Source organism: Manduca sexta, chromosome 25, assembly GCF_014839805.1.
Source record: "Manduca sexta isolate Smith_Timp_Sample1 chromosome 25, JHU_Msex_v1.0, whole genome shotgun sequence".
Taxonomy (NCBI): Eukaryota; Metazoa; Arthropoda; class Insecta; order Lepidoptera; family Sphingidae; genus Manduca; species Manduca sexta.
This window is the reverse complement of record NC_051139.1, coordinates 14,350,614-14,478,048: the sequence shown is the minus strand read 5'-3', so window position 1 is coordinate 14,478,048 and position 127,435 is coordinate 14,350,614. Positions and strand designations below refer to the sequence as shown.

Here is a 127,435-nt window from a genome sequence, read left to right as displayed (position 1 = left end):
AAATATTTGTTCTGATTATTATTTGGATCGGTTATTGGAAACGGCCGTAATTGTATTTTATACGAAAATATCTCAATTCGGATTCCAAGAAGATCCATTTGTTCGTTTATGCCCCATGTTATAAAAAATATAAAAAACAGACGAGTAAAAAACCGACTCTCGATTTATAGCATCTTCTGTAAGAATACTAAACAGTTTGATACACGATAATAAAAGTTATCTATTGCATTACAGCACATCATCCAAAAAGTCTAAAAAATCAAGGGAACCGTCGTTGTCACCACCACCAAAGAAATCTCGATACAGGTACTATTTTTTATATCCTTGTTTTTATACTACAGCTTCCACCGTTTATCAGTAATTCTGTCAATGTTCGGTAGTTTCGTTATACAGATTTTTTTATAAATAAATAATCAGTATCATAATTTAGGTAAAAATTCTAGAATTAATCATTATTTACGTGAAAGCAAGTAGCAGTGTTAAATATTTAAAACCTTTTTTATTCCCAGCGATCGCAGAAGTCGATCCCGTTCGAGATCACGTGATAGGGAAAGAGACCGCGATAGATCTCGGGAGCGCGACCGGGAACGAGATAGAGAGAGGGAGAAAGAGCGTGAACGCGAACGCGAGAGAGAAAGAGAGAGGCGAAGACGCTCGCCCGCCACGCCTCCAGCACACCACCACCGGAAGCACAGCAAACACGCCAAATACAAGTACTAATATTTAATGGTAGATGGCGTTAATACGAATTAAGAATATCGCTTTTGTAAGATAAAATATATCGAAAATTATATCAGAAGTTGTTTTATTTTCTTCACAGAAGTGTTCTAGCAAATGTTAATGTAGTAAATCGCAATATGATATGATCAACACATTGAAACTAGTTTGTACTGATACGTGAAAATACTATCGTTTTGTGAGTCTGGCACTGAGTACTGACTATAGCCCTTTACAATGAAGATTACATTATTGTGGCAAGAGGTTATTCATAACTCAATTTAGTATTTAAGTTTTAGTACTCAATTTAGTATTCGAGTTTTCTGAGACCACCACACACACACCAGACCAGCGGTTCTAACTCTGAGCTCAACTTGGTAGCGGTCCGTGCACCCCCTGGAGAATGATCATTTAGACGTATAAAACTGATTAAAATCGCCTTATAGGCAATGTTGAACATCAAATTACTGTCGATATAGAAGTTTCGGTGCATGACCGCCTGCAGATCTATTGTATATCAGTTTAACCATTGAGGAATCGCAAATAATATTTCATTGCTGGGTTCCGATTATTTCAAATGGTTAGAATCGCAATAAAATATTGGGTCATGGATGGTATCGTCAGTTCAGATAGGGTATGGCTAGGAACGTATGAGGATGTACTGGTGATACAAACTGAGTTCACTTTTAACCTCACTCTAGGTACTTAACTTTTTTTATCCGAGCCACAAAGACGTTATAGTTCTTCAGACCGCAACGTGAATTCATTGACCTGGAGGCTCTATAAAAGTTATAAAAAAATCGGTTTATTTATTTTAATAAAAAGTTCACACTTAACTAAATATTATTATTAGTGAAGCATACAGCTCAAGTAATCTTTGGAAAAGTTTCCTTAAATTGTCATTTTGAAAACAGCTAGGTTTACAAAAGCTTGGTGGTCCGTATGTAAATTCTCGTTGGGCCACGTGATGACAATAGGTCCTTTAGTATCTGTGATATCCTGATACATTTGTACTCTAAGAGACTTCCTGTGGCACTAATAAGGCGCTAAAATCCAAGTTTAGGTTAGGATAAGAAACCTAATTTCATTTTAATGTCAGCTTGATGTGGTTCAAGATATTATCCCGCTGTTTGAAGTAGATTATATCACCTATATTTATGCTTTTACCTATATTTTATAATCTTTACTAGTATTAAATATGCGGAAATGTTTTGGTTTTGTCTTTCCTACACAAGATATTGTAGGTTACTTTATGTCCTGGATAAATGCATAAACTGGCGGACGTTTTAACTCTTATTGTTGGCGACGCGCCGACCCTTAGATGGTGCAAAGTGACTACAAAGCGATTAGTGATAGTGAAATAAGGTAAATTGAAAATTTTATGTATTTTTGGTTATTACTTGTAGTGTTTATGTATAGTTGATTTGATTGTGTATTCGGATAGCGCTCATTGTAAGCGATGTATAAGATGTACCTGTGCGTTCTATAACTTAATAAATAATCGCCAATAATGTCAAATGCCAAAACACAATTATCGTAGAAATTGGGTCGATCGGTCGCGGCTCTCTTTACGGTATAGCCGCGACCCACATCAGCTAACGTGCGATTTGTTATTATGCGTTCAATCATCAATGGGATCAAGAATTCAAGAAACAAGAAAACTCAAGACTGGAAACTCTTCAAGTCTGAAGACTCCTCAGAACTGAAGACTCTCCTAAGACGGAAGGCATCCTGAGAAGAGTAAAGGGGCGGGGTGGCATATGGCCTATAGGGTGGCATTTGGCACGGCATTAATAGTTTCTTATATACAATTTCTTATTTGCCGTCTCCCTACACTACACTCCTACTTCATCTGCCGCTGTTCAGGTATTAACTACATAAAAACCACACAGAGCTACAGTTACACCACGCTTTTTAAGGCATCAATCACAGCAACGTGGGAAAATATAACGGGCTGGGTACCGGCAGCAGTTTTTCAACTTAGTTAAACGCCCAGCAGCCGAAAGTACCTAAGGTCTTCAACCCAACACTTATAAAAAACATAGCACTGAGGTTTATAAAAGAAAAAAACACAAATAAAAGGCTGCATGATATATTTGTATCCAAATAAACAATTCATTAAAATCATTGTAAATATATTTGCACTTCTAAGCTACACGAAATAAAAAAATACATTTGATATATAAAATGAGGACACGAAACATTTTGTATAATTTATAAATTAATCTCATATGCTCTTTAGTTTATGCGTAAAATAATATCAATTAATAGCTACTCGTTATGTGGTTTCGATTTGTTAAAACATTCGATAAGAATTATATTTTTTCTGGAAATACCGCTAGAGAGCTACATATTTGAAGTAACTATATTTAATCCAAAAAGTCTAATACGCTTACGGCGGTATAAAATCAACATTATAAAATACTTCGGAATTGTAGTGTAAAAATAAATAAATATCTCTTTATTTAGGTAACTACCAGAGCATGTGCAGTTATCGATTGTTATTTGACAACTACATCTTTAACAATTTAAAAAATACAAGTTTTTTATGAACTTAATGTGCCATTATTCCAACGTTAACGTATTAGACTCTAGAAATTTTATGATTAAAATTAAAAATTATGAGAATTTCATTCAATCCCGTGTAACAATTCACACATGTCTATAGGTTGATATTATTATTGTATTATAATTTAATTTTCAAATTTTTTTACAGAACTATTCACACTTACGCCTTTATTTCGAGATCACATTCCCAAATTGTTCTACCGAAACACCAATGTTTTAAGCCGCCATCAATTTCAAACATCTACGAACAACCATCACTTTTCCCTAAATTTAATATGTAAAATTTCACGCATTTACATGACTAGCCATGCTGGGCGTCTACTACACCCCACAATTCAAGTAACAGTACCACACAGCAGTCGAGAAAGATGAAAATCTTGAGTTCAAAATATTGCGTCATAGAGAATACAGAAGTCTCGACTTTATAGCTTCTGCTTGCATAGTCTGATCTTCCACTGATTTACTTTTACTTTAATGGTTATTTAACCGTAACTTTTGGCAATGTTTATCGTTTTCTTTTTATTATTTGGTGCAGGGGATTTCGCTGTCTTCGATTGCCACGCCGTCTCTCAGCTATATTGCTATAATTTCAAAGCATTTCAGCCTTTAATACACGATAATTCTCGATTCATTACCTAGTAATAACGCGTTTTATATCTTTGTATGTTAATGAAGCATCCAGCGTTATCATAGCCTCGCAAGCATTCCGTTATCGATTACATTTTACCTAATTACACGGTGCCAACATATCGATATCCTGAATTCTCGTTCACTTATCAAACCATTGACATTAATACTTCTGTAAACCTTTTCTGATGTGAACGAGAATTTAAAATGTACACACTAAAACAATGATGATAATTTTAAAATTTACACAAACATACATTTTCGAGTTATTCACTATTTATAATCGCAAATATATTATATACGATAGAAATAATACTGAAATTGATTAACACATAATAACGTAAAACACAAAATAAATTCTTTAATTATTGTAAACATGTGACGATATTTGATTAAATTCCTTACAATAGCCTTACATAGCCTCGTGTGTAAAACTAGCTACTATTTGGACATTAGTATTACAGTTTTTGTATATTCTAAAGAGCGTTTCCGAGGCGCCATATTAGATAACTGAAATGTCGATACACATAGATTATATGTATAGAAACAAAAAAAAACATATTTTAGAAACAATAAATAACTCAATAAGAGGAAGGTAGGCAGTGAAACTCAAAGAGAACACAACAATAAAAAAAATATAGATAGAATACAAAAGCGAGTATAGCGTGCAATATAAGAACTAATATCAGAAAGCCAATATGGCGTCTCGTTTATATCTAACTACAAAATGTTTAAACGTTATGCTGTTGCTAATCTACCCGTAGCGCAGGAATGTCAATAAAAATATAATTCGTTTAATCACAGTTTATCGTAATTCACGGATCAGTTCTATTCGTAGTGGAGGTGTGCGGTTTCGTTACGATTGTCGCTTGATAGACTATAAGATACTTTATTTCCTTCATCTATAGGAATTGCTTGCGTATGCAGTGATAAGTATTGGGGTTCATTACCAAACATGTTGTCATAACTTAAATTTTCATTAAGAAATTAATTTACAAGTTGAACCAAGTTACGTAAACCTTGATGATTTTAACACATACCACTGCATATACATACGAAGGTCTTGCAAATTACATAGAATATTTTCTACATTCAAAAAATTTCTAGATTCTTGCCGTAATTTTGTAGGTTATCAAAACATTTTCGGATGCCTATGGTCCACTATTTATAGGAGAATCAAATTAAAAAAGGCATAGGAATTTGTACTAGTCACTGGGCTTTAATACAGATGTAATAAATTCATTTTTTTCAATTCCTTTTGGTGTAAATTGTTTAGAGATTGTTTATCTTCAAAACGTCATCAATTTTAATAGTAAATTGTAAAAAAATTGATAGAAATCATTTTTACTTTATTGGGTTACAAAGGTCGTCTATTTTTTATTTCTTTTTTGTAAATTTGGCATTAATTATATTGGCTTTTAAATAAGTAAAATTCAAATAACGAAAGGAACTGTTACTATGTTAGAAATACATCTTGCGGTTATTTGACACTTACTGTTACATGCGGCCCACCTGATGTAGTGTTCCTATATTAGTGTATTATCTATGGTAAAGTGGTTACCATAGCCTATAATCGTTTGCGATATTATAGGATTTGTTTGCAAGTTATGGACCTAGTAAAGTCATTTTAAGCCCATTTAGACGAACCCAATATTGTTAATTTTCTTGGATTATGATTAACATGTGTCTCCAATGGATCCTAAATATATAAAGAGTCACTTAGAAATTTATAAAAATTACACCAATACTAACATTTATCGACTCTTAACGCGAAAATTTCCAATTAATTTGTTTTCAAATTGACGTGACTACTATCCTACTATATAATAGGTACCATTCATTAAAATTAATCACAGGAATTGAAACAGCTAAGCTAAGGCTACACAGTATACAGACTATAAAATTTTAAGCCTACATACACTTACACGAATGAGTATCGGTGAGTGGACAGTTACGAAATTAAAAATAAATTATAGCCTTTGCCAATTAATATCGATAAAAATAATCGATGAAGATCTACCCATTTCAAATACATAATTTCTTTTAGCGCTTTATAATATTAAGCTATTTTTATTTAATTGAAGTAATGTCCACTCATCACTACTCAGTTACATATATTTACACATTATTATCGGTGAAGGCCATGGTTTCCAACTAGCTGTAATCTGACATTGCGCTCACACGCTCTAACTACGAGTCTACGTCGCTACGTCGTGAATCTATCCGACAACTCGATACTATAATCGATATAAATATTCGAATCTTAAAGAATATTATTCGAATTCTTATTTATAAGAACTTATGTTCCAGTTCACAATTACGGGTCTTATCAATAGACTGTCGATAAAATCTAGGGAGGTGAAAGAATACGTTACTACTGAGTATTTTTGTCTTTATCGATTCTGTCATATATTAGTATCGAGCATCGACTAATTTTGTAAGTGTAACATTAGTCTTGTTAGTAAAATATATAGTTCCTCTTGATTAGCATAAGGCGTAATATATAAAGAATAACTTTGAGCGCGTCTCAATTTTTACTAAAGATTATAATTGTCTTTTAATTGTTTAATTAATACTATTCGTTATAATAAGCCGTCCACATATAACACTGTTATTAAGATTTAGTTAATTCAAAACAATTTCATATAGCGTCTGATATATTTCACATGTCTTGAAAGCGTGTCAAAGCGCAAAACTTTATTTCGACACCTTGTATCGAAAACATACTTTTGTTACACAAAAGCAAAATAATAATTTATTAGATCTCTTCTTCAATATTGCGTGTTCGTGAGTACAACAAAACACAACTATGACAATTATTACTCATCTTGTTCGCTCAAAACCATTTTACGTCTAATTGCATAATACAATTGTAGTTTAAAGGTACTCACTGTCACGCAATACCATGATATGTACGCAAGGTCAACACAAAACAACCGTCGGTGTAACCCGTGTGTGCTTGGTGTCGGTGCGTGCGCGTGCGTCACCTCCAGGCGCGGCGCGGCGGCGGGCGGCGCGGCGGCGCGTGTCCCGGCGAGCCCGGCGCCGACCACGGTCATCTGTACTGCCGGATCCGCCAGCACCGTACACGCCCGTCACTGGAAACATCATACACTCAGAACAACACTGGAATACACATGCTACCGAAACCATACTCCTTTAATATAGCCGTGCTAATGTTTAACTCATGTAAATTAGTTTAACCACGCTAATAGTATTGAAATCATTTAACAAACCAGCTATAGTGAAGTAGTATGTTGTTTGATAGCATGTGTATTGTTGTATGACACCATCGACATGTGCAGCAAGCTAATGTGGACAACAGAGCCGCGGTCAGGTGCGGTGAGGACACACAGGAGGGTTAGTTACAAACCGCTACACTAATATTATTGCTGCAATCATAATCTATTGAATGGGGATGAATGGAAATATCTTCTACACATTGACTTTATTTTCAATTTTGCCGCATTAGTCTTTACTCTCAACTCTTCAAAGCAAATACAACCCAAAACACTTACAGTAGTTAGAAGAAAGAAACTTCGTTCAGAAGAACAAGCTATATATTTATCGACAGAGAAGCTCAGCACGGTGTTAGCATTATGAATGGCGATATAAAAGCGGCGGCGTCGTGTGCTCGTGGCAACACAGCAAGGTAGTGACGGATAATACTTATCGACAATTATTAGAATAATATCGAATAAGTTTCTTTATTTGTGTAAAATAGACCTCCCTATCAAACAAAAGCTATTATTCGTTGTGAGCACAATACACTTAAAATATATTAAAATATCGACTTGTAAGATATGATAATTATCGATATTTTGAACCTAAATGAATAATAATTTTGTAATAAATACAGAGAAAAAAAGGCCGGAGAAAATTAAATAAAAAATGATATTGATATCTACCGTGACATAGCGAATACGATGATTGTTATATTCGATATCTTAATGCAGTTGTTAGTAGCAACACAAAAAACGTTAGCACACGAACACGCTGTAACTAGCAACGAGTGAAAGCTGGAACCAATCTTAAAGGCGTTTTGGAAGGCAGAAACATCGATATGATTACTAATTACTGTTAATGAGGTTTTATGTCGATATTAGATTTTTCTGATGTAGGTCTTGTTTGCAAATACTGCTGCCAGTTTTATTAGCTGGGAGCATTCGTATGTCTATACGAATCCTTCTAGAAACTAATGGGACATTCTGGGGACTTTTGAATTATGTTATGATTATGATTGTTTTAAACTTGATAGTATGATATCAGAACGTAACCTGTCACAGACAGATACAATGTTTTTGTATTTGTCCACGAGTTTGAGAATGATAAAAAAAAAACAGCCAGGGAATAATTATATTAATTAACTTTTACCTTTAGAATTGTATAGCCTTTAAAACCGATTCCACAGTTCTTTTTTGGTTATTTTGCACGCTTGTGACATCTAGTGAGAATGAGCACTGCGCTGGTTCTAGCAACATCTATTGGCCAATTTATACAAATAGCTAACCGATCAAACTACGTGTTATTTACACGTTAAAATGCTCAAAACAAAACATTTCTCCTCTTAAGTTGCAGTTTAATTTTTGGATATACAAAATCTGTTTTTAATCTTCTTATAAAAACAAATTCTGTTTTTATAAAGGGAATCATTAAATTTTTATATAAAATGCCTCAAAAATCTTATATATTTTTCTTTTTTACATATTATGTAGGCAATGAGGGTAGTATATCTTTCCGTGTAATTTTAGACTTAAATTATCTGATCTCTTTTCAAGAGTTTTGTTTGGAAGTAATAAACGAGCGTTAACACAAGTAAGCATAAAATCAGTGTTCACGAATTGTACTGTGCTTGTGAAACAATGTGCTTGGAAAACAGTGGCATAAATATTTCTCACAGAGATTTTCTCTATCAAAGTGCAATCTTAAGAGGAGTATGCGTGTGACATAAGGTTGACAATGGCACAAACGTGTTGTAACGTGTGCGGCGGCGCGGGGCGGGGGCGGGGCGGGGGCGGGGGCGGCGCCGCTCACTCCGAGCACACGCGCCACGCGCGCACGTCGCCGCCGCTGCAACACACCGACGCTTGTACCCGCGGGCTACTACACCTACACTTATATCGACAAGGGACTCGACACCTTTATCAAGGTATTCTATCTATATATATAAAATTAATCACTATTTCCTTGGTCACGCCATCACGCGTGAACGGCTGGACCGATATCACTAATTTTTTTCTTCTGTTTGTTATTGTCAGGAGAAGGTTCTTATGAAAGAAAAATTCAAAAATTGCGCAGAAAATTAAAAATTAAGAAAACTTGAAACAATATTAATTTTACATAACGGTCAGTGGTTTAAAATAACTGTCAGCGATCGACAGAATGCGCGCGTGCATTCATAGTTAAGACAGGACTGTCAGGTCAGCTAGTTCGGGATATTTTGTAATTATTTTATTGCTTTTCCGTGACACTCCACCAGATACCCTTTGAACCGTAACAGGTAGTCGGCTGGTTTATTTATGTAAACTGCTGCATCTAATATTTTTGACATTGCGAGAAAATTCATGAAAACATGTCGATTGCTTAGATAACAATAAATTGAAGCAGTTTTTCTGGATGACCTGCGATGGCACCGAAAATTGTTGACTATTACGCTGAATTGATAAATTTAGTATATATGGACGAATAAACCCTGCAAACCGTGTATGGTATTATTTAACATAATTGACACGACAAATTGCTGTATAACAATAGTATAATTGGAGTGAGCGTGAAGCGAAGTCGCAGCATACGTACTTGCCGGCGGTGTAGAGCACGCGCAGCGCGTGTCGCGGATGCGGGCGCAGCGCATGCGCAGCGTCGGGCAGCGCGGCGGGCGGCGCGGCGGGGCGCAGCGCGGCGCTCCACAGCCGCAGCGCCGCGTCGCGCCCGCACGACGCCACCACGCGCTCCGCCTCCGGCCCCACCACGCACACGCCCGTCACCCAGCCCTTGTGCGCGTTCATCACGCTCTGCACAATGCACACACATCACAATATGGTCCTTCGAACCAGATACACATTAACAAATATCAATTATATATCAATTCTAAGACTGAAGACCTTGATGTAAAACTATGTAATACACTAAACATTGTTATCAAACTTTATGTATAAATTTTGATTTTATAAATATACGATACTATAACACAAATGACTGACATGTGTAAGCGAGGTTGTCGGTGAGACTCCACCGCTTGAGGCTGGTGTCCCTGGAGGCGCTGTACGAGCACGTCGTCGCAGAGCGCGAGCGCCTGCACGCCGTCGTAGTGCGGCGGCTCGAGCAAACGACGATTACTCGCTTCCCAACCACCTGCAATTATACAAAATGGTATCAATATTCTTTCCATTAATTTAAAGTATAGCGTTTCGTATAGTTGTAATCAGATTAAATAATAAAACAATGTTTTTGATTGCCTCGGAAGGCAAACGATCTAACGACCTAACTGATGGTAAGTCAACATCGCACATAAACGTCGATAATCCCTAGGTCACAGACTCTTTGTATTAATTTTACATAAGCGTACATTTGAGCATGTTATTATGAATCAACTAAAATTTAGTTAAGTGTTACAATTCTGATCTATTAGTCGTCTACGAGCAAATGAATCAACAATATAGTCCTTCGAGGTGATTGCAAGTTGTTCCCAGTTTAGTACCACACACTGATTCTCGGCAAATATTGCAAGCATTTCAAAGAGAACAATTAACCTGCGTTTATTGTTTATACCTCTAGGGATGTAACGGAGTGGTCCTTCGAGTCGATCGCGACGACGTCTCCGATGGTTTCAGTACCCTCCGAACTCTGACTATCACACCTCAAGGATGTCATGCTACTAACCTGCTGCTTACGCCCGCATTTTCAACGTTCCGACATATTGGTCCTTCGAGCTGTTCAAGAAAATATCCCTCGACTAAAATATCCCTCCATTGATACTAGTACCCCCCGAAGTGTGTCGACCACACCTTAAACATGACAATACTAACCTGCATCTTGGGGTTGCATCTCCAGGGTTCTGACGTAGTGGTCCTTCGAGCCGGTCGCGACGAGATCGCCGTTGGTGCCCATGCCCAGTGCGAGACACATGACTGCCGCCGCGTGGCCTGACCACACTTTGCAAATGCTCTCCAACCTGTGATGAACAACTGTGTAGTTGAGGAGGTATTGAAGATTAATAGGTGTTGAATATACGCTAATGTCTTGTATACCTTTATTGCTAATGATTTTAGTTTTTGTGGTCAATAATCGAAGTAATATTGTCAGTATTACTTTTTTTGTTGTGAACTAACACTAATATAACATTGGATATTAATAATCATTGCATTCTGTTGGTTTCGCTACATATGCTAAAACCATAAGAGAGATATAGTTATTAGGCCATGATTCGTATGTCATATATCTTTAGGGTAGGTTCTTGTAGTGGATTTGAGGCTGAAGAACAGGAATGATATGGTATGGTAGTGGTATGCGTACATGCGCAGATCCCACAGCCGCAGCTTGTCCCCGGCGGCGGTGTAGAGGCGGTGCGAGTGCGCCAGCGCCAGCGCCGTCACCGCCACCTCGCCCGCGATGCCGCGGCTCGACGGACACAGCCCGCTCACGCCAGACGACCTGGCAAACACGTGGGAATAAATTATCATATTTTATTCCAACAGAATTTTTTTCTTGCAAGCGACACTCCGTGCGAATAGGTGCCACTTAACTATACAAAGAATAATATTGAGTACAACACACATGCTGCCAAACAATTTGCAATCTCTGATGAATTTATGAAAAATATACATATGCTACAGTTTGCAACCTCTGATGAATGTAAATTTGAAGTAATCTAGTCAGTGTAGGGCATTATGGGACACTTTAAGGACATACAAGTTAGATGCCATGTAGGGCTTTGTTATATGAAATCCTCAGGAGCATTGATAGTACCTGACGAGGTAAGTTAGTCTGATATGACTGGATACTTTATTTCCCATTCACAAACAGGTTAAGTATAGTATAGTTATATAGTTCGGTACCAGAGCGTGGTGAGCGGCGTGCGGCTCCTGGTGTCGAAGAGCCGCACGGCGCCGCCCGCCGCCGCCAGCAGCAGCCGGCCCTCGCCGCGCCCGTCCGCCTCGCCCGCCGCCAGCGCCGACACCGCGCCGCCGCACCAGCCGCGCCACGCCTCCGTGCCCAGCGACAGGTCCCAGCCGCGGACCGTGCGGTCTGGAACATATACAATAGGCATTTACTATTAAATCGATCACGCGCCCCACAACGTTCCCTAATCGCTTACAATGTGTATGAGCAGCATGAATGTACACACTACGATGGTTAACATCGGGAACTGGGCCCTTATTCTGTATGATAGTGTAAACGCGTAACGCGGCCGTGTCCTAAACATGATGCGTTGTGTTACGTGCTTGTTACGCACTGTTAAAATAATGTGCGGGATAGAGAATAAGGCCCCTGCTTGGACCATTCCCCTTAGCCTACGACACTCCTTCTTAAATGGTAGTAGGGCGAGACTTCGTGGATGAAATGACCTATATTACTATTTATTATTTTAAGTAAAGTGAGTTCAAAGATAAATAATGATATATCGTGATATTATTTGTATGGTAAATGTTTATTTAGTTATTATGTAGTTTTTCCATGCCCGTAATGCATATCGCGGTATCAGACGTTTCACATTAAAAAAAAATGCTTTCTTGAGCCCAGCTAAATCATTAAACACGTACTTAAATCTTGTATGATTACTAATGGCATGACACAAAATCAAAGACTTCCTCACCGACGCCCCCGCTGTACAGCAGATGGTGTGTAGCCGCGAGCGCGAGCGCGGCGCCCGCGTGTCCCTCCGCCACGTGCGTGCACTGAATCCACGCGTTCGAGCTGGTCATACCGCCACTAATGCGCTGCCAATGAATTATACAGTTTATTGTGTTGTTGTTATAGTTGCAATTTTATTGATTACTAGCTTTTGCCCGCGGCTCCGCCCGCGTTATAAAGTTTTCGGGCTAAAGTTTTCCGTTATAAAAGTCACGCTATATATTTTACCGGGAGCCTATGTTCTTCCCAGGGTCTCCAAACTGTCTCCATACCAAATTTTATCCTAATACGTTGGGTAGTTTTTGAGTTTAACACGTTCGGGCAGACCGATGCAGCGGGGGACTTTTGTTTTATGATATATTTTTGTAGAACTCTTTAAGAGGAACAATCCCGTCATACATTATTGTTGCATAACTTTAACCGTTTACGCAGCGCACGCAACAGAGGCTCTCAAAACTAATAAATTGTCCCCGTTTTTGCATCATGTTTCATTACTGCTCCGCTCCTATTGGTCATAGCGTGACGATATATAACCTATAGCACTCCAGGAACAAAGGGCTATCCAACACAAAAATATTTTTCAGTTCGAACCGGTAGTACCTGAGATTAGCGATTACTGCTCCGCTCCCATTGGGCATAGCGTGATGATATATATAGCCTATAGCATTCCAGGAACAAAGGGCTATCCAACACAAAAAGAATTATTCAGTTCAAACTCCTAGTTTCTGAGATTAGCCATTACTGCTCTGCTCCTATTGGGTATAGCGTGATGATATATAGCCTATAGCACTCCACGAACAAAAGGCTATCCAACGCAAAAAGAATTTTTCGGTTTGGACCGGTAGTTCCTGAGATTAGCCATTTCTGCTCCGCTCCTATTGGGTATAGCGTGATGATATATAGCCTATAGCATTAACAAACAAACAACACAAACAAACAAACAAACAAACAAACTCTTCAGCTTTATATAATAGTATAGAAGTATAGATTTGTTCAGTAATATAAAGGTTCTTAATTTAAATATAAGTTAATGGAAATATTGAAATAAAAATATTTTTCCGTTTTTATACTTGTATTAAATATAGCCTATATATATAGCCTATAGCATTCCAGGAACAAAGGGCTATCCAACACAAAAAGAATTATTCAGTTCAAACTCCTAGTTTCTGAGATTAGCCATTACTGCTCTGCTCCTATTGGGTATAGCGTGATGATATATAGCCTATAGCACTCCACGAACAAAAGGCTATCCAACGCAAAAAGAATTTTTCGGTTTGGACCGGTAGTTCCTGAGATTAGCCATTACTGCTCCGCTCCTATTGGGTATAGCGTGATGATATATAGCCTATAGCACTCCACGAACAAAGGGCTATCCAATGCAATAATATTTTTTCAGTTAGGACCGGTAGTGCCTGAGATAGGCATTACTGCTCCGCTCCTATCGGGTATAGCGTGATGATATATAGCCTATAGCACTCCACGAACATAGGGCTATCCAACGCAAAAAGAATTTTTCAGTTTGGACCGGTAGTTCCTGAGATTAGCGCGTTCAAACAAACAAACAAACAAACAAACAAACAAACAAACAAACTCTTCAGCTTTATATAATAGTATAGATAATAGTATAGATGTGTAAAAATTTCCTATAAATTATGTGACGAATTGACATTGTGGCAATTTGTAGATGATTCTTAGTATAATATGTAAGTATGGAATTATAGTTGCCAGTTTCTAGTGTTCATAATTTACCATGCTTTCCTACAAGGATTGAAAATGATGGAAAGAAAAGCGTAAACAAACAACTTAACAAATACCGTATCGAGAGTGAACACTTAGATTCAGCCTATTTATACTTTATCATACTTAAAAAATCATAAAAACAATTTTCGCTGTGCGTACCTTCTGCGCCAGCTCCTTGACGACGCCCTGCGGCGAGTTGTCGTGTCCGGCGCCGGCGAGCCGCAGGAACACGTCGTCGTCGCGCGCGCGGCGCGTGGCGCCGGGCGAGGCGGGCGGCGTGCCCGACGCCGCGCCCGCCTCTCTGCGGCAGTCGCACGTTACAACCACGCCACATCCGACAATGTCGTGTCATTGTGGTAGTGATGTTTGGCCCCCAAATACGTTTCGAACTTTTTATAATTTCCAAATTCATAATATTTAAGTCTTGACTAAAAAAGAAAATTATGAAAAAAAAATTGCTAAAATGTATGGTACATTTTATGTTTTATTAAAAAATTAATTCAAACTCTTGTCTAACGTATTTTGAGGCCGACCCTTTATGGCATTACACGAAAATGTATGAATCAGAATTAAAATGGATTTTAACTTTTTCAAGTTTAGTTTGAAGCCGAATTTCAATTTACGGCAATGAATCGAATATGTAGGAGGGATTAAACACTACAGAACGTTCCTATGATTGTTGACAAATTTACTGTAAAAAGGGCATGACCAAATAAAAAAAAACTTTTTATTTAGACATGGCGATTTTACAGGTGACGTGAAAATGTGGAATCGGTATTCGCACTATGAAAACTGAAGTATTTTAGTAGGGATTAGGCAACAAATAAAATGTGCAAGCCCATGCGAACTATGAATTTTGTGAAGATATAATTTTTGTAACGTCAACAACTTATGTAAGTTAAAAAAAAATGTCCTTTAAACTTAGTTAAACTAGAATTTTAATGAATACTATTAAAATTATACCTTCACAATGTATAAGCGATGCCACACCAAAAATATACAAAATTGTACTTACTTATTTCATATTATAATTAAACATTAATCGAAAATTTACAATAAACAGTTTTTAGTGCACTATTTTTCTACGTTCTTTATTTTATAAGATACACTTAAGCTTGGAATTTATACAATTAGTACAAATGCTCCATTCAAACATTAAACAACGATGATTTATGCTGCATCTCTTGTATCGAGCATTCACAAACCTTTTTTTGTAAATCATTGAACAAGAGTATTATTTATTATTTTGATTCTTTGGGTCTTAAATAAATATTTTTTGAAACACAATCATTATCTACACAAAACTGAAATCAGTTATTTCAATGGTTAAAAGGAAAAACAATAGAAGCTGCGCACACGCATTATGGTGCTATTCTATATTCGACTACAAACTGCACAGCCTTGTTCCAAACACAATGACTATTTTATGTAGGTATATTTTTTTCTTATTGCAGTCCGCAGTTTGCAGTCGCAATTTGCAACCATAAGTACTGTACTTAAAACTAAATACCATGCAACGTGGGTGCTACATGCGATATGCAAACAAAAGTACTTTTTGCAAATATTTATTCCATTTACACATATATACAAAGTACATAGCTGACGTTCGGTAAAGCTTATAATTTGTGACTATTTTATAGACTTGCCTTTTCAATAGTTATAATTATAATTATTCTAGTTATTTTAGTTTTAAAATAAAACTATTAAGGCGATATCGAAATTAATCTATGGGACCAATCTGGAGGTATATTCTTATGAATAAAAAATATTTTCCAAATAGGTTCATAAACGACCGAGTTCTGAGGTAACAAATATTAAATAAAAAATACATGTCGAATGGATAACATCTCCTTTTTTAGGTCGAAAAAAAATATACTTACTGCAAAAAGAGACAATTGTTTAGACTAAAATCACAGTCGATCATAATAGTAATTGAATATATTTTCACCAATACATGCATACAGGTCAAAAGGAGCTTGGTTGGCGCGTGTTTGTCACACAATCTATTTAAATGACCTTTGTACCAAGTATTTCAAATAATTAATTAAATATTTTACAAACGCTTGTCTTAAACAACGTAATATAAAACAAAAAGGCAAGCCCACTAAATAATTAAATTATGACCATTTTGAATTCATATAATGGAATAATATGCTAATCTCTACTCTAATTCATTCGATATAAAATACATAATAGTGAAACATTGAACGAACTAACTAAAGGGGACAAAATCACTATATAGATAATAACTGCAAAAGGAAGCCCTGTTCATTTGGAAAATATTAAATCCACAACCGAAAAAAGTCTAAACACAGAAGATTTACAAGAAAATTCATCAAAGATCTTCTAATTTCGTAAAGATGTATACGACAGATCCATATATTCAATATCACAAAAATATATTCGTTGTTATCCCAAATTCTTACAATACTTTATAATTAATTTTTATTTTGAAAAATGCTTTCCATAGAATCGATAATTGGTATTCACCATATTTTTTACTTTTTTTATACACCTCATGGAAGATGTCAAGGATTTAGACAAATATCGATAAAATATATATACATCAAATTTTTGTCACATCACTTAATTGGCCAAACATTTTTTTAGCTCAATGTCTACTTTTAAATTATATTTAATCTTTCTTGGTTTTATATTCCAACTTCTGGAATTTAAGCACTAAGAAATAAGGCTGCAATTTGTCTAAGTAAGCATATTTAATAAATATTGGCAATTGATTACAATATGTATTTCAAATTTTCTTATAAAATGTTTATTAGACTTATATTACTACTATTTGGATTACATTTTATAGTAGATATATTTTTATTCTTACATTAGATAATATATATAATTTCTTTTTTTCTGTAATTCCGTTATACAGCATGATATTTTTTGGCCTCTTACCCGTATATCTGGTATTTCGTTTTGGAAACATACAAAAGCGCCATTTTTATATCATACAGACGATCATAGTGTAAAGTATAAGCAATATTTTCTACAAGCCGCCTGGAGATGGCGGCGCACGTTTATATCCTATTTCCAATAGAACATAGGTTAGATTTTTCTATTAACAAACTTACAGGCTATATAGAAATTCTATGTTTTTTTTACGGGCACAGCAGGTACTTCACTGCACCTGATGGTAAGTGGAGTTGGGTCAGTAGAATGTCGACTGACGAGAGATGATTACCCCTCGGCAGTCGACATAATGCCGGCCTGTTGGAACTGAATATATACAGGATGATCTCGGAACGCGAAACACTTACGTGGGCCACTGTGGCGGGTTTTAACACCTTGTGCACGGTAGCCGCTATTCGGGCGGATATAAAATATATCCTACCACCAGCAAGCAGCATTATAATACTTACTTTCACTTAAAAGTTATTTTTTGTGGTATACTCATACTGGCTTTAAAAAAAGCATTGTGAACGCCCTGTTTTAATTATTCAGTGTTTTGTCTCGCTTTGACGAGTGACATTAAAGTCAGAGGAAGCGAGACAAAACATTGTATAATATGACAGACGTATACAACGTTAATTAGTAAGTAAAATTACCAGTATGTTTTTATAATATAACTTATCCTAAGTGTGCGTGTAGCCACCACATTATGTACAAACGTGCCCCGCCATCGCATGCAACGCGTTATCGCTATCGCTATCGCTAGGTGGTGAGCAGTGGTGGTGCCGGCGCGGCGACCGTCGGCCGTCAGTCCTCTACTATCGACAGGTCGGTCAGCAGGCTGCAAGCAACCGACACGTGAGCCGCGCCCGCCACTACTCCTGCTTCTCGATTATACCGGTATTGTTATGTGTGCAACAAACCTTTTTTTATATTTAATAAATATTATTGTACATTTAATGTTTAAAAAAAATGCTTTTTTTGCACACATGACAAATCATACGATTACATTATATAGTCTACCGTCGGCAAAAAACTACTTTAGAACCATCATCTAAATACATGACGAAATTGTAAATATATATTTTATAAAAGATATATCTTCCATACGATTATTAAATACGACCAAAATATTGAATTAGTAATTGAATACATTTACAACTTCGTAACACCGTATACCCATTGCTTGCTACATAGCACATAAACCCAAGCGTGTCATGCAAACAGAGACGGCGATATGGCCGAGAAACGGGAGTGAGTGAGACATATCTAACTACACAAGCTCTTAATATTAACATATACCTTGAAAGTGGAACAAACAAAATAAAATCACCAAAAAGTAATAAAAATAGTATTCAAAGACTTTGCCATACGTATATTTTGCCGAAATTATGCAGATATTTTATTGCTGACTGTACATCCTCGTGTGATATTTTATCGATATTTAGTGATATAGTCCATCAAATACTATCGATAAGTGCGACTGCGATTTAAGGCAGCCTTCACGTTTATTAACAAAGCGGCATATCAGCTCTTTAATTTACCAATTGCATTTCGTATGGCAACAAAAAAATATTTTAAAGATAATCAGAAGTAGTCAACAAGTAAAAAGAAATTCACATACGTCAATTTTAATTCTATTAATATGCAATAAAACACACTACTGAACGTGTGTTATGAATAGAGGAATGGTACTTACAAGGAGGCTGGTTTGGAGATGTTGGGTTGTCGTCTCGGCGGGCGAGGGCTTTCCGGGGGAGGGGGGCGGCGTGTGCTCACTGGTGACGACGCACCCACGGGTTGTAGACCTCTATACAAATTGTGATATAAATAATACTTTAGAAGAAATCTATGCAAAGGTATAGTTGAAAAAGAGTATCGATTATTATTATGGTATTAATTCATGTTAAATTGTAGTTATATCTTTTGTGGGTTTGTAAGTTTAATGTCTTGGTTTACGGTCAACTTTACTGAGCATTGTTTAGGTGTTGTTAGATCGCATGAATTTTTACACATTGGTAACAGGGTTTTACTAAAATATCGATAAATACACGGCGTGTTATCGACATTTCTTGTTTCCTATAGGATCAAACATATCTGGCGCACTGTGTTACTCTTCTGCCTACCCTAATAAAGAGAAAAGTATAGTGTGTTGGTTACCTTAGACTGCCGGGCGCGCTGGGCACCCTGCTGAGCGGCGCGGGGCGCAGCGCGGGCGGCTCCACCAGCGACTGCGACATCGCGTCCTCCTCGCGCGACACCACGCCCAGGTCGCGCAGCCGCACCGACCCGCGCCGCCCGCTGTACCACACAACACAATTACAGTGGGATGAGTCATTACCCATTACTTGATTCATTTATTATTCGATTTTTTTTTTGTGAATGTTGTATTGTCTATGAATTATAAAATCATTATGATAATATACTGACCTTTAATACGATTTATTTGTATGAACAAAATATTATTTTTGGCAATTTGATATAGATACTGCCAAGATACTGACGATTTTTATTATATTTTTTTTTTAATAAATCGATAATTTTCTACACATATCGATTGTAAAACTTACGTGTTGCGTTGGAAAGGAGAATTTGAATTGTCATCTGGCGGTGACGTGGGTGCCGTGTTCGTCTCCCTTACGCCGTTAGTAGTAGTTTGCCGGTTTTCGAAGAACGTACTAAAAGATTACAGATGATTATTTTTAGTTTATTTTAAAAGATTTAGCCGATATATTTTTATTGGTAATAAAAAAGAATATAGAATATTTTTATTTGATAACAGAGGTAATTAAAATTTTTAACCTACTAAAATAAACAAAGATACTGTAGGAAAAAAAATCTGAGCAAAGAAAATCGACAGCGGAGGTACACGACACACAGGCGTCCATGGTACACGAGTGAGTACTGTAATTATTATGCAGTCGGCTACAATATATTCTGACGTTTCGCTGACGGAGAGTCCCACGGGTTGAGGTTCTGCTGGTCCGCCGCCAGCAGCCCCAACAGCCCCATCAGCCCCGGGCTGAGCCCGCTGCGCGTACCTGTCGACGGGCGAGACGGAGCGCGTGGAGGTGCCGGAGGAGACGTGCGCGAGCAGCGCGGCGAGCGCGGGCGGCGCGCCCCACGGGTTGAGGTTCTGCTGGTCCGCCGCCAGCAGCCCCAACAGCCCCATCAGCCCCGGGCTGAGCCCGCTGCGCGTACCTGTCGACGGGCGAGACGGAGCGCGTGGAGGTGCCGGAGGAGACGTGCGCGAGCAGCGCGGCGAGCGCGGGCGGCGCGCCCCACGGGTTGAGGTTCTGCTGGTCCGCCGCCAGCAGCCCCAACAGCCCCATCAGCCCCGGGCTGAGCCCGCTGCGCGTACCTGTCGACGGGCGAGACGGAGCGCGTGGAGGTGCCGGAGGAGACGTGCGCGAGCAGCGCGGCGAGCGCGGGCGGCGCGCCCCACGGGTTGAGGTTCTGCTGGTCCGCCGCCAGCAGCCCCAACAGCCCCATCAGCCCCGGGCTGAGCCCGCTGCGCGTACCTGTCGACGGGCGAGACGGAGCGCGTGGAGGTGCCGGAGGAGACGTGCGCGAGCAGCGCGGCGAGCGCGGGCGGCGCGCCCCACGGGTTGAGGTTCTGCTCGTCCGCCGCCGCCAGCAGCCGGGCTGTACGCTCTGCGTTCTCTTCCACCTGCAAACAAATATCAACAATCTAAGGTCTGACATAAACAGAGGATAATAACTAACGCCATTTAAAAAAAAATTATACTATGTCTGATATTCCACACCTTAGTTAGCTTTAAGATAGACACACAATTTTAGCACAATTTTTATAAATTTTTTGTGGCCTTAACCTTACACTAGCATAAAACTTAGATATATATATTTGTCGGCAGATTTAATTCCAGCCGTCATTTTAAAAATTCGTTCGATTCGTACTGACCTCTTTGAGCTGCGCTTTGGTATCGTTGAGCATCTTGAGGTTCCTGGCGGCCTCCTGTGCGTGCTGCAGCGCGAGCGCGGACATGCGCTCGAGCGCGTACCGTCCCGCCGCCACGCTGTCCACGTGGTCCAGCAGGCGAGGGAGCTCGTTCTCGTCATTTTCCTCCTGAATAGCACATCGTTTCATATAGTATCATTGTAAATACGAATTTGTTAAAAATAAAATTAAAAAATATTTGGCTGCGAAAGTCAACAGCAATCTATCACTTCATGTAGATTTCTGTGAGACAATGGCACCTAGCCCGATCAAATTGGCTTACTTGTGATGTTAACAAATATTTCTATTCTGCTATATGAAAACTGTGATAAGTAAGTATCGCTCGAATAACATAGGTGTATCGAATACCTCTATCTGCATGATTTGCGCCTGCGTTTCCGCGATGGCGTCGCGAAGGTACGCGAGGAGCGGCGCGGTGTCGGGCTCGTGGTGGCGCGCGGCCTCGCGCCGGCGCAGGTGTCGCTCCAGCGCGGCCTCCAGCTCGCCCAGCGTGGCCCGCGCGGCGCACGCGCGCGACACCCAGCACTGCAGCCGCGACCACGCCTCGCGACTCGCCCGCGCTGACTTGTGCCCGCGGGACCGCCCGCCTGCTCACAGACAGTATAATAATATTAGCCCTGTATTATATACTGTCTTACAGGCCTCATCCAGTACTGTGAGGGATTAGGCCTTAGTTCACCACGCTGGCTAGTGCGGATTGTCCAATTTCAAAAATCTTATAAAGAACCACCATTAGGGCAAGCAATAATTCATAAAGAATATGCCCATAATTATACTATCGCCGCTTTTTCAACACACATTACAATAACAAATTTATTTATTTTTAAATCCTTGAACATAAGAAACACTTTATAAATCGATAACTCACCGTGCAGTATACCAGCCGCCCGACTGCTTAGTTTATCCCTATGCCCTCTCCTTAGGAGCGACACTTCCTCCTGCTTGCGACGTAATACCTGAATACAACATACATTATCGATAAAATGAAATAGTCGACTACGGCGTTGAGGTTCTCGGATCGAATTCCGGCAAAAAATAATTGTGATTGGGTTTTTTCATCTTAAAAACTACTATCACAGCTCGGAGTCAGGATGTTGGCGGTGTGATCTCCTTGCTTCGGAAAGCATGTAAAGCCGTTGGTCCTGAGCCTAATCTCGCTCCGGTCATGTCGGATCGCCGTTTCACCGGACTATGAAAGTGAAGGAACAGAGAGTGCACCTGTGTATTGCGTACACACTTATGCACTATAATATATCCTGCGTAACTGGCTGATCTCCGTTAAGTTGAGATTTATAAAAAAAATTATTAAATACATACACTTTTAAATCGAAGTTACTCTAGGTAAAACTAATGACTAAAATAAAGGCAATCAAAAATAATTATACAGTACATATTACAGTAGATATAGAATTATGGATAGATATTAATTAAAATACACATTCCAAAGAAATTACACAATTCGATAAATCGCTTCAAAGAAACGCCCGAAGTTAGAAATGTGTCCTGTTTTTTATAGATTTTGTAAATGTCGATAGTTTACCTGCTCCTTGAGTTTCGTTTCGGCCTCCAACGACCGTATGAGGTTCGCATTCTTCCGCGATTCCTTACGCAATTGCGCCACCTGCAGAAAATTAAACAGAATTTTAACAACTATTTAGTATTCAATATTCGTATTCGGTGGTAATTTATTAAAAGGTCGCCATTTTTGTGGAATGAAGTAAATCTGTATTGTAATAATGATTTAAAAACTTGAATCACAGCATATTTACTATGAGCTGCAATGTGGTCGTTTTGTCATATTTGGATTAAATAAATCAAATATTTTAATCTTGTCAACGTCTACTGCAAGATTATCGATAATCTTCAATATTACTGACTCGATAATATCGATAAAATATTCTAATTTATTTTTTGTCCTCCGTGACGTAAACAAACAAACGGAAAACCAGCTGTCTTCACTGCCAGCATATTGCTAAATTGGGGTCTTTTTTGTAACAAACATAGTTTTAACTGCTTTTTGTCTGTTTTGTTTGTTTGTCAATATATATGTACCTTATGTCTGTATCAGAATAATTTGCTTACTTTCTAATATTTTTTCGAAATCGATTACCAACAAGCTTGCATGTGGAATTATGAGCGACTAATTTTAATGATTGTCTATTAAAGTATTCGTACGGTACCTCTTTAGCTCTCGCCGCCTCGGCCTGTGCGTGACGTTTCGCCTCAGCGCGCATCTGTTGCACCAGTTTCACCTGAAAAATTTCACGTTAGTCGAGACGAATTTTTAAAATTTTTGGTAATTATAAAATTTCAATGCTATTGTCTATATGTTAAGAGGATAATTTGTAATGACACAGCCAACAAAAAATATTGGATAATTTAAGAATAGTGAATTATAAAACTAGATACTAAGCATGGAGTTGATTTAGTTACATATCGATAAACAATTATATTATATTTTTTAGTTTTAGATATGAGATCACACGGCAAATCATATAGTAGATATTAATGAGTTAAACAAAATAGAGTGTTAAATCTATCGTAATAGTGTACCTTATCGCGCTTCATGTGCTGCAGCTCGTTGCGCAGCGTGGCGAGCTGCGTGGCGGCGTGCTGCTGCGAGCGCTGCAGGCGCGTGTGCTCGCGCTGCGCCGCCTGCAGCCGCTTCAGCTCGCGCGACATCGCCGACACGCGCCGCTCGTAGTCCTCCTTCACGCGCTTCAGCTTCTCGCTGGGCGGGGACGCTTGAGTCGCTGTGTTGTAGGAAATGGAATTAAGTAATTTTATTAGTGGTGTATCGGAGAGATAAACACGAAAAATGTATATTAAATAACGAATCAGATTACTGGGAATGTTACAGAACCATAGACTCATGAACCTATTAAATAAAGATCTATTTGCAGATGCAAAAATCTCCAGCTGCTCACCCAGTGAAGCCAGCACTTTGTCGCGCTCGTCGGTGGTGGCCTTGATCTGGTGGTGCAGCGTGTCGAGACGCTGCTCGTAGTGCGTGCGCAGGGCGGCGAGGCGGCGCTGCGACACCTCCAGCTGCTCGATCAGGCGCGCCTTCGTGTCGATGTCCTCGCTTAAAGCTGCTAGTTGCGCTGATAGTGCACGTTGACCTACAGCAAGGAGGTATAGTTCTAAACAAATTGTTTCAAACCGAAATAAATAACTAATATTACTAGTACTACAGTGTTGCAAACTATCGAAAAGATATTCCAGTAAGGCAGTTGAATCGTGTTTATTTTCTATTTTAATTTGCGTTGTAATATTTCCATACTCTTGTTACCAATTACAAAATATACAAGGCAACAGCACAATTACCTTTAGCCTCTGAGTCCTCATCGGAATCAGTAGCGTCTCCATCAACATCAGACGGGTCAGAGTCGTCAGCACTCTCGCCCTCCGCCCTCTCTCTCTCGCCCATGGGTCGATCGTCGGTGCTCATCACGCTGTCCGTCATGTTCAATTTACGCTGGAACTCCATCTCGCCCATACTCCTTGCCAGCAACTCTTTCTCCTATTACGAGAGAGTATGATTGTCAAAATCAGAGGTGTGATTTTTGTTACGTGAAATTTGATGATGCGTTTTGCTGGTGGTAGGATATATTTTATATCCGGCCCGGATAGCGACCACCGTACACAAGGTGTTAAAACCCACCATAGTGGGCCACGTAAATGTGTCGCGTTCCGGGATCAGCTTGTAATAGACCGGCATAATTGTGTGGACTGCCGGAGTCTCTCGTCAGTCGACATTTTATTAGATTTCATTCCACATACCATCAGGTGCAGTGATATGTTACCGTTCAATAAAAAAAAAGTAATAATTTATTGTTATATTACGTATTAAAAAAAATTGGTAATCGTCTGAATAGTTATTGTAATGATATTATTAAAAGTCCCTATTATGGCAAAAATAAAACAAATGTACCTTATACAGCTCCCGCTTGGCGTCGTCTAACACCGCGGACGGGTCGTGCACGGAGTCGTTCCTGGTGCGAGCGACGGCCTCGCGCCGCCTGCTCGTCTCGTACAGCGCGTTCGCTTCCATCAGCTGCGTGCGCAGGTCTTCTATCTCGCTCACATAACCCTGACAAAAGAGAAAAGACGATAGAAAACTAATTATAATAAAATAAAAAGGTACAGACTATCCATTATCCTTATAAAGTACAAACGACCTTAAACGTTGACTTTCGATGAATAGCGAAAATGGACCAATCAGAATAAAGTTTGACATGCTTGCAAATAACTTATTTTGATTGGTTTATTATTACCATTGATCCAAAATTAACGATTACGAACGTTTATTGAAAACGGCCGCATACTAGTTTTCAAGGAGAAAATTCTATGTAGAGAGGGCAAATGAGTTACCATAAAACTTCAGGATCCATATGCGTAAAGTGTTTGCCAAGTATTAAACTTGTCCAAGAGTATACCTGCACGAGAGCAGTAAGCGAGCAGTCATTGGCATCAGGACTGCCCTCCTTGGGTGTCCAGGTGGCGAGCGCCTTCTCGGCGACGAGCGCGGAGTTCCTCGCGGAGAGCTGCTCGATGGTGCCCTGCATGGCCTTCACGCGACGCCGCAGCGCCTCCACCTCGCTCGTCAGGATCGCGTTCTCCTGCACCACATCACTCCAGCCTTCCTCGCCGTTCTCGGCTATCACGCGTTTTCCCTGGTGGAGAATCGGAAAGATACATTTTGTAATATTTTGCTTAGATAACACACTAAATACTACCAATGTTTAATCATTCTTAGTTCTTGATGGTATTGTCTTTTGAAAATAACATTTGATCAGCTTAAGTCTAATTTGGAAAACTATCTCATCCTTAATCACATAAAACAAACCAAAAAGCACTCAATAACCAGCAGCACAAAGTCCAATACCTGTTTGTACTCGGCGAGCTCGAGCTGCAGCCGCGCCACCTCCTGCCGCAGCTGGTGTATGGTGCGCGAGGTGAGGTCCTGGTTCACGACGCACCGGTTCTTGATGTTGCGCGCTCTGTTCGCGTACTTGAGAGTGTTGAGCGTCTCCATGAAGTCCCTGTCGCTCGGTGACACGCACGCTATCATTACCGTGTTGCTGTTGCCTGGACACAGAAAACAGAGAAGATATAAAAAATCACGCCGAATTAATAATCTCCTCGTTTTTTCGAAGTCGGTTAAAAAAGGAGCACGTAATATAAATTTCTAAAATTTCACTTGATAATAAATACTACACTGGTTGTTTTTTTACAGCATTATGAGGTCTAACATCAATAACTTAGGACAACAGTAGTGTTGCAGTAGCATAAAACTTTACTATTCAAAGGTCCGGAGAGTGTTGCTACCCGATGGTTCAGGCAAGGGACTTTCAAGTCATTATGTAAGTCAATAAAATGTATGTATGTAGACAATGTGATTGTTACCTCCCAGCGAGTCTTGCAGTAACCTCGTCAGCTTGGAGTCTCGATACGGCACGTGCATCACTCGCCTGGACTTGTCCCCGAGAGCTGATATCACGTTACCCAGCGCTAGTAGACCGCAGTTTATTGATATACCCTCTTTGGCTCGCTCGCCCGTCGCTCCTGCATAATCAAATCTACATATTACTTTTCACATATTTATGGTTTTAAACATTTTTTTATTTTTTTAATTTTATTATTTGCAACGTCGTAGAGATTAACCTAACATCACACAAAACGCAACAATTTAAAATATGATACTATGAAATTTAAAAACGACACACAAATAATAACAGCTTTACCTTTCAAATAAAGAATAGATAATTTTGAAATCCACACAGACCTGTCCTCTTCAACCGTTCAGATCCAGCCAAGTCGACAAAATGGAACTTGGCAGTCAGCGTCTCGTACTGCTCTGGCGCGTCTGTTTCTGCTTCCCTCTCTGCTGGATCCTGGTCAGCTGCTAGCCTCCTCTGCCGTAGTAGGAGAGTAAACACCGCGTGCGACCGCGAGGAAGTCGAATTCATGTTAGTCGCTGCTGTGGTTCTTGCGAGGGCCCCTGCTCTGAGGGCTCCGAGTGCCTCTCTCACTCCTCTGACTGCCCGCATCGAAGCCCCTACTATTTTAACTCCGCCGCAACCGTCTTCTGTTATTCGGAGGGCGCCCTGGAAAGACGTTAAGTTTGGATATGATGACCTTTAAAGTCTACTAGATTCGAGTTTACTGGCATACTTGAGCTTAAATGAGGAATATTGATATATGGTTATGAGCTACAATGCACTATTTTCAGTTCATAAAAAATGTAGACTATAAAATTAGGTTTAGAACAGTTGGTTGGTGTATTTGCCTAACTGCTGGATACATACGGTCTAATTAAACCATAGCAGTATTCACATTATGATATGAATAATGAAAAGTCCTGACATTTTGGTAAGTAACAAATTGATAAAACAAGTTTTATGGTAAAGCTTGAACAGATGCTCAAAATGAAAATCATAGCGGGCGTCTTGGGTACATTACAACTTCACCCACTCTCTCTCCTAACAAGGTAACATAGGTACCTCATAAATATACCAGTTGTTATACCTTAAAAGTATTTATTCCGATTTAAAAATGTGCAAAATTTCATCCGCAATCAATTTGAAAGATAAATCAAAAAACGAAGTGTTCACGCTCCAACGGATCGGTGTCGGAATAAATATTACGAGCAATTATTGCGATAAGCGCACTGAGACACCGACGCGGTGAGATCGCGGAAATTGTTCGGATCAAATCTGTATTTAGGGTTGGTAAATTTTGTTTTGTTTTTTTTTTGTACAGTCGAATTAAAAGATGAGTATCAGTCACCTGGTTTCACGCACAATGGCCCGACTACTTTACGGGCTAAGTGTGAAAAAGGGAGCCCATAACCATCGCTCACCTGGGGCATTTTTTCTTCTTTGAATGGGATAGAGGCAATCCTTCGGCTTAGCAATGGCATCGGCCCCGATGGAGAATGGCGACGGAAGAGTGATAGTAACTTCGTAGGATGGGTGGAAGGCAAATGTTGTCTTTTAGGTCTTAATGTGTAATACAACCACTAGGTATACGCACTGCATTGTGTGTCTCGGCCCACGACAAATGTCTCGTCATGCATGGGTATGGCAAAAATAGAATTTTGTTACGTGGGTTTATTTCTTTCCATAAAATATAAATTGTTCTTAAGTTTGGCAACCCTAGGCGCGTCGTAGACATTTTGATTTATCGATCTCGCGTCATTGCCAGGTTAATGATTCCGCATCGTATATTGGTATATAATGTACACATTAATGGGTATTTTAATGTTTTTCCATTAATGTAGAATTATATTCAAGGATACACAGTCGCTTTACTGTATTGCTTCAGTTTAAGTTTTATAATACAAGTTCCCTACATCATAAACTCTTTCTAGAGAAAAAAGCTTAGTTACTTTCTCACTAACAGCCATTTTCAATAAACGATCTCAATCTCAATCTTCAATCCGATTTCCAGAAGGAACCAATCAAAATGAGTCATTTGTAAGTATGACAAAAAATACTTTGTTTTGAAGGGTATATTTTTGAAAAGATCGAAAAAAAGCGATTGGGATTGTTTAATGAAAATGGTGGTTAGGGATAGAGATTGTAACCCGTATACCGCGAGTTGCTTTTCGATAAACCACATACCTACAAAATATGTAAATAACTCCAGTTTTTTATTTGAAGGTGTTTTACCCAACCTTTCACTTTTTGGATTCAAGCTTGTTTTTGGTTATCCGCTATTATCATTTTCTATTTTAGAACGTCTTTGTAACGGAACCAAGTGTTGTTAACTAGGAATAGAAACTAAGACTCGCGACACCAACTTTTCATATCCTGAACTTTACCTTAGCGAACGGATCCTTCGCTGGATCCAGCAGATCTACAATATCTTCATTATACAGCTCGATGAACTGCGCCTGCACGGAGAATTCGGGCGGCAGCTGTCCCTGCGCGCGCGCATCCTCCGCCCTCGCGTCGGCCCCGGCGAAGAGGTCGCGGATGGCGCGCGGGATGATGCCGCGTCTGTCGTCGTCACACTCGCCCTCGCCCTCCCAGCCGCTGCCCATCGTGTATGTCTTGCCTGAGCCAGTCTGTTGACAAGAGAATGGATTTTTAATCTACTTTATTTTTTCCTATTTTTAGTTTCTAGTCTTTACGTATGTAAAAGTTATATTGTAGGTCTGTTTCTACGTTATCTGTGCTTGTGTTACGTGGACATTACATTGAAAATAATATTAAGTCTCCAATTTTAATCATAATATCGCCACCAGAGAATTAATTTGCTAAAAATAACTAACCAACAATTGCATTGGGAAGTTGTTTAATTGCGTAACTTTTTATGCTAACGCTTGACAAAACATGAGGATTTTTTACGCACTAATGGCTTTCAATTTTTTGTTCATTTTTTGCGTTACTTCATTATAATTACTGAAAATGTACGGCGACTTTTTTTCCTTGGTACTGTGTGGCCAAAAAAAATATCAATCTCACCAAAAATTATAGTTTAGATAGCGTCTATAACCTTGAAGTGGTAGGCACGATGCAACTAGCAAACCCACGTGTTTTCGAGGTCATTTCCGTCCATTGATAGGGGACAAGCGTAGATCGATCTGACATGAATCATACCAACTACTGATGCCAGAATGATGGTGAATTGCTTATAAAACAACATGATTGCTATCTCTTAAACCCACTTGTAACACAAATCTAATTTATGACAACTTTTTTTGTTCGTCAACGCGTTTGGCGTGTTAAGCCGCGATCAGCATAATCGCCATCCGCCATGTGTCATACAAATGAGCTCATTACGTGCGTGTGGCGGAAGCTCGGACGACAATCCTAATTACCGTACATCGCGGGGGCGTTCGGAACCACTCTCTTTTCAAACTCGTGACTGCGGATAGAACTAATAGCGTATTCGCCGTCTTTACGGTATTGTGCGTGAAATTGAAAGTGTTTTTGTTTCTGCATGTAACTTTAGTTGTGCTAGTTTTTTTGAATTTGGAATAAAATATTATTTTTGAATTTGAAGTGCATGACGTATGTGTGTTGTTTTTTTTAACTTTAGTTATATGAACTACTTAACTATTTAACGAAGTAAAAAATGTATCAAATAATAAATGCTAATATCCTTTTAATCTGTATCAATTGTTCAGTTTTCGGTTCTTCAAGCCGGATGTTGTGATTCTAATCGTGTATTTTATTTGTCGTAGGTGTTACATCTATCTTCACGAACTTTAAAGGCAGTTTGACGTCAAAACAATAGTTGGATTGTAGTCAATGGTGCCTTTGAGTGTCAATCGATTCTTGTTCTTACACAATAAGCGTGCGAGACTAAACAAAACAAACCGATGCCTATCTAGTAATGTTAGGCTGCTTATTGTCGTTCTTAAAGACGGGTCACGTTATACCTAATAATTATTTTCTAGCTTATAATGCATTCATCCTGTTTCCTATTAATAAATATCGTTTTGTATGTTTTTCAGAAGTAAAAGTAAACCGATGAATAGATTTGGAAGACATTTGATGTACAGTTAAACGACGTCCTGGATTAGATTAGATTATATTGCCTACTTTTATGCGTGTGAAGTGCATAGAGGGATTTTTATACTGAAAAAAATATCACGTAGACTGAGCCGCGACCAAAAACTAGCCCTTGTATAATATAAAGCTTCTCTGCATCGCGATTAACCCATTACCAACATTAAGACTTATATCACATCCCACTTATTTACATCAAACTTTCTGAAGGCTCTTTTCACAATTAATCAGACAGGTAATTTGCTAAATGCACTCTTGTTTACCATTACTTGGGAGGTCGACATTTGTATTTGCCTTATATTATATTCGAAGATTAGCTTTAACATCGTAAATCAGACCCTAAACAACCATTTCAAGACAATTCAATTAACTTGTGCTCTAGTGTCACCATATCTTACTAATATTGTAAATGCGAAAGTATGTGAGGACGGATGTATGTTTGTTCCTCTTTCATGAAAAAATCTATTGAACGGATTTGGATGAAACTTTACAGTAATATTGGTAACATCAGAATAACACATAGGCTACAATTTATAATGATATAGATGATTTTGTATAATTTGGTCATAATATAACGATACATCAAGTGGGGAATAAAAATATCCCGGAAAACTTTACGCGGACGAAGCAGCGAGCAAAAGCTATTTGAACATTATACCAAGACTGGCGCGCCAACTCGGCCGAATACGACCGAGCGGCGTCCGTCAGTCTGCTATAGGCTAGTGCGTGACCGCAATGCTTATCGCGCGGCGTGTGAGGGATCAGCAATTGCATAACTAGCCATAGAAAATCTCCATACTTGGCGATTATTCGATCGGATAACTCCGTAACAAAGAGGAGAAAGTGTGAGTGGGCTGTTAATTAAACGGTCGGTACGGGCGAATGTATTATGTAAATGTTTCTTGTAGATATTAAACGACGTTAAACCTGTGCGGATATTATGTCGAAAATAGAGATGAATTAATCAAGTTTGATGGAGTAAATGATGTTCAAAATAAATATAAATCAACTTCGATGGAGTAAACACCGTTTGTAGAGCCCACTTTCATACATATTTACAAAATAATTTTATTAGGTAAATCAATGTTAATGTTTAGAACTCACTTGTTTTATTCTAGTTCGATATTCGGAATGGCCACACAGGCCGTTCAATATTTATTTTATTTTTTATTTATTCCAAGATCAAATTTAACGAATAAATACTAATTACAATTATTCAAAAAGTCAACTACTACATAATATTATTCATTCAGACTATGTCGTTGGCGGCTGTACTAGTGTTTACGTCACAGCCTTCAGCGTTCTTCACCCTAATAGTTAAATATGATCAAGTAATACATTTGAGTGCAAAAGTATTTGTTGCTATAATAGCTGTTATTTTAAAAAATAAACACAGTCACGGGGGGACCACGAAGGCTGCAAAGTCTTAGAAACGTCGGGAGAAAATTAAAATATTAAAACCGCGATAAAATCCGAAAAATTGTTAAATTTTAATGTCTAACATTCGCGTAAACATAAAAAATCATTTTATTAAAACTGTTATCCAGTTATAAAGCCTTTCGGAATATCAGCGATATGTATTAATGTATTCAGATTAATCATATTCTTTTATACAAAACATACTTGTTTGTTTGCATCGTATTACAGTTCTTACACAATACCAGTTATGCGCATTATTGTTACATACATAAACACGTATATCATATAACGTGTTCAGAAAAACACATTACTTTCGATATACATGAGAGACTCCTATACCAAATAGGGTACCTATTTGGGTAAGGTTTTTGGCTTTTTATTCTCTGTAGGTACTGCTGGTTAAGTCGCTGTAATGTTTAGTTAGCTAAAGCAACCCTTTAAGGACCAGTTAATTTAAAAATCTTTAAAAACCTTTTCATGAAAAAGTATAAACAAACACGTTTCATTAAATTGCAACATATCACTATATATTATAAAATTTAATAATAAATGAACTAACAAAAAATCGTAGTTTGTTTTTGCACAACACAGATATAATACCAAAATCATGGATAAAACTATTGCTAAGGGCCTAGCTTTCTTCCGTCACATCATCTTAATATAACTATTTTTGACTTGGGGTGGAGTTGGGATCTAATAAGGTACATAGGTATATATAGTATATATAGTAACCTACAATTAACTGGAGACTTATAAAACAAATTCAAACATTTTTGGATCAAACGTGAAAATGTACTAATCCGAATTCAATTTGTTTGACAGGCATACAGATAATATCTTGACTGAATTATTATTTGGCACCGCTCTGAAGTCTGAAGTGTCTGAGATGTAGGACGAAGTAATATAGTCTTCTGCTCAGTATTAGCCCGGAGTTTCGAATTTGTTCCCGATATGGTGATAGATTCGCTTCCTCTCACACAATGGTACTGAACACACATGGCGAAAAGTGGATGTTCGGGTTGCACTTCTGCATACCCCTTTGGCGACAGAGGCGTGTTCTCGCCTGTGCGTTTATTTTTTGATTTTTTTTTTGAGCCCGGATCGAATTAAGAGATTGGTATTCACTCATTTCAACCGTAAAATTATTAAGGAAAATGTAAAAGTTTCATTTTCAGTCTAATTAACAAAACAATTAGTAATTTTAAGTACAACTGCATTAGAGTATTCTGAGAATATTAGCAAGTCTGTTATAGAAGTGCGAATAGTGAAACGAATCCGATACCGCTTAGTCATTTGTTTTAGAAAAAATATGTCCGCGTTGCTTATTACCTAGTAATATTTTTATAGCACTCATTGAACGTGTCGTAAGATTAGTGGCCGGGTCTAAGCTCAACAAGGTCCAGGATTTAATTTCCAGTTCAAGCAATCAATATTTTGACGTGTAAAGTTACCCACTTAATAATAGTCTGGAGAAAATAAGGTTGGGAAATGGGGGGAATTTCGGCCATTCCCACTAGTATTATGGAATGTACTAGAGAAATTGCCAATTCAAGTCTCGTTTTTTGTTAATGGTCTCGGGTGAAACAGTTTTATTATTGATAATGACTTGCATAAAATGTATTACAATATCATATAAATCTATTTGTAGAAATCAATGACATCTTTAGTCGACAACAGTAACTCGCGACGTTGACAAACATCGTACGCTTAAACACTAAACAGAACGAACAAACAATAATGTTTGTCCGTCAATTATCGTACACGCACAACACCGGCCATTTTGTATTTGTCAAACAAACACATGTTAGGGAAATTCTAATTTGACTGACATGAAGGCTGCCGTGATAATTGGCAAGGTGACATGAGTACACAGTCTTAAGTTTCCATCTAGGACATAATAGAAATTGATTGTTACTTTTAATATGGAATTTTAAACTGTCGTATTCAATAAGCGATTTCAATCCTAATCTTCGAACCGACAACAAAGTTAAACCAATCAAAATACGTCATTTAAAAGCATGTCAAAAAACTTTGTTCTGATTGGTCGAATAAAACGATGAATCGAAATAGCCGTATCCGTTTATTGAAAACGGTGAGATAGCATAATTTCTGACCATAGTGGTGGAAAGCTGTCTTTTAATATGGTGAAGGAAAATTATGGCGGTAACATGTTTTTTTTTATAAACACTGCAAAGGCCTTAATCGTACCTTGTAGAGCACGGTCTGTATCTACCCCACTAAAATAATTGGTTTCTGAATAAGAGGATGTAAAAAATCCGGCCGACCTGTCCGACACAAACCAATGAGTTGACAAGTCGAAATGTTTTAACCAATTTAAATGTGATATCCGCAAAGGATATCGTTTAGTAATTTCCTGTTGTATAATAGTGTTCTTATAATATCTTCTCCATACAGTGAGTAGTGTGCAGATTTCTTTATTCTGGGCATGGAAAATAACCCAAATAGACAGCAAAATACACAGATAATTTTTTTTTGATAATTTTGCTGGTGGTAGGATATATTTTATATCCGCCTGGATAGCGACCATCATATACAACGTGATAAAACCCGCCATAGTGACCCACGTAAGTGCATCGCGGTCCGGGATCAGCCTGTGAATATTCGGTTCCAAAAGGCCGGCATAATTGTCTCAACTGCCGAGGGGTAATCATCTCTCGTCAGTCGACATTTTATTGGACCCCGCACCACTTACCATCAGGTGCCGTGGGGCTATTTTCCGTGCAGATATCAAAATAAAACAAATATATCATAACCAACCATACAATATGCATGGGGATAAGCCAGATTTCCTACCAGTCATGCCTGTCACATCCTAAGAGGCCTTACGAATGTAACACCGCCGTGTCTGTTTTACAACTATTATAAGTCTATGAAGCTTCATGTTTTCTGGATATGGCTTCTGGTAATTCGACACCATGAGCAATACGATGTTTTCTTGAAGTAATATTAGTGGTGAAGCTTTTGTAGCTTAGTTATTTAATAACAGACACTCGCGGCTTAAACCACGAGAAAGTCGTGAGCTTTATATCCTATTTCACACCCTTTCAGTTGTTATTACCAATTATATTGCTGTCTATTTGATGTGTGGAATCAGTCCCTTAATTCAAATTTGTACGCTTTATAATTGTGACAGCCTGCAAAAATTTGAACACACTACTGCGTGGTGGGGAATTTTTGGTGCATTTACTATATACAGCCTAGTGGCCAAAAAACTCACCACGCGGCAGCGTGCTCAAGTTTAATAAATATATACATTTAGTGATACGTCTATTACAGGGGTAGCCAACTTGGTAAGACCCAAGATCTGCTTTTCACTGATGATACTCTGTGCGATCTATAAAGCTACATCCATCTTGGAATCTTTAAATGAAACAACATAGTTCAGCACACAATTTATTATTATTTTGATTAAAAATGATACAAGACGATGCGTGCAGCGGTTAGTGATTAGGTATATTGCGCGGTCTGTTCTACGTATTTATATTTTTATCTTGCCACGATCGACTGGACTTGTCGCGATCGACCGGTTGGCCACCCCTGGTTTATTATGTCTTAAAATAAATTATTTCAGTTTATTTTATTCATTTTACATAATTATTTATATGGTACTGTTGTTTTAAAATCAGCGTTCAGAACACGTGTTGGTTATTACTTTTCTCATGTTTTTTTTGCGTTTTCGTTTTATGGTATTCATATAACCTTTACAATATTTAATGTAAGTTGTGGTTTCCTGTAACTAGGTAGTTATTTGATTCTTTAGTTCTTAATGTATCCTCCATTGGCGATCTAATAAATTAAAATAAAATGTTTATCGGCTATTACAATCAATCCTATTATATGAAGCTGAAGAGTTTGTTTGAACGTGCTAATCTCAGGAACTAATAAACCGATTTTGATTTATTTTTACTAATAGGGAACATTACTCCTGAGTGCTGTCGGCAACTTTTTTTTTATGGAAAGACGTTTTCACGCCGGCAAAACTACAGGCAAAACCAATACATAATACATAGAAATAGAGATTACCTTCATCATCCTCGTGTGTCCGCTCTTGGCTTGCCGGCGAGCCCGACAGCCACATGACATTACGCGTGACATTACGCGTGTCAGAGAAAAACCAACCTTATTATGTAGTATATAAGGTTATATTCCCGCGACACACGTAAATGTCAATGTCACATTGAGAGGACCCAAGAGTTAATCAATAAGCTACCCGATTGTATCAAACAGTTATCTCATTTACAACATTACGTATTCATACAGCATCAACTTGCTATCATTACCTCGATCGCAATTACAACATGAATGGTTTATAAATGTTGGTTTGTTTATAAACACGATTGATTTAAATGCACGTGCTGCAAATAAAGCAAACAATAAATATTACATTTGCATTGTGAGTGCGGGGATATAGGAAAATAGTAAACCAAGGAAATCTAGGTGATCTATAAATATAAATAATAATATCAGGCCTGTATTATATACTGTCCCACTGTTGGGCACGGGCCGCCTCTACTACTGAGAGGGATTAGGCCTTAGTCCATCACGTTGGCCTAATGCGGCTTGGTTGACTTCACACACCTTCGAAAATTCCTATACAGAACTTCTCAGGTGTGCAGGTTTCCTTACGATGTTTTCCTTCACCGTTAAAGCAAGCGATAATTCACAAAGAATACACACATAATTTTAGAAAAGTCAGAGGTGTTTGCCCCTTGTGTTTTGACCTGCGGACATTCGTCTCGGCAGTCGTTTTACAACCAACTAAGCTATCGCCGCTTTTCGCCGGTGTGAGCTAAAAATACAAAATGGGCAAGGCACCCCCTATTACTATATGTTTTAGGCACCCAGGCGGACTTTCACATATGAAAGACCTATGTGAAAGTCCGCCTGGGTAGGTATAAGTACCACCAGTAAAATTACAAATAAAAACTTAAAAAGAACATTTAGCATAACGTGATGTTGCAAAACAATCGACATTTAAAGGGCTGCATCCGATTCAGTATGCAAATGATTAAGTTTGTCTTTTATACTACTCCAATCCCTTTTGAAGGTCGACTGTCGACTGTCGGTTTCATCACGTGTAAATTAGCTTTATAACTGTTTGTTTTACGCGTTGATACTTGGATGAGTTTGGGATTAAAATGTTTGAGCGTGTAATGACGTCTTCTGAGGATGAGTGGTGAGCGGAGTGGAGAGTGCGGGTTTGATTCCCGTACTCAAATAAATGTTTGTGTGAAGCATAAATGTATTTTACAAAAATTACGTCTTAGTGTGATGTTGGAACTATGTGAGTGTTGGATAAAACTTATTTGTCATACTATATATATTAAAAAAATATATCAAATGGAATCGATAAATTTCAGTGCAATGTGACTCTGATCTATTTAATTAATGTGACCCTTAGCATGAGGTAAATGGTAAGCGGTTTGCTCGTTCTCGTTCGTTCGTTTGTAGATATAAAATCGAAGGTATGGTAAATACAAGAGCTCTTCTTTTAAAGACAGAGAAGTGAGTACGGATCAAATGTCGCCGAGAGATACCCATAATATTATATACATTAATCAAAAAAATTAACAAAAAGAATTAGCCCGCGATCTCTAATCCGAAACAAAACACTATCCAAAGGCAAAATCGAGTTACAGTTTCTAAAGAATTTCATCAAAGATGTTGAGAATGTTGTACTCAAGGTGATAAATTCATATCCGACAACCGGTCCTGTTTGATTTGTTCAGTGACAATTACATAACATCATCATGGCGTAAGCGATGGGCTTCGAGCGGTATTTGGCAAGAGTAACATACTAAAAGTTGAGAGCATTACAAAAGTAGCAAAAGGTTAATTTTGAAGAACAGTATTTAATAGACCTATCAACACACACACGCACGCACGCACAAACACATGCCCACGCCTTTTATCCTCTAAGGAGTAGGCGAAGGCGCAACTGGTGCACACACTTTCAGTCGTGTGTATTCCGTCCCAAGATGTGAGGCTGACTTCCTGACTGATGTTGTCATATCGCGCACAATTTCAGACTCTAAGCTGATAGTAGAAAAACCCAATATCACTTTGCCCGACTCGGGGATTCAGAGACCACTCCACCGCAGTCGTACTGTAATACAACTATGACACCGAATCAGTCTCATATATTCAAAATATTTTGGATAATATTGTTACAAAAAGTAATCATTAATATCAATACATCTCCTCCATGCATTCCATCCATTGCTTTTGCGCTTAAGGAGAATGAGGCACTTGGACCCTTGTGATTTACAGTTAGGGTGACATAACAAATAATTGCCCTTAGGAAAATTAAGTCCCTAGTTCCTAATGTCCTCCGCCTTTATTCAAGATAGCGGTCTAAAACATAGTCTTTTATTAAAACGCTAAAACCTAACCTAGAGACCTAGCTCTAAGTACACTAAGAATAACGTTTGATCACGTTCGTGTGATGTCATACACGCAAAATGAGGCGCCACGCAATAGAAACAGATATAGCAACTGCGCATATGTACAGCAAATACATATTTATTATTATAATTACCGTTACGCAACACTGTAAAATAACCTTAAAAATACGGATATAAGGTATGGTTATGCTATGATTATCAGCCAGAAATAAGCAAAAAAACGGTCTATATTGGACCTTATGTTCAGTACAAATGTAGTGATGATCACCGGAATTTTATCACCTTACACAATGTCTACTGCCCCTGGTATTGATGTCGGAACGAGCATGATGAGTGTTTAATAAACTTCGTGTGAGCTTGATGCACATAAAGTACTAGTCCATCCATTGACATATATACTATAGACACGAACGTTCATATAAACTATTTGTTCAAAATCTGGAATTAGAACTAAATTTCGCTGCAGCGCTAAAACATCAAACGTCGTTTACCCAAACTTTTAAAATGTGCATCGCTAAAGCGCTTTAAATAGCTGTCAATAATACTAAAGTCAATTTGAATGGATTGCAATTCAATTCAGTTCAACACAGTGAGTGTTCGGAAAGCCACATCTAGTACGTAGTACATATATATCGATGGGTCCATTAAACTTATTAGAATTAAAATATCGTACATTTCAACGAGAAAAATTGTATATGCATGGCCGCAAGACATTACGATAGTCTAAAATAGGAACAAGTCCTAAAATATTGCACAAAACAAACAAATCCTATTTGGAAGACTACATTAGCAACATTACGATATAAACACTGCCTACCCAAAAATTTACATTCGCAAAAAATGCCATTCACCTACGTATAATGTGAAGCGTGTTTTCAAACTTCATTGAGAATCGGCCGGTTCGCATACAAGATTCCATAAATGTACATATTGTTTAAAACCAGATAATCCAGATACGTCGGTAATTTCATGCGCGTATATCGTTGACACGGTAATCGGCTATAACAGCTTTTTTTACGGTTGACAGTTCGAGAGTGTTGTGGCTTATTTACCAACATTGGCTGACATTATTATTATAAAGATTGTTACCATGATCATCATTTTTATTGTCATCGTCATCGTGGCCTAGCCTAAATCTTGGTAGTTTTTTTCTAAATGGAACTTCAACAGGATTGCGGATGTTTATCTTCTCAAACTGCGTGCCCTGCTCCTACTTCTCTTTCTATGCCACTTCCTTCTTTAGAGTTGTTGCAGGTGCTATCTTACTAACCCAGAGTTGTTCAGTAACTCGGGGGGTCGCCGGTGGGCAGCAGGAGGCTATCCGCCTTTAGTATACGCTGTGCATGTTTAGCACATTGTGGTGACCCCCGGGATGGACGGCAGCGTGAAAGGTAGGCCTCATGCTGCCGTTGACGCTGAGAGCGTCTTTCGGTTGCGCGGGGACTTCTGAGCCCAACCCCCACCTCCCCAACTCTCCCATAGGAGACGGGCCACACCAGGCGGCACCGCACGGCGGATTTGTCAGTATCCCATCATCATCACCAGCAGTTTTAATAAATAATTCCCAGAGCTCTCCAGTTTTTTTTATAAAGTAGCGAAAATTTACGACGTCTTCACCTACGCTTGAAACAACCATTTTAAATCTATACTATTATATATACTATTATATAAAGCTGAAGAGTTTGTTTGTTTGTTTGTTTGAACGCGCTAATCTCAGGAACTATCGGGTCAATCTGAAAAATTCTTTTTGTGTTGGATAGCCCTTTGTTAGTGGAGTGCTATAGGCTATATATCATCACGCTATACCCAATAGGAGCAGAACAGTAATGACTAATCTCAGGAACTACCGGGTCAATCTGAAAAATTCTTTTTGTGTTGGATAGCCCTTTGTTCGTGGAGTGCTATAGGCTATATATCATCACGCTATACCCAATAGGAGCAGAGCAGTAATGGCTAATCTCAGGAACTACCGGGTCAATCTGAAAATTTTTTTTTGTGTTGGATAGCTCTTTGTTCGTTGAGTGCTATAGATTATATATCATCACGCTATACCCAATAGGAGCGGAGCAGTAATAGCTAATCTCAGGTACTACCGGGTCAATCTGAAAAAAACTTTTTGTGTTGGATAGCCCTTTGTTCGTTGAGTGCTATAGATTATATATCATCACGCTATACCCAATAGGAGCGGAGCAGTAATGGCTAATGTCAGGAACTACCGATTCGAACTGAAAAATTCTTTTTGTGTTGAATAGTCCTTTGTTTGTGGAGTGCTCAAAGTCATATATCATCACGCTATACCCAATAGGAGCGGAGCAGTAATGGCTAATCTCAGGAACTACCGGTCCAAACTGAAAAAATCTTTTTGCGTTGGATAGCCCTTTGTTCGTTGAGTGCTATAGGCTATATATCATCACGCTATGACCAATAGGAGCGGAGCAGTAATTGGAGCAGGGATTGTTCCTCTTAAAAAGTTCTAAAAAATATATTATAAAACAAAGTCCCCCGCTGGTTCTGTCTGTCTGAACGTGTTAAACTCAAAAACGACCCAACGTATTAAGATGAAATTTGGTATGGAGATAGTTTGAGACCCTGGGAAGAACATAGGCTCCCGGGAAACTACTACTTTTATAACGGAAAACTTTAGCCTGAAAAACTTTATAACGCGGGCGGAGCCGCGGGCAAAAGCTAGTTCATTGATAAATCAAATCACTCCAATTTAACGCCTTCAATGTTTACAAATGATCTATATGACTACATTTGTAACAACATTCTATCGAAACACCTCTGTATGGAAACTTGTAAGAATCGCATGTATGTCTGTGTTTTGAATCCGTAAACGGTAAAATATGGGAGCCAATGCCAATATTAAACTGATGTTCCTTTTTTGTTATAACTGGCTTTGCTACTAAATTCTTTAGTTTGTAATTTTATTTGCATTGTTTTCTCCCTTTCATAATATATCTAAAATTTTATGTTCTATAAATGTTGGAATTTAGCTTCGTGATACACGATAGAATTAACAAATAACCCATTGTATTATATTATGTAGATTAATGAAACATTAATAAGGCACGCGACGAAAGCATAGTTTTACGCTAGAATATCGCAAGCTAAGAAAACAATTATAATTACACCGGTCAACACGATTTTTGAGTCTGGCTCCTGAATGTGAAATTTTGGTTTTTCCTATGTTACAAATAAATAAAAAAATAACTGTTCCGATCAAAGTTTGCTTTTGTAGAAACTAGAGCAATTTTACTGAGTTTCAAAAAACATATACAAATTATTATACTTTCTCTGTAATTTTATTTCAAATTACGATAAAAAAAGTTTTTATTGAACATCAAAGTCTTTTTTATACAAGAATTATGACTAATAATAGCCAACAAATAGAACATAACAAAAAAACATGTTCAAAAATGATTTTTTTTTAATGGATCTTTTATGTTTGTGTGCGTATTAATCCCCAAATGTAATCTCCCATCATACTCTCGTTGTACTGCCCTTGGTAATGTCGTTCAAAGTCCATCACATCTTGGTAAAAACGTTCTCCCTGCTCCTCTGAATAGGCACCCATATTATCTTTAAATTTGTCCAGGTGAGCATGTAGCATATGGAGTTTAAGGGACATTCTGAAGTCCATCAATTTAAAACTTTCAAGCACAGTTTCAATGAACTCTTCATAATTGTCGACTCTGTGATTTCCAAAAAAGCAATCGACTACTGCTTTCAGACGTTTCCAGGATTATTTTTCATGAGCAATAAGGAATTTTGTGAAATCATCGCTGCTCATTATTTGTTTTATTTGTGGTCCAACGAAAATACCAGTTTTAACTTTAGCTTCAGATAATTTGGGAAAAAATCTCTTTAAATATTCAATAGCTTCAAAATTATGATCGAGAGCTTACACAGATTGCTTCATTAGCCCTCACTTTATATGTAACGGTAGCATCAATATATATTTAGGTTCTACTATTGGTTTCACTTTCACATTATATTTTCCAATTTGAAATTAACACAAGCACCGTGAGACACCCTTTTCTTATCTTGATTCCGTATTTTGAGGTTATAATAAGCGTCATAGGCTTCGCAATGCTTCAAAATCGTTGCCAAAGCAAATTTTTTGCTTCTTACTTTAATAAATTCACCGAAAATAAAACAGAATTAATCAAAATCATGTTTACACTTTCTTGGTGCCATTTTCTAACCAAGTACGACATAAAAGTCGGTTGTTACAACTCAAATATACTTTTTTTAAATAGTAATAGACTAGTAAACACTCACTACTGCCGTTCAGACATAATTCACAATTTGCAATTAAAATGATCAAAATGCTACCGCGCCTATTGCTCATAAGAATCAATTAAAATCTTCAAAACGTACTTATCAACATAAATCAGACAAAAGCAAACTTTAAGAGTTAAAAATGCATATCCGAGTGTTTTTCGATGTTTGGAATCAGAATTCAATCATTAGAACAGAAACACAAAAAAAAAATTTTTTTTGTCGACTTGTATTATTGACGGTATTTCAACGGGTTGTATCTGAAAACACACGGATCCTTTGGACTTTTAGTCTAGAAAATTCTTTTAAAGCCAAAGTATTTGCAACCGAAAGCTTATAAGATTAAAGTTACCAAAAGGGAAATAAATCCAATATTCAACTAGAGCTTTGCTGCTATATACTCTTATAGAATAGATCCATGAGCCCTTTCATTGTCTTCTTCAAATACGTCCACATACGTACCATCAGGAAATCCATAAACAAAGTGTTACAAATGAGGTAGACTGCTTTGCCTATATCAAAGTATAATGAGACGTGATGGAAGTTTTACTTGATTGTACATTCATATTTGGTATTCAAGGTGAACTATGGAATCGATATGTGATAGCGCAAGCGTGTAAGCGTGTTTATTTTTTGCATTCACGCGTTCGGTTTATGGACACTGTTGACGTTTCTTTGGGTGTTAATTATTGTTTTGGGGGTGTTAACTAGTTTGACAGATATCCAAAAGAAATCCTATTTGACAGGCAATTAGTGTGCCAGCTTATTCGTTAGTCTTGTGAGTTCTGAGTTTTGTAGACAAAATATAAAGACGTGTGTTTCATTTACGTTGCAATGACTAGTTGGAAATTACTGTGCAGCTCTCCTGTTGCGCATAGAAATTGACTACAAGCTGATTGAGATTGTCAGGAACTGAATAATTTACTCTCCTTTCTGGATCACTAATCCTTCTCTTTAGAAACACCGATTTCTTCTAACAGTATGGTGTTTATGAACAATAGTAAAAATTATCATCAGCTGATCTCTTTACCCTACTTCCCTTAATTTTTTTAAGTAATCCAGGTTACTAAACTCATGGCGAAACAGGTCCGTGCGACTGATGCGTAACTTAGCATGAATAGTTGGTATTTGTGCCAGTATTGTTCTTTTGTCGGCGGCATGCCGAATGTGGTGGACGTTTATGGCACTCCTCAGTCTTATATGGCGGCGGTGCTCTGTGATCAGTATCGGCGCACGCGCACGTCACCCCGCTTCCTACCAAACGTTAAGGTATGGTTCTAAATACCACAAATTGCATTGGAGATGAGATTGAAGGCAATGATAGTGCAAATTTTGAATTCGAAAAAATGGTGCATTTAAAAATTATTGCACACAAAATCATGTCATGATGTCGTCATTCTATAGTTACTGAAGCGGTTGCGATCGTGTTCGGAAATGCACCTTAACAGAATATATAGCCAGGAGTTTTGCAATCATCTCTTAGATTACATTGCAACAGTGTTTGCGGTAAAATACATTTTATTTTGTATACACGCAGTAAGACCTCGTGCGTTGACTAGAGTATCTATTTTCAGCCACAAATAATATAAGTACAAATGATAATATGTAACAGGAAGATAAAATTAAACACCATGAATATGAAGATATTACATCTATAGCAATAAACACAAGAATTATCAGTATTGAGGAGATAAAGCCCTAAGATATGATTATTTTACTGTAACAAAAAATAATTAATATTTGAGTAATCTACTTTTCCAACCGCGGGAATTGCACTTCTAATCCAAGAAATCAGACTACCGACCGAAGCTGTCCTTACAAAACAATCTGACATTTGAACCTCAAAAGAGTATGTAAAGCCACAATTACTTGCCCCGGCGTTCATCAAAAGATTATCCATGACAGGCAGGTGCGACAAATTCACACACAAAATCAAACCTACGACTTCTCCTATTTAGTCTAATTACATTACTACTAAACTTATAGACCGCATAAATCTACAAAGACAAATCTTACAGTAACCAAATTCACACATTATTTAGTTAGTCAATAGTACCTAAGCGCCGTGTGAACTGAGCGTCTGTGTCATGCGCAAGCGCTCTTTGTCTAACCACCAGCTTATTAGGAAAAGGAATGTTTCAACTAACGAACAAGGACTGAATTAGCTTCGTGTATTTACAATTTACCTTTAAGGGACATAAGAGAATGCACGCTATTCGGGAAATATGCTGTTAATCGTGCGGGTGACATGATGCAGACCGAGATGGTTTTAAAGAGTTTTATCGGTGAACTGATGTTGTTTTACGTAATTTATAAATAGGTATGAGTCAGTATTATCCCACTTGCTGGAATTGTGCCCGACAATTGAGCAATTAGCAATAGGATCATCTCTAATAAAAGGATCCTAAGATAGGTGAAAGGTATGGTTGCTAATTGCTAAATATCTTGACCTGAAATAAGCTCTTTACAATACTTACTAACCTACAAGTGCCCAACAATAATTAATTCATGGCGTACACCACGAAAATCAACGTGTACGATCAGAGACCCATTAATTTGAATTTGGGTCAGACCGGCCGCGTCCGTAGAATGCCTAATGTTCTAGACCGAAATAATTACCACCTTGCGACTTGATGTAACAGTTAGACCACCCAAGGTACAGGTTGAGGTGTTTGACCTTCTGAGCCATGCAGTGTACAGATCGCTGTGTTGTGACAGGAGTTTAAATCATGAGTTAGGATGATGTTATTTCGGCTCAAAAGGCTTTTAATTCTTCTGGAGTCTGGACTGCGGAAAGAGATTCTTCATTTTTAAATGTTCATTATAGAAAAACGGCACAGAGACTACACTGCACCTATGGAATAGTTGAAATAGAGTATTGACCAACGAGACGATTATTTCTCGCCAATGGACACAACTATGCTGGCGGTTTGAATACAGTATTCCATAATTGTATATAAAGAGAAAACTCTACACTGTCTAAATGTCTAGTGGACACAGTATCTTAAATAAATAATTTGAGTATAACCTAGTTACTAGAATCATCAACGAGGTCCACTTCAATGGTTCTCTTGCGGTCAAATCTTATGAATCCTTTTATCTATCGTATCCATGACTGAATCAACTTCGATGTATCTTTTAAGAATGTTATTCTGTCAGTAGTGTTTAGGTTCCAGAAGCATTTCTCGGGTTCTCGTACCGCGAACATTCGCAACGCCCTAGAGGTAAATTTTCACAATGTTACAATCGATATGGATATCGATTGTAACATTGTGAAACTCGGCATGCACTTCGCGTCATATCAAATAATCCATTATTTATTAAAATAGAACACATTTACGTATTGTTTGCTTATTCCCAAAATAGTTTATCTAATTGGCATTCCAGAGACAAACCACTTGATTTCGGATAAGTGCAATCGACGATTCTTATAAACTTATCAAACATTCTATTGTGTTAGATTAGTGCGATTATTGCTAGATAAGATACATCGGACGATGCCGACGTTATTGATATGTCATTTCGGAATTAACGAAAAGATTTTGTTTACTTCTTGTTTTAAATATAGTGTTTACAAGTAAGTAGCCAGTGTAACTACTGGACATGTTAAGACTTAATATCTCATGTCTCAGGATGGCGAGCGCAGTGGAATACCAAACCATAGATTGTAATTCAAATTGTTGATGTTTCTACTGTTTATGGGCGGTCGTATCGCTAACTATCAGGTGAACGGCAAGCTCGTCTCGTCATTCAAAACAATAAAAAAAGAAGGTATTAAAACAGTGGTTTTATTCGAGGGGATATTTAAGACCGAAATGAAAAAGAGCAAGAAGGTAGACTGATAAATACACAATAGATTGAATTTGGTTGAAATAAAGAAAAGAACGCTTTGTTTATGGCATATACTCTGGACAATTATGCAACAAGGTTAACACAATTTGTTTGAATTATTTAAATAATCCAATAGAACTCAAAAGAAAAATTATACGTAACTAGAAATTATCTAAGATAAAAATGATTTACGAGTTTAAGTTATTGTATCAAAGATATAATGCCTTAAAGTATTAATAACGTTTCATTGCGTAAATTATATTTAAGATAATAATTAATATCATTTAAGATAACTAAGGGTGCTTTACATCTGTATTTTATTGTTTCACCTCACTTTATACGCCCCACAACATAAACTTCCAAAGGAATGGTTAATTATTCAACGGTTTACAGCTACTATAAAAAGATAAGGCATATAAAACGTACTTCCACGGTACTTGCAAAGTTATTAAAGATTTCTTGAAATACTATAAACGCAGGTATTAGAGAGCAACCTTATCATTTAAAAGTGTGTTGGTTCTAAGGAAATGCATTCGGAATTTAAAATTGGGTACTTAGTGAAATTTTGGGCATTTCAGGAGTCTCCCTCTCTGGCATTTCTAGTTTCTTTACTTGATCGGTACTAATAGGGTGCAAACTAAACAATTCATTCACGCTGCAGGCAAAACTGTTCACTGCGTTATTACTAATTTCTCTGTCTGATGTACAAATTAGACCTTAGTTAGTTATATATATGATTTCTTATGAAAATATGGTTTAAATACTATTAGTAATACACAATATTTTAACCAAATTACTAACAGATAGTTATCGTTCTTATAAACAGCACATCACATAAAACTACAAAATGTGAAGCACTCATTACAGTTCAGAATTACTTAGGAATCTAATAACAAGTACTTGAGTACGTGCGTTACCATAATGGGCCCGGTGGTGACCGTTATCAGCGCTATCTACCTGCAGCTATCTCGCGATGGTGGGATTACGATGGTATCACCACGCGGCGCCGCTGACTCACACCTGACGTACTCTCGTATATGGTCATTTGCGGTTGCCAAGTTCAGTTTTTGTTTTAACGCCTTCGAGCATAAAGGTTATAATGTGGCACTCGGTAGGTTCAAGTATCTTATTAGTGAACACGACAATGTACGTTACGATTAATCGGTCACCGATTTATCGTGTCTGATAGCTTCCGAAACTTGAGCTCGTTTCGCCTGTATCTACATTAATAAGTTTTCTTAAACCGGGTTAGCTCGTTTTATTGTTATTAGAACGATGTGGGAATAACAGACAGATGATACCCTACGCGACTGATCATAGAGTCTATAATATTGAGTTATTCCTGTTTTTAATGTCGGTAACGTACGGACAGACTCGGTGGAAGTTTAAATGTTACCACGGGATGACGCATGCGCTCGTATGTCCCATCATATTACATTACTTATTCACTGCACCTCTCTTCATTTAGTCTTTAAAACAATTGCTGTCTCGCTTACGACTGTCTTCATCATGTAGATTAGGGATTACTATACGAATAGGCACTTTAGTTACTCAAGAATTCACTTCAAAGTTAATTCCGCCAATGGATACGATAAAGGGCCCGTCGAAGTACCGGATATCCGCCGATAAGTCGGACGATAACAAAACCCTATTCTATTTGCAACAATAGGCAATACATAGACAAAGCGAGAGGGACGAGTTGACCCACTTGTATTGAAAAGTGAAAACATCGTTTGAAGACCAAAACTTTGTCATTTTATTGGTTATGTAGAATATTTTTTAGGATTTTTCAAAAGGAACTCTTACCGGATTAGAATTTGTCCTTTTGTCTTTCTATCAAGACCTTTTTATTCAGGAACGCATAGAGCTGTAAAGTTGAAATGTATATGAAATAACCTACTAAGACAATGGTCTTTTTCAGTTGTGAATGAAATAAAACTTGTAAAATAACGCGAACAAAAGATATGACCGCTCATATCGCAATTTTGTGATTTCACAAGAGAATCAAAACCTATGTGTAGCGTACAGCACATTTAAAGGAAATAATCTGAAATCCGTAAATATGTAAAAAAGGAATTTACTAATACAAACTTATTACTTGCGTGTTGCAAGTCAAGGGACCAAATAATAAAGTTAAGTTTGAACTTGTATATATTTAGACACCTCAACTGCAAGTTAGTACGAAAGCCTCGGTACGCAAGTTAAACTCGCACTTATCTTTTTTTTTACATAAAATTATGACTATCCAAGAAGTCGCTCGCCTGTTGGCTGCCGCAACTGTCTTTTTACAGTAATAATAAGTAACACACATGCGCAGAACTGCGCTTGTCATCTTCAGATGCTGGATGTAAAATATCATGTGAATAAGCTGTGACTAAGATTTTTCTAGAGTAAGAAAAAATAATAGAATAAGAGTCTATCCGGAATTATCTGAGACAGCCCTACATGTGCTACAAAAGGCAAGCTAAACGAGTTTGTAGCATCAATGCTTATGCTCGACATAACGCACCCAAGAAATAAAAATAATAGAAAGCGGAAAAAGAAATATTTCCATTGTAATTGAAAATTCCGAATAACTACATATAACAGACTCCACCTTTCCACTGATCAAAAATACATTTTTATGGAGGTTAGTCCGGACTCCGGGCGCTATTTTCCATTTCCCTTTGTAAATATGTACCGATCTGTTCTGTTCACACTCAACAAAGGCCAGACCCAATATCCATAAGAATAATCCTTAATAGAAGGAATATATTGGACAGCCGTTTTATGTTCAACAAGTAACTCAATAACATTAAAGAAACTGCAACAGAATTTTTTAAGTATTTATTAAGTAAGGCGAAATTTATAACACATATTTAAAGTAAACTATGATAATTTTTGTCTTATCTAATAAGTATTAACAAAACAATATTAACTTGGTGTCTCATTAAAAGTGAGTCCGCTTGGTAATGTAAAACCGCAACGCCTATTTCTACCTTCAAGCAGCATTGTACAAACATAGTCGTCCTCTGCTTTAAACGTCATTTTAACCAGTATATTTACTGGGCACTTTGATTTAACATCTATTTTCCTAGATGGACGAGCACAAATTCTATAATATACTTTGTAATTTGAAGTTCTGGTGTTCCTACGATTTATGAGTCTTGAACCATATCATCAAGCAAGCGTCAAGTCCCTCATGATTAGTAAGACAAAACCTCCAAAAACTGCAATACATTTATATCATCTCATCATCCAAACAGAAGATCAACCCAATGAGTCCACAAGGCCATCGCACTTCTCAAATCTCGTTGCAATTTGTGTAATCGTGGCGCACTAGATTTCGTGTACGGCATTAGTCATCGCAACGGGACCCGAGGAAATTATTTACGAACCGGCCCACTTCCACCGGATAATAATAGTGGAGATGACACAAGACGGTTTGTGCAGATTCGATGGGCTATTGCTCCGTGCTTTGATGTTTAATATTAGAACGGTGACGTATTTGTAGCTATTGAACTATAAGTACGTCATATATACGTATACATAGATAGAGTTCATTGTAACTATAATGATAATTTTCATAATATTTTTAAAACAGTGGAAGTAAGGTATTTATTAGTCACAAGCTTGTACCTTAATTTAGTAAAAACTGTTCCTTGGAAAAAAGTAACTTGTAACTCAGAAACAATATAACTTCCATTATTAAATAATTGTTCAGAATCAATCGTTTCAGATCTTCAAGTTGTACTTCTAAAATATTACTATAGATACGCATATAAAAGGTGAAAAAAAATATCTACGGTAGAAAAGAGCAATTACGAAGTTAAGTTAAAAATAGTATGCACTAGGGAGCAACCAGCATGGGCTAACTAGCAAGATGGGGCTCTTGCAAATACTAGCAAAACTAATAACTTGAACATATCCGTATTAGTATCGAAACAAATTGGCATCGACAACGATAGTGATAGACCATTGATGTCTCATACCGAACGCATCATAAGGAAATCTGTATGGAAACATAACGGTTTTTTCATAACAACCATACAAGAAAATCCGTTAATTAGATAAATTTCAAATTCCATGCACCGCTACATTAACCCAAAATGCATATTGAGTCAAAGTTTTGAGAAGTAACATCGCATGTAAGCTCACTTCCCGCAATTGTTTGGGACAAAGAAATTCGTCGCATAACAAAATTGTTAGCGTGAAATCTGCTATAATTAACCAGTCATCACCCGAAAACTCGTCCTTTATTACGAAACTCCACAAATTAAGATCTCACACTCGCTCGTGCTTGTTTTTCTGACAAAAGTTGACCTAAATTAAAAAATCATACGACATTTTCATTGCTACAAGCTATAGAATGGTTTTGAAAGAAATAACACATGAAACAATGGCTGCTTACTAAAAGTCGATTTTCGTTATTAATATTACAATTACATAAATGTGTTGCTTTGTCCTTTTAAGCAAAAATTGAGCAAAGGACGACAAGACAAACAGATATACATGGACTGAAAATTAGACTTATTCAGAAATATCATCGTCCTATCGAACTTTTATACCAAGATGAATCCTCCTAGCCGAATTTCGGCCACGGCAGCCAATCTTAACAGAGATCCGCCAAGTACACAGGAGATATTATTGTGCAAAAGTGTGTGCATTGACAGGTGCACTCTCTGTTCCTTCGCTCTCATAATACGGTGAGACGGCAAATCCAACATGATCGGAGAGAGATCAGCCAGAGAAAATCCAGTCACAATTATCTTGGGCCGACCCGGGATTCGAACTCAGGACCGCAGTGTATTCGTACTCATACCGTGTACAATTCCAAATACGCCACCAAGACAGTCATACTTAGATATCATTTATACGCCGGTGGACCGGCTTGCTAAGACTAGTACACTATTTTCTGATAGTCAATAAATAAGGGCTCCCCCACAAGAGTCGAACAATGCAAACATACCAGTCGGCCGCTGGATGTTGATATAACAAATATTTGTCCAGCCGCGGTTCCTGGACATGACATTACTAATCCCGTTTACTTTAATGTGGGAGGTCTCCCCATACGGCAATGTAATTGTAATGTCGGTAATCAAAGAATTAGATCATTGTAATTTAGAATATGTTTTTAAATAATTATCTAAATTGAATGTACTATTTCATTAACGATTGAATGATTGAGTGATTGTATTTTTTATGTCATCTATATATTTTTTTTAAATATTTAGTTATAAATTCCAATGGATGAGCACGAATTACTGACGTCACTGCACCTTATGGCAAGTAAAGTGCTGTTTACAAAATAATATCGGTAGTCGAGAGGCTTGCGATATAAGACAATTGGCAACTCCGGTGGCCTGCTTAATTGATTCTTCACGCTTCACTAATTAAAGGAAAGGAGGAACATGTGAGCCGGTACTGTTTAGAGCTACAAGGTGTTACTGACTTTAATATGTTTTGGTTTGATCTTTTGCAGATAGAAGTCTTTTGAGGTTCTTAATTTTGAGCATGCATCAATCCAGCTATATTAACTTGTTAATCTTTATATGATTTAGTAATGAAGCAGTTTTCTATGTAAGCGGTAAGAAATCATGGACTGATACCTGAACATAACACCCAATAAACCTATAGTCCAAGAGGAATTGTACATTTATTGGCAAATTTTAATAGGATTTAACTAGATTTATTGAACAAACAGTGAATATTAATACAATCCTCTCATGATATGTAATTAACAAAGTGCATAATTACCATAGCGGCACTGGCAATCAAACACGAGTCCGTGTGGGAGGTCGGCAAGGACCTGCGCCCGCGCCTTAAATTAGTGAGGTAACCCGAGATTTATATCGAAATCGGATTTATAATTACACGTTGTATCGATTATTGTGTTTATCGTGTCATAATTTGCAATTAAATAGCTGTTATATATATATATATATATATATATATATATATATAACAGCTATTATATATATATATATATATATATATATATATATATATATATATATATATATATATATATATATATATATGTAGTAAGACAATGGTAAAGGTGTACAAGATGCTCAGTTAGCTAACAGACATGCTTCGAAAAACCCACTAACCCTTATACAACGAACTTTTGATTACGCGGTAGGTTAAGAATCAAACCTAATCATGTGGAAACGGAGGTAGCTTTTACTTATTGAAATGTTTATATCTATACATATTATAAAAAAGTACCTTTTTCTGTCTGTCTGCATCAATCTATGTATCGATTTTCTCAAAATCTAGTGAACGGATTTTTATGAAATTTGATTTGGAGATAGTTTAAGACGTTGGGAAGGTTATAAGTTACTTTCTATCCCGGGAAAACTCATTCACACGGGCGAAGCCGCGAGCAAAAGCTATTAAGCAATAAAAGATAGTTTTATCAATATGCAGATATTATGTCACAAAGCCAACGTTACAAATAAATATTAGTACCGAGCAGGTTATACAGTGTACAAAATATGAGATTAGATAAACAAATATACGATAAAGATCGTGAGATTTCAATATTGCAGAGACCAAGGAAATTGGCGCAAACAGCTGGATATGATTAAAGATTTTCGCACCGACTTAATTTTTCTCCGTAGATTAAACAATAATCATTAATTGCATCCGGATGTTCAATACATTACAAACAATAATACTAAACGTGTGATAAAAGAAAGAGCGGCAAGGAAATAAAAGCGTTATCACAAGAAATGACAGCACCGATTGACAGCATCCGCATCGACTTCCACCACAATCGATTAAAGAAAAATCGATTAATCACTGCCTTCGAAGTTTTTACATGCAAATCACCGTCAGTTGTCATTGAATTGTTTTGTTATGCTAACATTAATTATACGAGGATGTGGGTGTAAAAGAATTTGAACAACGATCCCCGGTTGATAACTAGGCTGTGATTTAATACGTATAATGAATTCTGTTCCCTTTGTGTACTGTAGCGTGTGTATCGTATGGCATTATGATTTCAACAGCAAACGCTACTGTGTGTATTGGTAAAGATATATGTTTATCTATAACATCTGAAGTGTTGATAAGTTCAATTAAATATGAAGAGCTATCAATTATTGATTCGAAAACATGTTATCTGGATAGTCAAATATTTAGGTAGTTTTGCAAGTCATAAAACAACTTCTAATCGATTGTAGTCGGAAGTAACAACTTATCAATATTTTAATAATACCACAAAGTGGCAGAGCGTCTTTGTATGCAAATTCTTTTTTGTATTAATACAAAGTATTTAAATTTCTGTTTGCAAATTAAAAAAAAATTAATATGCATTTCATCTCTGGTGTGGTATAAGGATGTTTACGTCTGCTTTCGGATTATCTAACGAATCTACTAATGCATTCAACAATGGTACTTTTACATTCGAGTCACGAGCGCAGGCGCTAAACGAATTAACACGTATTCGCGACGGATCAGTTTTTATTGGTCAAAAGTTAAAGTGGTGTGACGGCTGTTTGAAAGTGCGTTATCTGAAAATGTAAACATACATCACGCATTTGTCGTCGAAGGGGTACGCAGAGGCGCAGGGCACCCACATTTCACCAAATGTGTTCTGTCCTATGATGTGATAGGGGGCGAGCCTATCGCCATATCGGGACAAATTCCAGACAACAGGCTGATACAGAGCAGAAAAACCCAACTTCAAGTATTATTTGAATTGTTTTTCATATGTATGTATTTTTAAATCATTTTCTTACGCCTTGTGCTAAAATAGCCATCCTTTTTCGTTTACATTAAAATCACGTACCATATTTGCAAGACGAGACTAATAGAAAACATAGCATGACAACCACATATTTTACCGGTTATATTATATTCTTGTAGGTGGTTAGTCGGTTAGAGTTATGGAACTTTAACAGTCTAATAGCAGGTTACGTTATAAGTTATCACATAACACATTTGAATATTTCACACCTATGCTATAATTTTCATATATTGTTGTCTGGTGGTTTTCTGTAATATTTGATATCGGTATTTGATTACAACGATCGCCTCTGGTGTTACAGAATCTAAGCAGTTTACGTAACATTCTTTCTTTATGGAATTTCTTGGTTGTTATGTCGTCTGAAATATGAAAAGGTCTTGATATGTGAGCACTTTGTATGTGGGTATAAAAATGGACGGAAAAATAAACTATACTTGTGGTACTGTCAGCAAATTTATTACTCAAATAAAGCCAATAATTGAAACCATAACTAAACCAACCAACCCAGCACTACAAATTACTCCGATATTATACACCTTACCCAACTAAATAGGCATGAAATTACAATTCCCGATTTACAAGCAGTATTCGCAAGAAATGGGTCGGAACTGCGTCAAATTGGCCGTGAGCCGCGGGAAGGACCGTTTGACTGCTCGCTGATGATGCAGCGGAACGCGCTGAACCGTGATGCGACTCGCAATTAGGGAATTAAACAGGCGCGAAGCCTTGTCACTAATTTGTTTGATAGCAAGAGGTCGAGTTACATTCGCGAGTTCCATAACTGTTGTTCCGTTAAATGGTTTTGTAAAATTGTCTGCTTTTCTTTGGCGTATCATTACACTGTGGAACACTTTACTTTTGTTATTCCTCCTTTCTTTATTGAATCTTTGAATATTTGGAGAACCAATAGACAGATCAGCATAGTCATACTAGTCATCAAGTTACGTTGCTCGTTAATCAACATTTTTCTTTAACTTTGCAGTAAGTTATTTTGCCGTGTCGGGTTAAAAAAAAGTAATAATAGTAGCGAAAACTTTGGCCGAGGAAAAAATAAAGTTGGTTGAATGTTTTCGAAATGAAAGGAACCGTCGAAGCAGCACAAGATTTATAAATGTCAATAAGATCTTCGCTGGATAGTAAGATATTTTTTTAAATTTTAATGATTTGACTAGATAATGAATATACATTTCTTTTTTAGAAAGTATATTGCCTCATATTGTTCTGTATAAATAAAGATAGAGAATTCACACAGCGCCATCGATGATAAAACCTAAGATACACTGCGCCTATCTTTATATTGTCATGGGTTTTAAAGTTTATATAAAGGGCATAAGGTTCACTGTACCCATGAACGTACGCACGGAAGCAACCGCGACAGTGAGTACTGCTACAATTTGTGCGCACGCAACCTCGGTCTGGCGTAGAAGTGAGCACGCGATGCCCCTATGAATTTCACATTTCTGACTATACCGTTAATTACTCACGGGTTGTATTTGTACCTTACTATAATGTACTTTCAGATTACATTATCATTTTAGCCTGTAAGTAATTCTTTGACCTGTAGGTTATAGGTTTCATTTTTCTAAGGCTTAGGGTCTTGACTGCTGTATTGAATATTCAGTTACAGTCAGATATTATTAAACCGTTAGGTCTATCTGTCGAATTTATTTTCTCTTTGACTTACAAGTCGGGTCATCAAGTATATTCGAGTGTGATTTCTCATAATATTACGAACTGTCCGCAAATAACTTTCGCTTGAAGCGAGAGCTGAATTCAAGTGCTCTCAACTATTGCTGTATTAATAGTATTCAAAATTGCACTGAATCATTCGGTCAAAAGAGACTTTTGTATAAGAAGCCCGTGAGTTTAGCTTCGGTCCTTATGTAATGCACGGTTGTTGCGTATTCATATGATTCTACTTCCTTATTATACTAAGTATAAAGAATAAGTTGTGAAAGTTTTTTTTTAGGTAATCTCACCGATTCTATAAATTCTTTCACTAATAGAAAACTACATTATGCCTGAGTGTGAAAATTGTTTTATTTTGAATTAAATACAATGTCATGATCTTGTCTTCTTTTTGGAAAAAAAACGTCGAGCGAATTCGAAAGCAAAGGCTAGAATAGCTCAAATAGCTGGATTGATTTCTCTTCCTATATACCAAACTATATTTAAATATAGCTATCCTTTAATGCCAAAAATGTTTGTCACATCCAAGTTTGTGAATTTGTTGTTTCTTAAACATTTCTAAGAGGACGCATATACGCATACTTGATTATGACAGAGTGATAGCAAAATTATAATCAGTTTCCTGAGTAAATAAAGGCTATTTTAAGTTGCATGCATAACTTGATGTTGATGCACTTGCGTAGTTTGATTGATGTAAGGTGCGCTCTGACCTTCACGGTGTTTTAATAGAATTGTTGTAGTAACTTTATACTTGGAGTTGTGCGGTGCGTCTGCGGGGCTAAAGGTGCCCGCTAATGTACTTGGGTTCATAAATATAAATATTTACCTTGTATAAACGTAGTAATCATGGTAGTTTTTCCGTACGTTACCAAGACAGAACACACAACAACGGTGCATTGAAAAACCAAAATAAGTCAATGTTGCAAAGTCTTGAAATGTGTTAGGTGTGTTTTTAAATATATATTTCTTTTCATTTTATATTCCTTAACTATTAGCAATAGGTCATACAATGTCCTTGAATGTAGAAATGATATAAAGACCTAAGAAAATACTGATATATTTAGTTGTTAAGACCATGAGTCTCACAATGTCCTCAAGTGTAGAAGAGATACAAAGACCTAAAAAATACTGATAGTTTTAAGGAGATCAACTTTAGATACATTATTTTTTTTTTATTATTCCTGAAGCAGATTCATCTTTTGATGACACTAACGCTAAGTACCTCCAGAATGAAGATACCCGTTGTCCCCGCACAACAATCGCTCTCTAGCCCCCACAGACATATTTTTAGCAACTGGGTCAACAATGGTCTTGCCATTCGTGTGGTACGACTCCGGTTGCTTGACAATGGCTTCAAAGGCTTTGAATTTGATAAGTGTTTTAATTTGTTCCAAAAATGTAAGCACTAGGAGGTAGATCAGTCTCTGTAGTAAAGGTTAGTGTTGTATGTGATTATTGTTTGGTTAGTAGAGATAAAATAAGGAAATCATTATAGATAAGGACTTAACAAGGCTTAAAAAGGCTACGCAATTGTTTGATGCCTGCAAAAAATATTGGTCTCTTGTTGGATCAAAATCCTTAACCAATATATCGACTCGACATTTCTACTTATGTACCAAGAATGTGCATAATATTTTGTCATCCTGTACCGTAGCCAAATCGCTTAGTAAAATGTTTGTATATTGATATATTGAAGAACTTACTATAGGTTTGTTGATATGTTTAGTAAAGGGCATCGATATTTGATTTTTGACTCTCGCCAAAATTTCAAAATATCGTAAATTGTTCTAGCTGTTACTAACCTGTCCATAAGCGAGTACAGTCGCGTTGTAGCCGTCGAGTGCCGCCTCCACCAGCTTCCTGACGCAGGTGTCGTATACCTCCTGCTGCGAGGTGCAGGGTTCGAACGCGTAGTCGAAAGTGAACGCACGTTCGGTGCCCAGTGCGACGCCGCCCTCGCCCGCTGGCCCGCCTGCGCGTGCGCATATGCCGCATCCTTCTAGAACTTCAGCTGGCGTTTGCGGCCGGATCCTGCGGAATAAAGTTTTCAGTCAATTTATGGTTGATAATTTTTGTTGGACAAAGGCTGGAGTCATGGCGGCCTAATTCGCTACGATCCTAAAGGATAACTTCAGATCGAAAGTGAACAGGAAACAATACAAAAAAAGTTGGATGTCACTCTTCAGATTTATTTTGTTTAGTTTCTTACCGCTGATCAGAAGTTACAGATCGGAACCGTTTATTGAAATTGACCAAGAAAATACTAATAAAATAGTTTCATTCAATATAGGCTTTATATTAAATAATTGAAGATTAATATCTAATTCCGTCTAAAATATTGCTCATGTTTTTGCACGTGTAATTAGAAATCATAACTAAAAGCAAATAACTTTACATCAAATTGATAGAAACATCTATCATTTTCAACTTAAGCATCGGCAATCGGTAATTATTTTCTCGTTAGTTATTGTAGGAGTCACTGATTGCGCTCGCCGTTGACGGAATATTCATATCACCATTACTATGAAGCAGTGCAATTAACGGCAGAATGGTAAAATAAATAAGATACATTAATATCCATTTTTCTTCCTTGTAGCCTAGATCTAAGAACTATTTTACGAATTTCATCGCTGTTTTTTAGATAAATAATATTCTCCTGACGTTTCGAAAACTCTGCAGCCTTCATGGGCACCGAGAGGGGGCGACCCTCTATAGTTAAATAGTTTTATTTCGATGTGTAACATTCGCGTAAACTTAATAAATCATTACTCTTCTATTCTTCGACCTGTTAATAAGAGTCCCGACATAATTGGTTCAATAGTTTTGAATGTTAGCATTGAATTCCTGAGTTCCAATACCACGTCAGGCAATGTATATTTGTGACTCTGGAATCAAAATATCAGTTTAATAATAGAATTTGTGTTCTATGAGGTGAGAGTTTCGATCCTTATCAGATGAGATGAAAATATGCTCGGTGGTATTTAGGCGAACTAGATTTTCCCAACCTTTGGTAGTTAACGGCGTGATGGATACTATGACCTATCAGCTGGCTGAGGAACAAATCACCTACATCTTAAACACAGTTGCCATGCATATCAAAAGTTGACACTGTGCAACACATTTCAATGAGGAACGGATGTGTCCAATCATGGAACATTATGACCATAGTGCGAGCCGTGCATAGTTAATGCAAGTAGGGGAGGGACAGTTCTTTATGCTTGCATGCTTAATTGACATTTCCTATGTATGTACTTAGTTCTTGTTTGAGAAAATTCAAGTTATTGTTATTTAACAGGTTAAATAAAATATCTAATAAGGAATTCTTTGGGGATATCATATATAAAATTTGACGAATTGTATATTTGACAGACATTTACGTGGAACAGGCGCTTCGTAAAACTTTATCCTTACTTGAAATTGTTAAGAACATTAAGCGCAGCCAAGATATTCTGAACCTTAGACAATATATTATAATGGTCTAAGTTCCAACAACTTCTAACAATTGATTGACTCACTTGGTGGTGGAAGACCTGGACATTAAACTTGTAATATCGGTAATTCGGCGAAGATGCTCCAGTTTATACTCGACTAAATAATCATATTTAGAAGCTCAGAAGCGATAGCCGAGATCCTTAATACGATCGTTAACGCTTAATCGTTAACCTTATGTATGAGAATGACATATCCTAGCGGCAAAGTTATCGATAACTCATTCTTAATTTTTTTTCTGTTTTCTATTAGCGTTAACTATTGTAGAAAAGCATTTTGACTACGACATCAATTATGATACAGCCTCAGTATCTGTAAATAACAATACAGAAGGCAAATTAGCAATCAAATGTGATAGATAGGTAGATTGCGTTCATAGAAATCGCAAATTCCGACCGGAATCTGTCTAGACTCTAGACGATTTACGTAACAATGCTATTTAAGCTGAAAATTGGCTGTTCAGATTATATTGCTTACTGATATTGCTCCGTATATACCATCAAATTATCATTGTAAATTTAAGTCAAGTTTACAATGTAAATTATCATTGTAAACTCAGTTTGCAATCCTAAATAAATAAATAAATCAACTTACGCAAAAGGCACAGTATAATGATTATTACGGGCTGTGGTGTAAGCAAATCCGTATTTTGGATCATTATCACCGTCGGCCTATAGCAATTTGCTAGTGGTGGAATATATGTTATATCCGCCCGGATATCGACCACCGTACACGAGCTGTCAAAACCTGCCATAGTGGCACACGTAAGTGTTGTGTTCCAGAATCAGCCTGTGTACATCCGATTCCAAAAGGCCGGCATAATTGTGACAACTGCCAAGGGGTAATCATCTCTCGTCAGTCGACATTCTGTTGGACTCTACTCCACTTACCATCTGTTGCAAACGGGTCACTGTGCCGCGCATGTTTAAAAATAAAATAGTAATTCATTGCTGGACATAGGCCTTCTCCAATACACCCCATTTTATCCTGTCTTCGGCTTGTCGTACCCAATTTCTGCAGGCGACCTAACGCAACTCCACTTAGTATTATGGATACCATATAGTAAATAATATATTTCAACCAACAGGAGACGTTTCATTGCTATAGTCAGTCATATTTTATGTTGGATTACAAAGAAATAGTGTCATAGAGGTTAATAAAGAAACTTATCAGTGGCGTTGCTGGTCTTGCGAGAGAATTATAGCACTTACCACGGGCCGAAAAAGCTTTATTTATACACTTTATATACAAAGAAGTATATAGGCGGACTTAATGCCAGAGGCATTTTCTACCAGTCGACCTTAGTTAAATTTCATTTATATTCGTCTTCCTTTAAATATAAAAATACATAAACTATTTTTAAATATTTAAATAATTTTATCCATACAATCATTATATAGGTAATACAGTAATTGAAAATTAAAATTCAATTTCTGTATACTCTCATTTCAATTCACAAAGAATTTATGGTTAGTTATGTTTCCCTCGGCAAGACCTTAAATTGATTTTTTGAAACAATGGCCGTTGTTCGTTTACCCTTCGTGGATTTTGAGTAGTGCAAGAGCAGCCGTCGAGTACTGCGAGTAATAATTGCACATTATATTCACTGTGCAGTGCACCGAAGGAACGCATGGGACGGAATCAGACATGCAGTTTGGGAGGCATTTAATACGTAGCGATTTCATAAAAGTCGCGAAACCGTACTGCTTTTCATAACTTTGTAAGAAAAAAAACAAACATTAACACGTTTATGTGCTTTGCCTGGTTTTAGGTTAGGCAATATGGTTTCTATGGAATATTTTATTAGATTAATATCGAAATCGGATGCCGTTAACCACTAAATAAAGTTTACGATCACCCATAACACAAATATTTGATATAAAGGTATGTATTCGTAAACACCAACATATACGATGCTAAAATTATATTTTTATGCAGGAGCAGCATTAACTTGGCTATAGAGCAAAACATATTTTATTTATTTTATTATTTTCGGAAAACTTACAGCTAGATTTAACAATATTAGAGGTACATGAATATGAAAAGGCCATTTAAAAGCTTTCACAAGTAGAATGTAGTACAAGAGTCCCACGATCGCTAGAACAAATACACCTACATTTATTGGCAATATTAATATTAGAAATTATTATAAAGTAATTTATAGGGCCTGATTTGCCAATCAAGAAAAGTTACCCAATAAATAAATTAATATAATATTTTCCAGTTTAATTGCTATTATCGTATTCTTAAACAAGTATTGAATTTTAGTAAGTATAAACTATCAGATAATTTTCAAATCGGCTTTTGACGGAAGTTTTTTTTTTATAATTAATATTTCGTCCCCCATCTACCTCGAGTACGTGCCCGCCAGTATTGTGGCGCGCGTGTTGCATTACACAATGGGCCGCGGTCCGCACGCGAGCCGCGCGCGTCCATGTGGAAACATTGCCGGTCGACGCACGCTGCGCCGCTCGCCGGCCGGTGCAGTGACGCGCCACGCAACACCGCATTTACTTACTTTAGTTTTCAGTTTTTATGAGATATCGCGGGCTCATTATTACAAGGTACTATGTTAATGTTTACTTATGTTAGTAAAAATAGATTTAAAATTGTCATATAAGTTAAATTAGAAGACAATATTTATTTACATTTCGGGATTATTGGATTGTTTATAGAATTATTTGATATTATATATAACTCAATTTGTGCAAAAGATAATACATAGAACCTTGTAATAGTGAGCCAGCGATATGTCATTTGACTCTAAAGATACATATTATAGCAAAGTTAAGACGTTATCAAAATCATACTGCCCCTGTTGTGCATACACCAACGCGTAATGTAGAAATATGATTATGACTTGGTTTTTGCTACCGATGAAATGCCTGACTTGAACTTTATACTATTGAGTTTTCAATCTTGTGCAAATTATGTTAGAACAACCGCTTGCACGTCAGTCATAAAACGTCTTCTCCGAAAGCCGAATTGAAAATCTTTTTCGAAACCGCATTCGTAATATAACCATCTTTATAACCATCGAGAATTTTATATTGACACAGTCATTCATTAAAATACTTTTTCTCTTTTATTCAGGCGACTGCGCTTAATGTTTACTTAGCTGGAAGTCCCATTATATCCCTACCGTACTATAAAATTATTTTAATAACGAAACCCAAATGGGAATATAATTGACACAAGTTGCAACCTGTTCGTCTCACATGACTTAATAAATAACCCATCGTGTTTCTCAATTTCCTACAACCGGTCCATTAGTACTGGAAATAAATCCGTCAATTTCGAGTACTCCTTATCAACCTCTCAGAGATTACATTGATACGAGAAATTTACTCGCGTTTCATGATTTACATTGGTTTTATACAAGTGTGTGTGAGAGGAATTCTCAGAAATGGCCTCTGACAATTGTTGCTGAACTGAACATTGCCTCTTCAAATTAAACGTCCATAGTATCTTTAATTTACTTTTTTATCGGTTGAATGATGAAACAATCAGATCTCTACCGTTCAACATAGTATTAACAACAAAATACACAACTTTGATTTCTAAGTACTGCATAGTAATGCATTGCGTTTGTCATAAAGAATATTGCCCCCATAAAGCAATAAAATCATTAATTTCATTTTAATATTAGATGCAAAACTCGTCAAAAGAAGTTGAGACCACCGACAATGAATGAAAATCGATAAAGTGCAACGGGATTCCCTTTTTATTGCTTGCACACGGGACATGCAGGTCGCGTGTTCATTCTAGGAAACAGCCGGGTCAATTAGAACGGGTTGCTTTACTAATACGGACGGTTTTTTGCGAACGGAGTGGAAAATCGAGGCCAATAACATTTTTATGGCGTTTAATGTCGATAAAAAATGTTTTTTGCGGATTCTGTAGTTGTAACTTCAATGTTATTACTATACCAACATGTTCAACGTGTTATATATTACAGTCAATTTATCTCATGCATATCTAAAGACAAAAAATATTAAATTTTTTATAATATTCAAAATTAACATCAGCAAAAAAACCTCATTCGGAGGTCACGGCCACGCGAAACAGCCTTCACTACGCCCCTGCTCTTGAAGCCGACGCCGCCCAGTCATCGCTAGACAGTGTAAAAACACCGGACACCGCAATAAACTGTGGCAATCCATACATCGTTTGTAAAAGTGGGGCTTTGTGTCGCCGTTTGCGACTGATGCGTTTTTTATTTATACACAATATAACAATAATAGTTAAGTGGCGATTCAGTACAGTAACTCTCATGAAGTAACGACTTAGAAATTACTCGACATAGTGGACAGTGACTTGATCAAGTCCAAAAACGGTATGGATCGCGTTAGTTAGTAATGCTATCGTTATACCGGTGTACGAGCGGTAAGTAGCGGTCGATTCCGAATGAGTCTCACGGAACCTCGCCTCTGACGAGATTTTATACTATACACTGACTTTAATAACATTCTAATGGTAGTAATATGACTTAGTAGTCATTTTAGTTTCAGATGATTTTATGGCCTTTTGTATTAAGTTAATGTAATAATTTGTTGTTAAAATAATTGTAAGGACCGCGGGTCGAACCTGGATGCGCTCGAGACCGAAGAAGGTGGCATGATATGAGGGGCCTATATCCAGCAGTGGGACTAGTGCGAATGCCTATCTAGCAGTGGGGAATGGTCTATATAAACTGATTTGTGGAATGAATTTATGGAAAAACCTAATTATCATTAGAACGGTTTGCAGACCACATTTTTGCATATTAGTACCTACTTATTTATCACCTTTCGCCACTGCTGGTATCATTTTAAGTCTATGGAGTTTTGTTTTTCATTTACCACTATATCCATAAAATTTTGAAATCGGTTGTAGCCACCTACACTGAGTAGGTGCTGTACAAAATGTAAATTCAATGCAAACGAACGTTAAAACATTAAAATTAAACTATTTTACGGATTTTATCGCGGTTTTAATATTTTACTTTTCTCCCGACGTTTCGAAAACTTTTCAGCCTTCGTCGTCACGGAGGGCTGAAGTGTGACTTTGCGGATGAACACATCCGCAAAGTCAAAGTTACAATATCTACCTACATTATACAAATATATAACTTTTTAAATTTTAGCTATTAGTGGTCCGATCTACGCAGGATGATCTCACAGTGTCTTGAAGGCAAACGAACGGTTAAATCCAGATAATTTTTTAACACTTAGAGCATTAATATATTATAATTTTTCCTTATCGTCAAGAAATCTTTTTGCCGTCTAAACTTTTTTCTAATTATAATAAATCGCGGCTTACAGAAGATCCATCTCACAATGGGCGTACAGTTTTTGCTGAGCAGACAGGACTGCGTAGACAAAAAGCTCGGAACGAAGCCCGCCGCTCATTGTGCTGTAAAAACACCAGGATCTATACTTGTGTCTGAAAACCATTCTTACTGATGGAGTCTTATTACTTTCATCTATATATATAAAAATGAATCCCTATTTCCCTTGGTCGCGCCATCACGCGTGAACGGCTGGACCGATTTTACTATTTCTTTTTGTTGTGTTTGTTATAGTTAGGAGAAGGTTCTTATGAAAGCAAAAATTCAAAAAATTGCGCGAAAAATTAGAAAATTTAAGAAAACTTAACTAATATATTAATTTTATATAACTGTCAATTGTTTGAAATAACTGTCAGCGATTGACAGAATGCGCGCTGCAAATTCATAGTTTTTAAAATAAGAACCTTTTCTTCTTTACGTTGGTTCTTTAATGTGTCAAATAAAAAAAAATAACATTTTCTTTTTTATGTAATGGTTCTATAAAACTCATATTAACTTAATATTAGAATATTGAAATAAAACTATTTTTCGCGGTTTTTTATATTATAATTTTCGGCCGACGTTTCGTAAGCTGCCAAATCTTCGAAACGAAAAATGCGAAAAAAAATTATTTCAATGTCGAACATTCGCGTAAAGATAAGAAATCCTTATTTATTATAAGTTGGACCGCAATTTCCAATACTCCATAGAGTTTGGGTGTTGTGGAGTTGTATGATCCCTACTATAAAGCGAATTAATAGTTTTGATACATGCATAAAAATATTTCAATATAATATCATCTACCTCAATTATTTTAATAACCTGTAAACAATAAACTAAAACTGCAATATCCGTAGTTGGCCATCCAAACAGAAAACCAGACATTGCATCACTTGCATAACATCCTTGCATCAATAAGGCAATTGAATTATAACAAAATAAAACAATATCGAACATTTGCATCTGGCACCTGCATAAGGCAATGTGGAACGCCCGTGGGCGGACACAGCCCAAATGTTTTTCTATGGCCGCCCACAGCCCGTTCGCGCCTTGGGCCTCGTGGGCGACGCGGGTCTGATGTAAAAGTTGCATGGTATTTAATAGACAAGGTCTTTATAGCCCTGATGGAGTGAACAGGTCCGTCTTTATAAGATTTTTATGACACTAAAACCTTGATGCAAGTTGTTATTTTTTTATGAGATGTATTTTTTTGGATAATTCTAATCCTTTATCCTACCCATGAATAGTCTGGTGCCAAATATCAAAAAGTCAAAGGTTTTTAGTGTTAAAAATCTAATCACAAATAGCCGATTCTGAAAGTGGGGAAGGGTCCATATAACCTGATTTCTGCCGGCTTCCCTTTCATAATTGGTGTAAACTGTATCATTAGAACGATTAGCAGACCACATTAACGCTTTTTAGTACCAATATGTTGTGTTGAGTTTCCTTTCGGAAAATTTCACCCTTCTCCGGTATAAACCTCTAACTTTAAAAGGTCTGACTTTACTTGTCTTAACTCTACAGACTCTACATTTTCAAACCGCAATCAAATAATCTATACTAATACATAAAGCTGAAAAGTGTGTTTATTTGAACGCGCTTATCTCAGGAACTACTAAACCGATTATAATAATTTTGATTTTTTTCTTATTCCTGAGTGCTATAGGCTACTTTTACACCGGAAAACTTATTCACGCATGCGCAGTCGCAGACAAAATTACATATAACATAGTACATCGTGATGAAGGGTATAAAAATTCAATATTGAAACAAAAAACTTCGATAACGTCTCACATAATCCCGATAATTTCCCCCAAACAACTGCCCGGCGCCATTTAAATTCCGTCCACACAACATTCCGGAAAGCGGCACCGTGAAATCCCGGATTTATACCTTTATTAATCGAAATGTGCACGCGACGACGACGAATAATGCATACAAAATGCATCTCATTTAGTATGCCGAAAAGTGCCGGTTACCATATACGTAAGCCAGTCCGGAATAAGTGCACCATTTCGACCGCACCACGGCGATGCGTGTCGAATGTGTAATTCTTTATAAATGTAAATAATTGTATAAAAGGAATATGCATCACGTAGTGATCTCATTTGGACCAATACGGAGAGTTGGAGCAAACGTTTGTAATACAGATATCAATTGTTCTCAAACTTTTTACTGTATAAGTATCATTAGAATGTATTCTCTACGATTCCTATATAACCTCAGTACAAGTCATAACGTATAATAAAATCTCAAATATCTTATGTAAATTCTACGCGACCATAGAATAAGGACAAAGATTTAAAATTTACATAGATTGCTTGATTTAAAACTTTAGAGATGTCGTAAAGAATTACCACAGATTTCCCTTTTACCTATTTTTACTTACTGATTCTAATTTAATATTTATTTACACTGTCATCGATCGTATGCTCTACATTGCGTAGAACGGTCCCGAATAATGCTACAACTACGCACCGGAAACCGAATTTAAGGGCGCCTTTCACTAAATTAGAATGCGAAATTAAACAATTTATTCGTAAATTAAAGCGTATATTATATAGATATGGTAGCTAAATTATTGACTAACATACGCTTTTAAATATACTCACACTGGGACTCCAATTTAGTACCTACCTAATGTAAAAGAGCTATAACAAAAAAAATATTTAATGTCATTATAATGTTGAGAACCTTCGGAAGCCAGCACTATATGAGAAAGAAGCAAGTTTCGGTCCTGAAGTAAATGACAACTCAGCATACAATACTAAATAACTAATGTATACATATATACCTACACAACATCACGCATTTATCCCCAAAGGTTTATGCAGAGGCGCAACCAGGGCACCCACTTTTCGCCAAGTGTGTTCCGTCCCATGACGTGATAGGGAGCGAGCCTATCGCCATATCGCGCACAAATTCCAGACTCCGAGCTGATACTGAGCAGAAAAACCCAAATATCTCTTTACTCGACCCGGGATTCGAACCCAGGACCTCAGAGCGCTGTCGTACCGCGCATGCGCAACTAAGCCACCGAGGCAGTTCGGAATAACGAATGTTTACGTCTGTATTATATTATTTAAACTCAGTTATTGTACAAAACGTCCACAATGCCAAAACTTTCAAGTCACAAACTTGTATTATCCGTTTAGGTACAAAATAAACAAGTAACGTGCAGCAGACGGTTTAGTGCTCCCCTATCGAGGGTTCCGACCCTATCCCACCCCAGTGTTTACCCTTACTTTATGATTCCAACAAAAAACATGGAACTAAACTCATAACGTTTTGAAACATTTTTGTTATTAGCTGTAATGTTAATTTTAATTTTTACACGTGTTTCCTTAATCAATTTAATGTTCTTATTTAATAGACTTTGGTTATTATTTATATGAAAGGTTAAAATATATTGGGTAAATCACCTTTGCATTATAAATTCGTCATTAAATACACGACGAAAAACATTTTTAACACTTAATATTTTCCTTATGTTCCTTTATATGTCTTTAGAAGTCGATTCATCAAAGAACATCGACCTTTGAGAGATTCCACTTTTTGTTGATCGAACCAGCCAATGCTCACTAGTTTTGTAGACTGTGTGAGGCAATATAATATATTCTCTTATTTACATATGAAATGGATCTACTTGGAAATAGAGTCCAAGCAAAACACATATTGCTGACCACCGCAAACCGTTTTATATCATCCACATACCGCTCAAAAGAAATTTATTTATTTATTCCACTGTTGGAAGTACATGTCAACAATAAACACGAAACACGAGTTTTGTTTTACAAATCGGCGGATATGAGACCGCGGGCGACACGGCGCATACAAACTATCGCATTACGACACCCAAATAGTGATTAACTGGTTTTATTTCATTCATACTTTACTCCATTCACATCATGTGAATGAGCTTTGCGGCGCCGCGTGTAGAGAGCAGGATAAGAGAGAATAATAAGAAAATAGTTTCAGTACATAAAAGAAAAGCTAGTAATAAATCTTTTATCTGTAATGTAGGTTCAACGTTATACACTATTTAACCGACTTAAAAAAAAACTTTACGACGTTCGAAACAAAACGAAACCTTTAATATACAGTAACACAGCAAAACTAAATCTCCAATAACGAAAACTGCTTGCACCTCGTACAAAAAACCTCTTTGAACGGAGACTATTGAAAAGTGTGCTTTTTATTTTCACCCGTACTCTCATCGAGAGGCAATTTCAATGAGATATCCATTCAAAGGCACGGAGTACGTTATTATCCATGAAAAGAATGATTTGACGAGTGCCATCCCTTTCATATTGCGTAAGTAATAGTTTGGAAGCAAAGAATGGGTTAGGATTTGTTTTTTTTTATCCTTGCAGTGTATTGATTTCACTACATATGACGGTAAGTGAGTATGGGAGATGATCGTACGTCGCCAGTTGACATAATTATGCCGGCCTGATATAAGCAAAGTTGGTGAGTTATTACAGTGCAGCTACTCGCACTGTATTAGGATATTATCCGACTTATTGGCATTCACGACATAACCTTTACTGTCGACAGACTTACTTGTACTAAATAGTTTCCAACCATTTGCAATATTTTACAGGAAAGATCAGTAAATCTCATGTTGGTGGTTCTATGAGATATATTATGTCTTCCAGCAAAAAAACAATCAGCCATCATAGCCAATACCAAGGTCTTTAGATCTTTAAGTAAAAGCTTATTTATGCAAATATAAAGAATATATATATATAAGTTTATAAATATAAATATATTCTTGAAACAAAAAATATATAAGATACATTTAGGTCAAAATAAAATATCATGAATAATGAACAACCAAAAGGCAATTTTAAAATCGATAATAGTAAACCATAAACCGCTAGACGGCCGTTATCAAATATTCACGAAACAGTACGTGACGTCGACATTTATGTAGGCTAGACCGACCACCCATTCTAACCCCATATTTTATTCAATTTAAACCTTACTATACACATTATTATTATTATATCTGAGAAGTTCTCTATAGGAATTTCGAAGGTGTGTGAAGTCTACCAATCCGCACTAGGCCAGCGTGGTGGACTAAGGCCTAATCCCTCTCAGTAGTAGAGGAGGCCCATGCTCAGCAGTGGATAAAGTATATAATACAGGGCTGATATTATTATTATTATTATACACATTATAATCATCAGTAATTAAACAGCTGCTCTGACGCTGCTATGATTTCTGGTGACAACTCGAGTAACATTGCCGATTTTCTACAACTTAAACCTTAAGGCATCAGTAATTAAACAGCTGTCCCGATGCTGCTATGATGTTTGCTGACAACCCGAGAAGGATTGTTGTCAGAATCGTTTTATTTAAGGTGTTCGTGTTGCTCATTTATACCACAAAAAATATATACACATCAAATTGATAACCTTCTCCTTTTTTTGAAGTCTGTAAATAAAAATGGCACGTCTGTTTCGAAATTCAAAAACTTGCTAACCGACCAATATCCAATGCCAATCGTATATATAAAATATTGTATTATATAGAACACATTAAAAACATAACTATACTTTCTCCAAAAGCCACATGAGTGTAATAAACAAATACTACATTAATAACAGTTACTTCTTTCCCGAAAAGCCACATGTTCGTAGTAAACAAATACTATTATGTATTTATGTAACCATAAAATATCCAGCGTAATACAGGAAGATTTATATCATAATAGTACCATAAAATATACATAAACAGTAAACAAACAGTATAATGATAGCGCGAAGTGTGCGGGATAGTGATTGATAAGTTTGCATTGATTACGGTGCAAGGTCAAGAGCTAGTTGCTCGACGGTGCGCTGGCGCCGGTATAAGTACCAATTTATTAAATAGTTAGAAAGGATGTTTCCAATATCGATATATACTTCGCCAGCAATATTATAGGATGTTTCAAAAATGTGCTGTTCAATAATTTATTTATTCGTTTATTTAAGGACCTCCAACAAAGGATACACTTACACGGCATATAATAAATACAATGTCGTAATATTGGTACAATTAACAATGTGACGTGCCTCTTCAATTATAGGAGACCACAGCATGCAAATTTATATATTAGTACAGCGGCAAAAATAATAATATTTGTTACTAATATTATTTAGGTATATAAGTAGAAACTTAAAGCAGACACAAGGGATAAAACATAATAAGAAGTGACAAAACATAACATCATGAAAAACAGGTCCGTGTAATGCCAGTTATGTTTTAATTACTTGGTTTTCTTGCAATCTTACTGAATCTAAGAGAATAAAAATCAATGGCTCCAAAGTAAATAATCGTATCTGGAAAAATTGCGATATTCTCTTTTTTAACGTTTCGTTACGTAGGAACTGTTTACTACCAAACCCATTAAAAAAAGGGAGTAAATGTTTTAATGAAGTTTTTTTCATTTTTTAACTTTTGAATTAAATGGGTTTGGTAATAGTAACCTAGATAATGAAACGCTAAAATGTGAATGTCGAATTTTTTCCAGATAAGATAATTTAGTTAGGAGTCATCGATTAGTTACCAAACTAGACAAACAAACCACCCTTCTGGAAAGCGCTAGCATATTTAATTAAAAGCAATATCAGCCAAAACTGTTATTTATAAAGTGCACGTTCTTTAGTCGATATATTGTCCGTCCAATCGGAAAACAGTAATGTACTGCAACCTGGCGGCAGATATTGACAAACTAAGATGGACTCTTGCATTGAGGTCTACTACTTAGTATACCATTTATAGGTACATGAATTCACAATACAATGTCCCACAAAATAGACAAACTCGCGTTATCAAACGATTATTTATCAACCATGACTCATACGTCTAGATTGCATTACTATTAATTAATATTTGTTAGGAGCGTAAATTTTATCAACAGCTTATTGCGGTCACTACACTCAGCGTATCAACGTCTATGCGCTTGCGTTCATTGCGTGCTATAAAAATATTATAATGACATTTTACCGCCATTTTAATAGCCTGTGACGTAGCTAGTACTGTCGGGCTTTTGACTTCCTAGCGACCCCTAAAGTTTCGCATAAGTCAGAATTTTAAACCGATTTCAATAAACGATTAACCAACTTAGTGCAATCGTGAGAATAAACCATCACTACATAGTGTCAAACAAAGTCGCTTTCTCTGTCCCTATGTGTGCTTAAATCTTTAAAACTACGGAACGGATTTTGATGCGGTTTTTTTTAATAGATAGAATGATTCAAGAGAAAGGTTTATATGTATAATAATAACAACCATTAAATAGTCAGCATTGCACCCGTGCGAAGCCGGGGCGGGTCGCTAGTACAATATAAAATCAATTGTTCGTAAGTCAAGTCAAGTCAAGTCGATTTAGACTAGATTCAGATCGGGTTGTTATTGAAGTCGTAATGACAGGTTGGTTATAATGTCACTGTATTTGTCTGTTATTATACCTCAGGGCTTGGTCATAAGTCATCACTCCGACGCCTTGTTCTCAAGTACCCATACAGTATTCCGAACATGGTCAAAGTACAAAATAAATAGTATATTAAAACCCTTTATCCCACGGCTACAAAAGTAATAGTTATTCTACATACCAACCTGCATTTCACACTAAATGACAGCTGCCTTCAGAAATACTTCGTACAAATAGCATCGTGACGAGAATGGAAATGGCGAACATGTTGGAAAATAACTAGCTTACAAAGGGCATTGCTGAATGTATTGTAAAAGTGTTGTGGCTATGTTACTCAATTGCTTGAAGTTTGAAGCTGAATTTATGAATAAAATTATTATTGTTGAGTGAAAAAGGAACTTTATTTAATAACTTGCTTTTGCTCGGGGTTTCGCCCGCGTGATAAAAGCCTCGCTGTTTTCCGGGATAAAAGCTTCGCTATATATTTTTCCGGGATAGAAAGTAGCCTATAATCTTCCCAGGGTCTTTAAATATCTCCATATCAAATTTGATAAAAATCAATTCAGTTGATTTTAAGAAAATCGGTAACATTCAGACAGATAAAAAGGGGACTTTGTTTGAATGGTGAATGGAATTATAGTCATACATTTGTTTTATTATGTGTTTTTATTTTTTATTATACACCTGCCCCCATTCTCTGCACCACCGTAAGGTTGACTGGTAGAGAAATCCCATGGCATTAAGTCCTGTATACCATGTGAACAAAGTGTAAATAAAGAATATATAATTGAGTGCAAAAATCACATGCTCGCATTTTAATGAATGGCCGAAAGAACAAGCGCCACTTAACATCATTTAAACTTTTTCACCATCAATTGTGAAGAATTCGTACGAGCAGAGATTGGACATAGGATCCGCGCGATATATACTACTTTAAAAACAATAGATCGCAGATAAAACCAATTAGGCTAACTGCAGCGGAAACTGGGGCGATCTAATGATACTGCTTTGATTAACTCGATGGCCGATTATTACACCGATGTGTATTATTAATATAAATACAAATATAACTATTATATTTATGAGCTCGAAGGCATTTTTAATTAATATAAATCAAAGTTATTTAAAACTATAAATACTATGCCAGTTTTTTTATACATAGATAAAACGTATATTTTATTCGAATATCGATTCCATTTGATCAGGCCTCTACGGAAAACATGAAAATAAGCTAGAAAATATAAAAAATATAGTTTTTAGAAGATACGGAAAACATGAAAAAATAACTAGAAAACGTAAAAAATATCATTTTTAAAGGATACATCATAATCCTTAAATACAACATGAATTCAATATTTGCCATATATCCTTTCAGTTACAACTATTCTGACCCGCATGACCGTTTACAATAAAAACTTCCCCACCCACATTCATCACAATCATTTCTGTCGCCAGGTAAATAGTATCATTTTAAACAGAGATCATTGAACTGAAAGTGCCGATGACGTAACACGGACGAACACATAAAACGGTTATGTTTGTAATAGGCCTTTTTATTTTTAGCATAAAAAGCGTTGGCAAAGTGTTTTGTGATTTGACGCACTTCAACCGTGAATGGATGCGAGTACGTTATGAGCAATCAAACAATTCTATTTTCTAAACATCAAAGCTTATAAATAAGGTAATTAATGCGTTTGGATTTTATGTATTTTTACGAATGAGTGCGTGAGTTAGTTCCTTATGATAGACATTCACTAATCACCGACTAAGGAATAGGGATATAATGCCAGAGGAACTATCCCAAGGATGTTTAAAAAAAGGAGCACTGCGTAAAGAGTATTATAATTCCAAAGCATTAAATTCGACTGTGAAAGGAATCACAATCTTATGAGGGACATTTTTAGATGTGTAACGTTGTTTTCTACACTATTTATAATATTTAGAGCGATATCTATTTAACCCATGACACAGGGGTGAATCTTAATGTGGTGTTATATGTGTAAAACGTCTATTATTACTTAATTATCATTCAGTAGATAAAACAAATCTTGACCTAGTCGCTTTAATAACATATTAACCCTATGAGACCTAACAACCATAAAGCTAATTGACGGATGCAATACAGAATAACGCCGGACGGTCAAATGATTCCCGAGAGCGCCATAAAAAAGAATTTTTAAAAAACAAATTATTATATTAATTTATTTAATAACAAATTTTAGAACAAAGATAAAAACAATATCTCAAATAACATTAACAAATAATTCGCAAACCGCTTCAAATATTACGTAAAAACAGAAACATCTGCACTAAAGTAGCCATACGTTACGAAAAAAAAACAAATGACAAACGTTGCGAATCACTCACACTTAACATTAACCGAGACGAAGTTTAAACATACAAATCTCGCAAGCGTTACACAACGGTGTGACAGGTGGACAGTGGACACTACGAATAGGTCAACGTATGGGCTTCTGTTCTATTGTTTATACTTCGCAACAGACTGACATAAATGATGTATAGGAGTTGCGTCAGTTTCGACTGAGATTGTAAACAATATTAATAAAGGATTCAAATAATTGCTGTATATCTAAATATTAAAATTAATTCATAAATCAAATTAACGACTGCTTGACTGCAGCAAATAAATGTTTAGTTGCCTACACTCAAGATTTTTTTTCTATTACGGTTGTATGGTCAGAGAATATGTACAAAAAATACTTGATAAGTAGTGTTTTTTTTTATTACGATTGTATGATATATAGTTAAGAGAATATGTATTAAAAATATATTGTAAGCAGCGTTTTTTTTGTCTTAGCACCTGAATTAGCTCAGGTTGCCTATATGATTTTGACGGAACATTATTTAATGGCAACAATTTGGAGTGTCAACCCAAGATACATACCTATAAGAACTTTTACGGAGATAAAATCACTTAGTCAACCATTTATTTTCACACACTGCACAAGATAATTGAGTCTCAGCAAATAATCGGTTACACAACGGTCTGACAGGTGTTGAGAATCCGCCATGACACCTCACAGGACAGATTCATCCTTTTGTCTGTGATTAGACGGCACTAGCGGAGACTGCGGATGCTGCGTGCCAGAGATTACTTTAAGTACCTCCGGTCTTAATGAGGAGTCATTGTCTATAGTTAGTTCATAATTACATGTATTTATATTAGGCTCTAGGGTTCTAAAAGATCTAGACTAGGGTCTATAACATCAGCAGAACGAATATTCTCGTCAAAAGTTCGAAAAAAAGGATTTTCAATACACCTTTGGCATTTGTATCATATTTTTAGTCATTATTTTAAAGGAACACCTAATTTGATTTTACCCGACCCTTGTAAAAAAAAGAATATTTCGTTAGCGAGGCAGGCGGGGGATGATTTTTACGCCTCGTCGCTTAATATGGTTAAGGGTCGGCGCATGTATGTACAATAAATTGCATTACATTATTGTGTTAATTGATTTTGAATATTATTTCAATGAAGACAATGTCGATAATAGTTTGATAGTAAAAAAATCTGTGACCTGCGCTTCACCATAATATGTGCGCCGCGCCGGCCCGTAGAAATATATTACGTCATTTGCTAGCAAGAGATTAACCCCTCATAAGCACACAAATCAAAAGTAACCCAGTTATTATAAGCTAATGGTACATTATTCATTGTTTAAAATTCGTACAACATTCCGATGATGAAATTATGGCGTAGGCTTTAATCCGAGAAGCCAACTCCCACGCGACATAACTAAAAAGCAGGAAAAACGAGCACCGACAAAAAATATATTGATGTTACTATTTTCGTTACTGTGCTGGGCGCCTATATTTTTTTCCAAACTTCGTTTTCTTTTAAGTCCCTATTTTCAAAGGTATACGATGGATAGACATTTACCTAATGATTTCTTATGTTTACGCGAATGTTAGACATTAAAATAAAACCCAGTCCACCCAGTGACCAGGAAGGCTGCAAAGTCTTCGAAACGTCGGGAGAAAATTATAATATAAAATCGCGATAAAATCCTTAAAATAGTTTTATTACAACATCTGCTACCTTCTAATATTATGAAATTGTGGCAACGTAACGGAACAAGGCTTTTGATATGTTTATTTACATGTCTTAATGGTTAAAGATATTAAGGCGATACCTCAAGGTCCATTTTCATACATTTTGTTTCACCTTTAATCTGGGTAACTAAAGAAGTATTGGCAAGTAAAAAATTTAAATTCACGTCTAGTTAGTGATTAGTTCTCGCAGTTGAAAGAAAAACGTAAAAATAATTAATAATCATGGATATTTCGGCCTTTAAAATTTAATGTGACGAAATTTTAAAGGCAGAAATATTCATGATTATTAATTATTTTTACGTTTTTCTTTCAACTGCGAGAACTAATCACTAACTAGACGTGAATTTAAATTCCGTAATTGCCAATACTTGTTTAGTTACCCAGATTAAAGGTGAAACAAAATGTATGAAAATGAACCTTGAGGTATCGCCTTAAGTAATTTCATAACAAATTAAATTTGTTAAGTGCAAGTTATTTTTATGATTACTAAAGGTTCAATAAATTTCTGAACGAATTCTTATACCGTTAGACACAAGCCAAGTTATTAGATGAACATATAGAACTACTTTATCCCAAACAAGTGAGAGTTTTATTCCCGAATAGAACTCTCAAGTGGGAGCCACGAGCAAAACCTAGGGTTTAATATCATGACAACGTGATTGCAATCTCCCAACGCCTCTCTTAAATAAGCCGTCACTCACACTATCAGTAAAAACAATCGCAAACTAATTCCATTTTCGTACAGCAAAATGGACTAAAATTAGACATAAAGCGAGACCAGGAGCCTAACTATGCCAAGGACGGAGGCCTACTTCTCAAGGTTACCAAGCTAGAAACATCTAAGGTGAGGCAACCGCGCGTGATTGGGCAAAACATGCGTTATTTTTAAGTATTATACAAGCGTATGACGTCACCGACGATACGCAACGTTTGTAATATTTTTCGTTCACACAACACACACACACAACATCACGCATTTTATCCCCGAAGGGGTATGCAGAGGCGCAACCATGGCACCCACTTTTCGCCAATTGTGTTCCGTCCCATGATGTGATAGGGGGCGAGCCTATCGCCATATCGGGCACAAATTCCAGACTCCGGGCTGATACTGAGCAGAAAAACCCAAATATCACTTTGCCCGACCTGGGATTCGAACCCAGGACCTCAGAGCGCTGCCGTACCGCGCATGCAGTACAACTACGCCACCGATTTTTCGTTCAATAATCTTTTAATCTATGTTGTCATTAAGCAATTTATTACTATTGAGTTTATAGTTTATAGGATAAATTACTATTGAGTTTACTTTTAGTATGTTAGGGATTTTCATTATAAAGTTTGTTAATAAAAAAATGTCCCACTTCTAGCCGAATTTCGGCCACGGCGACCAACCTATACGGGGGTGTGCACAAGTGTGTTTGGCTTTGTTCCTTCACTCTCATAGTCCAATGAGACGGCAAGCCGACATGATCGGAGAGATCAGGCGCAGAACCAACGGCTTCACGTATTTTTCCAGGCATGGAGGTATTTAACACCGCCAACGAATCCAAGCTGCGACTAATTATCACGAGTATGAATTTTGTTAATAACCTACTGCTAACAAGGCTAACTAACTCAATGTTGGCTATTCATCAATGTTTGAATTATCATAACAGCCTACAAAGTGTAACTTCCGATAAGCTGTGTTCACAGAATGCCCTCGCTTTATCGAGTCTAGAAAAATCTGGAATAAGTGTAGGTTCGAAGTCACTAGTCATTCTTGGTACCTATGCAACAAAACTACAATATTCTAGGATTCATGATTCTGAACTATCTAGTCCTCTACAAATTTGTGTAACAGTGCGGTATAACAATATTTAATACGGGGAAATAGGCGCTGACAAAAATATATAAAATTTCCCTTGCCAAGAACATACATCAGTTCAAATAGATGTAGGCTACATTACCCCGTAACCGCGCTGCATTTCGGGAATAATAAAGCAGTAATAGGTGATAAATCTAATAAAACAGACACATCTATGCTTTTGAAGACACGCGATACTGACATAATGAAACTGTTGCGTGTTACTAGAGAGCGCTTAAACTGACTATACTTTTAATACACGGGGGAAGGTTTGAAGCAATGTATGTAGGTAAGTTATAAGTAAGCCTTATAGACAATGAGGCTAGGGAGGCAGGGGCGGTACAATTGCAATCAGGGAGGTTTTTTCACTCCCACATAGGCACCAGCAGTACATACGGGCCGGCACAATCTGAGTGCAACTCATGCGCATACGCAATGTTTGCAAGAATTTGTTTGTTAGTTACACTTCGATTATCCGTTAGACCCAATGGCATTGCCATACAAAAAAACCAATACGGAATGCACGAAAACCTAGACTCAACACGAGGTCGATTCATTATCGAACTTATGGGATTACGTCACCAACCTTTGAGATGTCATTTGTGATTAACATCACGCGCGTGATGCAGTGAGGTGCATAGACATGGTGTTTAATTGAAACGTATTATGAACGAGCCATTGTCGCGCCGCTTTGCATTCGTGATATTATTCAAGTTATATGTATTTCTTGGTATTTGCGATTTCAAACAGGAAAAACGGTTCGGCTTTTGTAAGATACCGCTGATAGAATAATAAAGGAAAAAACATTAACAAAACTTCTACCTTAGTTAATAAATAAAGGGTCACATTGCGTTTATAAATGTGCCCAAAAATGCATCTAACTTTACTTTTCTGATTTTTTTGGTAGTTTTGTTCTTTAGAGCGAATATAGCACGCGCATGAGTGTATTTCTGACTGAAAGTTTGATGTTGCCGCTGCGACGAATTCTTGTAGAGCAGAAGTAATGGTATTAGGGGGTGTAAAATTAAAATGACTTTAAAAATATTCATTTTGTTCGAATCTTACACTTTTTTATTTTACGTCAACGGTTCTAGTAATTTATTGTTTTTTTATTTGAGTGTTATTTTCAAGAAGATAAATATGTGGATTAATTTAGGAACGCACAGTCAAAATGACCCTATACATATATGTACCAAGAAGAATTAATAGCAAAGCTACTAACCAACCCAGTTTTCTATACACCAGACAGTGCTACCCTAGCAACTCTATCATAAATGGCCTCCCAACAACCAAACCCAGCTCACACGAATCGATAGCAAAAATATTCACGTCCGTTATCCGTATACACAGTTACGCCACCCCTAGTTAATCCGACTTGCACCCACTGCAATCAAACCTAACAGATTGGCTCTACCATTCATGAGCGGTGGTGTTCACTTACCACCAGGGGAACCATGAGCACGTTTACCTCGTATTTAAAAAAAAATAATTAACGCGGTCTCTACAACAATAAAAAGTATATATAGAATGATTAGTGCTTTCATAACAGAAAGAACTTAGATGAAAAATGAACCACGAACGTTTGTATAGCATTTGAAGAACCAAGAAATCCAAACAAGACAGTAATTTTCAGTTGTGAAAATAACACCATTATTTCTTACATCAAAGAGTACAAGTTCGCAAATTCGCCACCTACACATCAATTACGTTATTGTATAAACATTTTCACAACCAGCAACGGTTGCAATACAAACAAGTCTAACACCTCAGAGAACAAACAAAGACTATTGCAGTAGGTCTTTGGGTCAAATATTTACATGAATTATCTTTGAACGGTTTCAGCATCCTTGTATACTAAAATCTAAGGCTGGCCTAGACAATGCTGACTTATGTTGTAAGTAGCATGACCATGTACAAGATAAGTGTAGCTTCAGTAACTTGAAAGCGGTGGTAAAAGTTCGATTTCGCGCCTAGAATACGATTCCGAATTTGAACCTTATTTGAATGATTACGAAGTTGTTTTAGAAAATATTTGAAAACCTTCTACTAATACGCATTTTTATATAAAATTCAATAACTATACGAACAAGTCAAAAGCCTTATCGTAAAGGCTGCGTCAGCCTTTAAAAAATAACAATGTCTTAACCGCTTACAACTTAAAATAAGTTCTACGCAAATAGAATTTACACATGTACATTCGTGTCAATAAGAAACATTACTTATTATTATTATTACTAATATCATAAATGCGGAAGTTTGTAAAAATGTTTGGATGTTTGCTCGAAATAAACGCAAAAACAGATGAACGGATTTGGATGAAATTTAGCACACGGGCAGACCATGTCCTGAATTAAAACACAAGCTACTTTTCATCCCGGTAATTTGCTACTATGAGAAAAAATTCTCTTCTTTAAATATATGGCGCTGGCATCGTAGAGGTGGCACTATACTGGATACTGTTTTATAAAATTGTTGTGGAAAAGTCTTTACATTCCGGCGAAGCCGCGAGCAACACTTAATTTGTTGATATTTGAATTTCCTAAAGCGTGAGGCGACCAGCACGTAATTTAATTTAAGGCGACATACAGAATGTGATCAATTAAATATTCGCACGTCCGATCTAATAATATGCCGAAGTCAGTAAACACAACTAGTTTGTAAACACAAATTATAAGTAAATGTTTTTTTTAAGTGTTTGTTATTTTAGATTAAAGGCAGTTTCTTGAGTTGTTAATGGATTACCAAAACATAAAAACGTGGTTTAATTTTCGTTATCTATTTGTTTATGACGCCTAAAAATCAAAATGGCTAAACTGATTTTGATGAAACTTTCAATAGCAAGTGGAGAAGTTGGAGAGCATCATTTTTTGGGATAGCGTTTGTCACATGCATGGGCAGTGGTGACTATTTACCATGAAGTGAAAAATTTGCTTATTTTTCGACCTTGGGCTATATAAAAATATTTACGACTGCATTTACCGGAAATAGAAGCCATAACTCTCTTAAATTAATAAATATCCTTATCAAAGTTATATTAATATGCAAATAACTATTATAATATAATTATAATCAATTCACAAGCTGCCTTGTTATGCCACGGCACATAAATTAACAATCTTTATTGAATGCAAATAAATATTAAAACCAATGACATTTTAAATGTATTCAAATGTTTACGACTTGCAAACAATGTTTTGTTATGAATAGACACTTGTCTCATTCTGATTTCCTATGGTTTTTAAGTGAATCTTTGTTATTAGTAAGTTTTCGTAAATAGCTGAGACTAAAATATTGCATTGGATGCATCTTTGCTACGAAAAAAATGACCACCACTGTAGGGAATAATATAAATATTAATGTTTTATTCATTCATTTATATTAGACACATTATTAATGATAATTATTATCTAGTTGAAAAGATCATAAAGTTGTTTATTCCTTAGGTCATAATGCCTTAGTCTAGGCTAAAAAATCTCATCTGAACACAAACCTGACTGCAACACGAACACTGGACTCGTCTCCTGCCATGGCTGTTCGCCCACCTGTACACACAATCCAATGTACAATGCAACCTTGTAATACATTTGATAACATTGATACATAAACAATACTGATAAAGAATCTTGGCAATTTGCACATGTGCGATTATCTGTTTTTGTATAATAAAAATTAGACTGAACTGATGCCTGAAAATTTCAACATGAAATTTGGTTCTAAACCTTTAAATAGAAGTAAAGGTTGATTTATTTGCTGAGTTGTATATTAAATCTTTTTAGAATGTGGATTGATGGCTGAAAACTAGAGTTCAAAATTGGGTCTAAACGTTATAACAGAAGTTGATGTTAATAATAAATATTTAATTTTGACATGAGAATTAATGTTTACTTTCTGTAAACCATAAAACATCATTGAGATTTTTATTAGTGTAAGAAAAATAGATTTATTTTTATTATCTATTTATAATATATATTTTTTCATACAGTATCAAATCAATGAATCAATGGGTCTATTAATAATTTGAAATATTATTAATTGTATGTAATAGTTTAGAAAATATTGAACCAAAGGGAGTATTTTTTATAAAATTTAGGAAATTCCATAAATTTGAAATATATGCTTTAAAAGTATTTATCAGAAATTTACTTCATGGTCCATGCTTTCTGTATGCACAGAAAAAATATTTCGTGACTATAACCTTAAGTAGTGGATGGCCTAATAAGATTGAAAGTAGATAATAATCACTAATATGAAGCAATAGACATTTCTAAAAATTTATTGCTCACATTTAAATATTTCTACAAAAAAAAAATAGGTAAGTAGTGGGTTTATTATCCACTGACCTGCATTCTTTATCAAGTATCTCTATACATTCTGAGAAAAATAATAAGGTCAAAGTGCAACAAACCTTTTGCAAAGTTTGTACACAAATGATTTATCAGCAATATTTGATATTGCGAAAATAACTGACAGTAATCTAACTACTATAAATTAATATAGATGGCTAATTTCCTACATTATTACTTTTCTTAAGAACATGTGTTTTGATTATCTTTACTCCTATTTTGAAACATAATAATAAAAAATTCAATAGGTTCGTAAAAATAAAATTCAAACGTAAATCGTTTAGTTTCTGAACAATAGCACTGTTTTTATCTCAGTAATGAAAATCTCGAACTCAGTCATTGTAATAATAGGTAAAAAAGAAAGTCAGCGCATTGCGGAAGAGCGCTGGCACCAGCTGGAGGTGAAAATTTGACAGTAATAAGATAACGGCGCGTTATCAACAGCATGAAAATAAACGCACACGTCTCACATAAACGTGAAATAATCAATACCACTTACTAAGGGCTCCGAATATTCCTTTTCCCTTAACACTAGATTACATTTCCCGTAGCGTCCCCGTCACTGAGACACGCTAGATCGACAAACACTCATATTTACGTAAAGATTTTACGATTTTAACTATATTTTTGTGAATTTACGCTTTAATGAATAGTTATTTTAAATTTCTTCGGATATGATATTTTTTTCTGGTTACAATGCACTTATTCATAAAAAAACTGACGCGTATTAATTACAGTTTTATAATTTTTCAATTAAAACGGCAATTAGACTGCGCGACGCCGCTTCCGAGCGACAGTGGCCATTCACAAAAATCCGTTTGACAACTGACTGACAAAACAACGATTGGTTAATGTCAGTTTGACAAATGTTGCAGTATTGCCATGAAAAAGCTTAACTTCATTGCGGTAGAATTTTGTTGGATATGGTGGAAGACGTAAATTGTTTATTGATTTATTTATATTTTACTCATCATATTTTAAAACATAATTATTCATGAATACAATGAACTTCTTTTCGGTTATATGTACTGAATTCCATATTTAATACTTTAGATAATAATAATTTCTAATAGCGCCATCTAGTAATACAGGAACAAATTCAAGTGTATTGACAACGATGCAATCGTTGTATTAAATTTGTATTTAAGTTGATAGATGTCACTATAAAATAATGTATGAGGATAAGAGTAACAAGAAATACACGAGAGATGGCAGGATTTAATAATAATAAAAATAGATAGAGAATGTGTTGTAAATAACATAATTTTATTATGTAGTGTATTGATGTAACTTAAAAACGAAAATTTTGTTACTTTCTACTACTTATAAATTTATTCTATCATTGATAGGTTAAAGTAACAACAAGATTTTCTTCTATTTTATTACAATACAATTAACGGGTAAACCGGTAAAACAAATTAAATCCTTTATAAATTCCAGTCTATAATTTGCTTAAACTGGCGTTTGGATCGTCAAGTTGGGTGACTCATGGACATCAGTCTGCCAATATTCAAATTACACCATACAAAATATATCTGTAGAAACAAGATTGTGAGATCTTTTTGCAAAGCGTTTTTTTTCCTTTGTCTGTATAATGGCATAATTATTTGAAACGGTTTAATTCTGATTTATATTTTATGTCTCGGATTTTCTACGGCGAGGTCAACGACACTCAAACTGCTCTTTTGTTTCGTCTGCGTAACAAGTATCAACAAATGAATTTCCTGTACTGGCCTCTCGTTTTGAACAGTTCATAATTAATGATTATACTCTATAATTTTATTAAAGCTATTAGGGATATAATATTATGAAACTAGTTCTAAGTCAAAGAATTTCTGCGGACGCGACCGAAGTATCTTGTAATTCGCAGTTGTAGCGAACTAGTAAACATAAAATAGGTAGACATTACAAATGAAGTAGGTGGACCCTCTATTCGTAAAAATGATTTAGGGTAAAAAGTAAGTATACCAACGTAATGCATATAAATAAGGGTATTTTATCTGTATTTTTTACCCTTGTTTAGTGATCTTTAGAACTGTAATAGGAAACACTAGAATATATAACAAGATAAAAATATTTATCAATTATTAATCTTTATGGGGTATATCATAATTAATTCTAATATTTAAACACAAAGTGATTTATACGGAACTCTCTGATACGAGTCCATCTCGCTTTTAGCCCGTTATTGGCTTTGTCGCCGTTCGGTAATTATTGTGGTTAACCTTTTCAAGAATTGTGAATCTATAATACTTTTTTATATTGATATTTCAATGTCGATTTTTATATATGCAAAAAGCTAATTAACTCAGCTACAAGTAATTTGGACCCGTGACATGATGGTAGCAATCAGAAGGTAATACAAAACATTTATTTCACAAAATACATTTCATTAATGTGTAAAAAGTTTCGTTAGGTATATTATTTATGACAGTATTTTGTAAATCAGCACTGATTTAGGTATAATAGAAAATATTTGCCGTTCTTCAAGATAGAGATAGAGATATGAAATAAGCGATTTTGAATTATCGCGGGACATGTTTATTACTATAAGAAAGAAATATCAGTACCTGAAGATACATAAACTCCAAACAACAACCTAATAAGTATATTTAATTTATTTCTTAAACAGAATATCATTAAGTTCACGGCGTCATAATGGTCAGATATCAACGAACTATGAATTATATAACACTTTACTTATATAACACAGTGGTCGTCCAGCGGTCAAAATTCGACTTATCCATAAATTTTATTTTTAACATTTCCTCAGAAAGTACAAAGATTTTTCTTGACGTATTAATATATAGACTTGTTGGCCTACACTTATCGCTGCCAAAAGGATTTGACTTCATTTTCGGTCGGCCGCTACAGAATATAAAACCCACGTAGTGTTGCCCGACTTGAGAATTGATCCCAAGTTCTTCCCGTCCATATTACACGATGTGACCTGTCGAGCGGACTATTTATAATAATATGATTTGGCAACTATTTATAATAATTCTGCTATTTATTCTAGCACGTCAAAGTGACTACACTGATCCTGATGATATTTTTTTGTAAGTAACATACAATTGATAGTCAAAATGCTATGTTCATTTCTATCTCTGGATCATTTTCCTATCCGAACTCTTAAATTTTTATGTGTACATTTTTTATGATTTCAACAAAAAACTTACTATATTACAGATACCGCTTACAATTAATATGCACAGTTGTAAAATGCATTATAACAAATAACATAGTAGGGATATTGAACAGCGATACCCAAAGTAAGATTTAACTTGTGCTATGGGTACGACGTTAAATTTTTGCACAATAGGCTAACTATCGCATTTAGATAAAACATAATTTGTGGCCCCGTATCTACTGACGACTATAACAAAAACACAGTAAATGAAGCATCTAAAAATATGTATGAATTTATAAAAATAGAATGGATATTAAGCCAAGATAAATCCAAGTAGATAGTATGTCACTCAGTTTCCCAGCCGATTAAGAAAAATGCAAAAAGTGACAGTAAGTAAGATTGATTAAATAAAGTAAACACTGGTTCGAAAAGATAAGGCGAGTAGACGACACTTGCACAGTCATTATAGTTTAATCCGACCTGACCATGCATTAAAGTAGAGTTTCTTAACGCCATTATTCTCTGATTAGCCTTTATCGGTTTTACAAAATTTTATTGAGTACAAGTCTTCTTTGCGTCTATTGTTTTTAAATATACAACGGTTTTTGGAAGCTTACTAGTGATGTGATTAATGGTTGAAAATGATTTATGATTTTGAGTAAAAATAAAAAAAACAACTTAATATTAAATTAAAGTTAGAAATGTAACTGCTAAGAGATTATAAAAAAGGGTAAACCTATTTTGATATTATTTAGCAATTACCGTTAGATAATATTTTTAACATTATTAACTTTTATTCTATGGTATTTAAATTTAATTGAATGAAAAAAATACAGATGGCGTTAACTTCCTTCATAAGTTATAACTTTTAAGGTAAATCGCAATAATTGTTAATTAAATGAATAGTTTAATATTTTTAATGAGTTAAATAAATAGTTATAACTTTTGATGATCACCCCCAAGCTCTACGTGATGCTACATTTATTTTAGGATATCGAGGACTCGTTCTGTAGCCTAAACTAAAAAATATAATTTTTACAGCCTATAATAAAGGTATTTTTTTATAATTTCACTAAAAAAGAATCTGGGAGTTGCTCGTGTAAAATATTAAATATCAAGCAATTGAAATTACGAAGTTTACGATTTGGAACTAGTTGTGACTGCATAGATAATAAATTTTTAAAACCTCTGAATGCCTGTATTTTTTATTTTAAAAAACCTTTCCCATTACGGGAAGCGTCATGTACTATCAATGCCTGGAATTATTGAAGGCAGAGACAAGTATTCAATGGCGTCAGTGCGTAAATCACTCTATGAATGGCACAGACGTCGAACGCGGGCTTTATAGCGAAACGCGGACACTTTGAATAACTGTTTCCATAATAGAGCATGTAGTTAGTACAGAAATACTTTTGTAAGACATGTTGCTGAACACATTTTATAATATTTACAGTTAGAGTTTAAAGCGTTTTATTAGTGGTATCAGAATTACTGACGTCAAATTTGAAGTTAATATAAATAACATTTAGATATCACCTCTGTAGAATATACGGCTGGGCACGGACCTCCTCTACTACTGAGAGGGATTAGGCCTTAGTCCAAGCTGGCCTGGTGTCGATTGGTACATTTCACATACTCTCAAAATTCCTATAGACAAACTTCTCAGGCATGCAGGTTTCCTCACGATGTTTTCCTACATTGTTAAAGCAAGTTCACGAAATTTTTACTTACATAATAAAAAAAAAGATGCGTTGGTTGAATTACTCCTTTTTTAAAGTTGTTAAACAAGAAATTTCGCACTACAAGATTGTTTTACTCGGAGGAAAACTGACGCATGAATACTTCATTCACACATGTAACATCTTTGGTACTTATTTCCGAAGTATTCCGTAAATCTTTCAACTCTACTTCTACCTGCATCATTCTCCCAGAAGTAATCAACCATTTCTTTATAGATCACAGCTTCACAATTCGCTGTTTCAAGAAAAGCTCAGAAACTTCACACTTCTCTGCGGTAAAATAGATTGAGTTGATCCCTTCTTTCTCTGTTCAATCTATATTGTAATTAATCCTATACGAATAGTCTATCGTACTCTATGTCCCGAACACAGAATACTCTCCGTTGTTATATCCAGATACAGGGAAGCTCTTACGATCCGGAGACACCAGACAAAAGCCTTAGGTCCATTCAGTGTGGAACTCAATTGCCAATGCACGATAGATTCCCCGCATGAATATTGAGACTTGCTCGGAGTGTTGTTAAGGTTCCCATTAGGCTGTAATATGGTTTTCTTGAATGTTGATAGCTTAAGTACTAAATGTAAGCAACTTGTTTGATATTAACGGAACGCATACGAATTTAGTTTTATGAAAACGACTAAAGTGCAGGGTGGTCACTTGAAGATAACGGTTAACTATGGCGTAATATTTGTATTTAGGTATATATATTTGCAGATGACATAGTCCTTGCAGATGACATAGTCCTTCTATCCGAAACCAGTGATAAGCTACAACAAATGATGAAATCTCTCAACACAGCCAGCCAGCAAGTAGGCCTAGAAATAAACTTATCGAAAACAAAAATAATGACAAATAGCTTCAGAAACAACATCACCATAGAAAACGAATCGATAGAGTACGTTGATCAATATGTCTACCTGGGGAAGCAGATCGGATTAGATAACAGCAATAACGAACTCGAGGTCCAGAGGAGAACAAGAAATGCCTGGAATAAGTTCTGGAATTATAAGGAAATCATGAAGAGTAACATGTCAGTACAGCTTAAAAGGAAAATCATGGACTCCTGCATCATTCCATGCCTAACATACGCCTGCCAAACATGGAAATTTACTAAAAAAATAAAGAACAGGGTAGTGACTTGTCAGCGAGGCATGGAGCGCAGTATGCTAAAAATCAAAAAATCTCAAAAGGTCAGACACTCAAAAATAAGAAACGTCACCAAAACAATAGATGCGGTGAGTTATGCCCAAAAGCTAAAGTTCAGGTGGGCTGGCCATGTAGCGAGATTGAACGACAACAGGTGGACATACGAGACTACTACATGGAAGGGCCCCGTTGGCAAACGACGAGTAGGCAGGCAATACACACGATGGGAAGACGATATAAAAAAGATCGCTGGAACACGTTGGATAGAAGTCGCAAAAAATAGAGACAAATGGAAAACTTTGGAGGAGGCCTTCACCTGAGGGGGGTCCATGTAAAACCAAGAAACAAACATAATATGTAGTTACTTATTTATTTTTTTAATTATTGCATGGAATAAAAGGCTTTTTTATTTTTATTTTTATTTTTATTTTTATTTTTATTTTTATTTTTATTTTTATTTTTTATTTTATTTTTATTTTATTTATATATATTAAGTACAATAGATCTATCTAGAATTTTTTGGGGGAGGCCCATGTTCCACAGCGAACATCCTGCGGCTGATGATGATGATAATTAGGTTCAAAATATAATTTGCTAATTATATCATTTGTGGGACTGCTTCGGTGGCGTAATTGTATTGTACGTCAGTGCTGACGTCTCGGGTTCGATCCCCGGGTCGGGTAACGTGATATTGGATTTTTCTACTCAGTGTCAGCCCAGAATCTGGAATTAGAGCCCGATATGGTGATAGGCTCGCCCCCTATCACAATATGGGATATACACAACGGAAAATCGGTGCACTAGTGGCACATCTGCCTAACCTTTCGGAAATAAAAATCGTGAGACAGTTTGTCACTTGCGTGATTTTTTTTATTCGTAAAATATTCATAAAGTCCTCGTCAGTATTAATGGCTGCCGTAGTTACAATATCGCCTTGAAACAATCATTACCAAAAACATCACGAAATAAACTTATCACTTTCCCTACCTCCTAACATGTAATGAAATACAAACAGTTCTTTATATAACGAATAGAGAGGCTCGTTAGCAAACGCTAGTTGTAGCCAAGCGCCCGGCTTTTGGTATGGTAACAAGATGCGGCGGCTGTCAGCGCCACCCCTCGCTCTATTTGTCAGGCTTTTGCTAAACAAGCTATTACCGATTATACGTTAACAGTTGTTTTTGTGAATAAAAATGCGGAAGATAACAGTTCGGCTTCTAAATTCTGTTAAGACAGAACAAAAGGAAATGTTTCTATTTAAAGATACAACGTGGCTTGGATTCCTCCCCAATTATCATGATGTAGTTGATGAAATGAAAAGGATAGAGCAGTTAGGGTATTGATATTTTGTCTACGTATATGAAGGCTTGAATGGGGTATTACATTTTTTCGGTGAAACTGCATTTTTATCGCAACCGCTTATCTTCAAACAGGGGTCACTAGACGATTGTTGGGCATTACTGTCTCACAAAAGACTAGCTTTAATTATAGCTGTTGCAATTCGTATGTGTGTTATTTGTAGAAACTACTTTCATAACTTAATTTCATTTAGATTAGATTCATAAATTATCTAATATTGTAGGTTGGGTGGTGAATCGCGTGGAAACCACGTCAAGCCCAGCGTTGGACTTTCCCCTATAAGGTGGACAGGCTTCGTTTTGGTCGTAGGAACAATCTGGATGCAGGCCGCTTCTAATAGGTTGGTCTGGAAATCTTTAGAGGAGACTTATATTCAGTAGTGGACTTTCGAACGCTGAAAAAAAAGAAGAATACCACTTAATTACTATTCACGTCTACCAGTCCATAATATAAAACTTAATCCTCATTCGTTATCCAAAGTATCAAACGCTAAATAAATTAACAAATTATATATCGAATGCCCACAAAAAGATGACACCATTTTCTATATTTAATAACAAACGAAAAACATGTTTAATCTGATGGAATATATTTTAATGGACGAATGATTTAGCGATACCACATTTAGTAGTGAAATAGGTTGCGGTGAAAATAATATGAATTCCACAGAGATCCGCTCGATATTAACTGGCTTGAATCAATGCAGATACATTTACGTTGATTAATTCCTGTTTATTTTATGAAGTAAAGGTAAATTCAGAAATTAAAAATGCATCTGCGTGTGGCGAACTGCGTCTGCCATTTGGATTATTGTAAAACAGGGTATTTATTCGTTAAAGTCAGCATATTGATGTGTTTTTTTTGATATTATAAATGTTGATGCATGGCAGTGATGACTAACTAGGCGATTCATTTCGATGTTAACCCTTTTTCCCTCAAAATAGATTTTAAATATGTAAGTTGTTTCTATATTCTGTAGAACATAGTCTATTATTATGGTGACAAGTTATATTTTGCTATCAAGTTATGTCCTTATTTACGATTATAATATTAATACTAAATTCTTCACGGCATGCCAAGTCCAAATCAATTAAATTACTCACAATAGACGGCATTGTGCGATAGTACAAAATTAATTTATTACAAATCGAATCAATTTTGTGAAAAGAAAATAAAGAACGTTGTAATTGAAAATCCCGTACACTGAGATTATAGTGCGATAAACAAAGATTTTAATGTTAGATATGCTTTTAATTCATTCGAGTTAAATTATTGCGAAAAATTTATGCCAGTTTTTGGAAAGTTAAAAATGTAAGAGCACTAAATCATTGATTTTTTAAACCTCTCTATTTTATTAAATTGTCAATTTCAATTTCCCCAGTTTATCTTTAAAAGCTAACTATACATAACTTAAGTTTCTGAAGTTCCTTGTATGTTTTTCGCATAAATACCCCAGTGGGATTGTATGGAATTTTAAACAATTACATCAAACATAGACTACTCTTGATCTTAGAAAATTGTGCCTCTCGAAGAATTTCCGGAATAACATTAAACCGTAACCACAAACAAAAGCTATTTCCAATAAGCACTAAGTTTGCACTACCCGCATGCAGTGGGCAGTGGTGGCGAAGTTCCCAGGTCATAGTTGGCAATAAAAGTGGCATTGCACGGCCGTTCGCCTCGACACGCGTTACCGCGTACCGTGAGACCGAACCCTTACTCGACCAGGGACGCAGTGGCATCGACTGCTCTTTTGGGAAGCATAAACATCATATTTTTGGGATATTTGGGTATTTGATATAGTAGCTATGTTGGTAGTGTACTTGTGCTGTGAATCATAATTTTTTTGCTTGAACATCGGCGAGCTATATGCAGTGTTTGTGGTCACAGGTATGTGAGGTTTTTGACAGCAATTACTTAGTGAGTGAAAAGATATCTTTAGCATCTACAATAACTTGGGCCTATAGATAGCCTCTCATCTAATTCATAATAATCGGTACTTATTGATATAAAACCAGGTGGTCGTAAAATATTTACTATTAGGAGTGGGATAAGGGCCCCTATACGTAGTCTGAGTACGGCCCTGCTACCGACACATATTTACTTATTGTTTAACCCGACTTAACTATTGCATACGAGCTATTGTTTTACGCCGTGTGGTATTCCTGAGGGTTCAACGGAAGGGACCAAAGTGCAAAGTTATGCATTCGACTGTTACTAGAGGGACAAACTATTTAGCCTTTTGAATAATATTAAAATTATTAAAACATAAAATAGTTTTCACATAATCGAAATAGTCTATTCGCATCATAGGCATGTGACTCGGGAAATTATGTATTTATTGCCCTGGGTGTGAAATACCACATATTATAATTGTGATTTTTGAGTTCGGAATATTTAGATTTATCTGAAGTGTCCGTATGACAAGATGTCACAGCGTCTTTAGATATGAATACAAAAATAACATACTTATTTACAGAATATATCCTAATATGCGTTTTAAAAAGTATAAATCACGATGTGAAAAAATATGAAGTTTATTACAATAGTGTTTTGCTATTTCACGGTCGATTGACTAACCTTCGCATGAGAGCAAAATTTTTGTATGACAATCTTCTCAATGTCCGCTCTATATAATCTTAGCTCTTTGAGGTCACACAAAATTTATTTAAATCTTAACTTAGTTTCTTTACTGTTAGCATAGAATTACCGTTGTTGTATAATGTTCAAAATACTTAAATATATAGTTAAAAAAAACAATATGCCAATTCTATTTATAGTCATATCTTTAGTAAGACATTGCTTATTTTTAGAAATGTTCTAATGTCAATATTTGTATCTCAGAGCTCTCACAATTAGCTCGAAAAGTCAAGTTAGGCAGTTTTAAAAGTTTATTAGGAGTAAATTAATTTACTTTCCTTAAAGCATCAAAAAGTTTTTTAAATTCGAAAACACTCGTTTATTTTGTGTAACAAATTGTATCGTTTAGAAGGCAACGTTAATCATTTTCTGGGCTTTTTTAATATCGATAAATAAAATATGGTGTAATTTAAATATACACATAATAATTATAATTGCCGGTGAAGGAAAACATTGTGAAGAAACCTGCGTACTTGAGAAGTTCTCTATAAGACTTTTAATGGTATCTGAAATCTGCCAATCCGCACTAGGCCAGCGTGGTGGACTAAGGCTTAATCCCTCTCAGGAGTAAAGGAGACCCGTGGCTAACTGTAGGACAATATAAAATACAAATATATTATATGTAGACACACACAGAAGTAACCAGTCACGGGATTATCTAAGCCCATCATAAAACAATTCCTTTGACATTTAATTTTGTGAAAAAACGCGCCAATATGATTAAAATTCAAATATTGAAGTTATTATTTTTAATCCTAATACGCAATGGTCGTTTAAACTAATCAGCCAGTTATCATTTGAATGACAGCTATCGAAACTGGCTGTATAGAATGTCCAAGTTTGGTGATTGAGAACTCGATTTTAATCGCGAAATTTATGATAATAAGACGCCCGGCAAAACAACTTGATAGTTTCATAAATAACAAGATTCTAATAATACGTTCGAAATTCGAAGAGTACTTCGTAATTATGAAAAATTGCAAATTAACGCGTTATTAATACATTTAACTTATTTTTTTTTTTGCAAGAGTATTTAAATTGTAACGCACTAAATACTTAATGCATTATTTAATTAAATCTTGTTTTGCAAGTCCAGCCCAGCCGGCATAGGAATGCTGATCGCGCTTCCTGCGACGGAGTGGGTCGTAGGAGACAACTGAAGAATTTACAGCGGCTTAGCTTATCGGCAGAGTACTTAACAACTGTATAATCACTATATAAGCCAGTGAACATGGAAAAGTGACTCTACAGAACCTTATGGTTAATACTACTGGACATTTCGGCCGTGGGCCTCCTTTATTATCGAGAGGGATTAGGCCTCAGTACACCACGCTGGTCATACTGAATGCATGAATTGGCAGACTTCACATATCTTCAAAATTCTTGTAAAATTTATCAGGTATGCAGGTTTCCTCGCGGTGTTTTCCTTCACTGTTACAAGAAGTGAAAATTCACAACGTATATACACATAACTTTAGAAAAGTCAGAGGTGCGCGCCTTTGGTTTTTGAACCTGCAGACATTCGTCTCGGCAGTCTGTTCTACTCCAACTAGGCTAGGACTAAGGCCTAATACCCCAGTAGTAGAGGCCCGTGCCCAGCAGTGGGACATTATACAACACAGGGGTGATATAATTATTATAAAACAATAATCCCTTAAAATATTAACGTCGCATCCATTTTCAACTTGCGCATCAATAAACGTGACTTATAAAGTAATGGATGGGGTTATGCAAAATACACCCAGTTTTGTACTTTTGGTATTGTATCGGTTTTAAAAATTTAAATATTTTGTTAAAACTCACGCTGTGTCAAAACGATAAATTCTTTATGTAATCCACATTTGAATGTTACGTAACATCAAAACACGCCTGTATACTCAAAGAGGTAGATATGAGATAGCTTCTGTCTCCCACGGTTCTGTCAGAGTTAAATATGTTATTCTCAGAGTTAAAGCGATATTAAAGCGTTTGGTGTTACTTTAACCGCGTACTTTATCGAATCGAAATCTACCAATATGGGGATTACAACAAAGACTGTTAATTTCACAGCTTCAGCCATGTTATGACGTCACTATCCCAAAAGCGCTTTTAGAAATGTTGTCTCAAATAAAAAAAGAAAATTTTAAAATCCTTGTTAATTGTTTGTCTTGCATAAAACCATCCTAATGCTTTATCACGCATAGATCCCACAATATGAAACCTTCAGCAGATCGTCGGATGGTGCATTATTAATATTTCGATTAGGGTTAAGCAAACACATCTTAAAAGCCATTATCGATTGTGTACCCCAGTAAGGCACCCCTTTTCTTTGTGTCGCGCGCTTTGTTACAGGAAGAAAAGCTTTTCCTCGGAAGCTATTTTGTTTCAAGCATCTTTGTAATTTAAAATATATTTTATTTGGCGTCCAATTCTTTGTAAAATCGTGATTACAAACAAACAATTGTACCAGTATATAATGAATTTATGTGGCTCAATATTATGTTAAAAATATATATTTAGACCGGTCATTAATTATGACAAAACGCCACCTACTAAATCCTAACAGCATAACTTCTTACGTAATACCATTCCAAATTTAAATAACTTGACAGCTAGCAATTTTATGTTCGATGTTCAAAAGTCGTGCATAGCCATTTAAAAAAACATTAAATTGCAAACACACCAAAGAGGCTGAAAACTTACCTTTAAACTTTGCAGATGCAACGGCCGGATATTATCCGTATCGCCATATCGTAGCCGCCCACGTACAGTGCGGCTATCGTGCCTAACACAATGGCCTTACGTTCGATCTAATTTACAAGTTCCAGCGCTTGATAGCCCGTCTTGGCAAGGCTAACTTGTAATTTGCACGCGTGAGTTCAGGAAGGAAAGGGTGGGGTTGCAGAACAGTATTATACTGAAATGTGTACTTTGTGCATGCAATTCAGTTTATTTTGGATTATAAATTGAGCTGTCAGCTATAGGTAAGAATCTAAATGCATTTATCGTAATTAACAGATTTTTATGACGCTGAACATAAGTATCATTTTTGGTTGATAGTATAGTTTATTTTTTTCTTGTTACTGGTGTGCACATGTTTAATGTCGATGACGCAAATTAATGTGGACTCCCCGTTATAGTTCCCTTTAATTAGAGCACAGAAGAAGAAAGGGGCACTGGATAAATTGCTTCGTTAGTTTGATCTCTACAAAATTCAAATTCGCTTCCATCTCAATATTGCCAATTAAAAATGACTTTGAAATTCAAAGCGGTTAATCAGGAAAAGTTGAAGCTTAAAATCAGCTGCTATTGAGTTCGCAACCGAAAATTCGGGCTAGGAAATATTAATTATAGCTTCGCGCGCGCTGAACGATCGAAAGCCGAAACGACTTTGATTTCCATACAGACAAATATTCTGTTGAAATACCTTTCAGATACCTGTTAAATCCTCCATAATTGGTTACGGTAGGCACGCCATCGGTTTTGATTTCAGCGGATTTGCCTGTTCGGATTAAGGTTGCCTGCAGATTTGTGCATGCTAATTAGGGTGGCCAGGATTGTTCATTCTGGGTAGTTGCCAGTTATGGACACCGCATTTTCTGTGGGTCGCGGAGTATAGAACTCTCAGAATATAACTACACATGTAAGCTTTACGCGCGTTGCATAGTCGTTTTTATTCTATAATCTTTACATATAAAAAATATAACTGGTCGATATCTGTACATTACTTATATCGAAGTAAAACGAATACGAGGGGTCTTTATTAGAGCAAGAAGTCGAAACAACAGTTTTTTGTCAATTTTCTGTCTGTAAGTTTGTACGCAAATCACGCAAAAGCATGGAATTAAATGTAATTTTCACCGATGTATTGCTAGAGGTCTAAGAGGTATTAATATAGATTTCAGTTTGTCCCGGAAACTAAAGCGGGACTTTTATCCCGGAAAAAGTACTAAAAGCGGGCGGAGCCGCGAGATAATACAACATAATCCTAGAAAAATTGTACCATTGTGGTATCACTGAGCTTTTTTTCCTTTTTATTTTCACTGTTTAGATGCATTTAGCCATTGTCCAGTTACATATCATTGAGTTAATATACAAATTATAAAAAGCGGCAAAATATTAGAACTGCATTCGAAATTTAAATTTTAAATGAATTACATAAGTATTCCGATTTACCGCGTAGTCATGGTGTCACGATTTACGTGGTGGCTGGTGACCTATATGCGTTAGCGGGGTGAGATTCGTTAATGACCGCCGACGGCGACCTCTGGCGGTAATATACTATATACTATATAGAACTACTTCAACACAAATGTCTGTAGTCATTACAGAATTACAGAACTTATCGAATATCGTGTGGATTTATTGGTAAGGCACATTTATCTTCTTCCAGCAGCTTACATCCACATTTTTCTAAATTATTTTAAATCGGATTTGGGTTAGAGATGATTAACGACTGATACCCAGAGTTGAATCACTCGAAAAGTTGAAAAAGACATATCAATGGGCTGAGTCTATGGCTCCATACCTTGTTCGCCAGCACCCTAATTACCATTGGCCATAATGTCATATTAATGACAACTTTGAGTTTTTCTAGCAAGAAGTGTCTAGTCCTATCTAACTAAAAATGTATCCTAGCGGTAAAAATAGACATTTTAATAGTATAACGTTTCTACGACTTGTATTAACAACTGACGTTCCACCTACATTTCCGTCTGGTTCTAATTTAAGCTGCATCATAATACAACATAATACAATGTTAACAGGGATTGTTTGCATTGCGTTAACTAGTAATTGAAACAGAATTTGCCTAACTGCGTTTCTGCTTACGTCAATAATGCAATCAGCTGATGACTAATGAATCTCGCCATGCAGAGGGAAGTAGCTCGGTGCATCAAAATATTGCAGGGTCAAATGCTTCTAGAGATATCTTAATGCAAAATGTATTAAATCTTTTTATGGCAAGAAGGAGAAAGAGTGAAGAACTCCAGTAAGATTGTCGTCTTTCCCTGGAATTAGAATTCATCTCAACGCAAAATGAGGAGGCTTTTTAGGACGTTAGGAGAATGATTTCCTCTAAGGAAACTAGGGTAAGATGATCGAAAAATGCTAAGAAATTATCCCTCCAGTTTTGCAGAGTAGAATGCTTCCATAGGAGCAGTAAATGTGACTAGTTTTGATATATCAAGTATATGGTTTATTTCTAATCAGCCTTATCATGAAACTGGGTGAGATCAAGCAGTCCGCTTGCCTGATGATAAAGAACATGCAAAAATATTATCGATAACAATATCATATAAGATTCGTTTATAAAGTATTGAAGTGGAACTGCACTGCATAACCTTGATATATGAAAATTTAATTCACACAGCTAAGAATAAGTTTGTAATAAAGCAATTATTGAACTACGCTAATCTCTAAAACTATTGTTTCGATTCCGAAAATTCTTTCACTAATAAAAAGCACACTATTTCTGAGTGACAAGTTACTTTTATTCGAGGCTCGGACTTCTTGCGGCGGAACTGTAAACAGAGTTAACTGTAAACAGCTTATGGACTTCAAACCTTAGATTAAAAAAGTAAAGTATTCAAAAAGGTTTTATTACTTTAACAGTATAAATATCCTGGTCACAACTTACACCCTGTAAAAAGATATTATATCCTAAATAGGATACGTGTCTCGCTCGACGAGTATAATGAAGACAGTGCGAACGGATTCACAGACGAACATTAGCAATATAAATATATCGTAGCGGTAAACGTTTTATTGGGCCGGGGTGGGGGCGCGCGGGCTGCGGCAGTGGTCAGGACTCTGGACCTGCCTGGCCGAGGAGGGGGGAGCGGGACCCTCGCGCCGCGGGGAGAGGGGCGTTGACCTCGCTCCGGGTTTTACGAGTGCATTTGCACAGTGACACCCCGCCCCGCGCCTCTCACCACCCCTCCCATGCGTGCACGCAGCGCGCTCCACAAATTCGCAAAAACTGGCCGAATATGATTGATACGGTCGGGATTCGACGACGTCGCACACTAAATTAACAAAAAAACGCAGCGAATTGCTTTCCAGTTTATTATCATGTTGTCGGCAGTCTAAACTTGATCGGTTTGCTTTTTAAATTGTGAATTTTAAATCGATTCTGATGTTGCCATGTCGATGGTATCAACGCTAATCGAGCATCGTTTGATTGCACTGGCCGGTGTTCGAAATTTGAAAATATTCCACAGATCACATATTGTTTGATACAAATTTCAAGAATTTAAACGTTTGAATTCATAGAGAATGCTCTATACGATACGCAAAAAGTGTGACAGAGATAACGTGAATCTTCGGCCAGCTATTCTCTTATTCTGATCATCTATTTCATGGACTTGCAGGAGCGGATGAGTTCTGGATGCAGAGTGCATCATAACAGATGTACAAAAAGGAGATGGCCGTTAGCTGCACATTCACTCTTTTTCTCCATATACATTCTGTGAAATTATTGCTTAATTTCCTGTATGTATGAATTCTTGCATTATGGTCTTTCTAGACTAAAAATAGTTATGCATTCGTACCTAATCTAAAAATCATCTTTTCATATCAGTATCAGTTTTAAAAATCCTTTATACAGAATATACCGAAATATCATTATTAAGTACATAATTGCACGATGTTTTTTACTACAAAAATAAAATACAATAAAGGGGTTGTTATCATGACTCTATTTAGATATATCACATAAATCGAAACCGAGCAAAGTCTTTAGTCCATTTTCATAGCTACAAATGAAACTCGTGTATTTAGGTAGTACAATGTAATATTGGATTCTTTGTTCTCAACGTCAGTCCGAAGTCTGAAATTTGTGCCCGATATTGTGATAGTTTCGTCGGCTATCATATTACTTGAGGGAACACATACGGTGGAAAGTGTGTGCTCTAGTTGTATTTCTGCTTACCCCTTCAGCGAAAAAAACTCTGTTTTGCCTGCATAATATCAGCCATGTTCTTTATAAGGTTAATTCTAAAATAACTTAAGTGGGTTTGAAATACTAAAACCGGCGAAGCGCGTGACGGACTTACGCACCTTGAGTTCCGTACTTTTTTTTTATGAGCTAATTTAGTTGCCATTGTGTTATATTTTCTAAGAAAATTATAGCCGACATTTTACAAATCCAAAGATAGAGCCTGTTAAATAAAAGATAGGGCTTCCATGGTGTAAGTTTTTAATAATATTTCAATCAAAGTATGTATCGATACTGTTGTAAATTCTTATTAGCTCTAGTATAAACCTCTATGGTATAGATATTAATTGTGTAACTATCGTATATTTGTGTAAACAATAATAGTAAAACAAACTTACCTTCATTCTCCAACAGAAACCCGTAATTATAAATAGTTGCATAGTCCGAAAATTTCTATCACTTTCGTAATTATTTTCATGTGCACTTGGCTTAGGCCCGTGCTAACCGTGCCTCCGGATAGGAAAGATTTAAAAAATAAAAATATAAATAATAATTGTTGGACGCAATGATAAATATGAGTGTTTTTTGTTGTTGCACAATGGCAACACTGGCTGTATAGTTTATTTTTCGTTTATTTGTATCTTCCTCTTCCTTACGCCATAAGTGGCTGATGTAGTTTGTGTGCCTTTAATTATAAGATAGTAATAAAATGAAGTATAAGTTATATAATGAAGTGTAATTATTATTTCAAAAATGTAAAGTGAATAAATAATTGATTGATTGATAAGTGTTTTATTTACACTAGAAGACACCAGCATACAAACTTTTACAACAATAATAAAAAAATAGCGTCTAAGGTCACATCGGTCGTCCAATACGGGACCCTAAGCTAGCTTGCACTACAAACCCATCAGAAGTGTGAAGCCAGCCCACACACGCCGCCACCTCGTTATTCCGCTATTTTCAACTTAAAGCGGTATTTACACGGTCTCATTTTATTTATTTTCCGACGCGTATTACGTAAATGTTTAATTAGATGATTAAAAGTGATGTTACTTCTTTCGAGCGAAGTTTTAAAATCTTCAAACAGGCCGGCATAATTGTGTCGACTAGTGTTAGATCGTCACTGTACATCTGAACCCTACTCCATTGAAAATCAGGGCCAGTGGGATGATTTGGCGGTGGTGGAATGAAAAAATCTTTATCAGTTCATATTTTTATATTAAGATACAATTATCTTCAGTCAGGGGATATCAACTGCTCAATATAGACGTCCAAAGGTTTCCAGACTGACCTCTTGGAATTCAGAATATTTCCAAATAAAACAAAATCTTACGATACGTCGAATTACGTATTTTAAAAAGGCAAATTACGATACCTTTCCCCAGCGTAACGGACACCAATAATGCACCAGACATAAATTAAATTAACAAAAAATACAAAATGAAATATGAAATCAAATGAATGTATTGATGAATAATTATAAAGGGAACAGAGCTCAACTTGAGATGTATTGCGAAGGAGCATTCCGCCAGGGTTCATTAACCCCCATTTTAACAGAAGGCAAATGAGCCGGTAAGTCACTTGGTTTGATCATCATGAACACCCATTTTGCGAGGGAATTGCGGATGGAAGAGCGAGGATCGAAAATTATTAATAGGAAGCTTATACTTATAATATTAATATTTCTTTTTTTATACACAGGATACTGACCCTATTGGACCTGATGGTTAGTGAACTAGAGTTAAAATGAAGCTTCCTCATCATCATCAGTCGACATAATTATGTCGGCTTTGAACATTGCCTTGTTAAAGTTTATAGTACCTACCTACATCACCTACCTAAAAAGAATACAAAAGCGAATCAAGCAGTTTTGTTATATTGATTTTCTTCCATAATGCATTGGAATGATTCACCATTTAAGAAAATGACGAAAGGGTATTAAAGCCTCTAAAAATGTGCTAGTCCTGCCTGATGTAGCATTCTATCAATATTACCATCCCAGTTACGCCGTATCATTCATTCACTTTATGTCAGTCTACTAACTTATATCTATGCAAAGGATTCTAATAATTACCTTTAATATCTCTTTGTCTTTATGTAAAATACGTGTATTTATATTTATGCAAAGAGTTCTAATAAGTATATGTTTAGTGTCTTTGTTTCTATGCAAAATTCCGTTCCAAAATTAAATAAAATCCGTTACTTTAAATAAAGACAAATTATAAAAACACACACAATTCTATTATAATTGACAGAAAATCTATGTGATTCAATACGTTACATTATTGTATTATTCTGTGTACGAAGTCTATTGAAAAGTACTCCAAAGACATTTTTATTAAAACTTTACGGGCACAAGGATTTAGATAATTTATGTCTTAGATTAGAACGTGGGGTGGCTTTCGTGCCATAAAATTGGAAAATTTCCATATAACATCGTAAGCGATAAATTCGGAGTAAGTAAGAGACGAGCAAGGTAAGGTAATACAACAAAAGTTAAAATAAACCTAGACTTGTAAATTATATTTGAGATACATAAATTGTCAAGTAGGAAATAGGTCTATAACTTGAATGTTAGAAATAAATTGTTTACATCCGTTTATTACATGTGCCGGTAGATGGCGGTACTATGGAAGTGGAACAAGGTACAATTCTTAATAATATGAATTATAAATTCACGCAGTATCTGCGTCTGAGTACACCATTTCAAGATGTTTCAACGTTGTTTATAATAGCTAATGAAATAAATTTTAAACATAAAATAATTAATAATGTTTCGAACATACAACACATACTGAAATATTTATTGTTCCCATTCTAGATACAACTTTATTAGTAGAGACTTTAAAGTTAACTTAATTCTACCACAGTATTAGCGTCTTCGCTCGTGTACACCATCTCCTACATCACACTAAAAAAACATAAAAAATGAAGTAGTATGTGAAACAGCTCCTAGTCGGCGTTGTTTGAGCGGAGCGAGCGAGCGGGGTCGGTGAGCAAACACGCGCGGGCGCAGAGTCGGGACCCTTCCATGCACTGTCTAGCGAACGCAAATACGGACCGGCAGAGACTATGTCGCAAGCGATATATAGAGCAAGAAGTAGCCTACTAATGAAAGTGAGATTTTTTATTGTGGAGGTCGGAAAACGAGAAAATTAAATTAACTGTCACCGGACATGAGCCACATTCCTAATGGATAGATGTAAAAAGTAGATATTTGGTATCAATAAAGTGACTAACGTCCTGCCCCGGCTTTTTACAAGAAGCACTAATTAATTATAAGTAGGTGACTTCTGGTGGTCCGATCTTTGCCAAACTTCACAGGATCATCCACTGGGCTAATCTGAAGATTTATTTAAAAGCTCCAGCCATTTTGAGTTCCAAAGAGAATATATGTAATTTAGTTTTGTATATATAATTTTCACTGTTATTTCAGGCGCAGATCATTATCAAATCATCTGCATTATCAACGACTTAATAAAAAACAGCAATATAAAAAGAATTTTATCTAAGCAATATAGAATTCCAAGTTTCTTGAATCAAAATCTCGAATAGTTTCCGTAATAAAAGCAATATTGAAGTCAACATCTTCATGTAGAGTTTTGTCATGCCAGCGCTCCATTCCACTGAACCCCGGCGACCTTATTATTTCAATTACAACTCTCATTCCGAAATAAAACATCCAGATATTAAAAATGCTTCAATTCATACCAAACAAAATAAATATGCAAAAGCGTTTACGTTTCTTTTCACGTAGATTTTTTGTGTTACGGATATTATAAATTTAAACTAGCGGTATAATATTCAAGCTGGAAAAGCGTCAACGGATTTAGATAATTTTCCTGCGCCAACCTCATCTAGAGCTGTTCAGTTGCTGCTTCAAGATTTACAAAATAAACATAAACCTTTTACTCCAGATGTTTCGAAACGAAACAGATTTTAAAAATACTGTAACGCAAAGGAACATTTCTTCATTTAATTAATGTTGTATTTCCGTAAAGTTGTGCATAGATAGAGGTACCTAAAACGTTCTTTCAAATAAAACAAAATATACCAGCATGTAGGATCGGCCCCAGTGATAATAACTCGATATATCCCTCCCCATAAATTCAGTTTGAACGGTACACCTGGAATTTGTCCAAATCCCCGGATTTACCGACTGCATGAATCGTTTATTTATTGTCAAATTTCGGTATGAATTGCAATACGGGCCTAGTGGAACCCGGTCTTTCAAATCAATAGCGGCTTACGTTGGACAGTCGGGCGCGGTTTTGTTTTTAACAAGGATTAGACTGGAGCAAATAGTCGCTGAAATGTTTTACTTGGCTTAGATTTGGAGCGCGTTGAGAGGAAAGCAACTTTGTATTTTCACCACCACCGAGCAGATTGATTCAAAATACTGCATGATTCTAATGAACGGTGGCAACATTCGAAAGGTTTTGGGAACTGCGCAATGGGACACTAATACTAAATTAGAGTTAAAAATTATTGTCTCTAAACGCATAATTTTCCATGCCCAACATAAATTCAAAAATAATTATTTCAATTACGGTTTTGTAATTGAAAATGGTTGCCAAAATAGCCACTGTTTCCTAACTTTGTATAAGGCTGATCCATCAATATAAATTTAGATAAATTTCAAGTAGTAATTTCTTTTAGACGCTGCGCAGTCAATTGCTATTGTACAGCCACACGAGATATGAAGAGTTGCTCAAACTTAATTTGTTGCATGATATTAGTTAATTTAATAGTTTATCCTTGATTAGTTTAATAATGTTAGTCATGATACTGTCCCACTGCTGGGCACGGGCCTCCTCTACTACTAAGAGGGTTTAGGCCTCAGTCCACCACGTTGGCCTAGTGCGGGTTGGGAGACTTCATATACTTTTGAAACTATTATGGAGAATTTCTCTAGCATGCCGCTTTCCTCACGATGTCTTCCTTCGCTGTTAAAGCAAGCGATAATTCACAAAGAATACACACGTGACTTTAGATAATTTAGAGGTGTGTGCCCTTGAGTTTTAAGTCTCACTACGAAATAGGCTATCGCTTTTCATTCATATTATTAGAACGAAATATGAATACCATATTGCCAACTTTTTGTATCGCGCCTTGTCTAGTTAAAGTTATTTACGCGATGCTTTATTCTTGTCATACATAATACACATCGAATTTACTGGTAGGTCTCTCATATGTGAGAATCCGCGTGGGTGGGTACCACTACCATGTCTATTTCTGCCGGCAGGAACAGTGTGTAATGACTGTTGTGTTCCAGTTTGAAGGATATTGTAGCCAGTGTAACTACTGGACATAATAGGACTTAACACCTCATGTCTTAGGATGGCGAGTGCAGTGGAATACCAAACAATATTTTGTAATTCAAGGTGTCTGATGGTGTTTCTACTCTTTATGGGCGATCGTATCGCTAACCATCCGACGAACGGCAAGCTCGTCTCGTCATTTAAAGCAATAAAAAAATAGCTCTGTCTAAGAATTTAGCAAGAACAGGGAAGTAAATAAATTACTTCACGCAAATACACGAAAATAAGTTAAATATTTAACATAGACATTGTGTACATGTGTCGGGTTTCGAAAGTAGAAGCCAAAGACAAGAAATATAAGAGACAATAGAAATTGTAGACGCGCCGGGAACGGTGATGGCGCAAGGGAAAAGATATGTAATTATTGTATTTAATAATAACTATTTATTTGTATGTAAAAAACATAAATGTGTACACATAGATAAATACATTGATATTCTGTTAGGTATTTACCAAAATATTTGTTTTAGTTAAATCAAATTCATGAAAATGTATGCATACAATATTATGAACTGTTAAAATATGAATTTGCCAGTTACCTGCGTTTTGGTTTTCACCTTAATAGCTAGTTAATAACGCATTATCACTTTAATAGCTTTGAACAGCATTTACTTTGTATTTAATATTTCAAATTTGTAAAAGACACACATATATATGTTGTAATAGGTATATTATCATGAGTCGGTATACTTCACCGACAAAATTTATACATATTATAAAACAAAGTCCCCTTTTCCGTCTGTCTGTTTTCTCAAAATCTACTAAACGGATTTTTATGAAATTTGGTATGGAGATAGTGTAAGAACCTGGGAAGGTTATGGGGTACTTTTTATCCGGGGAAAATATATAGCGGGACTCTTATCTTGGCGAAGCCGCGAGCAAAACTTAGTTTCTAATAAATATGAATTTTATATTGTATCCTATCCTAAATTGCTTTAAAACACAACAGTCGCCGATCAATTTGTTTCTCGAGTTTAATTGAAAAACGCGATTACCATCATTTCGTGAATCAAGAAGGCCTTTAAAAACAAAATACAAGGCACGAAAGATGCATCGCAATAACGTGCAGAATTTAGAAAACGTCGTGTTTAGATAAAATCGTTTAACTCGGTTGGCATTTGAGTAAATAACAGTTTAACAATGATCACAACGGTTCGTCTGTATAATGTGCAACGCCTCAATGCCTTCATTTGGCACGGCTAAAGGGCTTTTTCGAAATAATATTAATAACCTATTTTAGATAATCACGCTTTGTTTACGTTGAGATTGGTTTAACATTAGACGCCACGCAGACGATGTCTTGTTGTCGAGATTTATGAAATTTGTCTTGTTGTTGCCTGATTAGAAAAATTAAAAACTAATTTAGATTTGATTAGCGTCACTTTTGCTTTTTTTCAAAGCTAACGTTGTCAGTACAAATAATAGTTCCGTATTTTAATATGACGAGGTTTTTATTTTTCTGGTTATGCTATACTATGTCCTTTTTGTGTATAAAATTGTCATTTAATTCAGCAACTCGAGCCCCTTTCAGTTTTATAGAAATGTTGTACATTTTAACAACAAGTTAACAATGTTCGTTGCTTCTGCCTCCATCGATTCTAAATAAGTATTGCTCTTTGCATATTATGAGTGTTAACACAGTTGATTTCTTCGCCGCGCTCTGTAATGGCGTTATACTATGGTATAATATATGGCATACAATTTGAGGTTTCCTAAGGCTTGTTTGCACCGTCAGCTAATAAATATTAGTTTTGTTTTGTGGATCCGACCCTAAAACCAATAATATTGTCATCCATTAGTCATCGTTTTCCCTCTACGAAAAAACCAAATTACTTAAACTAACCAATTTTTCAAAGGTAATTGATGTTAATTTGTTGCTATGCGAAAATACGCTACCTCTCATACTTTACACCAACGTAGTAAGAATGAAAACAATACGACTGGCAAAGAAAAATTAAATATTCGGCCGACAAGGAATTATTGTATTGGAACAAGTGTAAAACATGACAGGACCTATTAAGTAGATTTGAGGAGGGCCAGAAATGAGGAACTTGGTTTGAATGAATACAAAAATAACTTACATCAAAAATTTGTTATAAAAAAATATTAAATGTATATTAATGATTTTTTATATTTATGCGAATTTTAGCCATTTAAATACTATCTACTTTACGGATTTCACAATCATTCCCGTGTCCATGAAGGTTGTAAAGCGGAAATGTGGAGAGTAAACAATAAAACATAATCGCAAAAAAATTCTTAAACTAGTTTTATTTTAATGAAATGTGTGAGATTAAGTAAATCATTTAAAATTTTATAGTGTACTATTAAGAAATTAATGTGTCCGATATGGCGACAGACTCATCACATATCACATTTGCGCCTCTGCCTACCCCTTTGGGGATAAAAGGCTTGTGTGTTTGTGTACTAGGAAATGATAGTGTTTTTTGGCGAACGAGCAAGTGGATCTCCTGATTATAAGTTATCGACACCGAACATAAACCCTGATAATCCTAAAGGAATACGGATGTATCATTCAGGGGAACCTGTTATATATTGGACAATTAGCCCAATTTTTTTCTAAAAACATTTCCTTAAAAAATATTTGATTTGAGCAATAATCAGTTATATATCAATTAAACCTTTAAGTACCAATATTATTCTCAGCACTTACTTTTTAAAATCAAAATCTGACGAACTCTCCAACAACAGGTCCTTAATCCACTTTGTCATTTACTAACATTTTGCTAATACCTCAAAGTTCGCTACAACTAATACCATTCAAATATATAAATATATCATAGCTTTTGTTAATATATGCAAAGCGAAATCAAATCTGACAACATTTAAATAAGTCAAGAAACCAATTAAGGATATACATTCTTGTTGGTTAGATAACTGTACAGCCATAAATATTCTTTCACGGTATATTGTTACTATTGGCATCGATTGAGCTTAATTTAAGATTTATACGACTAGATAGAACCGCCAATCGCTAACAGGCGCCATACTTGATCATAAGTAGCAACGCCATCTAGAATTCGGCTGCTGGTACTAAAAAATATGTCGAGCATGATCGGTCAAATATTAGTCAAGTCCCATTTTTTTATCTGCACTTATTCCCCGCAGTAACAAGTCGACAAAATATAGACTTTTTCATACTGATGCAAGCACGATTTGTTAAGTCATACTTGTCACTTGCGAATGAAAATGTTCACCTTTCGCTGTTGTTGTTGTACCTATTAAATTTCATGCAAATTGTTTTATAAAACTTATATAGCGTTGTTTAATCTATGGTGCTATAATCTAGTCCTAATTTTCTGTCTCTGGACCAAAGAAATAACATATAAGTCTACGACAATTACAGTGGCTAAAGTGTCCTCCAAAATACGATTATAATACTTGCATAATTACGCTACTAGTCAGAATTTTAATAAAAGTAAAACGAACTTAAAATTTAAACAGTTCACAATTTAATTTGCCGTAACAAAATTTATTATGTTAATAAATTAAATAATCTCTACAGATAATATATTTGCATTTATTAGTATTTAAAATGCCTGTGAGATATGAGTTTCTCATGCTATTAGTAAACATTTATTTTATTATCATAAATTAAAATATCTGCGATATATTTTAGAGTCTGCATTTATTATTAAATTAAAGTTTATTAACTTGTGTTTTATGTCATTTTTGTTAAATTAGATTCTACGACCATGGTGACATTTACTAATATTGGATGATAAAATATTATAGCTACAATGGTTTTAATTAATTTATTTATTTATTGTAATTAAATCTGTTCTTAATGGCGGTAGCCTAGTTGGGAGTGAAACGGACTGCCGAGACGAATGTCCGCAGGTTCAAAACCCAAGGGCACGCACCTCTGACTTTCCTAGAGTTATGGGTGTATACTTTGTGAATTATCGCTTACTTTATCGGCGAAGTAAAACATCTTGAGAAATCCTACATAAATAATAAGTTCCCTATAAAAAATTGGAGGGTATGTGAAGTCTACCAATCCGCACAAGGCCAGCGTGGTGGACTAAGGCCTAAACCTTCTCAGTAGTAGAGGAGGCCCGTGCCCAGCAGTGAGAGTAATCATCCCTAATATATCGTGTTTGTATGACTGTAAACTTTACGGACTGTCCATGAATGGTAACACTATACAGAAATGAGAAAATCAAAAGTGTGCACGGAATTGCACTTGTCACCTTGAGACCTTAGATTTAAAGTTTTTTATTTATTACGAGCAAGTAAAATAGTTTTGAACACTATTACTTTGACGTGGCAGTAGGCATATTATTAGCAATATTTCTATCTATAGAGATATGCTCTTTGAATTGCATGCCCTGTTTAAACCGTAAAAGCTATAAACATATTTCTTAATAAATTTCACGATATAAAAAACATTCAAGTAAAAATCATCGCAATATTGAGGAACTCATTCAATTCCATTCCTTAAATTCAGCGAAACGTTTAGTGTATCCAAAATGAAAACTGTTTTCGCCTCCCAGTTGTATTTTTAAGGTGTTATTTCTCTGCAGCTTCCACGTGAAGGCGATATCTGAACGTAATGGGCCAATTCGCTTGCATCCTTCTATTTTGCGACAATTCCGTTAGAACTAGCGAAATAGCAAGGAAATCGAAGTCAAATAATAAGTATTATTTCGTTAAAATAAGTGACAGGAGAAGAAAAGCGTTATTTTAGAAAATATGTTCGAAATTTAAAAAAAGATTTACAGCCGTTTTCAATAAACGATCTCAATCTCAATCTTCAATCCGATTTCGAGTATGAACCAATCAAAATCACTCATTTGTAAGCATGTCAATAAAAGCTTTGTTCTCATTGGTCCATTTTAGAGAGAGATCGAAAAAATTCGATTGGGATCCTGTATTTAAAATGGCGGCTAATGAATTACATTGTTGTCCAACGAGCCTTAAAAATTTAAATAAAGAACGCAAATAAATTTTACATAAAAGGAACCGCATACATAGGTACATTGTACAAAGAAGAAAAACACGGAGAATACGTTCCTTTTCTATTTTTGGAGAACGGGTAAGTAAAAATTCATGTTTACAGTTACACATAGCTGTTTTGTATTTATTTTTGAAAAATTTATTCAGGCAGATTTTTTAATTATCCAATATCCATCAATTAAATTTTGACCTAAGAACAGAGCAAATTAACTATTCACACAATTCACATTTTTAATATTTTCATGCTGTATTTGATTCTACGAGTAAATATTGCAATCGAAAATTAGCCCCTAATAATATTAAAACTACAACAAATATTATAATTTATTCGTACTTCAATATATAGGTAGGTACTACCATTCAGTTAATAGTACCTCGACCAGGTGCGGAAATCAATAACATTATTTCCTTAAAGTATTAATATAAATTGCTCTCGGCTAAAACAGGCGAACCCTTAAACGGCCGCTTACAATTTGATTTAGAAAGCACAAAGCCAATAAATATACACACGCAAAGTCGTCTGCGTATAGTAAATAACAGGTTTGGCGTGGATACAGGGTCGGATGCAGCAGGCAGGTCCTGGGGACTTGACCCCCCTATGTATAAAAATTCGAATGTAGTTTTGGTGTTGAGTTGCGAGACAGTTTAAAAAAAATGAAGGTCTTGTTTATTTATCATAATTTTCGTAATACGGATGTGACTGAATGCAAGTTTAAATACGATATTTTTAAACGTGTCAGCAGTTTGCACAAGAAACTGCGACCGATAAACTTATCTATTGTTAAACAAAAGCATAAAAATTATTACTCTTGATCTACTTCATTAAAATACCATAAATTGATACAAATTTATCGCATGAAAAGACAAATAGTTTACGATTTTTTTATACTATACCAGAGCAAATTAATTATTGCATTCAAACGATTATGGTCCGCTTTCTAAATATTATCTCGTCGTTTGGAACTAAGTAGGAAAAAAATTCATCACTACTCAATGGTACTTTATATAACCCACTATACTTTCATTTTTCAACTCTACATCAATTAAAACGCAAACTCACCTTTTTTCATCTAAATCCAATTACACTGTATTGTATACATATTTTATATTAAGTCTATTAATCTGCACTATGTCAGCGTAGTGGACTAAGGACTAAACCCTCTCAGTACTAGCAGACTCAAGTGTTCTGTTATAAACAATATATAATACAAGGCTGTTGTCCATTTACTTATAAATGCTAAAGTAACTGTCTGTCTGTTACGTTTTCACGGCTAAACCAATGAACTGATTTCATTGAAATTTAGTATTAAGATAGTCTCAGACGCTGTAAAGGCTATTTTTTATCCCGGGAAAATATATAGCAAGACACATCCCGGATTTTTTTGCTACTTATTATACAATATTATTATTATGTATTGACACCCTAATTGTATTCCTGATTCCACTCCTGAGTGTAAGCGTGGACGTCGCCGCGCAAACTGTGTCGCTGGGGGCATGAGTGTCGCGAAACTGCTCACAGATTTTTAAACCTTTTTGTATGCACCAACAGCCTTTTATTTGTATTGGTTTTTAATTACTTATATGAAGATCGTGTTTCGTGCTTAATTTTATTTACGTTTCTCTTATTATGACGTCCTTTAGCGTTAACTATTCTGTAGTTGAGTGTTATTGTAGTTTTATAATTGCTTTATTTAGATTAAAGTTTATTTCGTATTTTAAGCTGTTTGAAAAAACAAACAAGACGGAGTAGTACACAGAATTTTGAACTTAAGTGCCTACACGAAACAAATATTACATGATAATAGAAGTCACATGATAGATCTACAATGTATTTTTATCACTAAGAAAATGTTGGTGTGGGAAATTGTTTAGTGTATTTGAAAATAATAATTATTATACTTGAAAATATTAAGTAAAGATACATATCCATTTTTAGAATATAAACAGAGAGAATATAAAGATTAATTCAAGAATATGTATATAAACTCATATATAAAACGTCTATATTGATAAACAGCTATATTTCAAATAATACTTTTCTATCGAATATTTATTACTATGATTCATAGTAAAAACTGGCTTTTTGCGGAAGATTTAAAAATAGATCTTACAAAAAAGGTAATTTTTCATGTTTTATCAATCAAGACCTTGAAATCCAAGTTGGATATGCTACTCAATGGTCTGATGACGGCAAAACATAAAAAATTACGATACAAGATATTCCCATAGATAAACTATTTTTTATGTCAAAACTTGATTGAGAATTGTGATTTTATTTTGGACATTAAATATTTTTCCTGGAAAAATTACAATTGAAAATAACAATTACAGAAATCACATTTCTTTATTATAATAAAGCTTGATTATAAGGGGAACTATAACAACGCATTCGGTAAACTTATATCCAATAAAAATTAACACATTAGTCGCGCGCCATTTTCATGAGAATGCCCTAAACAGGATCAGGTAGTTAAAATTCGGCCGCGGGCTACCTGTCCACCGTCGAACGTCCGGCGACCGTCCGGTGACCGTCCGGTGGTTGCAAAAACTGCGCCCGCGCACCGCTCCCACGCTCGCGCGGTCGTCGACCCCCGCAGCCTGCATTGATGCTAATTTGACGAATATCGACTGAGCCGCGCTCTATAATATCCTTTATAGTTATGGACTAATTTATATTGTACGTTATTATTGGTTGTGCAACCGTGTAGAGCCGGTGTGAGGATAAGTAAATGTTTCTTTATTGAGATGTGTTGTGCTTATGTCTTAATGTAATTTTATCGAATAAAATTTTTATATTTGACTAAATTTATAAAGAAATTTATTTATATTTATTATTTATTTATAATTTCTTTTTACGTATTTTTTTAAACATATTTGAAGGCCAAAGTACTATTTTATTCACAGAAACATGATTGATCAATCCTTGCATTAATAAAGCTAAATAGGTACATATTTACGCAATAAAACAGAGTTAGCAAATAATTTATTCAAAGGAGTTTTATAAGGAAGTCAATTTGAAGTATCAACTTGATAAATGTCGCCGTGAGTCAAGAAACTTTTTTCATTAACTACAGATTATGATAATTATCAGTTCTTAAATGTTATTCTATAGACCCGTTCCTTATAATCTCATTTGGGGGCCTTAAATAGTCTTAATTATGGACTTTTTATGATGTTTTTATTATCAATTTATGTTTAATTACGATAAAGTAATGGACAAAAAGGTTTTATGGGGATAGAAGGTTCTCGAACGACCGGAAGACGAATGCGTGACCTCAATTCGATATTATATTTCTAGGAAAGGCTGTCAATTTTTTAACCCGTCGCGGTAGAGAACTGCAAATATACGTAGGGCCGAGACCAAGTTGACTGTCTACAATCGTGAACTCTATTAGAAAATAGATAAATAAAGAGCATGACATATCCTATCCATAAGTCTATCGTTAATTGTATAAAAGCATCTTGGCTAAGCCCCTTGATGGTAAGTATCTTGCAATACGATAAAGGTCCACCACTGCGAAATACGTCTCTCGCTTGAGGACTATTAAACCTTACCCCGTCCCTATTTCTTGTCGGCTTGTGGGAACATCAAATAGAAGTTGGTACATAGTTCCTTTTATCATGGCTCGAACTAGAAGATTCGCAAGTCTTTAAAGCTGTGAACAACTCGCACACATGTTCGCTCCTCCCTATAAAATTATGTATTTCAATCAGAACGTGAAAAAGCAATTAGGCCGGCATAATTGTGACGACTATCTCGACACACCTTACTGGTTGAAAATTTACGTAAAATTCAAATTTGATATGAGGTAGGTATTTGATTTATTTCTCAGAAAAAAATAACCTTCAAATATTCAGTTGTTTCAATAGGATTAGGTACAATTTTGTTTATCTCAACTTAGAAAGGTCGAACTAGGTCAGCTAATTTGGACAAAATTGTTGAATTTTCCGATTATCCCCTATCGCGATCTTAAATGAATGTCTAGACGGATTTTATTTTTTACGCTTAAATTATTCAGGTATTCGAGTAACTAGACTTAAAATGGTTAATTAACATTATGTACACCATTTTATTCTTTTTAAAAACCACACCTTCAAAGTCTGGTAGATTTACTCGTAATACTTTAAGTAAGTAGATTCGAACTGACTTCATTGGGCTCTAAGTTAGTAAGTTACACACTGCCAAATTGACAGAAGAAGCAATGCAACCTCAAGCTAACACCAAGGAGTATTTCGTCAGAGTAATAGTAATTGAACCCCAAAGTCCAAATCTATATTCAATAATACGTGAATAAAAACTTTGTATCAATATGAAATTTGGCATGATTAAAGTTCATATTGAAGGGTGCAGAAAAATAAAATGTATGCAAATGTGTTCGTTTTTTTTAACGTACTTTGGCAAAGTGACTTTATTGCATCTGATGTTAATAAAAGTGAAGCTGAAACTGCAGACGGCACAAGATACACTGGAATTTCGATCACTACACTAGTTACATATCTTTGTCTAGCTTTGTCTAATGTAACATTGAAAGCGGGTTTGGAGGTTTGATTACATCCTGACAGATTTCGGATTGGACACCAAAAATACGCTATGCAACAAACCCCAAAAAAAATAATTGTAAACGAGTAAATTTTAAATTATCTTGTATTGTCTCAGATATTCAATATGTTATATAATTCTTGTGTTACCACAATATGATTACTATTCATAAAAATAATTCGTATACTAGTCCAACTTCGGTTTGTACTCGTTAAAAACCTGCTATCGTGTTGCACTTATAAAAAAACAGGTAACGACCGTCCTAAGCAAAGTCGGGAGCTCGTGGTAGGATAAATAAAAAAAATTAACACGTCCATGTGTCTGAGGTCACAAAACGACGTGTGAAAGCGATGCCGCTGCTGTTTACTTGGGCCCTAATGTTTTCATTTCGTTTTAAGTGAGGCCGTAAAATGGACCCCAGAGGTTCAACGTTTTAAATAGTAGCCAGTGCGGTAATTAAATTTGGAGTATAGTTTATTTTGGAAAAGACGTTGTGACAATATCTCATAATTGAGTGGGCGCGTGTTTGATTTCCAGGTAGGTCAATTGAAAATCAAATGTTTTAAATTGTTAGAGCTTGAATAGTCCTTCTTTAAATGAGGCTTAAAAAATGTCACCTCCCGTTAGGGAACGGCTTCACTGTGCCTCTGGCATTGCAAAGTCCATGGGCGACGGATGCTGCTTACCATCAGGCGGAACGCCGGCACGTTTGCCTACTAACGTAATAAAAAAATATGCCGGGAATTATAGCTCACTAACACAATACTGAACGGTAATAATACAATTATTATAACTTATGAAGTAGATCTGCGAACCTTTTCAGGTACAAAATAAATCACAAATGAATATATCAAATCAGGCATAAGAATGTCTTACACAAAAAAATTACAAGCGCTAGTAGGTGTGACGCATTCAAAACCTCGTATCCACACGACTTTACTTTTAATTAAGGTAGCCTCACCTCGCTATCCTAGCATGGGTCGAAAGGTAAAAATCAGGTAGGTCTTTGTTAAGAAGAAAGACTCACCTCGCTATCTGGCATGGTTCGAAACATACAAATCTCCAGTCAGATGGACTAAGTTTGATTACGTTTTCGGTCTAGTGGTTTCTTTCTTTGGTTTCGCATCCCTAAAATCCAAATTCAACGGACTCAAGCACTGTGATATTGTAGTCAGCGCCACAGGTGGCGAAGCTAAATATTTACATGAGCCAATAAATTGGCCTCTCATCAATATTCATACAAACAAGAATACATATTTATAAGCTAAGTTATTAGGAATATTGTTCGCTCATTGTTTAAAACAGAAGTAAAGATCAACTTGCCGAGTATGGGGAATAGGTAGGTTATACTTTGAAGCAGGGCTCTATTTTTATTGAGCACCGGATTTTTAAAACGAATGGAAATATTTAAAATAACTTGTCAAACAAAATCATTAATTCTTGTTTACATTATATTTTTATTCAATATATTTTCTGCAATAGTACGATAGTTTTATTCAAATTGGAAAAATCTCCACACAAGTGCGTGGTACAAAGTTTTTTACTAGAATTCAAATAAAATACTTTGTAGTCATTGCTATAGTCTGGATAGTTATCAAAGCTTTTTATCTAAATGTTCGTATGTATTTTGGCCTTATCTATGTTTGTCAAGTAACAGTGTTAACCAAAGAGTTTTAAGATTATATAGAGTGGACATTGGGAATATTCACATACAATAATATTGCGTTTATGCCATGGTTACTCAATCGACCATGAAATAACAAAACACCAATGTAAAATCCTACTAATATTATAAATGCGAAAGTTTATGAGGATGGATGTATGGACGTATATATGTATGTATGTTCGGTCCCCTTTCACGAAAAAACTACTGAACGGATTTGGATGAAACTTTACATTTATATTGGTTATACATCAGAATAGAGACTTTCCCGCCCTCACACCCACCACTACAACTCCTGTAAGCCAGGATCAGCAGTGGCACGCATTTTGTGACACCGAGCAGTGAAGCTCGGCGAGTCTCAGGGAAAACTAATATGTCATTATCCCGCAACGAAATTAATCAAATAGAAAAATAGGGAGGAGTTGGAAATATTAATTGTCCACTACCCTCCAGAGCAATGCGGGTGACAAAATCATGATGTAAGGAGGCGATTTAACCTCAAGGATAGGGACGTTTACAACTAGATAAGCTAGTTATAAAGCACCACGGATAAAATTAAATGAAAGGGTCCTATCACATGAGCTGTTAGATTTGATTACAATAGGCATGGTAAAAACGCCGAAAAGATTTATAATCAGAATAACACAAAGGCTACAATTTGTAATAATTTTGTGTAATTTGGTCATAATATAACGATACATATCAAGTAAGTCGGAAAAAAATTATCCCGCGAAAACTCCTTCACGCGGGCGAAGCCGCGAGCAAAAGCTAGTACACCATATTTTTTTCATATTGTTAGTTAGTGTGCATGTTTTTAATGCGTATGATAACATATTTCTGTAAATATGGTATTTTTGTATTAATATCTAAGGACAATGTAATCTTATCACATGGAGAGTTCAAATAAAACAACGATGTATTACCAATTAGTAATAACTTTTGGAACACAAATTTGGTCCTGATTTCCAGTCTACAACTAACTACACTGTGTAGTCTTTGGTGCTACATTTGTCTGTCACAATTTGAAAGTTAGTATCCAGATAGTATGAGACTTTGCATTATAGTAACATTTTTTTCTGGTTAAGGGGAAGGTTTATCATTAAGCTAACAAATTAGCCAGTCATTGAGTTTCAACCCGCCATAGTGGCTTACAAAAGTGTGTCGCGTTCCGGGATCAGCCTGTGTTTATCCGGTTCCAACAGGCCGGCATAATTGTGACGACTGTCGAGGGGTAATCATCTCTCATTAGTCGACATTCTATTGGACCCCACTTCATTTACCATCAGGTGCAGTCGGGTCACTTGCAGTGCTTGAATAAAAAAAGAAAAAAAAAGAAAAATTTCATCAATATCATCATAATTATTTTCTATATATAACAGCTGTAATGTATTGTCATTACTGAGAAATTCCATCATACTCCTGCTTACTATTTACTACGTAAACTAAATTTTAAGACATCACAACAGAAAACTTACTTAGATTAAAATCACGAACTCATCTCGGAGTGCATTAACAGTAATTTTTTATAGCGCAAATGTCACCGAAGAATAACGAGCGACGGGAACCAGGACCGCTTTTTTCCGCGCCAAAAATGTTGTTGCATCGGCCGACAAAAAGTGGTAATTTTGTCGGAAATCGCAGTTGCAATTTCGGCTGTCTTGATGTTGTTTTTACTCGATGATGGACCGAGGGCCGCGGGATGTCGTCGTAATTGTGTGCGCATTCAGCGGGCCTCGCCGACAAGCCATTTTGAATTCTTGTATGCCTAAAATGTTCGTAAAATACCTGTATTGGAGACAATGATTTTGTACTTATACCATAAGTTTATTCATATTGTAAATGCGCAAGTTTTTCATCATGTTTGGATGTTACTTGAAGTAAACGCTGAAACTGCTGAACCAATTTTGATAAAGTTTTCAATACAACCTGAACATAATAAAGACTATTTTATATTTCGAAAAAAAAACAATAGTCCTTTATTTCAAAAAGAAATTTCAAATGGGTGAAACAAGTGAAGTAATAAATATATTATTTTATACTTATACATCTATCGAACCGGATGAGATGGCGAGATACAGTAGGAAGCAGTGGGCGGCGACCTTAATACATTAACAATTACTTTTCACTAATGAGGGCCACCAGTATATTCTTACCAAAGCGGCGCCATACAATGGCGGGAGAAATTGACATAGTCACATTTTTCATCTGTAACGATATATATGTACTATGTACTAGATTTGGCGTTCCGAACATTCAATATGTTGAACTGAATTGAATAGCAATCCATTCAAACTGACTTTAGTATGGTCAATATTGACAGCTTGTGGTTGTGTACGGAGTGACGCTCATAATATAAGAACTCGAGTCTAAGTGTAAACCTGGTTTTGAATAAAAAATATTACTCAAAGTTTACATACGTTAAAAAAAAAAAAGTAAAATTATTTATTGTTCAAGTTACTATATAGGTTATAACAGTGACGTTTTGGTTGTCATTTTAGTTCAGATTTTGAACAAATAGTTTATATGAACGTTCGTGTCTATATAATATACGTCAATGTCTGTAACCAATAAGTCAGAGGTTTTTTTTGTTTAACATTAATTATTAGATCAGTTAATTTCACTCCAAACGGTATCTAGTAGGTGATACTCAAAGAATAGAGAAGATATGTCTAACACGATATATGTCGAAGTCCATTTACATACAACAAAAATACTCATCACGCTTCTATTTCCAAAGAGGTAGGCAGAGGTGTAACCGAGCAACCTCTTTGAGGTGTAGGTATGTTTCTTTCCATTATGTAATGAGGGCGAGCCTATAGCTATATCGGGCATAAGTTACAGACTCCAGGCTGATATTGAGTAGAAAAACCCAATATCAGTTTGCCTGACCCGGGATTCGAGCTCGGGCCCTTAGAGCGGAAGTCTATCATTATTGCCCGACCCGGTATTCGAACCCAAGACTTTAAAGCGGTAGTCGTATCATTCTTAAGTTTAATGATAAGTGTATAAATGTCCACTTAAGCTTCACTTCATTATTAATTTTCAGCCTAGATGAGATTTTCATCTGTTCCCCTACATGCTACAGGATACAATAGAAACAAAAACACGTATAGTAATCATATCAAAACAACAAACTAATCACTAAGATATGTCTTTCCCATTTATTTTTGTTTTCTATTATCGAAAAAATTAAAAAGGAGAATAATTGATTCTTTTAAGTATTTTTAATTGGTATAAGTGTTTTCAATTGATTCTTTTAGGTCTTTTGTTTTCTTCTTTTTATTTCTAAATTTTCTATCAATTGTACTTTATAATATACATATATATTATTATATAATGTTAGAACTAAGACATTTTCTATACACATATTCTATATTTAACTGTGGAAACATATAATTAGTGCTTTGTTACTTTTCTGAATTGTATTTTGTAACACTGGATGTTCAGAAATAAAAAAAAAAACATTGCGAAAGGCGTCTTGACTACGGCCCCAGATATTTTAAATTATATATACATATTGTCATATATTATGTAAGTAACACTAAACCATATATATACCTTACGACATAAATATCTATTTTGCGAACCCCTGCTGATTCGTATAAAAGCCGAGTTGCACGAACGAAGGCAGCAGCTACCAGTGCTCAATTAAAAATCCAGCAAGCTTTCCCCTTAACGAAGTGACTCCGCGGAGCCTTCGTTTGCACCGATAGCAAATGTTGACACAACTTATGAATAATTAACAGTAAATGCGTTAATTATTTCTCTTTTTTATATAATATTAATTTTAGAATCGATAAATAAATGGAGCTGTTTGGATTTATTGTATAAAAGTAATTATGGTACTAATTAACTTACTATTCTTGTCATGTAAATCTAATAGGTGTATCATTTAAATTTGCTTGGTGTTTTCTAGTGAATAGATTTTAAAATCATTAATAAAGTCAATAATATACACAAGACTCCGTCCAATGACAACGATTAGACGCGCGTTGCATAACGCTGCGCTTATTTAACCGACTTCAAAAGAAGGAGAAGGTTATCAATTTCACGTGTATTTTTTATGTTTATTACGTCAGAGGTCGGTCATTTCTGAACCGATTTGGATTTTTTTAATTCAAAAGAATAATATACCTCCAGATTGGTCCAATAGAATTCTCTTTAAAATTGCTTCAGTAGTTTGATTTTAGAACTAGAATAATTATGTCGTCCATGTAAAAGGGCCTTGTATGGGTATATTTTTATACATATAGATGTGGTAGAATATAGTTCCTAGCGGCAAGTTCCTACATAAGCTATAAACGTGAATATTATATACCTAGATTACTGTAAGAAATGCCGTATTGTATGCATTTGACAACACCTTTTTTAAGCAACATTATACTTGACTACACTAATGTCTTATATAATGTACTTACTGTGGATAAAATCATACCTTTGGGAACGTAGAACACGTTGCTAGATGATGCGCAACATAACGCGAGTTTTAATGTCACTCAACAAATTACGTATACATTTTTACTAGTGTATACCCTTTAGAACTTTGAACTGCAGCATTAATAAACTAAAAGAGACCAGTTTAATTTAACAACAAACAACTTAATTAATGTCGAAACTATCAAGAAACTAGAATTTAGAATTGTTTTAACTAATTAAATAGTTTCAAAGACAATGCGAAGTCGACGGCGAGAGGCAGTTATTAATAAATTCCCAGTGAAATATCTTATGAAAGCTATATTAAAACAGTTTTATATACTTTGAAGAATGGAAATAGCTCTTAAGTCGTGACGAGCTAAGTTTGATTCGACTTCAAAATAGCAGATGTAGTGTCCATTATCAATATTTAGAATAATGATAAAGATATTTCTTACAAATGATAAACTGTACATACATAGACAACACTTTATTTTAGTTTTTTGTTTTTTATGATTTGTATTTTTGTTTTTACACAAACACTCACGCCTTTAATCCCCGAAAGGATAGGCAGAAGCGCAACTGGTGCACCCACTTTACGCCGTGCGTAATCCGTCCCACGACGTGATAGGTGGTGAACGCTATCACGTCGTATGCGTCCATATGCGGTTAAAGTGCCACACTTTGAGCTTATAGTGTAACAAAAAACCCAATATCACTTTCCTCAACCCGGAGTTGAACCTCAGACGCCAGCATTGCAGTCATACCGTAATACAACTAACCACCGACGCATTTAACTACCGTTGTTGTTATTACGTATTAATTTATATAAATTAGCCTTTATACAGTGTATACCTATTATATCCTTGTTACATTATTGTATTTATCTATTCTTTTCTTTTATATCTTCTATTTACTGTAGTATCTTTCTGAAATATTAGGAACTACTGTTTTATTATTCGCATAGATTATAAAATTCTTCTTATTGAAATATTATTTCCACCCAGAACCGCGCGGATTTATTCACTCGCACACCGAATGCATTGCGTTCGTATTTGTACAAATCCAATTCAAAATGAAGCAGCATCACTAAAGTCTAGATTATATAGTCGTTTCACATAAAAATACGAGCCGCGTCAATTTTCATATCCGATTGGTTGCTCCGCGCGTTTTATTTCCATTTTAAAACTGTTAATTAAAATTTTCTAGAAATTATATCTTTATAACCATAGTATGATTAAATAAAGTGATTTTTATAATGTATTTATTTTCGTCGGCTCTTTTGATGTTTTTATGTGAATTTAAGTATGACCGCGATATGGAAATGACTTTATTAATTCACTTTTTATGGGAAAACTGAATTAAAAATTGAATATTTAAGCTTATCAGGCGATGACCTAAGAGAAAACTTGATTATATTTTTTATGTCTGGTTTTGATCTCATAACTTAAGCCGAATGATTTCTTATGTTTACGCGATGATTTCTTATGTTTTAATGTTAGACATTAGAATAAAACTATTTTTCCTGATTTTATCGTAGTTTTTTATATTATAATTTACTTCCGACGTTTCGAAGATTTTGCAGCCCGTCATGGGGCAGAAATTATAGGAAATAAAGCCGCGATAAAGCCGTAAAATTGTTTATTGCAACATATAAGCCGATTATTATTTGCTACATCTATGCTATAATTATTAATATAATTCTGGAAACTTTACCCAAAATATATGCATAAGCCAACCCCATTGTATACCCATTTTGTTTAATGTCACCAAGTACACTAATTAATGGGTCATATAAATACGTACAGAATAGCTCTATATATCTTCTATGGCGCAAACCCCTGAATTCACGACACACCCTAAATATATAGCTTAATTTTGCTCTGAAACTGTAACTGTTAATAAACTTATATTAAATCCGAAATAAAACGATTTAACTTACATTTTTATATACTCGTATATCTTAATAACATCAATGCATATTTATTAATATTATTTAAATATATAAGTAGAAACTTAAAAGAGACAAAAAAGGATAAAACATAATAAGAAGTGACAAAACATAGCAACATCTTATGTTATAAAAAATATTAAATAAATAATCACCCTCCGATGGCTTGGCGCACGACCCAAGCCGCTGGTTGTTAGGGATTCAAGGTGAGGAATCTCCTCACAATGCATGCCATGTCCAGCATCACTGTCCTCTACATCTGACTTTTGACCCAACCAATTAAGAGCCTCTAGAGTTTTTTTTGCTTGGAATGACGAGACGAGCTTGCCGGTCGCCTGATGATTAGCGATATGACCGCCCATAAACAGCAGAAACACCATCTAACACCAAAATGTTGGTCAAGCCTCTTTGGTATCAAGGACAGAAACTACAATCGAGACAATAATTGTAGAGTCCACATCCTACATGTCAATAACCTATTATTATTGAAACATAGTTGTGTAAATTAATACCCCTAATACTTAAAATAAACATTATACATACAAGGCTACAAAGTCTTCGAAATGTCGGGAGCAAATTATAATATATAATATCGCGATAAAATCCGGATTTCTTTTTTATTTCAATACTTATAAAATAACTTTAAACGTACTTATAACTTACAATCTAATTTCATATCAAAACCTTTACAGCATCAAACTCGCATTACATTTAAGTGCGGACATAAAAAGTCTTTTGCCTGGAAACGGGGTTATGTGCGCATCGATTTTCAATAAAATAAAATGATAGATTATGTTTAATCTGCTGTCAAATTATAAGTAAAGCTCACGTTGGTCGCGTTATATGGAACAATTGATTATACCCAGCTCCTTATCTTGAATCGTATCAAAATGGACATTATTATGTAGCTTTTCCCTGGTTTCTGCCTTTATTCTAACGACTAGTTTTTGCTTGTGGATTTGCCCGCGTGAAAGAGTTCTCCGGGATGAAAGACCCACTATATTTCTTTTATTCTTTTATCCCGGAATAGAAAGTCTTTGTCTTTCTAAAAGGCTCAAATTATCTCTATAACGAGCCTTGATATCAGATAGGTAGTAATTGAGTTTTTCGCGTTCAAATAGACAGACAGATGTGGAGTAGGACATATATTTTGTAGAAATTTTAAGAGGAAGAATTCGGCATCATTGTTTCGGCAGTCGCGGAGAAATCATCTCTCGTCAGTAGACATTCTATTTGACCCCACTGCACTTACCATTACGTGTAGTGATGTCACTTTGCCGCGTTCGTTTCAAAAAAATATTAAGCATGTGCCATAAGGCGTAGAGATCGCATCACCTATATTTTACAAACCGAAGTCTTAAATATTTCTCTTTTAGCTTTTCACATACATTTTCTATGAAAAGTTACTAGCACAGAAAACCGATACGATTGAATCTTCCATGTCAGAGATAAACGGCAAAGCAGCAGTTACAGTAAGCTGCTCATTTGGCGGCGGATGTGAGGTCACGTCGTGGGCGCGGGTGGCGGCGCGCGGGCCGGGCCAGAGTCAATATTAGCCGCGCCGGTGCGCGTGCGCCGCTTTCCGGAACCGCACCTGATCACACACGCCGCGGAGCCCGGTCAGATGCAGGGGTAGGTACAGGGTGCGCGGAAATTATATTTGATCATAACTTGAGCACAAATTCTCTGCGACATTTTCAGCCTCCAGTGTAAATATGCGCAATATCGTGTTTTAAAATTGTGATATAATAACACTTTGCTACTTAATATTCTTCTTACTTTCCAGTCTCTTATCAGCTTTATTACAGTCAATATCTATTATAAAAAATAAAACAATAATTCCATGGTTACTTTTATATAACAATATTATAAAGAAAAGCGTAAATAAACCGCGTTTAAATTACAATCTAACCAGTTTTAATAGAATCCAAAAGCAAGTAACACCAAACGAAGGCACCTTTTACTTAAAATAACAATAGCTGATATTGTTACCTATCTAGTTTTCTGACTTCCTGTTTTTAAGATCCCATTAGCGGGAGCTTCTCGGGGAAATTTCCAACAACGGTGAACTCGGAGCACTTTAAAATGATTCAGCGCAGTTTATATAAGATTGTAAGAATAATATCCCATTTTAGTAGCGCAGGTCGAAAATTGCTTGCATGTTGACAGTTGAGATGAAATTAGCTTGGCAAATATAAAAGTGTACAGAAGCGTGCGTTTTTAATTGGAACAATTCTTTTATTGAAAATGTTTGCATATTTCTATTGTACAATTTTTGCGTATAACGGAAAATATAAAACCTTTTCTGTGTATTCAAATTAAGAACGTAGAACGAATTTAAAAATATTCAAATTTTTAATTAACTATAAATGTACGAAAAACAAACACGATGTATACATAAGTGAGTTTTCAGCTACCTAGTCATTGCGAGGCAAAAGCAGCATTAGCAGTTAACACCACACGTAAGTACTTACATCTGTAAATAATTTAATAGAGTACAGTGCTACCAATGTATCAGCTCCGTGCCGCGCCCAATCGATCACCCCACTTATCTTGATGACACACTTTACACTCGCCGTCTGTACCTTACAAGCTTACAAAATGGGTTCAATTAGTCACTGCTGGAAATAGAGCTTGGGCTAAACACAAGTGGTACGTGGTTTTATTGATTTACATGTATTATGTTCACACCTTTACCCCTAAGACGGTAGATAGAGGTGAAAATGGATTTGGGTTTACTGAGCTAATTTCTATCAAGCTGTGATGTTAGATTGTATAAGTGACCGCAAAAAGGAAACATGAAAATGTCCCTTATATCGGGCTGGAAATTTAGAAGGAGGGTTTCATTTTAAAAATCTTATACAAAGGAATATTCGATCTACGTATGGAATTCAGGACCTGTTAAAATGCCTATCAAACCTTACGCTACCACTAAACTATTGAGGGATACTATACTGAATTATAAATCTAAAGAGTTTGTTTGTTTGAACGCGCTAATCTCAGGAATTACTAAACAGTGGCGAAGCGTCCATGCAACCCGATTCCTATCGGCTTCTTTTTCAGGTTCATTTATGTTTATCTTAGGTTATGTTTTCTGTTAAATTGGCCGCGATATGTTAACTAAAGCATTTTTTTTGGCTCGGGTTACCTTTTGAAAAATTTCACCCTTCGCCACCACTAAACCAATTTTGAATTTCGAAGCTACAATACTTCTAATTGCTCTAGGCTTTTATCTCGGGAAAATGTTTAACACAGAAAATCTTCTTCACGCGGATAGAACCACAGTCAAAAGCTAGCAACTAAATATAACAAACACAGCAACATCCCCAAGAGAAAACTAAAGCTACAACAACGACTTTAAAATTTAAGAAAACGACGTTTATTTCCAAAAAACATTTGCACCAGAGAATAACAAAAGGTTCCCATTTATTTTACCGGCGAAAATACAACAGCTAACGTAGGAAATAACGAAATTTAAATACATCCCGAGAGAGGATGTCAAAGAGTAACGTAATATTTTTATATTTTAAATAGCTTTTGCTCGCGGCTTCGCTCGTGTGAAGGAGTTTTCCGGGATAAAAGTCGCGGTTTATATTTTTCCGGGATAAAAAGCTGTCTTTAACCTTCCAACGGTCTTAAACTATGTTCATACCAAGTTTCAATAAAATCTGTTCAGTAGATTTTGAGAAAATCGATAACATACAGATAAACAGAGAAGGGGACTTATAATATGTATAGATAGATGTCTTCGACGTTAACCAGCTGTGAATAAAGTGTGAGGAATGTCGAAGAATTTTTTAAGGTGTTTGTTTCTGCTTTTATTTGTATTATCCTCTTTATCACCAGTAAATTGTTTTATTTATAATTCAGAATATCAACATTGCAAAAACAAAGATTTTAGTAGTATAAGTTAAGAAGTTTGCTGGTGGTAGGATATATTTTATATCGGCCCGTGCACGACAAAATGACCCCACTACAACTGATGGTAAGTAGAGTAGGGTCCAGTAGGACGTCGAATGACGAAGAAATGATTACCCCTCGGCAGTTGACACAATCATGCCTATTGGAACTGGATATACACAGGCTGATCCCGGAACGCAACACACTTACGTGCGCCACTATGGCAGGTTTTATCACCTTGTGCACGGTGGTCGCTATCTGGGCGCATATAAAATATATCCTGCCACGAGCAACTACATTTAAGTAGTCTGTCTCTCTTTAATGCAGAGTTAATCTCTTATTATTTCACTAGACTACGTAGCCCTTTGACTGGTGGTAGGTCACTCATATGTGAGATTCCGCCCGGGTACCACCGCAATGTCTATTTCAGCCGCCAAGCAGCAGTGTGTTGTCACTGTTGTGTTCCAATTTGAAGGACATTGTAGCTAGTGTAGCTACTGCACATAATAAGACTTAACATCTCATGTCTCAGGATGGCGAGTGCAGTGGAATACCGAACAATACTTTGTAATTCAAAATGTTGTGTCTTTATGAGCGGTCGCATTACGATCAGGCAATCTCGTCTAGTCATTCAAAGCAATAAAGAAAAGACTGAAATAGCACTCTATAATGCTATAGCTGGATATGTACCAGATGTAACGTTCAAGCCTGTATCTCATATGTCGTAATAGTAAGCGGTCTTGCCCGACACGCCGCGGTTAATGCGGCATTATCAACACGATTGCCATTTCCGACACGATAGAACTCCATTCGATATTCATGTACGGAGCAACTAAATGAAGTAATCAATATTATCTTCAGTTTAGATTTATGCGGGTCGCAGACTGAGTAAGGTGAGTTAGTTTTACTTAGTTCGTATGGCTGAGATATTTTTAAATACTTGTGTGACCGCAAACTAAACTAACCTATG

At 35.9% G+C, this 127,435-nt stretch overlaps 1 protein-coding gene and 1 long non-coding RNA gene across 2 annotated transcripts; one reads left to right on the top strand and one right to left on the bottom strand.

Annotated features, from left to right (window-relative positions):
- Nucleotides 1-39: 39 nt before the first annotated feature.
- On the top strand, nt 40-799 carry LOC119190602. The gene is made up of 2 exons (XR_005113023.1): nt 40-306; nt 510-799. It is a non-coding gene; the product is annotated as an uncharacterized LOC119190602 (long non-coding RNA).
- A 5,486-nt stretch (nt 800-6,285) lies between these two features.
- Nucleotides 6,286-83,594, bottom strand: LOC115441491 (kinesin-like protein KIF21B). The gene is given in 31 exon segments (XM_037442732.1): nt 6,286-7,010; nt 9,709-9,923; nt 10,113-10,124; nt 10,126-10,176; nt 10,178-10,263; nt 10,938-11,083; nt 11,425-11,562; nt 11,967-12,156; nt 12,725-12,848; nt 14,662-14,803; nt 19,103-19,213; nt 19,564-19,704; nt 19,974-20,081; nt 20,925-21,073; nt 21,326-21,490; nt 21,731-21,969; nt 22,251-22,338; nt 22,923-23,003; nt 23,563-23,634; nt 23,936-24,135; nt 24,310-24,504; nt 24,710-24,905; nt 25,317-25,475; nt 25,822-26,058; nt 26,271-26,473; nt 26,792-26,950; nt 27,171-27,492; nt 29,211-29,456; nt 58,092-58,320; nt 81,911-81,962; nt 83,263-83,594. Coding segments are annotated over 30 exon segments (4,485 nt in total). The 5' UTR covers nt 81,949-81,962; nt 83,263-83,594; the 3' UTR covers nt 6,286-6,967.
- Between the last annotated feature and the right edge of the window lie 43,841 nt (nt 83,595-127,435).